This window comes from Drosophila gunungcola, assembly GCF_025200985.1.
Source record: "Drosophila gunungcola strain Sukarami chromosome 3L unlocalized genomic scaffold, Dgunungcola_SK_2 000002F, whole genome shotgun sequence".
Lineage (NCBI taxonomy): Eukaryota > Metazoa > Arthropoda > Insecta > Diptera > Drosophilidae > Drosophila > Drosophila gunungcola.
Window position 1 is genome coordinate 6196373 of NW_026453178.1, and position 139371 is coordinate 6335743.

The 139371-nt window shown below is 40.3% G+C and overlaps 14 protein-coding genes across 43 annotated transcripts in view; 6 read left to right on the top strand and 8 right to left on the bottom strand.

The window, feature by feature from the left end:
* Positions 1–2308: 2308 nt before the first annotated feature.
* LOC128257407 (solute carrier organic anion transporter family member 74D) lies at positions 2309–6553 on the top strand. The gene is made up of 6 exons (XM_052988416.1): positions 2309–3850; positions 4070–4433; positions 4726–4910; positions 4970–5113; positions 5174–5350; positions 5806–6553. Exons 1-6 carry the CDS (start codon positions 2440–2442, stop codon positions 5985–5987), a joined length of 2463 nt encoding a protein of 820 aa, XP_052844376.1. The 5' UTR covers positions 2309–2439; the 3' UTR covers positions 5988–6553.
* Positions 6554–6833: 280 nt separating this feature from the next.
* LOC128257411 (U4/U6 small nuclear ribonucleoprotein Prp4) lies at positions 6834–8894 on the bottom strand. The gene has a single exon (XM_052988420.1). The coding sequence runs from the start codon at positions 8762–8764 to the stop codon at positions 7109–7111; it is 1656 nt and encodes a 551-aa protein (XP_052844380.1). The 5' UTR covers positions 8765–8894; the 3' UTR covers positions 6834–7108.
* A 607-nt stretch (positions 8895–9501) lies between these two features.
* LOC128257993 (putative RNA-binding protein Luc7-like 1) lies at positions 9502–12689 on the top strand. The gene has a single exon (XM_052989374.1). The coding sequence runs from the start codon at positions 9670–9672 to the stop codon at positions 10948–10950; it is 1281 nt and encodes a 426-aa protein (XP_052845334.1). The 5' UTR covers positions 9502–9669; the 3' UTR covers positions 10951–12689.
* Positions 12690–13151: 462 nt separating this feature from the next.
* On the bottom strand, positions 13152–17986 carry LOC128257992 (enhancer of mRNA-decapping protein 3). The gene is made up of 5 exons (XM_052989373.1): positions 17024–17986; positions 15620–16537; positions 15395–15555; positions 15248–15332; positions 13152–15191 (listed from the first exon to the last, which is right to left on the bottom strand). Exons 1-5 carry the CDS (start codon positions 17578–17580, stop codon positions 14864–14866), a joined length of 2049 nt encoding a protein of 682 aa, XP_052845333.1. The 5' UTR covers positions 17581–17986; the 3' UTR covers positions 13152–14863.
* A 211-nt stretch (positions 17987–18197) lies between these two features.
* Positions 18198–35129, top strand: LOC128257986 (E3 ubiquitin-protein ligase Nedd-4). Of its 23 annotated transcripts, none has more exons than XM_052989339.1 (20): positions 18198–18518; positions 18898–19121; positions 27023–27105; positions 27175–27256; positions 27872–27910; positions 27980–28149; positions 29178–29328; positions 29411–29535; positions 29779–29878; positions 30628–30794; positions 30966–31254; positions 31333–31416; positions 31960–32067; positions 32225–32462; positions 32528–32652; positions 32714–32855; positions 32915–33071; positions 33131–33424; positions 33490–33888; positions 33956–35129. In XM_052989339.1, exons 2-20 carry the CDS (start codon positions 18927–18929, stop codon positions 34056–34058), a joined length of 3051 nt encoding a protein of 1016 aa, XP_052845299.1. In that variant the 5' UTR covers positions 18198–18518; positions 18898–18926; the 3' UTR covers positions 34059–35129. The 23 variants fall into 23 exon arrangements, with proteins under 23 accessions (XP_052845299.1, XP_052845297.1, XP_052845303.1 ...); XM_052989337.1 differs by having other exon boundaries at positions 18198–18514; XM_052989343.1 differs by having other exon boundaries at positions 18198–18514; positions 27980–28140.
* Positions 35130–35232: 103 nt separating this feature from the next.
* On the bottom strand, positions 35233–36171 carry LOC128257998 (serine protease 1-like). Its single transcript, XM_052989379.1, has 2 exons — positions 35916–36171; positions 35233–35847 (listed from the first exon to the last, which is right to left on the bottom strand). The coding sequence occupies exons 1-2, from the start codon at positions 36140–36142 to the stop codon at positions 35286–35288; spliced, it is 789 nt and encodes a 262-aa protein (XP_052845339.1). The 5' UTR covers positions 36143–36171; the 3' UTR covers positions 35233–35285.
* A 567-nt stretch (positions 36172–36738) lies between these two features.
* On the bottom strand, positions 36739–38409 carry LOC128257995 (brachyurin). Its single transcript, XM_052989376.1, has 3 exons — positions 37905–38409; positions 37583–37845; positions 36739–37268 (listed from the first exon to the last, which is right to left on the bottom strand). Exons 1-3 carry the CDS (start codon positions 38141–38143, stop codon positions 36955–36957), a joined length of 816 nt encoding a protein of 271 aa, XP_052845336.1. The 5' UTR covers positions 38144–38409; the 3' UTR covers positions 36739–36954.
* A 668-nt stretch (positions 38410–39077) lies between these two features.
* Positions 39078–40471, top strand: LOC128257997 (brachyurin). The gene has a single exon (XM_052989378.1). It carries the CDS (start codon positions 39106–39108, stop codon positions 39910–39912), a length of 807 nt encoding a protein of 268 aa, XP_052845338.1. The 5' UTR covers positions 39078–39105; the 3' UTR covers positions 39913–40471.
* Positions 40472–40569: 98 nt separating this feature from the next.
* Positions 40570–47349, bottom strand: LOC128257985 (cyclin-T). 2 transcript variants are annotated; one of them, XM_052989334.1, is made up of 4 exons: positions 46156–47349; positions 46034–46079; positions 44557–45158; positions 40570–44497 (listed from the first exon to the last, which is right to left on the bottom strand). In XM_052989334.1, exons 1-4 carry the CDS (start codon positions 46724–46726, stop codon positions 42417–42419), a joined length of 3300 nt encoding a protein of 1099 aa, XP_052845294.1. In that variant the 5' UTR covers positions 46727–47349; the 3' UTR covers positions 40570–42416. The 2 variants fall into 2 exon arrangements, with proteins under 2 accessions (XP_052845294.1, XP_052845295.1); XM_052989335.1 differs by lacking the exons at positions 46034–46079; positions 46156–47349 and adding an exon at positions 45791–46027.
* A 1921-nt stretch (positions 47350–49270) lies between these two features.
* LOC128257989 (ecdysone-induced protein 74EF) lies at positions 49271–92872 on the bottom strand. 2 transcript variants are annotated; one of them, XM_052989365.1, is made up of 7 exons: positions 92496–92872; positions 88553–89168; positions 87548–87835; positions 86866–87343; positions 54443–54820; positions 53573–53827; positions 49271–51859 (listed from the first exon to the last, which is right to left on the bottom strand). In XM_052989365.1, exons 2-7 carry the CDS (start codon positions 88637–88639, stop codon positions 50835–50837), a joined length of 2511 nt encoding a protein of 836 aa, XP_052845325.1. In that variant the 5' UTR covers positions 88640–89168; positions 92496–92872; the 3' UTR covers positions 49271–50834. The 2 variants fall into 2 exon arrangements, with proteins under 2 accessions (XP_052845325.1, XP_052845324.1); XM_052989364.1 differs by lacking the exons at positions 86866–87343; positions 87548–87835; positions 88553–89168; positions 92496–92872 and adding an exon at positions 64095–65940.
* Positions 92873–110903: 18031 nt separating this feature from the next.
* On the bottom strand, positions 110904–112660 carry LOC128258000 (charged multivesicular body protein 5). Its single transcript, XM_052989380.1, has 5 exons — positions 112466–112660; positions 112256–112407; positions 111781–111946; positions 111197–111427; positions 110904–111137 (listed from the first exon to the last, which is right to left on the bottom strand). The coding sequence occupies exons 1-5, from the start codon at positions 112532–112534 to the stop codon at positions 111075–111077; spliced, it is 681 nt and encodes a 226-aa protein (XP_052845340.1). The 5' UTR covers positions 112535–112660; the 3' UTR covers positions 110904–111074.
* Positions 112661–113286: 626 nt separating this feature from the next.
* On the top strand, positions 113287–122726 carry LOC128257988 (integral membrane protein GPR155). 2 transcript variants are annotated; one of them, XM_052989363.1, is made up of 13 exons: positions 113287–113960; positions 117915–118204; positions 118697–118836; positions 118899–119230; positions 119293–119458; positions 119520–119759; positions 119818–120009; positions 120076–120229; positions 120466–120534; positions 120615–120996; positions 121056–121430; positions 121487–121612; positions 121949–122726. In XM_052989363.1, the coding sequence occupies exons 1-13, from the start codon at positions 113770–113772 to the stop codon at positions 122148–122150; spliced, it is 2859 nt and encodes a 952-aa protein (XP_052845323.1). In that variant the 5' UTR covers positions 113287–113769; the 3' UTR covers positions 122151–122726. The 2 variants fall into 2 exon arrangements, with proteins under 2 accessions (XP_052845323.1, XP_052845321.1); XM_052989361.1 differs by having other exon boundaries at positions 120466–120558; positions 121949–122725.
* A 3108-nt stretch (positions 122727–125834) lies between these two features.
* On the top strand, positions 125835–132094 carry LOC128257994 (prostaglandin D2 receptor). Its single transcript, XM_052989375.1, has 5 exons — positions 125835–126388; positions 129114–129330; positions 129892–130084; positions 130150–130502; positions 131105–132094. The coding sequence occupies exons 1-5, from the start codon at positions 126174–126176 to the stop codon at positions 131369–131371; spliced, it is 1245 nt and encodes a 414-aa protein (XP_052845335.1). The 5' UTR covers positions 125835–126173; the 3' UTR covers positions 131372–132094.
* The window catches only part of LOC128257991 (zinc finger protein on ecdysone puffs), a 7449-nt gene continuing 53 nt past the window's right edge, over positions 131976–139371 (bottom strand). The window contains exons 1-5 of one of the 5 annotated variants that reach the window (XM_052989367.1): positions 139246–139371; positions 138354–138444; positions 137581–137947; positions 135016–135245; positions 131976–133936 (exon numbers count right to left, since the gene is read on the bottom strand). The exon at positions 139246–139371 is cut by the window's right edge and continues 41 nt beyond it. In XM_052989367.1, the coding sequence (XP_052845327.1) occupies positions 132391–133936; positions 135016–135245; positions 137581–137947; positions 138354–138361 (2151 nt within the window). In that variant the 5' untranslated portion in view covers positions 138362–138444; positions 139246–139371 and the 3' untranslated portion in view covers positions 131976–132390. Of the gene's footprint in view, positions 133937–135015; positions 135246–137580; positions 137948–138353; positions 138445–139245 lie in introns of those variants that run through there. The other 4 variants (XM_052989369.1, XM_052989368.1, XM_052989371.1 and 1 more) reach the window with 4 other exon arrangements.

Consider the following 139371-nt stretch of genomic DNA (forward strand, 5'->3'; position numbering starts at 1 on the left):
ATAAATACCTTGATCGTTGGCCATACCACGAGATAAGCTATTTCCTAAAATCAAGTTAGGAAAACGATATAGTAAATAAAGTTATTATAATTTAAGTTATTATGTTTATTAGAGCTTAAATTTTCTTTGTTGTACATACATTTGAATTGCATACCTACTAGGTAGATAGATTTTCAAAATTTAACAATTTTTTTAAATATAAGCTTTATTTGAATTATTTTTAATTATATATCTGGGAAAGAGGTTTTTCTGTTTTTTAATGTGTTGTTGGCACATCTCTAAAACAAAACAAATCAAAAATGCTAATTAAGCACGTGCTACTTCCATTCATATCTAATTATGCATAAATAAATATTCGCTCAATTCATACACATTCCAATGGGTCAAAAACAAAGTATTTCAAACAGAAATCAAAAGCGCAAAATGCGCAATAAATAAAATCGAATGAAAAACAGAGAAAAAGAATGAAACCAACAGCAGCAACAAAAACAATTTCAAGGCCAAAGTTTATGACGCCCGGGGGCCAGGCCAATAATATAGAAAACATCACCCTCTTATATTTCCTGCTAATTGTTCCCCTTGCAGATTCTGTTATTTCATAACACACTAGTCAATCGCAAGTGCCTAACATTTAATTTGAACAAATTTCCCTTTTCCTATATTTATATTCGTATTTTTAATTTTAAAAAAGAAACTACAATTTTGTTAAAATAAATAAAAAATTATAGAAAAATATTCTATTGTGTCGAAAAAAGAAATCAGAAAAGTCAATTTTGAAAGCCCTTAAAAATGAGTAGAAAAGTATGCAACAATGTATCGTACGTATTTATATTACACCTTTTGAACTGGTTTGTTTTCGGTGTCAAAAGTGACATTTTTATTTTAAATCAAATTCTTTTGTTAGCATTTTTTTGTTGATAATAAGTATTAATAAATTACTGAAAACAACAACTTCATATGTTTATATTTTGTAGATTTAAAACCGCAACCTCTCTTTTCCACCGAGCAGAAATTTCACTTTCCTTATCAGCGAGGTCGGGCATAGTGATAAGATTTGCGAGTGCAGCCAGTCCATTGTGATTGCAATGGAACCGGAGCGGCTGTACCGCCGGAAAGTGAAATTAAATTCAGTCATTGCTTTTTATAAGCCAACACAAACGCAAATGGCTGAGTCAAAAAAAAAAACAACAAATACTTAGAACGAAATTTGCGAGTATTTGACATTGAAATTTGTTTGGCAAAAAAAATCTAAAAAAAAAAGTGAAATGAGATACGAGTATAGGGGAATTTGGACAAACTGTTTTAATATTTGTTTTGCTTATATAAATATATATATGATTTGTATATACAAGCCCCAAATTATATTTTGTTTCATATATAGAATATAGTTTTGAATGTTGTAAATAACAAAGTGAATTCAAAGGCTTTAGAAGAAATAGGTGTAAATAAGTTAAGCAGGCTTCACGTGCGACAGAAAATTTCATATCAGCTTAACCTTGAACTTATAGGCGCTCTTATCAAATTGCCAAATAATTTATGGTGCAATCTTAAATATTTGCAGCTTTGCTAGAATTTTGTCGCATGCTGTTCGTACGACTGCGTTTTCAATGCATGTATATGTGAGCGGACCTGATAAGCTTTGTGGACTCTGTGGTTTTCCGATTTTTTCCCAGTCTTCATTTGGAACTCAGTGCTATAATATCATTTAAATAGGAATTTGCTTGCAATTCTTTTTTTTTATAAAAGTGAGTTTTAGAACGAGATTTTATCTAAATATCTACAATCGAAGTCATGTCAAGTATTATTTAATGTTGTGTTATAAATTTTGTAAAAAAGTGAAATTTTAAATAACAATGACTGTTGAAACTTCAAAAATAATATATAAGTATGAAATACCAACAAGAAATAAAATCTGATTAAAAGATATGGATATTTGTGTCAGAAATATTCTCAGCTTAAACATAAACCATTTATTTTAGAACAACCTAATTTAAAAAAAAATATATATATATTTTTAAGGGATTAAAATTAAGTACACCTAAATAAATAGAAAACTTTAATCTTGAGTAAATATTAAGAAATTATTGAATAATAACATTTAACAATAATAATACAAGTTTTTAACCTTTCGCTAACCTTTTTTTACACCTTTTTGTATTTGTCTTTTTTAGACTAACACTGCCATATTGCAACAAAGAATACAGAACTGTTATCAAAAACCGATCTACCTCGTTTTCTGGGCCAATAAGCAAAAGTAAATTGAGTTAAATGTGAAAGCCCAATTCCCACATAGAAAAATGGAACAGGCAACAACCAAGACCACATAGACGACAGACACTAAACACCGAACCGTTGAGATTACACAGCTGAGATCGATAGAGCGCCCTCGACGTTAGATCAAATCGCCTTAGTTTTCTGCAAAATCCGTAAAAAGCCAAGATGACGAAGAGCAATGGCGATGTGGAGGCGGCCACGCAGGTGCAATCCCTGGGAGGAAAGCCCAGCAATGGACACGGCCAGTTGAACGGAAATGGCTACCACCAGAACGGAGGAGGGCGTCGCGATTCCAGCCAGGCCTTCACACCACTGCTGGCCCAGCACAACAATGGCTCAGCCAACAATGGCGAGGTGACCACCACGCCACCGCCCAGTACAGTGCTGTACGAGAGCACCCCGAGCAACAACAACGAGTGGAAGGCGCCGGAGGACCTGGGCCACCTCAAGAACGGCCTGGGCAACCTGCTGAGCAGCAACAACAATGGCACCGGCAACGGACACAGTCTCAGCGAGAAGTATGCCCACGAACAGGCTCCCCTCACTGGCGGCTACAAGCTGCCACCCCGCTCCAGTGAGTCCGAGGAATCCGACTTCGATTCCGACCTCAATGGCAGCTCCTCCGCGGAGTCCAGCTCCAGCTGTGGCCTCTTCGGCTGCCGGCCCAGGTGGGCCCGGCGGTTCGCCTCCACGCACGTCTTCATGGTGGTCTTCCTGCTGGCCTACATCCTGCAGGGCATGTACATGACCTACTTTGTGTCCGTGATCACCACCATCGAGAAGCTCTTCCAGATCAAGTCCAAGACCACCGGCATCCTGTTGAGCGCCAGCGAGATGGGCCAGATATGCACGGCCATGTTGCTGACCTACTTCGCGGGACGAGGCCACCGGCCCAGGTGGATAGCCTGCGGCATGGTCCTGTTCTCCATCGCCGCCTTCTCCTGTGCCCTGCCACACTTCATTTTCGGCGAGCAGCTGATGCACTCCAGTGTAATCCTGCAGCAGCCGCAGGTCACCACCCTTGCCGGGGACTCGTCGTCATCGCTGTGGCTGCCGGAGCAGGTGAATCCCAATCTGTGCATTCTGGGGGGCAACCAAACGCTTTCGGGCAGCGAGTGCAACGAGGAGCGCCAGTTGGAGCAGGCCTCCCACTCCAAGATCACCGTCATTGTGCTGTGCATCTTCTTCGGCAGCCTCTTGAGCTCGGGAATTGGCCAAACCGCCGTGGCCACTCTGGGTATCCCGTACATCGATGACAATGTGGGCAGCAAGCAGTCGCCCATGTACATGGCCGTCACCATTGGCATGAGGATTCTGGGTCCCGCATCCGGATTCATTTTCGGTAGCTTTTGCACCCGCTGGTATGTGAACTTCTCGAATCCCGGCTTTGATGCCACCGATCCCCGCTGGATTGGCGCCTGGTGGCTGGGACCCGTGGCCATCGGTAGCCTCATGCTGCTGGCCTCCATTGCCATGTTCTCGTTCCCCAAACAGCTGAGGGGCAAGAAGCCGCCGCCGGGTCAGTCGACGACTCCAGCAGCTCCAGTTGAGCCCGAGGAAAAGCCAAAGCTAAAAGGTGAGTTTGGGAAAATACTTAGGAATTTTCAAAGTATTTCACTTCAAGTTTGGACATAAGAAATTGTACTAAATTTTCACCTGGCCTTGAATATCGATAGCTCTTGATGGCAAATCCTTATTAAAATAATATTATTTGGAAATAGCATATAGAATATGAACAATAAAAAATAATTAAAATCACGTAATATTATTTATCCTTAAATTTTCCCCATTGCAGACTTCCCCAAGACGGTGCGCCGCCAGCTGAGCAACGACATCCTGATGTTCCGCACCGCATCGTGTGTGTTCCACCTGCTGCCCATCGCCGGGCTCTACACGTTTCTGCCCAAGTACCTGGAAACGCAGTTCCGGCTGGCCACCTACGATGCCAACATGATAGCCGCCTTCTGCGGCATCCTGGTCATGGGCATTGGCATCGTCATCTCCGGCCTGTTCATCCTGAAGCGGAAGCCCACTGCCCGGGGCGTGGCCGCGTGGATCGCCTTCACAGCCCTCGTCTACTCAGCGGGCATGATCATCCTGATGTTCATCGGCTGCAGCATGAACGACTTTGCCGGCTACAAGCCAAGCGATGGCAACAGGTGAGTCTACAGAGGGACTTCTAAGGGATAGTGCTATTAGGAAATTGTGAAAAGTATCTGACTACCAAAAACTGAAAGCCGAAAATGTACTATGGATTTTTCTAAACCGATTTTTTTATTTAATATTGATCTTGAAAAAAGTTTAATTTTTAAATATTAAAATACTAATTGGGTCCTATTTTATGACGGTAGGTTGACATCCATTTTAAAAATAAATAACTAAAGGTTCCATGATTGGGGATCACGAATGTACACTGTAATATTGATAATTATTATTAATTTTAACCCCCAGTCCCGCTTTGATCGAGCCCACGTGCACCGCCGCCCTTAACTGTACCTGTGATAAGGAGAACTTTGCGCCCATCTGCGCCGATGGCAAGATGTACATCTCGGCCTGCCACGCCGGATGCAGCAGCTCCTCGCTGCGGCCCAGCGACAATCGCACCCTCTACTCCGATTGTGCTTGCATTCCAGATGGTAAACTAGACTCCAGATACCAGGGTATCGCAGCATTTTAATCCCCCTCCGACTTGCAGCTCCTGAGGCGGTCAACGGTTACTGTGATAATAACTGCAAGAACTTCATCTACTTTATACTGATCTTTGCCATTTGCGTATTTATGCATTCCACCTCCGAGGTGGGCAGCATGCTGCTCGTCATGCGCTGTACACATCCCAAAGGTAATGCCCAAATTAGGAGCCAGCATGTTAAACTAACTAATTTATATTTGTCCAACTCAGATAAGGCAATGGCCATGGGTGTGATTCAGTCGGCCATCGGCTTGTTCGGCAATGTTCCTTGTCCGATTATCTACGGCGCAGTGGTGGACTCCGCCTGCCTCATCTGGAAGTCCGTGTGCGGCAAGCACGGAGCCTGTTCGCTTTACGATGCGGATACCTTCAGGCAATATTTCCTAGGTGAGTCAGTACTGCTAAAAATATAGATGTAAGAAAAAAACCAGTTCGATTGAAGGATTTAATCATAAGTACTGATAAGTGCTGGAAAGAAATGACACTGTTATCTGAATAACAATGGTTACTTTTTATAAATGAATTATTGCAGTACGTAGGAAATCAACATTAATCTTATGTTATGATATGAAAATATACATTTTGGTTTAAATAAAGTAAAAACTAATGGTACAACAAACTTTAAATATATGACCGTTGTGTTTCATTTCCCCAAATATTTCAAGTTTTATGACAATATTTTACGTGTTAAATTTAAAAAAATATAATTTTAAATTTTAAAAGTATTTTAAAACACAAAAGAACACGAATTTACCATATATTGAGACGGGGTTTCTTACCATCTTATCTCATTAACTGACTAAACTGAATAATGCATTTGTAATTTTATTTACTCCCCCCAGGAATCACGGCTGGCATTATGTTCCTAGCATTCCTGATGGACCTGGTGGTGTGGCGCAAGGCGCACCGCATCGACATTGCGCCGGAGGACCCGCCGGAGGGTGGGCCCACGCCCAACGGGAGGTCCTTGGAGACGTCCGAGTCCAAGCAGCCCATAACGCCAGCGCCGGACACGACGGTCTAGGGGGAGCGGGATGGAGACGAGCCTTGCACCTGATGCAAGATTTCCAATAAACGTTTACCTTAATTGTTAATTAGTTATCATTTTGTCTAGTTTGTTAGCCTAGTGCAAGAGTTATGTATTTAGTTAAGTGACATTAAAACGCGCTCGTCCAGCCCCACCCCCCGCTCCAAATCCCTGCTCCATATTCTACATAAATCCTATGAATTACGATTTAATTCTGTGTAAATCTCAACGCGAAACGAAGAAATGAAATTCTAGACATTATTCATACTTGAGCGTAATTAAACGACAAATATATTAAGAGAAACTGGTCGAAAATTGTGCAAACGCAACAACATTTATAAATCTATGTGTAACAATGTAACAGCTATATCGCGATTTATGTATATCTGTAATTAATATATTAGACATATACATTGACATGTATGTATGTAATTGCAACCTATCTGTGGTAGTTAAATTTTAGTTAAAATTCAAATTAATTGTCTAAGTTTGTCATACAAAAACAGCGGTAACAAAAATATACGAAAAGAAATTATATGGAAAACTATATACAAGTACTAAAAGATGGTTATCTTTTAATTTGGATTATGAATAAATTGAAGGAAAGTGTTTTATGATTATTTTAAAATCCAAATTATGTTGGTTTAAATTTGTTTATTTGTACCCGACATATTTAATGATCTTTAAAAATCTTCATTTACCTGTGGGGTCTAAAATTCTAAACAGAATGGATTTGTCCTACTCTTTTTAAATACACAATTTAAAAATTTCCAGCCATTCTGCGATAGAACATCCACCGATTAAGGAAAAGGCTTTTGTTTTAAAGCCCCTCAAAAACTGCACTTTTCTACCAAAAATGTGTTTTTTATTAACAATTTCAATAAAAAATTCTTAAATTTACGAAATGCAACATCGCTGCATCTGCCTTTCGCCTAACAAAAACAACAAATTGTGTTATACAAAACGAAAACTTGAAATGTATGCAAAAACTTCCATGGGCTATTGTCTCTGAAATAACAAAAACAGTGGATGAGTAAGTCGTGCCCAGCGGGCAGATCGCAAGTGGAGATTGTCTGCGTGCGCCCACAGGCGAGTAGAATAAAGTAATGGTATCAAAATCAGCTATCCGGCGACCACAGCTTGAATGTGCGGTCGAACGAGGTGGTGGCTATATACTGCGAGTTGGGCGCAATGTCCACCGATATAACCTTGTTGTCGTGGCCCTGCAGTGTCTTGAGCGGCTGCCACGTCTTGTTGGACCAGATCTTCGTGGTCGAGTCGTAGGAGCAGGTGACCAGAAAGCTGCCGCACTCCTGCTGGTACTTCACGTCCGAAATCAAGTTGGTGTGGGCGGGAATGGTGTAGACGGGCTGGCGTCGCCGCAGGTCCCAGATCTTGCAGGTGTTGTCCTGGGAACCCGTCGCGATGTGGAAGCCATTCGGCGAGAAGTCCACGCCAAACACGGCGCCCAGGTGGCCCTCCAGAAACATGATGCACCGGCCGGTGCGCAGATCCCACACCCGTCCGAAGGCATCCAGTCCGCCGGTGGCCAGGACACTGCCATCCGAATGATAGCTGAGGCAGTGCACCGGCTTGGCGTGCCCCTCCTGATGCAGCACCTCTGTCTTCTGCTCCAGATCCCACAGCCGCCAGCTGGAGTCGTAGCAGGCGGTGGCCAGAAATCGCCCGGACGGATGGAAGGCCACCTTGGAGACGCGATGCGGCATGTGGCCAGTGATGTCGGCGATGGACTCTTCGTTGTTGAATCCCCACAGCTTGACGGCGCCATCGTGTCCGCCCGACGCCATGGCCACCACGTTCTCCTCGTCTGCCTTCACACCCGGCCGCAGAGCCACGCCGCCCACATAGCTGGCATGTCCGCGCAGCGTCTGTTTTAGCTCGCAATCGGGCACGCTCCACAGCTTACAGAGACCCGACCACGAGGCGGTCAGCAGGAGTGTGGAATCCGCGCTAAAGGCGGCACTGCTCACGGGCCGCGTGTCGCCCACCTGGGAGCACAGAGGAGCCAGCGACTGTAGTTTCTTTTGCATCTCCACCATGCGACCGGCTCTCGTGGCACTGGCAACTTCGAGCGCCTCACGGGCGCGCGCCAAGCGATCTTTAGCCCGCGGCAGGGAGTAATCCGCCAGCCAGAGCCGGGCAATGCGCAGAGAGTCGGGTCCCTCGTGATACCAGGTGGCCTGATCCTGCTCCCGCTGTTGCTGCTTGCGCTCCTCCTCCTCGTACTGCTTCCTGTTAATGGCGTGCTCGCCCAGACCTGCGAGCAGTTCCTTGAGACGTCTTCGTCGCTCCGCAGGTCCTTCACCAAAGTAGCAAATGGGCTCGTTAAGCTGGCGCAAATTGCTCTTTATCTCCGTGTCGTCGGTTGACACGTTTATCTGGCGCGCCCGCTTCTTGCGCTCGAATTCCTCCAGCAGTGCCACCTTGTCCCGCTCCATTTCCATCTCCAAGTCAAAGTAGTCATCGTCGATTTTGTTGGCCAGTGTGGCGGCAGTGGGTGGTGGTGCTGCCGCCTGTTTGGAGCCGCTCGTCTTTTTCGTGGACTCCTCGTAGTCCTCATCTGAATCTATGTCCTCCAGTTGTCCGCCTGTGCTTGTTGTTGTTGCCCCAGACGCTGCCGGCGTTCCCTTTGTTGTTGTTGTTGATGCCTCAGACGACGCGGCATTTTGCCGCTTGCGCTCCGATTCCTCGAGCGATCCATAGTGGAGCGTACGCTGCCGCTTGATGTACTGTATATCGTCGTCATCGGACATTGTGAGCGCCAACAAACGAGCGGTAAAGAATTAATTTTAAAACAAAATTTCGCCGAAAAAACGAAGGAAACAACAAAAAAATATCGCTCAATGAAAACGTTTTGTTGCCTAGTGTTGGACAATGCGGAGGGGGTGGGATTGCCCATCGATAATTAGCACAAGATGCGTCGCGAACATCGATAGTTTTAGAACAGCTATGGACAACATATATATTGAAATTATTTAATTTAGTTATTTATTTTAATTGTTAAAATACATTTTATTAATTTTCCCTGTTACCTCAATAAAAAAATGGTTATCAGACTTTTTTTCAATAATTAAAATTTTCATAATTTTTAAGCAAAACCAAAATAAATTAAAGTAATGAATTAGAAATTTTAAAGCAATACTTTGATAGCTCCACTTAATGAACAAAGTTCAAACATTTCTGAGAGTGTTAATCATGATTTAAAAAAAATTTAACTTGGCACTGTTCTGCAAAGCACTTTATTAGAAGCACTTGGTATATCAAAACAATATGCATGACTGCACAGAATTTCAGAGGATTGATTTCATCAATAGCTGTCAAAACATTTGCATATCGTAACATTGATTTATCATTTTTTTTAATATTGGGTATGAACGTTACCTCCGTTTTATAAAATATGAGTTCACAAAGCCTTTATAAAAAAGTGACTACTGGTAACTGTGACTCCGCACCGATATATCGCCAGTTCGCGTTTTGCAGTACTGTTTTGCAGCACTACCCCGTTTAAGTACACGCACACACACACACAAAACTTTTCCTAGGTGGTAAAAAACGGAGTGAAAATCGAGGATTTCCACACGCTAGCAGTCACATTACCTGCGAAATAGCTGTCACTGCCCCTGCCGCAGCAATTTTCACGCGCTCCCGGCATTAGGAAATGAGCGCGCCGAGCAACAAAATGTCGGCCACCGATCAGATGCGAGCAATGCTGGACCAGCTTATGGGTACGACGCGGAACGGCGACGAGCGCCAGCTGAAATTCTCGGACACCAGGGTCTGCAAGTCCTTCCTGCTCGACTGCTGTCCACACGACATCCTGGCGTCCACGCGCATGGATCTCGGTGAGTGTCCCAAAGTGCATGACCTGGCTTTCCGCGCAGATTACGAGAGTGCTGCGAAGACGCGCGACTACTACTACGACATCGAGGCCATGGAGCACCTGCAGGCCTTCATCGCGGACTGCGACCGGCGCACGGACTCGGCCAAGCAGCGCCTGAAGGAAACACAGGAGGAGCTGACCGCCGAGGTGGCCGAAAAGGCCAACGCCGTCCACGGCCTGGCCGAGGAGATCGGCAAGAAGCTGGCCAAGGCCGAGGCACTCGGCGAAGCCGGCGAGGTCGAGGACAGCATGGAGCTGATGAAGGAGATCGAGGAGCTGCGCGGCAAGAAGATCAAGGCCGAACACGAGTACCGCACCTCCATGCCCGCCTCCACCTACCAACAGCAGAAGTTGCGCGTCTGCGAGGTCTGCTCAGCCTATCTGGGCATCCACGACAACGACATCCGGCTGGCGGACCACTTTGGTGGTAAGTTGCACCTCGGCTTCCTCACCATTCGCGAGAAGCTGATCGAGCTGGAGAAGACGGCTGCGCCGCGCAAGGCGGAGCTCAAGCGGACGGGTAAGATGACCGACCGAGACGACGAAGGGCGTGGGCGCAATCGCTACTTTGTAGGTGGCCGCGAACTGGACCGCCGTTCCCGCGTACATCGTTCCCGGTCCAGGGAACGCCAGCGGAACCGGGATGCGGAGCGCGAGCGACCCAACAACGGCCGCGGCCTGGACGAGAAGGGTGGCGAGCGTCCCAAAGAGACGTCGGAGGGCGGCGAACGACCCGAAAGGGCTGCAGAACGTGGCGGACGAGGACGAGATGACCGGGACAACCATGGCAGGGATCATCGCGAACGCGAGCGCGATAACAGGCGGGATCGGGAGCGCCATGGACGCACCGACAGAGGACGCTTTGGCGACAGAGGCGGCGGAGGAGGCGGTGGCCATCACCGGGATGACAGACGCCGCTCAAGATCCAGGGACCGCTCGCCACGCGAACGCCGCAACTTCAATCACTTCAGAGATGGCGGCGGTGGTGGTGGTGGCGGCGGCGGGGGCAACGGCCAACGAAGACGCTCCTACTCCCGCGAACGGTACTCCCGCCGCTAGGAATCCCACCCAGCGCACGTACGTAACATTAATCACTTCAACTACAACTACAATGCCACCACAAATTGAACTACTGAAAACAACAACAGCAACTGAATATTCATAGCCTAATCAATAAAGCGACCTAAGCCACACTTTTGACGCTCTAATGTGCAGAGACTACCTTTGTAAATTTTTGATGATTTCTATTTTGATCTTGCGTTCCAACTTCTGAAGAAACAATAAAGCAAACATGCAAACGTTGCAACCCCCATTTTAAAAGAACCCAGCCTTACCGTAATACCCAAACCCAAAAGAAAAACTGTAAGAGATACGAAATACTCGATATGATACGATTGATATTCGATAGTCCCCGTCCAGTCCAGAGTATTTGGCAAGTAGAGAAACCCAAACCGAAACCAAAAATAGTCAACCCAACGAACCCACAGTGTTGCCAATTGTAGTTCAGTTCAGTAACTCGATTAGGACACGATTAGCTAAAGAAAACTAAATTATTGAGACGCAGGGCAGGCGATAAATTTAATATTTGAAATTTTGTGTGTTGTATAGCTAGCTACATGTTGGTAACACTGACTGATTCCCGAAACCCAACCAAACCTGAACACATTCGACCAGGTCTCTTCTCAGCTAGCGATCACGTTCTCCCAGTCGAAGTCAACGTGTGTTGTGCATCGCTGTCGTCCCGTTTTGGGGTAAGCCTCCACCATATATAACTCTGACACTCTATCACTGCTCTGATCTGATTTGATTCTATATGATTTGATTTGATTTGTAACCCCAAAGCGTTCTCTACTTGAAGTTCCACACTTTCGCAGCCGCTTAACGCTCTCGCACAGCTTCGGTACGTATTGAGTATGGCGAGGTGACTATATCCTTTATACCAGACGAATGTTAGTGGTTTTGGCAGACAGACATGCGTATTACATAGATAATCCAGATAATATAGCTTGGGTACGTATCCATTCCGGCCGACGTTTCCTTTCGAATCGTCCTCAGAGAGTGTCGTTTATGTATTCGTTCTTGGGTACGTATTAATGTTAGAAGATCACGACTCTGTGGTACGTATGCATATAACGACTTTGATAATTCCCCGTAAGCAGACCATGCTTTGTAGGGTTATCGGCGATCCAGATCCCAACGTACGTATTCCTCCTCCTTTCTCTTTCTCTCTTGAAAATAAATAATCAAAAATACAACCCCCACAAACAAAATAAAAATAATAATCTCGTAGCTGTTTAGAGGCAAACAATATCCGTTTCTAACTAAATCTCTGTTTATCTTGCCAAATGGTGCTTAAGCCACAGAATCGATGCTGCCGCGAGGCTCAGATCAGTACAGAACATGCCTATATGTGAGTATTCGGGCCACTAATCTCTGATTACAATCAAGCAAATACTTAATTGAATCATCGAAGACGGCAGAAACCCTGTTGTTGGTTCGTTTCTTTCGGCAGCCGAGGAATTTATAGAGGGAATTGTGAGAGCAGTGTAAAGAGTTATTTGTGTTTGGCCCTGACAGTGGGTAAGAATCGTTCGAAACCGCCAATTGATTTTCTATCTACCTACATATGTATCTATCTATCAAACAAAACCAATTGTTTTTATCTACTCGTAAGTCAACACACTGTTCTACACACTTTTAAGTTATATACCACACACAACACACTCAAAATAAGATCTAAATTAAAACTAATCTTTATGGATCTAAGCGGAATGTAATAAAATTGCACTTGAATTATATTTGAGTAAACTTGTTATTTTTAAATACATTGACATGGGTCATTGTGGGGCTATATATTCAGCTATAGTTGATTGCGTTGTCTGTGAGTATTGATAATGCCAAGTATATGTTTTTAAATGTTCAACAGTAAAATACGACAAACAAGAGGCTGCCAAAATATGGCTCCGATTTCGGAATATTGCGATCAGTATGACGATCATCATACTGATCGTATCTAAAATATGTGTCTCCAGGAAAAACATGACTATTGGCACCTTTTGAAAATGTGAATCATTAAATCAACATACGATGACTCTGGAGCGCTTCTAGGTAGAAAGTCTACAATTCCTGTATAGATCTCGATTTTTCGACGGCGAACTGTCTGTTCCTGGCGTGGATAAGGATCCATGCCACCAAACATACTTCATTTGTCGAAACCATTTAAGCCGGTGTTCGCCCCAAATAAAAACACGGTTGTAAAGTTTGTTTTCTTCCATGAGAAGGCTTCTCGGTGTTGTTTGTATTTTTTAATATTGCTGTTTCGTTTGGAAAGGACTTTCATTTAGTGCTTTACTTTTTTTTTTCATTGATCCGCTATCTTTTTTCTGCTTGATTTTTTGTTCCAAAAGAGAATTTTCTTAACAATTTTGTCTTTTATGTATACATTTAAAATTAGGTTTTCATTCTTCTTCGTTTAACAATTTCAATTGGCCCGAAAATATGTTTTTACAATTTTTATACGTTTTCAAAATCTCTGGATTTATGTTGTTTCTCCTTGTGTTGGTGTCTATTCGTTTGGTATTGAAATCTGTAATTGTTGCTGTGGTATTGGGAAAACCTTCTCATCCGCTCTCCACCAACATCACTTTGAAGTCTGGTCATCTCGTCTACTCCTAACGCAAAACAGTCACTGCGGGACCCGCCTTGCGGCGAATTGATCCGCATTCAACTCTCTTTTACAATATAATTTGATGGTTTTTGGAAATTGAATTTGCAGATGATCATCAACATGATTGGAATTTAGAATCTATGTGTTTTTATCTTTACAATTATAGGTATTAATATTTATACAACAAGTAGTTTTAATTTGGGTTGTTTGTTTTGAGTTTTTGGTTGCTTTGCTGAGTCGCAACCTTCTAAAATTTTGCACTATTAGATTGGATTTAAACTTATATAAAATTCATCGTTCTACAGTTTAGAGTATATGTATTGTGTTGTGGTTTCTCTTTAGTATTCGATGGGTAAAAAATTATGCTCTCGACTTTGTTTAGTTTGCTTAAAGACACATCTTAAATACGTCTATATATATAATATAAAGTGTTCCTCATTTTATCAATGTTGTTTTGTTTGTTATGGTTTGTTAAACGTTTAAACACTATGCTTACGAAGCTAACTTAACTATATGATTTGATTTATACTTGGATTTGTATTCCTTATTACATCGTACAATAGTTGTTGCTTTTGCTGTTGATTTAATGCTTAAAATTAGACATTGAATTTGGCATTTATTGCGCATACTTGATAATAATTAACATGATCTTATCTTTCCCCATAGAATTGTATAGTTATTTACAAACAATTTATCGCCTGATTTGTTGATTACGATTAAAAAGACCACTTGCGGGAAGGACAGGGAATTACAAATCAAATTAAGGCCATAGCATCTATTTAATCATTCTGTTGGGGTTTTTGGAGTTTGGATTAAATGCTTGGAAAATTTCTTAGAGCGTGCGCCTAAACTAAAGCTTTTAAAACTTGTAAATGCTGGACTAGCGTTCTGAACTGAGGGCTGTACAAAAATTAAAAGAAGTTGTGTTAAAAATGAAAAAAAAAAAATAAACTAAAGGGTACATGTTGAAAATTAATCATAATTTGGCATTTGGCCGGGGCAGCTTTTAATTAATTCAGAAAAATAGACATAATAACTAGATATATTTAAAGGGCTGATGCATGAACTAACCTAAAAACTAAAACTGTATGCGCCGTAGAACAAAATGTTTAATTTGAGTAATATATGAGAGAAGACTACTAAGAGCTAGATTCACAGGAAACTGGACTTGATGATCATCACAAGTGTGCGGGTGTGTCATTGTTATTGTTTTTGTTTGTTTTAATGGTTTTCTTGTGTTGCTAATGCTGCAGTTTGATTGCTGTTGTAAATGTTGGTGTTTGTGTTTTTGTTGTTGTCGTTGTTTCAGTCCTTTGAGTGAATCGGTATCACATATTTATGTCCATACGGACTTTTGTACTTAATGCCACAATCACGATAGAATTTATCTGGTATACCTAGATTACATAAATACAATTTGCCACAATTGTTCGTTGATGTTGCTGCTGCTGACTTGTAAGCCGCTGCTGCTGCCGAAGTGCTGGCAATGGGCGTTGGTGTGGCGGCAGCCGACGAAGATGATGATGCTGTGGCTGTTGATATGCCATTCAATGGTAGTATGGGTAAAATTGAGTACTTGACAGCCACTTCATTAATGCCACACGGCGGCGGATCGACGGCAAGCACCGAAGCGCTAAAAAAGAAATTAATGTTAGGTGGACTTTTAGCGTGAAGAGACTTTATACCAACCGATTTACACTGAGCCATTTCCTGATCGCATCCGATAAATTAGCGGTGTTAGTCGATAATATCACAAGATCTGGCGTGGGCAAGGCTATAGGATAAATGAAATTGAGTTCAAGATAAGTTTGTTTATTTGGCTGATAGATTACATACCATCTACTGAGTGAACTATGACATTGTCGGTTGCCTTAAACAAGGAAATCTCAGCGCTGCTGCTGTTCTGCTCCACCAATTTGGCTTGCTCGACGTATAGGAGCACAGTGAGGCCATGCGAAGCCAGCTGGCGACCCGTGGCTGCTCCAATGTTGATTGTTCTGCAATTATTTTGGTTAATTGCACCTTCAGTTTTCGGGTTAAGGGCAAATTTAGTCAGCTCACCTCATGTTCTTGACGCCATCGCAAATAATGGCTATCTTCGGCCACTGATGGTTGTTGGCCGGCGTCAAACGTCTGGCACCGCCCAGCAGTGTGATTGCCAGGTCACTGGCGCCGCGTGCCAATATGTCGATCTGCCTCTGCAGGGAGAGGCCCGCCTTCTCAGCACTCATTTCGATCTTATTCCGAACATAAGCCGGAATCGTGGGTATAATGAGGCCGTCGTCCGTCACAAAGTCCTTGCCGCCATCGAACATGCTCTCGATCTGGCGCAGCTGCAGCGGCTTGCTGGCCAAGATGTTCTCGTCGTGGCGGTACTTCTGCTCCGGCTTATGATGATGATGATGGTTAACTACATGTCGCACCTCGTCAGGTTTTTGGTGCGTCGACTCGATGTCGTCCCAAATGGCCTGCTTGTCGAACAGTGCCAGATTGCCCTCGAAATCGAAATCCTCGTGGATCAGTGGATCGTCCGCTTCACTGCCAAAAGTCTGCTGCACCTGCTGCTGCCGCACGCTGCTTTCCCGTCGTACCCTGTTCCGCCTATTCTTTCCGATACCGTTGCCATTTCCATTGGTGTAAGAGCCGTTTCCGTTACCATTTCCATTGTTGTTAACGTTGCCATTTCTTCTGCCATTGCCATTTGCATTTCCGTAGCTGGAGGCTGCTGCCTGCTTGTAGAATCCATCTCCATTGCTGACGATATCTATGGGACGGCTGCTCCCCAATGACAGCCCAGCCGCCTCGCCGCTGTCCCCACTGCTGCTGCAGTAGCTCTCCCGCGTGTTGGCTACGTAGGCTCCCAGTTTAACCTCAACTTTCGGCGGTATCATGTTGCAAAAGAAGGCGGCCACGCTGCTCGGAGTCGTAGACATCTGCGGCTGCTGCTGGACACTGGACGCACGAGATGTTTGCGGTGTTCTGATAGGCGAACCAAAAATAGAGATAGATAGAAATTTTAAAAAAAGGTCTCATATCTAAATTCATCTTATAGGTTGAGGAGCATTATACAAGTTGTATTATAAATCTCGAATTCTTCAGTTCAAAATCAATGTAAGCGATGCTTATAGAAACTTTCCCAATATATAAACTTACATTTAAAACAAAAGGGTTATCTAAGCAGCGTTGGAAATATTTTTTGTTATAGCTTAGCTTTTGACTAGTTTATGATCTAGTTATCCTATCTGGAAAAAAATATCTTATGCGAATGAGCATCAGGCTAACCAATCAAGTAGACCAGCATAACCTATGATTCGAAGGGGTCATTAAACTATGTAACTAATATACAGACCGAATAGCTCATAAAACAGATCAGACTTTCAGAATATTTTCATATAAATCCCGATAAATGAATCCTTAAACATATATATAATTACGAACTATTAACCATTTATTGACCGACAATACCTTCGGGTGCCATTAGAGCCGTTGGTTTCGATGAGCTTCAGCTGGTGCATCTTATCGCTGAGCGCCGAGTTGAAGCTGCCACGTGACCCCGAAGAACCGGATGCGGTCAGGGTTGATCCTCCTGGCACTCCTTGTCCATGCCCGTTGACCCTTGACCTTGGCGTCGATGGCAGATACTGTTCCTGATCCTGTTGCTGTTCCTGGTACTGCTGCTTCTGTTGCTGCTGCTGCTGGAGTTGAAGCTGCTGCTGCTTTCCCAGGATATTGGAGAAATGGGGCAGCTTGACGGGCGTAGGTTTGTTGATCACCGGCGGCGGGGCCGTGTGCCCATCTATATCCTCCTTCACGGGCTCGATGAGATCGATGCTGCGGATGTCCGTGCACTTGAGGACCACCTCGGCGTTCTGCTTGCGCAGCGGTACGCCATTCCGGAAGGCCCTTACGATGGTGATCTCCTCGGCGGAGATCTGCTTGATCAACCCTTGAAAAACGCCCAGGACCTCGTCGCAGGCTATAGACACCGCACAGCCGATCCAGTCTTGATCAGTCGGACCCATGTAACCAGTTTTTGTTACTCCCACTGCAGATGCAACAATGTGTTCGGTTTGTTTGTTCTTCGCTGGCTAATGTTTGTTGTTCGAAATGATTGCTGGCTTTCGCAGCCCTTCTTGTTGTTGTTTTCTTTCCTAATACGCAATTTCGCACTAACTACGCACCACGCACCTATCTTCCTCTTCTTTCTGCTGCTACACAGCCGTTGATTTTCAAGTGTTTTGATGGCTTAATGTGAGGTGTTTTTGGGTTTTTAACTGTGCGGCTAGGGGATTTCAATTCTGTCTCTGTTTAGCGATAAATGCACCAACAATTGCAACACTTTTGGGCTAAAACTTTTTAGATTTCTCGTTTCATTGGGATTTTCACTGCTTGCGTGTGGCCGTTCGTCTGTGGTGGAAAAATACCCACCAAATACCAAAAACACTGCGTGGCAATTAACTTTTTAGATAAATAACAAAAAAAATTAAGAATGGTTACCATTTGATGAAGTTCAAATTAATCTAATAAGTAATATGATATGTTAGCCTGTACAAATGATTTTATAACCTTAAAAAGTATTTTAGTTAACTGTAAAGGCTGCCAGGTGATGGGGTATTTTGAGGGTATACCTTCACGGTCACACTGGCAATTTTGTTCTCGATTTGTAGCCGTTTTGTGTGGTTTTTCCCGTCCGGTGTTCAATTTTTGTTTTCGATTTCGCGTGCACTACATATAGGCAGCTAAAGCCGACCGATATCGGCGTTATAGGCATGTAAGCCGCTACAGCGGTTAATGTGATAAATCGCTTAAGCAGTGAAGTAGTGCTTTATTCTCCGCGTGAAAAGTACGTTATGATTTTCCGCAAATAGTGAAATAAAGGCGAACCCTCACGCATACTAGTGCAAAATATATACATAAATCGGGCGAAATTATAGTGCCCTGTGTGTGTGTGTGAACGTAAGTGGAAAACTTGGGCGAGACTTTATGCTAACCATAAACGGTGAACGAAGACATGACGTTGAACCCTTCGCGCTTGGCTAATTATCAAGGAAAATGTTTGGCTTTTGTGCTCTCTCACCCACACTTGTTCATACACACACATTCACACGGGGGCAGGGCAGACAGAGATGGCATCTATCACAAGTACCGTTGTGCACTTTGTTTGCCGTCTTTGTTGTCTGCTCGCTTTTCTTTTCTTCTAGTCTATTCCCTTCTCTCTCTTGTCACCTTGTCACAGCCTCCCCTTCTTCTTGTTCTCCGCTCGTGTCTTTTTCTCGCTTAATTTGAACTTCCGCCCCACACTCATGCTCACCCCCTCTCCATCCCTCTTTCTCTTGCAGAAGCTTATTTACAAAAAAAAAACAACATAATGTCGGCACGTTCCAGCGGCTTGGTCGCCGCTTCGGCCTTACCTGCCCCCTCATCCTCCGCCTCCTCAACGGCGACCGGCGGCGATGTGCCACGCCCACCGCCCCGCAGGCGGGCGGCCTCTGTTGCAGGACAACAGCAGACGCGCCAGGAGTTCGGCAATGGACACACGCCTCGTCGATCGTTGGCAGCAGTGGTAAGCTAACATAGGTGCTTCAATTGTCAATTTGTAAAACAATTTTAATTTTTGTTCCTACAACCCCAATATGTTATGTCCAAATAATTATTCTTTTCATTTTCCACTGCTTTCAAATTTTGTGATATAAGCTGTATTCTTGTGCACCATGAGTTTTATTCAATACTTCAGAAAAACATAGATAGGATATTTAAAGACCAAATTTTAAAATGGGTATTGGTTCGAGGATGACTGATAAAAGTATAAAATTATTCCACGAAGCCTATGTGCTGGTAATATTATCTTATCACAGCTAGCGTATAAATCACCGATGTCTTCCATTTGGCTTTCATTGAAAACAAAAAAATTAACTTCATTAGTAAAGTGCAAACTATAATCGATCTTAAGTATCCCAAATAATAGTATCCAAAATACTTTTCTGCGTGACAAGTATTTTAAGATTTATTAAGAAGTGCTGAGGGGATGTGGTTGGCCTTATCAGTGCCACTGCTTTATTTCATGTTTCTATTTTTATGATGTTTTCACTGGTAATCTAATCTGCAGCTTGCTAGGCAGCTATGTCGTGTAGATGGGCCCTCGAGATTCCTCCCTGTATATGGGTGATAAAATGGGTAAATGGTGGGAAATACAGGGGATCCACCATTTCCTCGGATGGGAACAACTAATCTTTGTTTACTATTACCGAATCCCCAGTTTGGATATAACTTTGTAGCTTAACTTCAAAATAGTACTTTACCAAACACTTACTTCTTTAATGTATTTTTACCTTCTCATAGTTTTATTTTATTTACCAAGGAAAAAGTTAGTAGTAAATATAAAAAATTTAAATATACAAAATTAAGCTTTTTGCAACAAAACCGCACTGGTGTACCTTTAAGTTTTCATCATTTGGACACTGTTTTAACGTTGAAAAGAATTATAATTATAATTATTATAATTTTGAATCGTAGAGTTTTTAAAGCAGGTTGAACATTTTTAGCATCTTGACAATTAATTTCTTAGTGACGGAGAAATGCTAGATCAGCAACCGCTTGCAAATGAACTGTTTATTTAACGTCTGGAATTCGCTTCTATTGTTTTCTCACTTGTGTAAACAAATACTTCAATCGCATCTCAGACAGAACGGAAACTAATTTATTTATCTCAATTCGCAAAAAGATGCGAGCCACTTGAGCAGTCATCGGCCTAATTGAGTTTATTAACACGATTCTGCTCGGCGCCGTTTAAATATAGTATGTGGTTATTGTCTGAGATTTGCTGCACGTGAAAAGATTAAATCAAAATAGAACAATCATAGTAAAATAAATCTCTCCTGAAGAAACTAATATTTAAAAAGTAGTTGAATTATTTGTTTAACATAATAAAACCTTTTTATTTGGATTTTATTTAATTTTGATATTTTGATAACCATATACTTATCTCAAATTAAATATACAAATCGTGGTGGGATAGAGTTAAGTTTTTAGCAGTATGTTAACTTAATGAGCAGCAAATGGACGATGTCCAAATTCTGTTTGCCTAATTTATTTAAGCGTTGTCAGAAAGCTCAGAAATTCCTGGACAAATAAGGAGTGCGAGGAAAATAGCGGGCTTATCTTTATTAAAGCGCTTGTGCCAGGAAATGTTGGATGCCCCCGCTAATTGGTCTCGGTTATTTGGGCTTCCTATTCGCACATCGGTCAGGTCGAGGGTGATGGCCCTCCTTATCAGTCAACAGTTTACCAGTTACAGGTGGATAACTTCATTTCGATTGAGTGCGTCAGCAGCGCCAGCAGCAGTCAAGTGTCAATTATAATTGATGATGCGCTACTTAGCTGAGAAATGTTAATGGTAGTGGGGATTCCTAATTTTTATGAATGCTACTCTACAGATACAAAATGCAACGCAGTCACACAGATACTTACGCACACACAGATACTTCCACCCAGCCAACCACACGCCGCATGCGATCAGCTGTTTTTGTTTTGTTTTGCTTTTGGACACTTGTTCGCTGGCAGCTGTCAAAAGTGGGAGTGAGACAGGAAGCCAATAATAGAGAGAGAAAAAAAAGAGGGGGGCTGTCATCTGGAAAAGCTTTTTCAGCTTAAAGCTTCTGGGTTAGTGTTGAAAAGTGTGTTCTCAGATTGCTTATTGGTATTTTTTAAAAGAGGAATATATATTTTAAATCATATTTTATATTTATATGTAAAATGAAATGCTAAAATTTTAATAATTTAGATTCCAATGCTATTGATTAATTTAAAAATATTTAAGAAAGTCCTGAAAGCCTCTTGATTGCAAATAATAGCAAAATGTATACATTGCTTATCAAAAATGCATAGAAATTCTTTAAACTAGTTAAGTATGAATGTTTTCCTGTTGAATTTGGGGGTTATGTGTAAGAGAATTTGTGCCAGAAGAATGTACCCGATAAACATTTTTTTCAGTTCTTCAAGGTCTGTCTCGAATTTTTGGTCAAACTGAGTGCAACGAAAGCTCTGCATTGGGACAGCCATTTGTGTCTTGCGCTGGCCACACTATTCGGGGGAGCTACCTTCATTTTAGCTTAGAACGCGAAAGCGCCAAGTTCCGTGTTTCGTGCAGCGGCTGCCGACAAGTGTTGCTGTTGCTGTTCCTCTCGCACTCACACCGCACACACACTCGCAGCGGGAGCGAGCGAGAGAGGCAGAAATTTACGCAGAACATGTTTTCGCAATAGTGTTGGTGTGCCGATTGTTATTGTTGTTATTGTTTCCATCGCTTAGGGCCGTTAATAAAAGATAAATAAGTGAATAATTGAATTATAAATATAGACGGCACAGCCACACACACAGCAGTGGATTATATAGATAAATTTATTGCACCGTACCCCTGAAATGTGTTAATTATATAAAAAAAAAGTAAATAAACGTACGTATCGGAAAGCAACAGTTCGTGCTTGGCTAAAGTCGGGAGATCTTGAAATCGAAATCAGAAACACACAAAATTCTAATTTCTCTCGCCTTTTTCGGACGCCCCTATTAGTCATGCATGCAAAACAAAAAGAAAATGTTTGGCGACTGGGAATGTGAAGCCTGATTTGCCCTGCCCCTTTTGGCCTTTGCCAACATTACGTATACGCAATAGGCATAATAAAAACCAAACGGCAATTGTTGTGAAACCTGTTCCCTTTTTTTGTCGCCGTCTGCAACTTGCAACTTACCAAAAAAAAAAAAAAATCAAAAGCTCAACAAGAAACCAAAACAAATCTTGTGTGCGCCAAAAAGTGAAAATCGTTAAAAAGAACGCAAAAAAAGGCTGAAAGAGTATGAAATTCCTTCTGGCCAACGCGTTTTGTGCAGCTAAAACCGTTAAAAGCGGCAAATATTTCCATGCTGTTTTTATTTCTTTTAATAACCCTCGCAATTTATTGTTAAATTTAGTTTGACAGGCGTGCACGAAAATTAACACAATCGCAAAACGTAAACAGAGGTAGAAAAATCAGCAGTGAATAAAGACCAAAATCGGAGCCGAAATCAAAATCTAAATCCACATCAAAGTAAAAATGGCCGAGTCAACAACCACATCGCCATCGGTGACGAGCGAAGATGGCCAAATCCATGGCTACAATAACAGTGATGTAAGTAACTGGCGAGAGGAGCGCCTCTCTTGGCCGCGCTCTCACCAGTACGTGAAAATGGTACATATGCAAATGTTTGAGCCCCTGTGTGAGTGTGCCCATTTTCTTCAGCCGCTAATTAAGCCGCCTTTGATGTGTCTCACGTGCCGTCCATCCCATCCGCTCCTTCCGTCCAATCCTCCCTTCCACATTCCAATATCTCTTGAGATTTTCCGGCTCAAGGCCTCCCGGTTATTGAGATTTTACGGATAAATATTGAGCAGTATCTGATGTGATCAGAGAAACAAGTAATGAATTTATGAGGCATTGGTTATACCAAGATCTTATAACTGTTCATTTGACCATATATATATCCTGCATACTTTTTGTGGCAAATAGTTAAAAAACCAAGATTGACTTCCTTCTTTTGTAGTCTTCTTAAGAAGCAGGAATCCGTCGACCTGATGGACATTGTATTATCACCTTTGTAATCGGAAAAAATGTAATAAAATAAAAGGGTTTATTCTTTCTAACTAAATGAACGAATCAAATGAGGTAAACCATTCAAATAATGTTCTGAGAGTTTAAATCTATACTAATTGTTTACAGTAAAATTGTATTTAATCCTGAAATATTTATGTGGAATGTACTTTAATCAAAAGTTGATTCGAGAAGTTCTGTGGTGCCTTTGACCCTTTAATAGATAGCTTAATTTGCTTTTTAACAAATTACGTTTTCCCCGAATCAATTAAAAAACAAAAGAAATGTAGTGCGAATAAGAATAATTTATCTTTCCGATAACAGAAGCTTTCTTTCTTCACTTGTGAGCGTCAGAGACACACATATATCATCGTCGAGCTTGATCAGTATATTTATAGCTTTAAAGGTATTTGACTTATACGCCATTTCTTATTAATTGAATAATTTTTCTATAAGAAGTCATACATGACGTACATAGAAATTTCAAACGATTTAATGAAGTCTTTTTTTCAAGATGTTCTTGTGAAATTAATTATTCAGTTCGTTTTTTCTCTAGCATCTTCGATTTGTTAGGAAATTATCTGGAAAACTTTCAGAGTATCTATCATCTAACCCAGATGCATGGCAAAATGTCAATTTGTGTAATGAATTTGCATTGACCCCTTGAAATAGTGACAACTCAAGGGCGGCAGCCAATCAATTAGGTTAATGGCAACGACTAAGCTTTAGCATACTCTCTTTTTGTACTGATAGGATTTCTCAACTGCCTTTTATGCGCATTAAAAATAACAATTGATATTCAAGTTTGTTTAATTTCGCTGTTGACTGGTATTTATTATCACCCATCTGCATTTCGCTTAAGCCGTCTGTTTGAACAGACGAAACGTTAAGAGCAACAGAAATGGGCTTCTGTTGAGCGCCTTGACTTCTTTCGGCTCCCAAGGCTTCCTCTTTCACTCGCTTTTGCTTATCAGCGCACAGCTGAATGACTATTCACATATATATTTTTATAATTCATTATTCATTCAATTGGCACGGAAATAAAAGTGGAAGAAAACTATGGCAAATGTGAAATGGTTCGAGGAAGGGGGTGGGAAAGTGGTGATTGTAATCATGGCGAAAAAACGAGGGAATAGCGCCCAGCTAGCTGGTTGTATGTCACATGGTCATCCAAATGCCAAAAGTCAACGCTTTGCCAACTCCGATAATGAGCATTTGGCTTTGCGCCTAGTAATAACCGAATTCGGCTACGAATTCAGCTTTCCAGTAGCCAAGAAAATCGAAACCGTATCAGTGGGATTCGTGATTAACAATTGTACAGCAAAACCAATAAACAGGCAAGCTTGCCTAAGACAAAGTCTTTATGAAACAAAACGAACCAAAATCTAAGAAAATGAAGTTCTTATTATTCGAAAATGCATACAACTCAACCTCATTAAACAACATTTTAGAAATGTTTGTTAAAAAGGGTAGTATTTATTTTCAATCGATATAAAACAGTATTGAAAATAAAGCCTATCTAAGCCAGCAATAACGTAAGTGGGATTTAAAATTGTATTTTTGAGATGTTTCTCTGTATCCCAGTCAATCAGAGGAAGATGAAATGACAGTGCAGCACATTTCTGCGTCGGATCATTACGTCGGACATCCCTTTTAATTGACGCTTTTCCTGCCTGGCCGCACACCATCGCCCGACCCTCTGTCAATCCAGTGCGAAACAGGCTTAAACCGCAAGAACCGTTTTGAGCTAATTTCCCTCCGTCCTGGATTTAATGGCTAAAAATCAATTTAATGCCAGCTACGACGTGGCTCGGTTGAAGTCTTTCAGTCAAGAAAGGGAACTGTGACAGCTACATTAGCCACTGAAGGCATGCGAAAGGATCCTGGCAAGGCCTTGGGGGATTACTCGACTCCAGGGTCACCAGCTTAGGCTGATTGATTGGACCTTTTGTCCAGGCAATAATCGAGTTCGGACAACGAGACATCTGGCAGTTAATATGACGCATTAGCTTAGCTTATCTCGTTTGCGACAAAATAAGCGCTTAATGGTATAATCCCAAATAATAGTTATATAGTTATTGGCATGTAGGGACTGGATAAGTATCTACTCGTACACAAAAAATAAATATTGTAATTGTAAAGCTTTTAACTGGTTTTGCTATTTTAATTTTATTTACGGAAAATGTACATAAAAAAATTTTCACAGCTTGTTATAACATAACTACTAAGATTTTCTAAACTTAAAAAAATTGTAATTTAAAATTTTTTTCTGTGTACATTTAATTATTGCACAAGTGGGAAAAGCCGCAGCTATTTTAAAGAGACAGCCACACGCGGTGAAAATCAATAGCACAAGTTCATGGAAAATGCGGAACTGGCTGCGAATAAATAAAAACACAACCCGTCACAGAAACGGAACAAACACAGAAACAGAATAAAATAGAATAGAATAGTTCCCCAGAGAGTGTACAAAATGGCACATGTATATAGTAGAGTCTAAAAAACCAACCCAGTCAGGGTCATTCTGCTACCAACAAGCCGCAACATGCGAGCCTCTGATATCTGATACAAGGGGGGTCGGATATAGATATGGCGCCGTCTGGTCAGCCACCAAAGAGGGGCAGTTGGGGGGCGTCGGAACTGGGGTTTGCTCTTCACTTTATAAACAATGTCGGAAAATTGAATATTTCATGGGAAAGCCTTTTAATGGATACAAGTGCTAGCTCTTAGCCGAGATGAGTAGATAAAATGGGTTTTGTTTAACTTTCAGGAATGCAGAAAGTTTGCTGCTCCACCGATCCCACAGAATGGGGTGCCACGGGCTAAAGGTGTTGTTCTTTTCTCTGTGTGGTTACCTCTCAGGTAGACGAAAAACTGCAAAAATATCGTGCTTTTAAGCTGAAGACTATTTAAATTTTAAATCGCACTATGCCACTCCAAAAGGAAAAAGAAAAAGTGATTGTTTGGGAAAATATGGATTGCAATAAAAACGTCAGGGATAAATTTAAATCTTAACCGTACAAAATCTTTAAATTTTTTTCAATGTCTATTTCACAATTTCTTAGATAAAATCAATCTTAGGGGATAAATTAATTTGCAAGAAATATTATATTTATTTAATGCATGAAAAGCCACTAAACTTTGAGTTCAAACCTCAAACAATCGCTCAATTAATCAAAATCTGAATTCAAGCCTCTTTAATTTGGCCACAAAATATATGTATAATACGTAGATATGAGAATTTGCCTTAGAGAGATGCCTAAAATTGTGTTTAGCTGGCATTTCAAAGAGAAATGCCAATTGCAAACCGGGCCGCAACCGCATTTCTAGACCCAGAGCCCAAGGCCCCAAGTGAATCACAACACGCAATTTAGCTCAAGTTTGGGCCACATTCTCTGCACTAGACAATTGCTTGATGACTCTCTTGAACTTCCACGCCCCTTTCTCTGGCACTGGTGCTTGTGTCAAGGTCATGGAAATTATCTAGCCGCGAATGAAAAAACAATTATGCGCGCGAATGTATAATGCAGATCCTTCAGAGAGCATTTATAAAGAACTTATGTGAGGGGCGGAATGCATGAGGCAATAAAATGCATGAAATTTTTACCAAGGCGGGCACGCGGCGTATGCGTAATCGCGGACATTAAGTATACGCCGCGTGGGCTGGGGCTTATGGGCACTGCCGTGGCTTATTTATTTGCGATGCGACCCAACTAGCTCCTCGGTGGCATTGAATTTCTGAACGCTGTTTTTCCCCAGCGATGCGTGCACAAGTGTCTCATTTGTGTGTCGACTATTTTTACTAATTTTCCTGTTTTCTCTTTTTTATTTTGCCCCTTTTCAGAACGACTCTGGCGACTCGTGCCACCTGCGAATTGTTGTGCTCAGCGGCCAGTCGCTGGCCAAAAAGGATATATTCGGCGCGAGGTAAGTGAATGAGCTGCAAATTATGCCAATTAAATCCATTACAATTAAAACGCACTTATTTGTCCACAGCGACCCGTACGTCAGAATCGATTTGAACACAATCATCGGTGATATTAATATTGACTCTGTTTTGACGAAGACCAAAAAGAAGGTAAACATAAACATAATACCCCTGAAAGCATTAACCCGTCTAAAGTTAGGTGAGAAGGCCAACTTTGGAGGAGTTTATCTTATCGATTATGTTGGGGGCCACTTGCCACATTGGCTGTATCTATGGGAAGACTTACTGGCCTTGATTTTCCGATTAGAAATGTAAACCACACGCAATGGTTATCAATATCGTGTGGACTCTATGACTAACGGTGAGATATCTACCTTGGCGATCATAGACACGTTTATTGCATATAACCGGAACTGAAGACCAGAGTACCTCTTGAGATAACTGATTTTTAGCTCGTTTAAAAATTAAATAGAGTTCGGGATCGAGAGAACTATGAGTTCTAGTGTTAATGATGGATTTTAACAAAGATTTGAAACGAAATTCTATAGCTTTTTGATAAGAGCTAATGTTTTTTTATATTCCTGCCTTTATAAGGGCAATTAAAAGGTCCAGAAATAAGTCAATTGATTGCTAAGTTTGTTGAATTACAAAAAAAAAACCCACCTAAGCTTTCTTAACAGAAATTCCTAAAGAGCCCCTTGTGTTATTTTAAGCAACAAAGCATCCTGAAAAAAATTCAATTTATTTTCTCCTCTTTCCCCAAAGACCCTGAACCCAGCCTGGAACGAAGAGTTCATATTCAGAGTAAGTTAACAAGCAAACCGATTCAATAATTCCACCGGCTAATTGATTGTTTTTGCCACCTTTGACCAGGTTAAACCGTCTGAGCATAAGCTTGTATTTCAAGTATTTGACGAGAATCGCCTGACACGCGACGACTTCCTGGGAATGGTCGAGTTGACTCTGGTGAATCTGCCCACCGAGCAGGAGGGCCGGACCATCGGCGAACAAAGCTACACTCTGCGCCCGCGCAGGTCAGTAGGGTAGGTTTATATCGTTTGCAGTTTGATTTTGTTTCTTTAATTTCAGTTAATTTACACACAACTATATAGCCATAAAATCTAGTTATGTACCAAATACCAAACAAAAAATCTAAGTCAAGACCAATGAATATTTTCCCATAACCAAAACTAAGGCAGAATTCTAAATGTGATAGAAGATAAGATCTTGATTATGTCCCCAATCCGTAGAGATTCTGTTGTAGTGCGATAGAGTTTACGTGTTTTGCTTTCCAACCTCACCTTGTTTATTGTTTATCACCACGCCCCCTCCGCCCAATTGCAGTCTTCGATTGCATTTATTATTTGCAAGCGTATTCGTCTTCATCGTAGTAGAACACTTAACTCACCCTTAGTCTAGAATAGAATCGCTTTTCAATTGAGTTCACGCTGCTATTCACAACTTTAAGACCGCATGACAATGCCAGATAATAGATTGAAAACTAATATAGCCATTTAATAGCAAACTACATCTTTGATTACGTGACTGTCGATATTTGCTGGTTATTTTCACCATTCAATACTTGTCTAATTAACATAACACACATTTAACCAAATACATTGGTAATTACAATTTGTATATATCAATACAATATTGCTTAAAACCTGAAACTTGTTCTAAAACTTTTATAAATCCAACACATAGCAAAGTGACTCATTCACTTTTGAGACCGGAAATATTAGATTAAAATCTTTCTGATTAAATTCCATGAGTGTTTCCAACAAATTGCGTTCTTATCGTCCGAATTTCTCCACGATTGACCTATACTAAAGTGAAAGTCGCAGCGGCTTTAAAGTTGTGAAACGCGTCGTAATCCATAGTATTCCACTTGTATCTGCATTCGTGTGTTTGCGGTCGAGTTTATTTTTAGTTAACGCTTAGTATAATACTTATTGTTTTTAACTCGTGTGCGTTTGTGTGTCTCCCATGTGGGCCTGGTATTGGTGGCGGTGTCTGTGCACCTGTTTGGTTGACTCATTAATATTTATCTTGTGCACTGCCCTCCACCCAGCAGCGCCAAATCCCGCATCAAGGGCACCCTGCGCATCTACCACGCCTTCATCCGGGAGACGCGGGAGCAGAGCGAGCCATCCAGCGACAACAGTGATGGCGGGTGGGAGCACGTGGACGCCACCAGTGCCAACGAGACCTCAGCGCAGCCGGTAAGTGACCTCGTCGTTCCCTTTTAAAATCAAATGCAAATGCAAATAATAATAATAATCGTGTGGCATTCCCCATCGACAGCACCCCTTTCCCACTGGCGGCCACGATGCCCTGCCCGCCGGCTGGGAGGAGCGCCAGGATGCCAATGGTCGCACGTACTATGTGAATCACACGGCCAGGACGACGCAATGGGAGAGGCCTACTATGTGAGTTGAGTTCAAATCAGTAAGAACTTTTTCTTGGCTACATTTCTAAAGAGTGTTAAACATATAAATTTGCCACAATATGTTCGACTTTGTTTTGTTTTGGAATCACACTTTATTTCATTAAAATTTGTGTAGATCAAGATGTTAAATGTAAAGATCTTCTCTCAGTAAAAATCTGTTATTTTCTTATCTTTTTATTGTTTGACTTTCCTCTGACTAATCATCTTTATAATCTCCTTGCAGTTTATCGAGCAACAGTAGCCAATCCGCCGACCAGTTGGCCTCGGATTTTCAGAGACGTTTTCACATCAGCGTGGACGAAACGGAGTCGGGACGTACGGCGGTAAGTGAAAATGCCTTGTGCTGGGATTACTTATTAAGGGGGCTTTAGGTCTAAGTTGGTTCCCCACCGGGAAAACTTGTATATTTCTATATATGTATATTAAAATATTTATAATGCATGTGTGATGAGCAATTGATTGGTTTTTGTGCATGATCTCTTAATTTCCACATCGAACACAAACCCATTACACAATGAACACGCAAAACGCACCCGAACCGACTAACCCAATATAAAAACCACAAGCCACAGAAGTCGAGGAACGCTGCTCACATGGAGACTCTGGCCAGCGAGGGGAGCAGCGAGGATGAGGATGAGGAAGACGATGAGGATGTGGCTGAGAATGGGGCGGAGGCGGTGGATCTGCAGAATAATCAGGCCAATTGTCTGCACTGCGGCGAGCTGCATGACAATGAGGATGCCGAGGAGGAGGATGGAGCTGAAGAGGAGCAGGACGAAGCGAAGTTGCAGCCTCCCACTCCTGGCCCAGATCCGATCTTGGCCACATCCCAGAGAGCGCAAACTTGTGATATACTCGATAGGCACTTGTACCTGAGACGCATATTCGTAATGGCAAATTCTTTGACTACGATTGAGTTTATCGCTAGCTCCTCGATAAGATGTTAGTCATATGGGCGTACTGCAGTAGAAACTAGTACCATGTCATTGTTAGGCTCTCTCCAACTCCACTAAGCATTGTAGATTTATAGTTGTCTAGTCGCCACCATTAATCAATTCCTGTATATACATAGGACACCGTCAGTCAAAATAGTTTAGAGGACAATAACAATGCTGCTGGCTTAGCAACTACACCAACACCAACGATCTCACCACTGAACACACCAACAAACAACAATGGATTTCCCATGCTAAATGGCCAAGAGGGCGAACAGGGAGCTCCACCAGCGGACCATTCCAGGTTAATATCATCCGCTAAGCGGTAGCAGCACCCATTCAAACCGATACCCCCTCTCGCCTTCTGTCGGCACTTCGTCCGAACCCAAACGATACCCACACTTCCCGAGGCTCCTCAACTTCGCAGCCAGCTTCCTAACCGCCATCCGTTGTGCTCTATCTTTCATGAACTCAGTTTTGTTTACAATTCCCTGCGACATCCTGTCGCCCATAGGCAGCCCGAAATCTCAGCGACCAGTCTGCAGAACGACCTGCGGCCGGTGCGAGAGGCGCCCGGAGTGCCGGATGTAGCTATGACCAACCTGTTGACGCGGCGGGCCGTGGGCAACATGGGCAATGTGGGCGGCGGAATGGGACGACAGCAGCATCGGCGGCGACAGCAGATGCAACTGCACATCCAGCAGCATCAGCAGCGGCAGCAGCAGCGGCAACAGCGGCAGCAGCAGCATCAGAATAGGATATTGGTTAGCAAGACTTAAGCACACACTCATTTGCCAGAGAAACCAAAAACAATCCACCCACATCACTCATTTCACTTGTAGCTTGATGTGGATCTTGGTCAGCAGGAGCTGCAACATCAGGGGCGACACCAGCAACTTGAATTGCAGCAGCAACATCAGCCATCGGTCAGCACATTTCCATTCACACTCGCCTCCTTGCACTTGTAGTCTTAGATCATGGTTGTCTTCTCCTGTTAGTTCGTGTCTAAGGGGAAAACTTAAACTATTTGGCGTCTCAAAATCTGTCAGTGTGGGAAAAACTCACATTTCTGTGTTTGTTTTGTGGCATGGGGTATTTCAGCCGGCGGTGTGCGGTAAGCAAACCCGAGTCCATCCCTATTGGTCCTTACCATCTATGTGTCTATGTTGCATGTTGACCCAAGATTAACTCTTGGTACTTAACTTAATAACGCTTTAATTTGCAGCTTTTTGTGTTACTAGTTCCAGCTAAGACCTAAGTTAATCGATTAGTTTTAGTCTTTTGATTGTTTGCATGTGCGGCTTGTTTTGTGTTCGTAGATACTTTTCAATTTGAGAATTTGATTTTAATTTGATCAACACTTCTTTTCTGTTTCTTCCAACAAACCAACAAACAAAAATACTTTACGCAATGCAATGCATCCATATGTATACATTTTTGCATAAAATAATCCATCCACCAATGACTAGAATGAAGACACCGATCACACAGACAGCCACAATCCCTCCGACATCTCAGCTCCGTCCACACGTCGCAATTCCGAGGAAGACAACGCGGCTGTGCCTCCAATGGAACAAGTAAAGTCGATTCCCCTCTATTTTCCCTATCCTAAATGCACACGAAAACGTAAATTGTATTCGAGATATACTATCTGCATGTGCCAAGGATGTTTTGAAAATGCACTAAAACATATTGTGTGTGTGGCTGATGTTGTGCGGAAATCTTGTCTTGCAGAATGCCGGTGGCGAGGAGGAACCCCTTCCACCACGCTGGTCGATGCAGGTAGCTCCCAACGGACGTACCTTCTTCATTGACCACGCATCCCGGCGGACCACTTGGATTGATCCGCGCAACGGAAGGGCCAGCCCCATGCCAAATCAAACGCGCCGTGTCGAAGACGACTTGGGTCCTCTGCCCGAAGGCTGGGAAGAGCGAGTGCACACCGATGGACGGGTGTTCTATATAGATCATAGTAAGTTATTGATCTATATGTACGAAATCCATCCATCCATTTAACTCAAATCTCCCTTTTTGCAGACACCCGAACCACGCAGTGGGAGGATCCTCGCTTGTCTAATCCAAACATTGCCGGACAGGCTGTGCCCTACTCCCGAGATTACAAGCAGAAATACGAGTATTTCAAGAGTCATATTAGAAAGCCTGTAAGTTGTTTAAAATCCCAGTTTTCTTTGGCAATTCTCTAATCTAACATCTTGCTTTCAGACAAATGTACCAAACAAATTTGAAATACGTATTCGTCGTACATCGATACTGGAGGATTCGTACAGAATTATTAGTTCTGTGACCAAGACCGATTTACTAAAGACTAAATTATGGGTAGAGTTTGAGGGAGAGACTGGCTTGGGTAAGTAATCCCGCTTCTATCGATATCTAAATACTAAACCTCATGTCCCTGGATTGCAGACTATGGTGGTCTCGCTAGGGAATGGTTCTATTTACTGTCAAAGGAAATGTTTAATCCGTACTACGGGCTCTTTGAGTACTCGGCCATGGATAACTACACGCTGCAGATAAACAATGGCAGCGGTTTGTGCAATGAGGAGCATTTAAGTTACTTTAAGTAAGCATTTTTAATTTTCAAAGTAAAGCGTGTTGTTAATATTTGGTTTAACATCGCAGATTCATTGGCCGCATTGCGGGCATGGCTGTGTATCATGGAAAGCTGCTGGATGCCTTCTTCATTCGTCCATTCTACAAGATGATGCTGCAAAAGCCCATTGACCTGAAGGACATGGAGTCCGTGGACACGGAGTACTACAACTCGCTGATGTGGATCAAGGAGAACGATCCGCGCATCCTGGAACTGACTTTCTGCCTGGATGAGGACGTGTTTGGCCAGAAGAGCCAGCACGAACTAAAGCCCGGCGGCGCAAACATAGATGTCACCAATGAAAACAAGGATGAGTACATCAAGTGAGTGAGAAAAGTAATACCAGGTGTCCATATTAAATTCTGAAACGCATATTCAATCCGAGCAGACTTGTTATTGAATGGCGTTTTGTGGCGCGTGTCAAAGAGCAAATGTCGTCCTTCCTGGACGGCTTCGGATCGATTATCCCCCTGAATCTTATTAAGATATTCGACGAGCACGAGCTGGAGCTGTTGATGTGCGGAATACAGAACATCGATGTGAAGGACTGGCGCGAGAACACTCTGTACAAGGGCGACTACCACATGAATCACATAATAATCCAGTGGTTCTGGCGGGCGGTGCTCTCCTTCTCCAACGAGATGCGTTCGCGTCTGCTTCAGTTTGTGACGGGCACGTCGCGCGTGCCCATGAACGGTTTCAAGGAGCTGTATGGCTCAAATGGCCCCCAGATGTTCACTATCGAGAAGTGGGGCACACCCAATAACTTCCCAAGGGCACACACCTGGTGAGATGCGGCAAACACCCCTGCCATAGCTAAACGAAACTTTTCACTAACGAATTTTCACCTACAGCTTTAATCGTCTGGACCTGCCGCCCTATGAAGGATACCTGCAGCTGAAGGACAAGCTGATCAAGGCCATCGAGGGCAGCCAAGGATTCGCTGGAGTTGATTAATAACACCGGCAACGGGGGTGCAGGCGAATGGCTTTGGCTGGAGGTGCAGCGGCAGCTTCGGCAGCGTCAGGAGGAAGAACAGCTACAACGATTACACACATCACAAGAACCACAAGATCAACAACAACAACGACTTGAGCAGCAGCAGCAGCTAAATCAGCGGCACAACCGCAACCTCATTGCATCCACTTGGAATAGCACCGCCAGCAGATCGTGTACTTATTTGTTCGTTTGCTTTTGTATTATAATCATTTTTGCTAGTTTAGTATTATTTCGTATGTATTTTAACTAGGCGCCAAAACTCACACACAACACACACACACCTTATACACGCTGAGGCGAGATGGATCCTAATAAAGCTGCGCATGGTGAACCACAAGAACCTAACAAAGAGTCCAAATTATCTATAAATATATTTATTACATTGCCGACAATTGTAAAAAGTTGAGAACGTTTTACAAACTAAGAGAGAAATCCAAACTAACTATTAAATCTATAGAGTCAAAGTATATCTTGTATTTATATGCAGAGAAACCTTTTTATAATTGTTATTTTTATGCGCTATTCCTCTATACATGCCCACAGCAAATACCTAAAGGCGAGAAAAGAGAAATATAAAAATAATTGCAAGTTAATATTTGTAATCTGATGGTCGCATATTTTTAAACGAATTAAATTTTCTATTCTGTGTAACTGTATGAGTATTCATAATAATTATAATGTTAGTCCGTAAAAGTCGCTCTTTACTATTAAATAAAAAGACAAACATCAAATATATATAAAAAGGAAATCTAATCTAATACTTAAAAAAATACAATCAATGTATATTGTATAATTGTTAATTATATACAGACACACATTCCAAATGTTTATTGCGAAAGAGAAACTCTGCAAAAGGAGGCCTATATGATAATATGATTATTGACCTATCGGAAGTCTATCAAAATTAAATTTTAAAATCAAATTAAGATGTAGAAAGAAATGACTGCTGAAACTTCTGTTGCAAAGTCAGAGAGCGACACAAAGAAACAAAAATACCAATAAAAATGGTTACAGTTAAGTAATTCGAAATCTCGATTTGTTTTTAAATTAGGTCTTTTAAATTGATAGTTTTAGTTTAAGATTGACATCAATTCGCTATCACAGCCCTTTCAATTATTCACGAAAGACACGATTTGTATGTGCAAAAAGTTCAGATTATTTTAATCAAAGCGAACAACCAAAAACTTAACGAGAGATGCCGGTGTGCTCGTGGATCCAGTCCAGGTAGCTGGTGGTGCGGGTGAAGACGGCGGGGTACTCCTTCTCGCAACCGGCAGCGGATCCGAAGGAGGTGAGACCGACCTGGACCTTGTCGGTGGACAGCACCAGAGGGCCACCGGAGTCGCCGTTGCAGGTGGAGACGCCGGCGGGCGTGGACACGCAGATGTTCGAGTCGCGGATGGTGGTGTAGTAGGTGCGCTTGCACTCGCTGTTCGAGATGACCTTCATGTGGGCGTACTGCAGGTGGGCGGCCACGGCGGTGGCGTCGTCGGAAGTGCGGCCCCATCCGGAGGCGATGACCTCATCGCCGTCATAGGAGGCGTAGTGGGACTCGCGCTTGGGCAGCTCCACGTTGTGGATGGCGGCGCTGTACTCCACGCGGGGAATGCGGATCAGGGAGATGTCGTTCCTCAGCGTTCGGCTGTTCCAGTCGGCATGGATGATGATGTGGTCCTTGGAAACGTGGTGCTTGACCTTGGGGCTGGAGCGAACTGTGCTGCCCAGGTAAACCTCGACGGAGTCAACGCTGAGGAGTAAGTTTGGAAGATGGTTAGCCGGGATACACCATCCGTAATCCAAAGTCTGGTAGCTTACCCATCCGTGCAGTGAGCGGCGGTCAGAACCCACTCGTTTCCGATCAGGGAGCCACCGCACCAGGCCGAGGCGGAGCCGATCTTCAGCGAAAGTCCCACCTGGTAGGGGAACTGGTCGGTGCGGGCGTCCTCACCATGAGTGATGCGACCGCCGGGTCCGTCCAGGGAGCGCAGCGCCGATCCGGAGGCGTAGGCCAAGGCCAAAGCGAAAACAACGAGAACCTTCATGTTGGGGCTACCTATGGAAAGTATGTCTCACTCGGACTCATCCCACCGCTTTTATAGCCGTGGGTGGCCCCACAATCAAGAGACGTCTTCATCGCTATCTGATCTTCGGGCACCTGCTCAAGTGGCCTCGCCTCCTTGTGCACTGCCCACCTATCGCTGATCTGCGCTTCCCATCGCCCGTGCTTGTTGAAAATGCTCAGATACGGCGCCGTGAATCGTCAGAATTCTTCCCGGTCAAAAGATAGTATAACAGGAATACAATCGGCAATATTTGGGATTTTTCCAGGGGCCCGTACATAATCCATCGACCAAAAGATTTATAGATAAGCACGTGTGATTTTTAAAATCAATCAAATTTATAAATATTATGGCAGATAGTTTTGCCTCAAAAGTGGCTATTTTAAAAATTTAAAAACCGGTTTGAGTTGGCTAAAATTGGTATTGACAATGGCTTACCTCAAGTTAAAACAATATATTTAAGAGTTAACCCCTTAATAGAAAAAAATCAATTCTTTAAATAAAATAAATAACGTAATGGAAGCTTTTCTTACAGTTGATGTTTGTTTAACCATTTTATAATTTTTTCAGACACAGAAAAGTATGCTACCCCACTGAAATAAAACTCTTATCAAAGCCAAACGAACAGATTGCTTTTCTTTCCCAGTCCATAATTCAAACTGCGTCGCTTTTTTAAGTGCCATTCTCATGGCGCCCTTACCTTCCACCATAAATGAAATAATCGCAACTAAAATGCTCAACATTTAATTTAATTTCAGTGCCCAGCACTTTTTGATCAGCCATCGAGGGCCACTCTAGGCGTAGACAACCCCGCTCACCTCGCCTATCCAATCCAGATAGGCGGTGACGCGTGTGAACACCGATGGATAGCCCTTTGTGCAGCCAGACTTTTTGCCATACGAAGTAATGCCGATCAGAACGTCTGTGTTCAAGGTGCGGTCCTCGAAGACCAGCGGTCCGCCGGAGTCGCCATGGCAAGTGGACTTGCCGCTGGTGGTGTCCATGCAGATGTTGCTTTGTTGAATGTTGGAGTAGGAGAACCGACAGTCCTCGTTGGATTCCACAAAGCGAACCACATAGCGCAGGGTATTGGACAAGACGGCAGACTCTATGGATCAGAATTTTGTATGATCAGAAAATGGTTAAATGTTAAATATATTAATATTATTATTATTAAATATATTTACATTCTAAACAAAAGTCATAAAAATAATATTAGGAAATGTGACACTTTAACTAAGCTCTGTTTACACTTTTAAAATGTGTAAAATCCCTTGGAAAATTATCATGTAAAAATAAAAGTTTGAAAAGTAAAAGAGTTTACATTAATATGTTGATCACTTATAGTTTGCTTAAGATTAATACATTTAAATTTTTTCGAATTGTGCTTTTTTGTTCGAATCGAAGAGTGCCAGTTCTTACCATCATTTATGCGGCCCCAACCGGAAGCGATTGCCGGCACGTAGTCGTAACTGAGATGGCTGGATGAGATTCCTGGCAGCCGGATGGGTCTTATGGAGTCGCAGAAAGTAGCATCCTCCGGTAATCGCAGCACAGCGATGTCGTTCTCCAGGGTTTCGCAATTCCAACCAGGGTGCAGGTTCACTTCGGGATTAGTTGTTCGGATGAGTTGTCGAGGCTCTAGTCGCTGCACTCCACCCAAGTAGTAGGTTATAGCGACAGCTCTGTATGGGGTATTAACATCGGCTTGGTATAGTCATTCATTTCTAAAGCGTATACCTACTTCTCAACGCAGTGTGCCGCCGTTAGCAGATATCGGTCGGAGATCAAACTAGCTCCACACCAGCTAAACAAGTCGTTGGGTTCCTCAATACTAAGGCCCACTTGATAGGGGAACTGATTGACTACGGCCAGATCCCCGCCAGCAATGCGCCCATCGACGGCATGACCCAAATCCAGGCTGGCAATCGACCTTCCCTGAATAACGATCAGCAGAGAAACCAAAACCGATCTGATTTGCATGTTTTTCGTACTCCACTAGTTGCGCCACTGACGCAGTCCTCCCACCTGAATGTGGATTTATGGCCCCATCAATGAATTAATCTTGAAGACGTACGAATGCCTGATTATGGGCAATCATTTCGGACTGATCAAAACGCCACTTGATTACCGAACTAATTTTAAATACATATGTATTGATTTGATTTATCATGTGGCACCGGTAGGAGCACTTCACGAAAGAAAATCTGTTCCGGATTTTGTTCACTCTAAAATAGGTCTTTAAAAAGCATATGATTGGAATTAAGTTTTTTTATTCAAAAGGAGCTTTAAGCACCCTTTTTTTGAAAATTTAGAATAAATTGACGCCTAGTTACAAATCGAGATTTGAACGGAAGGGGTTACATCATAAAATGACAAAAATCGGAAGAAATTGGAAAAGTTTAGTAAATAGCTTGTAATTTTTGTAAATCAATATTATAAAAAAATATATATTATATAAATAAAAAATATATATATATTAAATAAATATGTATGAAAAACTTGTTGAGCTTAAGATAATTTAGATAGATTTCTAGGAATTAAAAGCTCTTTTACTTAAGGCCATGTTCAAAAGTATGCTACATTCTGATTTTTAACCAAAAACTAAGTGTAAGAATTACAAAAGTAGATAACAAATATATACTGCTATCAAAGCAATCACAAAATGTGCTAGTAAAAGAGTTTGTTTTATTATACCACCCTTCTCAGACCGAAATTAAAATAATGCCTCACGTGCTGCCTTTAGTTAACCATGATTCATTGGGAGCCAAATTGAAGTGAATTGTTTTTTGTGTGACCATGGCAATAATCCCTCTGGTCTAGGGTGCTTGATGTTCGAGGGTGTCCTTATCAGTGATAACATATGGTTAGGGCTCAACCCCCAACCCGTTCCTATATAACCATTAAGCAGTCTCCCTCCCTCAGTTATTTTTAATCGAGGTACGATGATGAAACTATGGGTCTGTGTCCTGCTGGCCTCGTCCTGTGCGGCTGTTCCCTTTATTAACGATGTGGAGCCATTTATTACCAATGGAGAGCTGGCCGAGGTGGGTCAGTTTCCCTATCAGGCGGGCCTAAACATCTCCTTTGGGAACTGGAGCACCTGGTGCGGAGGCACCCTGATCTCACACTACTGGATTATCACAGCGGCCCACTGTATGGATGGGGCTGAATTTGTAACGGTCTATTTGGGTGCCATCAACATCAACGATGACGAGGAGGTGGGCCAAAAGAGAATCGTGGTGCAGAAAGCGGGCATAATCGTGCACTCCAACTACACGGCCAGCACGGTGGTCAACGACATCTCCCTTATTCGGCTGCCCATCTTTGTCAGCTTTAGCGATCGCATTCGGGCGGCCAATCTTCCGCGTCGTTTGAACGGCGTCTTTCCCACCTACGAATCCGTTCGGGCTATTGCCTCCGGCTGGGGAAGGGATAGCGACGCCTCCCAAACAGTCTCTCCCGTGCTGAGGTACGTGGAGATGCCCGTCATGCCGCAGGCACTGTGCCGGATGTACTGGAGCGGAGCCGTGTCCGAGAACATGATCTGCATGAGCACCACCAATGGCAAGTCCACCTGCCACGGCGATTCCGGCGGACCGCTGGTCTATAAGCAGGGCAACTCCAGCTATCTGATCGGGTCCACCTCCTTCGGGACCACCATGGGCTGCCAAGTGGGATTTCCTGCCGTCTTCACGCGCATCAGCAGCTACTTGGATTGGATCCTGAAGCACATAGTCGCCCACATCTGAAGGTGTGTCCCTATATAATGTTGTCCTTGCAGAACGAAAGTTTCCTTTCTATGATTTCAAGCTTTAGGATAATAAAATATACTAATTGTTTGAAAAACGTGAGGGCTATAAGATTTTCTAAACTTGACTCTTAAGACTTTTTATCAAATAACAATAATAATAGTAATATCTCTTCTACAATGGATCTGTATTTCTTTTATACTCATATCCAAAGAAATTTTTGAATTGCTTAAGAAAATAGTTAGAGTTATACAAAATATTTTTAATTAAATTCCATATTAAAACAAAAGATTACGATGAAACATTTATATCTCGGCAATGTGTTTTAAACAGTCATTTAAGATTTAATATAAGATTATATATTTTTCAATCAGGGCCACCAAAACGAACAATATAGACATCTCTGAATGCACGTAAATTAATGCAGTAGAATATGTTTCAAACCACATGAGAAATGCATATCACTTACATGTTTTTGTTCCATTTCAGCATATTTAATAACCTTTAATTTGAATCAAACAAAAGTTGACCAATCTCATAATAAAAAGACAAAACTTGACCTGAATGTGGTCGTTGACTTTATCTGAACATTGGGAATGTTGACCCTTATTTAAAGAAACTTCCCCAAAAATCCCGTAATAAAAACACTCAGTTAACTTAATTTTTTCCTGATTTTTTTGTTGTTTATTTTTGCGTTTTTATTGTTTTTGTTTAAAATTTTTGCCTGGTTTTGAAGATTTTTATTCGTGCCCTCGTGGGGGCGTGCAAGTGTCGAGTGAATTCACATTCGAACGCACAACCAAATGATCCCAATGAAACCCGATACTTGCACGCCACCCGAGCGGCGGGTTTTCCATTTGCTTTCTAAGTATGTACAAAAACTTAAGTTAGGATGGGGTAAAAGGGGTGGGGATGGGGGTGGGGGTGGGGATATGGGGGCCAAGAATAAGTATGTAAAAGAAAATCTAAATCTTAGATGCAAAATACGCGTTCGTTCGATCGAGGACGGGCGAACGATCGATTAGAAAAACGGGTTTCTCTTGGGGACCCAACTTAAAGTAAACAGTTTTCGATTGTGTGGGGTGTGTGTATGGAGGTGTGGGGTGTTTAGAGCTATATATGCTTGCAGCTTAATGCAGTAGTAGAGAAATCGAATACGAATATACGAGTACGAATAGTTTTGAAAAACGCGCAACGTTCGCTTGCTTAACCTTTGCCTTAGTCGAAAATTACATAAAATTTCATTTCATTCTCATTTTCGCCTCGAATATAGAATATAGATCTTTGCTTAGTGTTCTATATGCCTAACTTTTGTTTTTCTTCATCTAGCATTTTGTTAGTTTCTCGTTCGATTAGCTTAGTTTGCTTGCAACGTTTTCGCTTGCATTTACATAATTTTTAAACCTTTTTGTTTTCTTGCACAACAATTTTTGTTTTATTCAAAATTTTGTTTTGGGTTTTTTTTTTGTTTGTTTGCATAATTCGTTTTTGTTTTGGGGATTTTTGTTTGGTTTTTTTTGTGGTAACTTGTTTCGTAATTCTATTTCTAAAAAATAAATTAAAAACAAATGAAAGCTACGTCAACGTTTCAGGCGATCTTGAAACATAATATCCTCCGCTGAAACAATCAGATCTTTTAAGTTATCTTCATTGAAAATACACTACTGTATGTATATTGCTAGGTTTGGAAAAACTAATTTGGAAATCGGTTGGTAAACGGGGCAATTGTTCAAAAGGGAAAGAAAAACTTTGCTAACTAAAGATAAACTTCTTCATTCATATTCTGATTAGCAACTATGTTTTTAATTAAATAATGTGTTATGTAGTTTGGCGTCTTCAATTTTGAATCAAAGCGCTTGCTTTCTTTCTCTTCTCCTCTCAAACAACTATGTGTCTGCCTATGTGTTCCGTGTGGACTATTTTGAAGTTCTTACTCTGTCTGGCTTGCATTCGCGTTTAGTTGGGGCCGTATTTAGTATATTTGCTAAGCGGAAGTCGGTTCTATATATCTCTCGTTTTGTTCGAGTGTGTTTGTGTTTGTGAGTGGCTATATACAGCTTACAGTGTGTGTTACGGGTATTTGATTTGCTAACTTAAATGCTAGACGGCCATTTCTGCTCTATGTGAATATACTGCCTGTGTCTCGGATTCTGTTCGCCAACAACTTGCTTACAACTAGTCTGTGTTTTGTTTTGTTTTATGTATATGGGCGTATGTGTATGCTATTTATTATAATTATAAATTAATTAATGCTGTACAAAAGTTATCGCTTTTTGAGTTTTGCGTTCACGTTCAGCCCCATCGCGAACTCCTCTTCTCTGCTCTGCTCTCCCCTCGATTCGACTCGCTATTCAGAGTTTCAGCATTGCGCTTAACTAAAGTGAATCAAAAGTGTGTCTCACCAACAATCCTAACAACTAGCCTACTATCGGACTTACTAAGGTTCTATACATATATCAAAAAAAGAGCGACTTAAGGGCTAAACCGCTGACTACCCGCTACCACTACTTCTTGTTGTAGACGGGCAGGGGCGGCGGTGCCAGCCCGGCGGCGGAGGGCGGCAAAGCGCTGGAGGGCGCCAACAGCATGGATGGTGGTGCGGATGTGGCCAGCGGTGCGCCCATTCCTCCAGTCACATTGGGTACGGCGCCAGCACCGCCAAGGGGAGCAAAGACGCCGCCGGCAGCTCCATTGTATTTCGCATAGTCCTGGCCCTTGCTCTTCTTGCTCTCCTTGTCGCGGTCCCGATCGCTGTGCTTCTTCTTGCTGCTACCGCCGGAGCTGCTGCCGCTCGAGGAGCTATAGCCTCCACCGGCACCGGCGTAGGGAGGCAGTGCTGGTGCGGCACCTGCTCCGGTTGCGGAGGAGGACGTGGTGGTGGTGCTTGGGGGCAATCCATAGCCAATGGCTCCCGGCAAGCCGGCCGCCGCAGAGTAGTTATTGGGTTCAACCTTGTTCTTGCTGATCTTGAGCTTAATGGGCGCTGAGGTACCAGACTGAAGGCTGCCGTTGGGATTCTTGATCACCATCTTCAGGGGCTCATTGGCCAGCGAGCTGTCCTTGCTGCCGCCGCTGCTGCTGCGATCCTTCTGCTTGTCCTTCTTATGCTTCTTGCGCTCCTCCTTCTCCGCCTTGTCCTTGGACTTATCCTTCTCCTTGTGTTTGTGCTTGTCCTTCTTCTTTTTCTTCTCCGACTTACTGCTGCTTTCTTCCTTAATCTCCCCGGCCAGTTTGGTGGGTACTTCCAAGTCCATGGGTGCGGGGCCACCTGCCAAATTGGTCATGGGAGTGACTCCCGGATCCTTCTTAATGGTCGCCGGCGCGGGCATGGGCTCCAGCAGCTCGGCCGGAGGTTTAAGGCCCGGCATGGTCAAGGCATCCGGTTTCAGGAGCGAGGCGTTCGACGGACACAGGCTCTCCTTCAGCAAGCTGCGCACCAGATCCGGCGTGGTCTCGATCCCATTGGACATGTTCAAAGGCGTGTGCTTCTCCTCGTAGCTGGGATAAGTCGGCAGGCCAGTGTTGTTGTCCAGCTTGCGCAGCTTCTCGCGCGGCAAACTTCCGCTGTCCAACTCATCCAGCTTGTTCAGACCGTACTGGCTGCCTGAGATCTCGTTGGCCCGCTTCAGGCTGCCGCTCTCGCCGGGATTGGCCAGCAAATCCCCGCCATGGGGCAGCTGTTTCTTATGAGGCGGTAGCATGGGCTTCGATGATCCCGAGGCGGAGGAACTGCTCCCACTGCCACTGCCCATCGGCATGGCAGGACGGTGCTTGTCCTTTTTGGTGGGCGTGAGACGTTCCTTCTTGGGACTTTCCTTGTCGCGCGGATGGCTGTTCAGCTTGTAGTCAAGACCCGGCGGCGCCGGAGGTGGTAGCAATCCATTAAAGGGCGGTGGCTGCGTCTGTGACATGGCCTCCTTCTTAATGTCCGGCCACTCAGGACTAAAGAGCGAGTTCTTAGACTGTGAAGAGTGAGGCGGTGCCTCAGCGGGCAACTGTTGCTGTTGAGGCTGCGCCACTGACTGCTGCATGTGACCGTAGCTCTGGCTCTGGGGATAGGGCAACTGCTGCTCGAAGGGCGGCATGCCGTGGACGGTGGAGCCGGATTTGCTGCGGTGCCCGCCATATCCGGCTGGAGGCGGTGGCTGGGATCCGTTGCTGGAGCCGGGATATCCGCCACGCGACATCAAAGGGTTAGTGGGAGCACTATTGCTGTACGGCGGCGGAGCGTTCGGATACATCTTGCTGCTCTGGGACTTGTCCTTGGAGGACATTCCCGATGCAGATGAGTTGGAGGCGGATGTATGAGGGGCCGGCGGCTGCTGTTGCGGCGGCTGAGGCTTGGAGCTCGAAGCCATCTTGTGGCTGCCGTGCGGCGGCATGCCCACGCCCACTGGCGGCATGCCGCGCGAGGGCTTGTGATAGTCCACGGGCATAGACGGTCGGCCGGGCTGCTGGCTCGACGATGACGAGGACGAGCTGCTGCGCTGGCCGCTGCTTCCCGAGGAACTGAGTCCGCTGCTACTGCTACGCTGGTGACTGGAGGGCAGGCGATTGCTGTAGCCCGGCTGCTTGGATTTGTGATCTGCAACAACAAACGTGTGTAAGTACTTGATCTTTTCCAGAGGCGGGATATGTACTCACCAGGATGCGCTTCAGGCGGCATGCCACCAGGGTAGTTTGGCAACTTGTGATTGGAGGAAGACGACGAGGAGCTGCTGCCGGGCACTCCGCCCACCGAGGACGAGCGCTGGTGGCTGCCATCCTGACGTCTCTGCTGCGGCACCATCGCCGGTGGCGGCAGTAGCGACGACTGATCCCGCTCTCGCTCCCTGTCCCGTTCCCGTTCTCGATCCCGATCCCGATCCCGATTGTCGTTGCCGTTAAGCAGCTCTGGCGGCGGTGTGATGTTCGAGTGATAGCCCTTCATCATCTCGGTGATCTTCCAGTCCTCCTTGGGCTTGTCCTTGCTGTTGGCTGTCCGATTGCTGGCCCCCTGGGCGATCGCCTTGATCGAGTTGAGCTTGGACTTGAGGCGGGCAGGACTCTTCTCGTAGATGGCGATGAACTCATCGGTCAGCTGCTTCAGCAGATCCAGCGAAACGCTCTTGTCCACGTAGTAGAACCAGTGCTTGCCTTCGGTCGACTGGGGGATCTCCCAGCGGGACCACTTGCAGGCCAGGTAAATGCAGAAGCAGGCCACCACAGTGGGCCGGTATTGCAGGCACATCGAGGTCAGATGCAGGCTGTGCCAGGATGGTTAAGTCAATTTAGTGGCAATTCGACGTAAGGGTTTACAAAGAGAGTGTAGTTGGGTGAGTGTGTGCAGGGGATTTCATCACTAATAACACAGATTACATCTTTAATTTTTAGCATATTCCCACAGGGAAATTATTGAGTTGCTTATAGCCTTGGTTTGAAGGTTTTTCACCAAAAAAAAAAAACAAAATTTATATAATTTTCCCAAGACAACCGCTGAATTCCAAAAACATTCTTCATTTTCCGCGAAAATCTAAATTACACGAATTTTCCGGGACAAATTACTATGTTATGGCAGGTAATCTTGAAACAATTCTAGATTTTCCATCATATGGCAGATGTTTAAATGGGAAAAGGTTTACGACGGTTTATACTTGAATTTTCGCGTTTCCCAAACTGACAATCTTAATTTTCTAGGAACTACAGTCTTTTTCACGACTTTTGGTGGATTTCCCGATGCAGATTACAATGTTATTGCAGGCAACTGAAGATAATTGCCGCGAGGGACCGGAAAATAATGCCTTTTTTGTTAAGATGCGGGATCTGTACAGCCTGTCGACTGCCTGCTGTGATTAGGGACCGCATGTCCTTGTTCAGCTAGTGACTTTAGGGTCCTCACCTTTTCTTTGTTTCGGGCCAGATACCTGGAGCTGTTAGCTATAAGCCAGAAAACAACCAGGTAGCTCATTCTTTTTGGTCACCATAGTGTAAAAGCTTTCCCTTGCCAATTTCTGGCGAGGATTGCACACTTCTCACCCGCACACACACACACACACTGCATATAGCAGTGCGGCATTCGCGTTGATCGATAGATTATTTCTGGGAGGAACTATACCATAAAGTAGCGCATTGCCAACCATACCTGTTCGAGGCCAAGAAGTACGAGGTCTGCGCCAGATCCTTGCATGCTAAAATATACCACAGTAATCAGTACCATCTGACATGTGAGGGGGACATGGCTTGGGTCGGATGGTGGGTGCCTACCTTTGACCAGCTGGCAGGTGCGCACCACATGCGTGTGCGGATGATCGATGGCCACATCGAAGCCCAGCGTCTGCAGCAGCACGTTCTCGTTGAAGACAAGCTCCTGGGCGAGATCGGCGTAGTTCTGCTCGGTGGTCGGCGGCAGGCACTTGTTGGCGGCCCGTATGACATGCTCCAGCTTGCGCGGCTGCTCCTCCACCTTGGCGGCCAGAAAAAGACTCGCCGACGCCATGGAGTTGCGATGAAAGTGGGTGAACGAGTGGAAGGCGTAGAAGCGATGCATGTACACAATGGCCGTGTTGATGCACAACTGGGAGACCTGCAGCCGCTGACCCATCTCCTGGATCAGGTAGGCGGTCATCTGGCGGTACTGCAGCTCATCGTCGCCCTTGATGCCACATCGTCGGCTGGGCGAATTGGCCAGCTGCTCGTTGCTGAAGTACCAGATCTTGTCCTTCTCGAATGGCAGGTTGTTGTTGGAACTGGGCGGAATCCCACTGGCGGAGGCGGCTGCAGACGAGGAGGATGAGGCGGTGGCCGCCGGGGGCATTGGTGTGGCCAGGAGACTCATTTTCCGAGAGGGGTTTCACATGCAACCTGCGCCTCAGGATTGGCTGCCAATTCCGCTGGCTGATTTGATTCAGCCGTAGGAACTAACTGTACAAAGAGGAAGAGAGAGCGCTCTTTCTTTGTCGGCCGTGCTGCAGTGCGCTGGTATTGGTATTGGTATCCGTATCCGTAACCGTGTGCGTTGTTCCAGTGGCGGGGATGGCGGCGGTACGGGAAGGGCAGCGGGGTTCGCACAGCACATTGGCTACGCCACACTCGATATCGTTTTTGGGGACTGGGACTCCAATTTGGGTTCGGAACGAGGGGCTATATCCACTCCGTATCTGCGTGTGTGTGTGTGTGCGTGGTGAGGTTTTCTGGAAATTGCGACTGCGGCGGAAACGAAACGAGACGAAAAACACACTAACCGCGACACCAGGCGACGTGTTATGCAACTTTCGTATCAATTCATAGTTATTCGCACTGCATTTGCCGACGCGTTGGGCACTTGAACCATTACGGGTCGTTTACTGCACGCTTTTAATTCCACAACGCATCCCAGATTCCATTCACACGGTGACAATGACAAACTTTGCAGAAAAAAATGTATTTTCAAGTATGGCCGTCAGCTAGAGGTGGCAACACAGCGATGCCAACATCGGAGTTATCGATGTTCAAAACATCGGTAACATCGATGTTTAGCAGGGTTCATCGATGTTTTCTTCTCGACGCGACTGGTTGAGAACTTGGATAATAAAAAAGCTATTTCCAATGAAATCATTGTGCCTAAGCTGCTCCAGCTGCCTCTGATTCTCATTTTTCTGGAATGACGAGGTGATCAGCAGTTAAACATGTTTTCAACACCGAAAATAAATTAAATCTCAACTCCGAAAATATACTAAAATTAAACGTGCATTTGTGTAGTAGGGCCTCAAACCATGGTGGTGAACTATAATATAAATTGCATTTGATTTCACTGTAAGGTTGACAATATTTGAGAACAACTTAAATACTATACATAAAATTATACAGTTAAAAAAATGAGACAAGAACAAAATGGTAAAAATTACAATAGTACGTTAGCCCCTTTTCATTTAAAATCAGAATTAAAAACACATTTCCATTTTATTGTTATTTATAAAACAGATAATATATATTAATATATTTTATAGTTTGTAGATTAAAATATACAAAATTTAGCTAAAAATCTTAAAACTCTTATGTTGTCATAACAGTAAATAATTATGCTAGCTTGCGACTGTTGCTCTTGCTTGGTTTTTGTAATGCGTTCTTATAAAAATTAATCTAATCCGTTCGCTTGCGCTTTTTCCTCTAACCATAAAATTCACCTACATACCATGCCTTAGTTCCAACGTTCATTCCCTTACTATATATGCATTAAAGTATATATATTAATATATATTGTGGCTGGCTTTAGCTGATTTCTCATCGCAGACAAAAATTGTCTGTCAAATGTACACAGATAAAACAAAAAGTCAAATAAAAATATTAATTTAAGGTTATTTAGCCGTAAACTAATTGTAACTTATATTAATACAATCAACATATTTGTCTAAATCTCGATCAATCCATGTATTTAAAGAGTTATACGTTTGCTGCTCTTCGTCGCAATCGCAATACAGTATATTGGAATAATCGCAGGTTCGATTTAAAAGCTATATGTTTTGTGTTTAGTCTTAAGCCTAGAACAGAAATCCTGCCGAACGGCATCGATATTCGTTTATATTTAATTTAGTTGGTCTTATCCAGCATTCGGGGGTATTCCAATCTATGCAATAATTGGTGTATATATATAAAATACGTTTATAATCAAGTGGAATCATGAGGTCCAGAAGTTGTTTATATACAATTATCGTGCTAGGCATGTATAAATGCTTCGGGGATGAGTGTTGAAGGATAGTCTTTTAAGGATTTCCGAAAATCAAACATAGAAGTACTATCTCGATTAAAGCTGCATTTTTCGGGTTGTAACTCAGATTTATGTTTACCGATTTCGTTGTACTCGAGTCGTGATTTTTTGCGTTTATGGTTCGATTCTGCTTCTGTTTGTGGGTGTGCTTACAGCTACCATCCTTATAACATGTAATATTCATTCCCTAACAATTAATAACTGATTTATGTTATGTAATGGTAGATGCGATGCCCTATGCTAATAAATAGACATACATATAAATCCATGATCTGGAGGGAAACCTCATAAACTGAGACCTCGTGAAGTGGTGTCAAATGCCATACTGTGTTTGTGTCTTAGAACTACAAAATACACCAATTCGACTTTATCTAAAATATGTAATCTCGACTTTAAATATCGGTTATCCCTTTGACTATCCTATATAGACTTTGAATATACTTTAACTTATGCAACTTTATGTACTTTTCATGGGAGGTATATCTAGATTCCAAATTTGTAGCGGGTTCCGTATATTTGTATCATATCTTTTGCTTACTTGCTACACATTTTCTTTTCGCCGTTTTGTGTTTAATTTTGTTTCGTCTGTGCTTCTACTGTTTATACGGTTTGATGTAAATAAAACACATGCACAAATTGAAATAATAATTTTATTTAAAAAATAAAAATAATTATAAAAAATTGTTTACAATGAACAGAGTTGAACTCAAGACTCACTTTGTTTATTTGCATCATCAATCACCAATCATCATAAACAAAATGATATATTGTAGATTTCATCTTCACGTACACATAATAATAATAATAATAGATAAAGGTACTTAGAGAACGCAACTATTAAAGAAATAGATTAAAGAACTAGGAGTTGGTTTTATTCTCTTTTCCTATTCAAGGTTTCCTTTCAAGAGATTGCACGTTTTGGGCAGTGTTTGGAAATTGTTGTAGAAGTTGTCGGTATATTGCATTGAGGATTGCGGTTGCAGTTGTTGAAACTATGGGTCAGTATCTCGGGTCTGTTCGGTTATCTGTTCAGATCTGTTCCATTTTGTTAGGCTTGTTTCGCTTAGTGGCAGTGTGACGTTAACAAGAATACGTTAGTTTAGCTTTATGTTTCATAAATAAACATCAGATCGAGAGGGTTGAGTTGGGTTTGGTGTTCTGAGACTGCTTAAACGATGGCTCAAGGAGTGCTTTTCTTCGGGTTTATCCTGTGAGTTTTTCTTTTTTTTTTTGCTGTCGATGTTGTAAATATACAAAACTTATCAAATAATAATTACAAGAAAGTTTAGACCACCAGTTTTCTGGGTTCTTAGCTCCAGTTAGGATGTGTGTGTTTTGTGTTGGGGGGAAGTTAAGGGGTGTAGCTGGAGAAACACTTAAATAAATAACCTAAACGTAGTTGTAATAATAGCTAAAACTATGAAATAATAAATTTCCATCTCTCTTTTTTTATAAAATAAGCAACAAAAACAATTGGCCCAAGTACAGTGTACAGATACCCACGCAGATCGTTCGGATCTATTAAAGATCTGCAAAGTTACCCTCTACACTTTTTGTCCTTGGGCAGCGGGGGGCTAGGAGGCAGTTGAAAGGGTATTAGGCTAGGCATATACATATTCATATACATTTAGATTTAGATTAAGATCGATAGAGATAGAGAATTTCTTGCAGCTATAAGGGTTCGTACTCATTTACATATTACACACATTTATCGAATATCAATATGAATCAATTCGGTCGTCCTTTGTCCTTCCGCCATAGCAATAGCAATAATAATATTAATAATAGTGATAATAATAATAATAATATAACCAATAATAACAATATTCATTACATTTACAGTTTACAGTTAAAATTACAGTTACAAGTACAACACTAACGCCAATGAATAGATCATTATTTACCGCCGATTTAGCTGGGTGTATGTATAGGGTACAGGACACAGGGTGTGAATATATATAGAAGTATATGTACGCGTATTGGGACTATCAGCTATGTGTAACTTATGCTTATCGCTGGCTAACCAATAAACTCAACGCATATACAAAGAAATCCCTACCTCGCGTGGCTTTCAGCCACTATTGCCGCTAGCCGGTTGATTCTTACCCCACCCCAGAACCTATTGCCATTCCAGATCGATCCGTTTGCGGATCGAACTATATTTACAGGCCGCCTTGTCCTCCATGTCCTCCTTCGCCTCTCACACGCCATTGCAGTCGATCTCGACGATGTCCTTGGGCACATCCACGAACTGGTAGACCAGCCGCTGGCCATCCACCTTGGCCAGGATGCCGCGCTGGTAGTAGTACCTCAGCGCCCTGCCCATCGTCTCGTAGTTCATGTCCGGCTTGTTCTTGTGCATGCCCCACAGGCGGGACACCGCCTTCGAGTCGACCAGCTTGAAGACGCCTTTCTCCCGGTTCGTCCACTTGATGAAGCGCGGACAGTACTCGCGATCCTGCAGCAGCTTCAGGAGGAACTCCCACAGGTAGGTGGTGGATCCCTCCCGGCTGCGCCGCTTCACACCCATCTCCAGCTTGGGCTTGCGCGGCTTCTTCGCCTTCCGCTGCTGGAAGCCGCCCAGTTCGAGCATGTAGGAGAGATCGTAGCTGACGCTGGACGTCGCCGGTTGGATGACGCTCTGCGAGCCGCCTGCCGCCGCTGCCGCCGTTGCTGCTGCCGCTGCACTGGCGCTCAGCATTGCCGCCGCTGCAACGGCACTGCTGCTGCTGCTGACGACGGATGCCGCCGCAGCTGCTGCGGCCGCTGCAGCGATTGTGGAATGCGTGTGCTGGCCCGCGTGCGGATGCGAATGCGAGTGCGGATGGGAGTGCGGATGTGAGTGCGGATTTAGCTGCGAGTGCGGGTGTTGCTGCTGCTGCTGCTGCTGCTGTTGTTGTTGTTGCTGCTGTTGCTGTTGTTGCTGCTGTTGTTGATGCGACAATTGCTGATGCAAAGCCTGTTGCTGCTGGTGCGACAATTGCTGGTGGGCCAGCTGCTGCTGCTGCGATTGCTGCGACTGCTGTTGCTGCTGCTGCTGGTGCAGGGAATGATAGCCGTTGATGGTGGTGCCGCGCTGGGATGCCGCCGCCGCCGCTGCTGCCGCTGCTGTCGGGGCGTTGAAGTAGGACGTTGTCAGATAGCCCGGCGTTTGGGGGTTTCCCGGCGCACCTGGCTGGCCGCCCCCACTACCGGCGCCACTGCTCCCGTAGTAATTGTCGGGCACTGCAAGGACAAAGCATCGATTAGATCAAGAGAAGATTGGATTATCTTAAATCTTAAGATTTCTTCAAATACATTATTAACTCAATTCATAAAATTATCTTTAATTTTTAAAGTTAGTTCGTGGAACCATTAGCTTAAATTTCTTGCGAGCAAATTTTCCAACTGTGTTTTTTTATTGAGAAAGCTATTTAATAAAACAATTCTAGTATTAATTTATAATATCCTGCTAATCCTCTAAAAACATTGATAAGGATTAACATTTGGTTGTTTCATACTTTTATGGAAAATTTCTAGGTATCTGAAAAAAACTCCTATTTTAAGAACCTGCCCTTCAAATTAAAATTTGATATGTATTAGATTATTATACAAAACATCTTCAACATTCAGTCTGAGCTAAAAAACAGAGATTTATAGTCCCGAGAAATTAGTCTACTGGCAACCCGATTTGCCCCATGGTATCCAGATCGCAGATCGCAGATCGCTCGCGACTATTTCACACCGTTCCTGTTTCTGTGTGGTGGCACAGGTATAATTTTGTATGCTATTTAGTAAGTTTGTTTTTTTTTACATCCGGCGTTGCCGTTGCCCAATTCCGCGGCTCAGTCAGTTGGCAGTCGGTAGTCGGTGGTCGGTAGTCAGTAGTCGGTGGATGTGGATTCGATGGACCATTTTAAAGGGGGAAGTGGAGCAAAGGGGGTGGGGCGTTGGGGAGGACTGAATAAAAACAAAAGTGAGCAGCACTCTCTCACCAACACCACGAAACTCTGGACAGAGAGCAACGCACGCTGTGTTGTTTGTGTGTGGCTCGTGTGTTTCATTCGTGTTGCATTGCGTTGGTGTTTGGCACTCTCTTTTTCTCTCGTGGGGGAAAAAAGAGAGCGGGAGAGTGGTGAGCTCTCCATTATTGCCACATTGACGCTGCTATTGTTGTTGCTGTTGCTGCTGCTGCTGCTGCTGGTGCTGTTGCTGTCGTTGTCGTTGTGACCTTCACAATTTGCGCAAAGGCAATGTGTCGATGACCACAGATTTTTATACAGCAACGCGCACACACACAACCACATACACAGCTGGCAGAGAGCATAAAAGCAGCGAGTGCAACACAGTCTCATTGCAATTGATTGAGCTGTATGTGTGCGTGTGCGCCTTGTTGCCTGACATTTTTGCAAAAAAAGAGTAAGTTGGATTAGGAGTGCATTATGTATGCAACAGATTATAGCAACTTCAGATTGATTGCCAAATGCAAATGCCTCATTAGGTCACACGATTAATTGGCTAAGATACAACCGTTCTAAGCCGAGATCCAATGATTTAGGTTAACTTAAACGCAGTACCTTAAACGGAATTTACTTGCTGGCTTCCCAAGTTAATATGTTTTTTGTTTTCTAATTCTTTATGTTTTGAACGTTTAAGGGCCTTCGTTTTAATAATAAATTGTCCTTTAACAAAATGTTTTCTTTAAAATACTCCAATAATCGTAATAAATTTTCAATTTTCATACTTTCTAATAACCGTTGATTTCTATAATGTTTTTTTTTAAATCATAACTCTCTTTTAATTTCTAAGTGCAACCAATTTACATTTTCATATTATACATAACATGAAGTTGTCTAGTCCTTAAATTTAGCACAACGTTTAATGTTTGCAAGTTCGTCTGGTACACAGCTGGAATCTGCCAGGTTTATTTCAGGCATACATACATACTTATACACTCACCCCCAACACTGCGATTCCATATGTTCCGCAGCGAATTCGCTGCATTGTTCTGGTATAAATTCGGATGCAGAAAGGTGCCAGTGTGCAGGTGCGCCGCTGCCGCCGCCGCCGCTGCTGCCGCGGCCGCTGCCGACGCCGAGGTGGCCGCCGGCATCCCGAGCCGCGCCTTTAGCTCGTCGGCGCAGGGCTGGCCGCCGGAACTGGAGCTGTCCACGTCGGAGACGCCGCTGTCCGCGGGACTGGGCGGAAATGAACCTGCGAACGGGAACGGGAACGGGACATGGCGACGCAAAGCGAGGACGAGCCGAGAAAAGGGGCAATTAGCAATCGATATGGCTCGAACTGAGTCGAGGGCGTGTGCAGTGGTTCACCTTGCTGCTGGACACGCTCGCCTCAGTACTCTTTACACTCGAAAAAAACGTGATCTCTTTAATCATTTATTTCTTAGTCTATTTTCGACCAGTTCCTATTTCTTTAGTCATTAAACAAAAGCTTTCATAAGAAGAACTGGTAATTTGTAACTATTTTTCATGTAATTCATTTATTTACGACCAGTTCCTATAAAATAAACGTGGTAAATATTTTGTATATAAATAGAGTGTATTTTCCTATTCTTATTTATGCAACATCATTATTAAAACTTGGGTAGAAATAATTTTAATATATCAATAAATGGATTTCAAATTTAATTTTGTGGAAGGTACGCAAAGATACTTCTTTTTACTAAAAAAAAATTTCGAAAGTTCTTTTAAATATATTTTTTGGAAAAACATAATTCTAAAAAATTTATTAAATGTTTCTCAAGATCAAGTTGTTTTAAAGCATTGAATTACAAAGAAATAGTTAGTAATTTGTTGTGTGCATATTCACCTGTTGTGGCCGTCGTGTAGTTTCTATGGTGCGGATTGTGAATAGCACCTCCGCTGAGCAAATTGTGCAGCAGCGGGCGGTGTGGTATGGCCAGCGGTTGTTGTTGCTGATGGGCATTGTTGCCGTTCCCATTGCTGCCACCATTGCCCGCTGCACCGTGTAAGCTGTGCTGCTGCTGCTGCTGTTGTTGCTGCTGCAGCTGGAGCGGTGTGAGCAGGGCATTTTGCTCCGTCTTGATGTGGAGCAGAGCGGTGGCGCCGGCAAAGGTGGTCGCATTGTGCGCCTGCTGTTGCTGGTGCTGCTGCAAGTGTTGCTGTTGCTGGTGTTGCTGCTGCGGTGCCGGGCTCGTCGATTGTTTCACAATAGGAATTTCAGTGTCTGAAATGATCAAGAAAAAAAGAGATTGTAGAAAATGTTGTGAAAAAAACATTAATGTAATATTTAAATTACATTTTATTTGTAGAACAATTGAGTTCCTGTTTGGAAAACGATAAACCTTTGATTCTCAAACATTTAAATTGTTTGCTAGATATTGGTCTATTTACAACAGTGACTTTTATATGATTAAAAAAATGGTGGAATACAACAATGAAAAGTTTTCCAGTTTGCTTAAAGTGGTTTTATTATTAAATATACCTATTGATGTTCAATGAACATCAATTATTATATGCTGATTTTTGTCATTGCTGTAATGAACTTAATTAGGCATATACTTTCAAAATCGGTATTTTTGTCTGCTGTCAGCAAAGGTAATAGCTAAAATATTAAATATCCTTCAAAACATCAGTTTAAATTAATGTTGCGATTGCTTCAATCACCAGAAATATGTACCCACACTTTCAAACCCCCAGCCGCCGTTGCTGTTCCAATTAAACGAATACTTAGCCTCATCACGGAATATTTTTGCAGGGCCCCTCCACCATCCACCCCTCTTTTAGCCCATCAACCACTTGGCTACGCCCCTGTCCTCTTCACAGCTGTCAAAAATGCCTATCCAACGAGCTAATAATACAAAAATTCGCATCATAACTTTATAGAAATGTCATGTTGAGCAAAATATGCAAAAAGAAAGACGAATAAACGAAACGAAACGAAACGAAACAATTGAAATGCCCCAATTTGGTGAGCCATGAACTCGCAACCGTTAAATACAACGCCAGAGGAAAGGCAACAAAAAAAATTAGCTTCTCACTTTCCTTTGGTCGTTGTCGTTGGTGTTGTTGCTGCTGCAGCTGAAAAGTAAAAGTGCATTTTCACTTATTTCATGCAGCAACCGCCGCGGCATGAAAATAAGCAGAGGCAAAAAAATTGCATTGAATGTCAAGCGGTACGCACACATACAAATCCACGGCAACTGCAGTGTGCAGGAAAACGTCAAAGCCAGCAGAGCAATGAAGCTTGCAAGCACACTCACTCTCACAGATACTCACACACACACACACATTCTCACACAACACAACACACACACACACTTACACTCGCACACAGAGACGAGTGGCAGCAAGAGAGGAAGAGAAATCAGGTCAAGGCTTGTCGGCAGCGGCGACGAGTTTACAATTTATGCTTTGCTGGCTGCATTATTGCATGTTGCCGCTGTGTGCGAGTGCTTTTTACAGCTTTTTAAATACACGGCAGACCAGCCGACATTGCACACTGGGCAAAAACCGTCCAATTTACCGTTGGCAAAAGTAAATTATATATTATATGTAAAAATATCTGGCAGATTTTCCATAAAAACGTGATTAATAACACCGCTTTCATATACAAAAATTTAAATGTTTGGAAATTCTTTTGTTTTGAACCAAGTACAACTACAAAAAGAAGTGTGCAGTTTATGTTTTCAAAACTAATTCCGACTGCTTAACTGAATAGCTGAGTAGACAAAATCAACATTTGTCACCAAAAAAAAAAAATTAAACAAGAAACTGATTTTATCTCTACACACTTCAGTTAAAAGGTTGTTAATTATAACAACAACAAAATATTACAATTTATTTTAATGCCGCAATATAAGACATTTGACCCACTGTGAAACGAAGTCGTCTCGTTTTGATTGCCGCCCTCCGCTCCACTCGTCGTGGGTGAATGAGAAGCATGTAAAAATATATATAACCATATTTTTTTCTTGATATGTAAAAAATTCAAAAGCCGCAACAGCACAAAAGCGTATTTACCCACAAAAATAAAAAGCCAAAGTCGTGACGGAAATCGCCCGGCAACAAAACAGCTGTGCGGTTGCATTGGTTAACTCCCCACCCGTTGCCCCCTCACCCACCCACAATTAGCATGCTGCTGCAACACCAGCAACTTTTTAACGGAAATTATAAATACAATTTTTGCCAAAGTTTTCGTTGCGAGAATTTTCCCTCTATTTACTTGGGGCTTTAATCGCTTGTCGAAGTGGAAATGTCGGAAATGCCCGTCACTTGCCTCGGTTTTTTTTCGCTTGTCTGCGTTTTTCTTTTAGTTTTTCCGTGGGGAAGTGCTCACGAGTTGTTGTTTACTGTGGAATACGCGGCGTATGCGTAATTTGTTGCAGGTGGCCGTCGAAGAGTTGATTTGAGTAAAGTTCTCAATGATAAATGGCATGGAAATGTCAAATTAATTGTAAAAGAAGACGAAGAAATATATGGAACTTAGCTTCGCTTACAGATTACACCTTACATTTTGCTAAAAATCCCTTCATAGTCCGCTTTGGAATTTAAAACAAATTAGTATACCAACAATTTTATGAGATTATTATTTGATATATTGGAACTAGACAATTCCTTTACGAACTATTATACTTATAACCGGTAAAAAAAAGTTTATGTCTGTACCTACAAAACGTGAGCGGTTACTTCCTGTGTGGCATACTAGATGTATGAGTAATATATGAGTGCCGCAAATTAAGCATACGCCTAGGTGAACAACGGAAGGAAGGCGAAGAATTTAGATTTCCTGGCAGAGGAGCAGCACTCCGCATAGCTTTCACTGTGCTTAGTTTGTGGCGCCGCCATTGTAAAAGAAAACAGAAACAGAAGCCGACAATCAGACCGCCAGAGGTTCAGCTTTAATGGTGCATAAACAGACAGAAACACGGCAGAAAGAAAGACAAATAGCCAGTGGTAATTGTGTCTACAAAACATTGCAATGCTGCGCCAAATGTGCGCTGACCTCTAAAAATGCGGTCTAATAAAACCAGCAGAAACTAACCAACCGACAAAACACACAGAAATACAATAAAAAAAAGCTAAAAAAATTTAATATATTACGAGAAAACAAAGCAAAATTGGCAAACAACAAAAAAATAATAAAAAACAATACACATACACATGGACATGTCAAAGAAATTAACGGTAAATTCATGTGCATGTGAGCTGGTGGGTTTTGCTATTTTTCTTTTGTTGAATTCGAATTTGGACTTGAACTGGCTCGTTGATATGTGCGCGGCATTTTGGGACAGTTACATCACAATTCCGGCGGATAGCGCAGCATTTGCCGCAATAGTAGGTCAATGTAGGTACGAGCCATCGTTGCTTGTTGTTACCTCCATGATTAGTTTGCCTTATAAAGCCGATATGCTTTTTGTTTTATTTAAATTTTTGGTTTTGGTTTTGGCTTTCGACTTTGGTTTTGCGGTGTGGATAAGGCGTCATCAGAGGTGCTTGAATTTTGTTTACAATTTTCGTAGCATTTCCGAAAGCCGTAGAAGTTGCCCGCCTGTCTGCTTAACAACAATTGCACACCAGCGGCAGCAACAATGTGTAATTGTTTATGGCATTTTGGTTATTGGCCTATTTTAGATGTGCCCAACAACCCAACAACTTGCGTTTGTGAGTTGTGGGCGGTTTGGTAAGAAACGGAAAGTGAGTTTGTGTGTGGGTTCAACTGAAGGGGGATTTACCTATTGAGCTCAGCTTTTATCGTGTATAAGGTATTTTCATCTGACATTTATCACTGGAAAGTAGGCAAATGAAATTTAATATTTAAGAGTTGTCGGATGTGATTTTTTATTTGGCTTGCCCATCAAATTACTTTGCAAAAATATACTTTTTTAAGGTTACTTATATTTTTTTTTGACACGCAATCATGTTATTCAATTTATTCAACGAACTCGTACATTAAAGGGCTTGCATAAATTTAACGAAAACAATTCTCATTTTATGATACTCAAATTAAATTATAAACCTTTTTAAAAAACGCCATCAACTTTCTCATTAAATATTCATTGGCTTTTTAAAATGCATTCTAAAATAAGTAAACTAGAATAATTTTATGTTGATTACCTTAAAAGTTGTCAATAAATAATGCAAAATACGAACATAAGAAATACATATTTTAATATGCATTTGCTTTTTGAAAACATTAAGTGGGTAACTCCCGGCAAATGATCCATCATAATCTTGCCTTGCCCCACTTGTTTACCAGCAAAAACATATCCAAATTCTAGTCATCAAATATAACTATTAAAAAAAACCTGCGATTGGGTGCCAGGCGAATTCCCCGAATGGCCGAAACGACAACAGCTAGAAATTGTTTTGTATCGATAATTTCACTTGTGCGGCGCAATATTGCGCCAAACCGGAATCAAAATGTGCCTCAACTGGGATACATATTTATTTATTTATTTCCAATAATCATAATAATACAATTTATGGCGGTGCCAAAACAAAACAGAGTTATGGGTGTGGTATTGGTAGAAAGAAGAAAGCCGAGTTCAAGTTAATTCGAATGCAGGCGCGACAGACGAAAGTAAAATGCACAAAGAGCTGAAAACAAAATCAACAGGAACGGGCGACAACAACGCAAAAGTTCTATATTTAAATATTATAATTTATGTGTTTGTTTGGCAATTGTAGTATTTGTTGTTGGTGTGAATGTCTCTTCCCCAATTTTTTTGTTTTTTTTTTTTTTTGTTGGTTTTGTCTGCCTCGTTTTTGCACGATCCCCATTATTCCCATTCCCGTTCCCGATTCCCGATCCCCAATGCCCATTCCCCTTTTTTCTCTCTTTCTCTCTGGCTCTCTAGTACTCTCTAAATTCCTGTTCTGTCGCCTTTTTTTGGCTTTTAGGCCGCTGCCAACGTCGCTGCTTTCACAGGCGTACGTGCGTGTATTGGTGGCCAGAATAAAAGCCAGTTGTTGTTCTCTCCGATTCTTGAGTGTGTGAGTGTGTACGCTTTTTGGAAATTCAGTCTCAAGTTCAAGGTCTCGCGGATAACGTACACCAGCAAAGACACACTGCTCACACCGACACCAGATTCTCATTGTTTACACACACACTCGTACACAGCGAGACATATGCATATCAGGCAATTTCTCATTGTCGTACCAAATGTATGTACATATGTTTATTTAAGCTACATATGCATTTAATATAAATCCAAACACAAACACACATTCGTATTTATATAGACAACAAAATTCTTCTTCAATATTTCCGCATTAAGAAGTGATACGCGACTCTGCTCCAATCTTTTCTGTTTCTGTTTTCGTTTTTTTTTTCGTTTGTATTTTTGCATTTTTTATGCCCGCTATTTCTCTATACTCGAAAATGTTTCGTATCGCACAAAAGGAAATATAATGTAAATTTATATACTTTCTGTTGTTTCGTATTTTATTTTGGCTGAATCTTTTTTTTAATTTGTCATTAAGTACTTTTATTTGTTTTATGGTGTGGTATAATATGCATATAGATTGACGCATTTGCCTCCAGGGAAGATGTTTTTATATGCCTTTCGAATTTGTTGCGATTGCTTATATCGGATTTTGTAATGCATTTTTTTCATGCGCTGTCGTATGTTTTAAAAATATATGAGTTATTTGTCATATGCTAGACAGATAAATATTCCCTTTGTTTGCTCAAAATATGTTCTCATGTCATTTATTATATATTTCCGATAAATGACTTTGTTGATTGTCTTTTATTTGATGTTGCATAATTTAGTAATAATGATTTCGACCAATATTAATATTTCACAAAATCACTCTTATTTATCAAGAATGCTTATAGTACTTGTTTCTTGTATTTTCGTTTATTTTTACCTCTTTCAACAGTTGAATATTGTGTCATTTCTGGTAGCTTCTGTTTAAATTAACACTTTCTATTCTGACAGAATAAACCCTTTTTTTGGTCACGCGCCAAGTTTGTATGAGGTTACAAGTGCTAATTGGATGCGTATATTATTATTTTGATTGCTAATTGCCAAGTTAATTATTTAATGTTTAACCAGCTACTCATGAAAATATTCTATGCTAAGCAAATAACTAAATTTTTAATGTAGTTAATAGAAAATGAACTTTTTTCTGAACTTTAATAAGAGAGCCAAACCAGTTGGCTAACTTGCTAGTCCGTAATCGAAAGTTTTGCTTTTAATTCTATCGAACTAACCATAGTTTTTAATACTTATAAAAACTTTCCATATAAGCTCTAGGTTTCGGTGCTTACTACTTTATTTGCTTGAAATTCATTACCAAGAATTTGATACCGGACCGCCGAAAACGGAGGTTTCGGTAATCGATGCAAGTTCTAGGTAGCTGCATTACGTATACGACTCGTTGTCGCGAATTTCCCAGCAACAAGTTTGGGCCTTGACCCGACCCATTGCACTCGGCTATGGCTATGCAATCCGCTGCTGACCATATGGCCACATATCAGCTGCACTGCGAGCGGGAAACATTAGCTCAATGCGATTTCTTGAATTTGCTAATCCGATTTTGTAAGAGAGTTACGTTGCCCGGCGGCCAGTGACATAATCCCTGCGACTAAGGAATCGGGGACTTTGCGTCTCTCCTTGGCTACCGATAAGGAGATAAGCTCCGAGTGAGCAGAACCTCCATTGGCCAATTGAGCGGAGAGCAAAAGTGATTACAAAATCTGAACCGGGGAAAGATACGTATAGGCCTACTAAATGGGGCAGCGGCTTACATAATTCTAATGCGAAAAAATCGCCGCCGCCGTATTTGGGTTAAAAAAAAGGCATCAAAAAGAAAAAAAAATGGAAAATCATTTGCTAATTTCTTGCCACGAAACGAGAAATTTAAGTTTTTCCGCGCACACTCTGTATGCGATTAGAGTGTGTGTGTTTGTGTGTGTGCGCGCAGTTGTTGCCAATCTATTCCCAACCTACCTCAAAATGTTTTGCGTTAGGCCTGAAAAAAAGCAACAGAGCGTTGAGTTGGGTGGCGGGCGGTGGGCGGAGGTCGGAGGGGGTCGCTCTTTTTCACTATTTCCCACAGCGCACTCACACTCACACTCACACACACACATAGACAGAGCAAACACAGACGCTCCAAGCTGGTTTGTCATGTAAAGAAAACGGTGAGGGGGAAAGAGGAACTATGGCGGTAAAGAGAGCCGACCGACCGACCGACCGCTCTCCGCCGCATGTCGCAATTGAAAGTTGCCTCCACCTCTCTCTATGTGTGGGTGGTTCAATACTGTTGTTGTTGCCGTCGAAAGGTTGAAGGTAAGACCAGAAACCAAAACAAAGCCCCACAAAATGAAGTCATGAGGAACCCAACAAAAAAAAAAAACAAGAAAAAAATAAAGGGTAAAACACATATAAATAAAAGATGAAAATGCTTGGTCGTGTCGCAAGCGGAAAATATATATCATCTAGGAATTTGTGTGCGAAAAATAAAAAACATACCTCTGTAATGAAGTCTAGTGAAAAGGAAGCCCAAGAGATTTATTGACTGACGGGAATATTTCGACAGAAGTTGCAAGTTTTTGGAGCGAGGCGGTCAAGAGGGGTTCAGTTAAATATTTTGCATATTACCCATTCCCATTCATTTTTAAGTCATGCGAATTATGGGGGAATCGAGCCAAATCAATTGGCTTACATTTTAAAGAGTTTAATTCATTATAAAAATTACTAAACTGAACAGACGACCATCTGTTTAACTAACTTAAGGCATGGTAAGCTGTTTAAAATTAAATAATTGGTTTCAGTAAAAAGCTTATAAACTATTAAGCTGAATGGAATTATAGCATTCAATAAATTATATTGCATTCCCTATGTTGCAAATATATACAAACTTTATTTTGAAATAAAGATATTTGGTAAAGGAACTCAATTTTTTTAATTATTTACCACAGATTATTTTATTTTTATTTTATTCTAGATGATAATTAAAATGAAAATTTTCCCTACCACTTTCAGTTTTTCCATCTTTAAGGAGGGCTTTAATTATCGCTTGTTTGTTTCCCCCATTCCCACACTGCATAAATCTGTTGACGGCGACCACTTTAGCCAGATGTGAACGAGAGGAACATTTCCGCCAGCCACTTGGCCAAGAACTGCAATGGGCAGGCAGCGTTCTGTGGCGGTTTAGTGTGTATCCAAAGCCCAGTGCTTCAGCTCCAGTCGAGCCAAAATCAAAATCAAAGCGAAAACCCAAACTAAAGTGGGGTAAACTTCGGCAAAAGTGAAGGCAGCAGCAGCAGCAGCCCGGGAGCCGTTTTGCTGACGACGACGCCCCGTGTAAAAGTCAAATAGAGGAAACAAGTTGTTGGCTAGGGTTACCAGATATATATATGTATAAAATTGTATATATGTTTATATATGAGGGTATGTAGCAAGTGCAAGATACACAGACATAGATACAAAAGACCAAGTCGGAGTCTCCATCTCCAATTCATTTAGCAGTTGCCAGTCGCGAGTTGGCGAGTTGCTGTGGCAGTTTTAGAGCAAGTGACTGGGAAACTATTCCACACTCAGACATCGAAACCGAAAGCAGACACACAAAGACGATACGCGTTACAAACTAGCGAATGCAGTGAGCGGAGAGCCAGATACGGATACCTATACCAATACACAGACACTGAAACCGAAACAGAAACAGAAACAGAAACCCAGCCAGCTGAGCGCAATAGTTTATAGACGACGGGGCCGCTCTCTTTCTGGCTCTCTGTGGCGTTTGCCGCCTCAAGTAATCAATAAAATTGTTGAGGTGGGTTAGGAAACTGTTACGAAGCCGTTGACGTAGACTGGCTGCTTCTACCGCTTTTGCTGCTTCTACCACTTCTACCGCCTTCTGCTTCTGACCGCAGCGCCGCCGGCGGAAATTGCGCTATTTTAAATAATGTTTATTTTGCCTCCGGCCGACCGACTCTTTTTCTTTCCATTGTTTTTCGTTATAAACATTTCTTGCCATTGCCAAATTGACATTTCACAATTTTGGCCAGTGAAAGATGGGGGAGTTGCTTGGGAGGCTGATTCATTGCCACTTAATTGGCAATTGTATAAAACAAACCAAATGGACACCAGAATCTTTTAACGAATTTAAATAAAAAATTCAAGAAACCTATGTTTTAAAATGCATTGTATCAATTCCCATAATAAGTTAATTTAATAGTTTCTGAAAACCAAATTTAGATTGAATGAATTTCTAGAAAATGTGTATTTCCCATATATATTTCAGGCCAAAACGAAAATCAACGGTATTAGGAGTTGCCCAATTTATATATGCTAAATATCTTTTTTTTTAAGCAATAAACCATTGGTATCATAAGATAATGTAAGGGGGGTTTAATACAAGAAAAAGAAACTAGAAAACCTAAAGTTTTCAACATATTTAAACAAGATTTAATAAAATATAGGAACAATTATATTTTGATTTAAACAAGTTATGATATATATAGAACTTTTTTTTTTTTTGCCACTCACAGTATCGCTTCATCAAGCTCTTCTTGTAGGCCGCCGAGCGTTCCGCCTTGCGTTCCGGCTTTAGACGCATCCTCGCCCGCTCGCATTGGGCAGAGTCGTCGGATTCCGTGCCGGAGTAAGTGCGGCCACGTCGGCGACTGGCCGCCGTTGCTGCAGCGGCTGCTGCGGAGGCCGAGGCCGCAGCACTGGTGGCACTGCCTAGTGACAGATCCAGCGGCGAGTCGTAGCCATTTTGATACTGCTCCAGCAGTTCCTCGTCCTCGGCATCCGCCTCCACATCCGCATCCGCGTCGTCCACATCCTCCAGCGTCTCCTCGTCCTCGATGTCGCTCATCGGTTGCTGCTGCTGTGGGGGCAGCAGTGTGGGTGCCGCGGTAATCACAGAGCTGCGCTGAAGCTGCTGCTTTCGCTCCCACAGGATCTTGGACACATCGTCCAGGGTGCTGCGCGTCTTGTCTGGCGAGGCGGGGGCGTGATGTTGCTGGTGCTGCTGCTGTCTTAGGTGATTATAGAGCACTTTGAACTCGCGACAGTCCGAGGTGACAGACTCGGACTCCTCTTCCTCGTCTTTCACGGGTGGCGACTTCGGGGAAATCTGATCTAGTGACTCGGGGATTTTGGTGGACGCAACTGGACTTGGACTTTGCCGCGCCAACACTGACTCGGTATCAACTATGGCACCTGGTTCCTCCCCATTGACCGGCTCCTCCTCCTTATTCTCTGCATTTTCCTGGTCATTCAACGCCGGATCCTCGATAGGCACGGGCTGCTGCTGCTTCTGCTGCTCATTTTCCTGAAAATCGGCTCCTGCTGGCGGCGAGGCTTCTGCGGGAGCGGCGGCAGCCGGCGGTGGCGATGTGGGCGTCAGGGGCGAGGCCACCGGCGTGGGCGTGGCCGACGACAGCGAGGAGCTGGATGAGGAGGATGACAGGGATAGCGAGGAGGAGGAGGAACTCGAACTGGAACTAGAGCTGGAGCTGGAGCTGGAAACATTGACGAGGGCTGCCGCCGCCTGGCTGGCGAAGTTGTGCGCCGTGGCGGCCACCAAATGTTGCACCATAATCATTTTGCACGACGCGGCGTATGCGTGATGTCTGCGTTAATGGGTTCAGCAATATTGCGTATACGCAACGTCTTACACTACAGACATGATTCTTATGCCTGCTCTTTGGGGCTTTGTTTTTTTTTTTTTGTGTGTTTTTAAAAATTGCACTAAGTTTTTGCACTCGGTTCGTTGTTTATTTGTTTGTTATTTGTTGCTTCCTTACGCTTGAGGTATTTGTTTCATTTGAAAATTTATAACATTTTGAACTTTTTTGCACTATTTGTGGACGTTTTTATACTAACTTGTAGCTTAAACTTAAACACATTTTGCTATTTAGCTATTACATTATGTTTGCTTGTTGGCCAAACATTTGCTTGTTGCTTGCATCTGTTTTTTTTCTGTTTGTGTTTTGGCTGATGAGTTTTCTTCTGTTTGTTTTTGGGCCACTGTTCGTCGCTCGCCGCGGCACGTCATTTATCTCTTACGGTATCAGCAAAACTAAAATCTAAAGTCAGCACAAAAACCGCTGCGAGTGTTTGTTAGGCGCAAACAACAAACGTCGACGCCGGCAGCGACGCCGACTGCGATGCTGCGGCAAGCAAAAGCGCGCGCGCGCCCCACTCACCGATGCCCCAACACCAGTGCACTCGGCCCGCTCACGCACACACGCAAACACGCACGCACCGCGCAAGAAACACACACTTGCACAGGTGCAAAGGAGCGCAGAAGAAAGAGAGAGGTGGCAAATCGGCGGACTGAATGGGGCTCGCTCGCTCAACTCGCTTACGCCGACTGAACGAACGACTGAATCGTTGGCGCTGCTGTCGCTGGTGTTGCGAAAAACTTTGCCGGAGAGCGCGAAAATGGCAAACAAACGTAATCGCGAGAGCGAGAGAGAATGTTTGGAGCTCTCTTTGCTGCCTCTTTTGCTCCCTCCCTGTTGCAACCTGAGTGCGTGTGTGTGTGTGTGTGCATGTTTGGGGGATTTGTGTGCCACATGCGCATTTGCATGCAATTCTCGAGGGGATTGGCGAGAGAGAGGAGGGGACAGGAAAGAGGGGCTGCCACAGTAGCAAGTCCCTCAAGAATGTTGTCAAGTTAGGATTACTTTTAACTGCACAGAAAAAATTGCAATCCCACTTGCAAGAATTAAGAAATTGAATTTTCAATCAATTACGATTAACACTTTAAGACTCAATTCCATTTAAATTATTATTTGAAAATATAAGTTAGGCAACGAATTCCAACCGAAATTTAAAAAGTATATTTGGACCAAAAATTTTGTAAATTAATTTTGTTTGAAATTAGGAATTTAAAATTAAGCCCATGAGAATGCAATTGTTTTCTGGAAAACAATCCACTTTTGGATTTTCAAGAATACTTTGTTAACTATTTTAAAATTTTGATGATGCTCTTAATTTAAATTAAAGGAATTACAGCATATTTCCCGATGAGCCAACAAAGGCCTGATTACTTCCCTTTTAAAGATCATTACACATCAATCACTGCCTGCGACCCAGACCCAGTGCTCTCTACTCTTCGGTCTCTTCTGCTACCTTTCTTCTCGGCCTTTTCATTCCGATTTTCCCCAATTCTCTGGAGAAGGCTATCGGTGTCTCGCCAAATGGGTCAGGTCACGTCAAAAGGGCTAAGTGATCATCTGGTCTATGTTTTCTCAAAAGAGAGGGGAAAGGGATGGGGATAACGAGAAGGACGATGGGGAGGGGAAAAAGAAGGAGATGGGTGGGGGTTGGGGAATCAGAGAGAGAGAGATTTAGAGTCGTTGCTGCAATCGACACGATTATGACTCAATGCAAGTGTATGTAAGTGATTTTCTCTGTGTCTGTGAGAGAGTTAACAGCGCTCTCTCTCTCGCTCGCTCTCACTCTCTTTTTGCTGTCTGTCAGTGGAGCAAATTTTCACTTTCCGTTTGCTTAGTGTTGTTGTTGGGGGCCTTTCCATTTACTTTGCCGATTGCGATTGCAAGTGTGCGAGCGAGCAGACAGCACTCTCTCCTCTCTCTCGGCTGGCATATAATGTATGTTGCAAATAAAGGAAGCAGAGCAAGTAGGCGACTAAGAAGAAGAAGATGGAGGAGCGGCAGAAGGAAGAGTTTTGTTTTTAGAAACAGCGAGGGCGTAGACGCAAGGGGCGGGGAGGGGAAGGTGGCAGAGGCAGGGGGCGGTACAGGAGGCAGAAGGAGAAGCTAAATGAGGCGACGTCGACACAGACATACTTTTGGAATAGCTCTTTGTCTGTGTGCACCCGTCTAAGTGCGAATGTGTGTGTGTGAAATGAGTCCAATGTACCGACAACTAAGGGTGCACAGAAAAAATATTTAAAATAATAGAATTTTACTTTTTGAATAACTGATGAAGCTATAAATCCTAAATAGTCCTGTCCTTTTATAAATGGGAATACACGCTTTTTTTTACATCAGCAATGAAACCTAAAATCAGGGGTGTGATACAATATATAAAATTGGTTTCTGTGAAAAATGGTTAAAGAAATGGATACAACTAGAATTTATTTTTAAATTTTTTTGAATTTTTTAAATCTATATAAAAGGTGCATCCTATCTATGAAACTTTTTATATGAAGATCTAAAGCAACAGCTAATATTTCAGTAATGCAACCAAGAAGGTTAAGTAAAAAATAAACTCTTTTATTTTTCGCTGTGTAAAATTTAGCAACAAAGGCACGGGTTTTGGACTAGTAGAATGGACCTGGGGGAAACGTTTGGGGTTTGACTGCCGCCGACGGCTCCTTTTGCCAGAAGAAGCAGAAAAGAGAGGGGACTGAGACAGACAGACAGCCAGTCGTTAAAGAATTTGTTGAAGAGGAAGCGCATTAGGTGGCACTGCTCCGCCTGCTGTAAGCTTCGACTTCTGCTCCTCCGTTGTCCACAGATCCTTGACTCCTTCGGATTCGGAATCGTTGGGCTTGGTTTGGGTGACGACTGTGTAGCCGATTCATGTTTCAACAGAAGTCATTGAACAGCTAACGACAAATGCTGCACACTGGTTGGTTCGATTGGAAAACTAATCAGCACGTTGGAGATAATCAAATGCTTGCATGGAAAAAGGTAGCTATGTACGTTAAGATATTCCAATGTTTCCGTTACTAAATTGCTTGGCAATTTAATTTAAGATTTAATTAAGCCCGGTTTTATAGAACCGTGATAAATCACAAATTTTAAAATCATTAAACTATTACGCAACAGTTAAAATAGTTAAAGCATTGAAATCTACATCGTTAGATTCTTTAAATGTAGTGAGCGGGAAAAAAGCAGAATAATAAAACTGTTTAATACCAAACAATTTTGCAACAAAAATCATTAATTGGATAAGAAAAGTAGTATTTATATTAACTACCAATATTAGATTCATTTATAATAATTATATATACGTCTATTTTAAGTATTCAAATACGGAAACAATGATCCTGGCGCCACTGTGCTAAGCTGGACGACAACAAAAGCGCCACCTACTGCCAGACAGGCGGACGATGGGCAAGGAAGATGTCGGAAATGTATAAGCAGGGCAAACGTTTGGGGTTTCGTTTCGGGTATAGCTTTCAGCTCGGACCCACCAACACACTGATGCGGCAAAACAAACTGTATATTGTATATTGTATATTGAGCGCAGCGTCATCCAGAAATTTCGGCAGCAGAGCAGAGGAAAGCAGCGCAGCAGCGTCGGCGAGACGAAGTTTTCGGTGTAAACAGCAGTGAATGACCTCATATCATCTAATACACGCGCCGTGCACTCAAACCCAGCGAAATTTGTCTCACTGACTAACTGACAAACCGAACAACCAACCCAGCGCCTAACTGACAAACCGACTTGACTGACTAACCTGCAGACTGGAGCTGAAAGCTGAAACAGAATCACAATCGCAATCTCCGCAGCCTCCCCATCCAGCTCCCCATCACCAGATTACGATGGCATCGCCGAGGCGACAAAACCTGCTGCTCTGCCTCTCCTTCGCACCAATGAAGTTAAGGTACACAAGGCAAAATGTCATCCAAAAGTTTAAAATTAATAGGGAATCTTTCAATCTAAAAATTGGGCTACCTTTTGCTGTATAAAGAACTAAACAAAGAAATATTTAAATTAATAAATTGGAAATAATGTTTTAAAACATAGATTATGAACATAGTTAAATTTGGAAAATTCCCGTAGATTCATAGAGTCAACATTTATATGTAATACGTTTTCTTTGGAGCTTTAAAAATAATTTTAAAATTGTTAGGACTTGGCCAGGGTTTGGCTGAAGGAAAAATTTTTGATTTCCCGGATATTATACTTTTCTGCCAGTGGAATAATAGAAGCAGAGCAGACTTTGTAATTGTTACGGCTTCGATAGGGGGAAGTGGGGACATCTCTTTGTTCAGCGCTCGTAATCTTGCCGAAAAATTTTTCAGTATAGTTTCTTTGTCTCTCCAGTAAAATGGAATGTGATTGCGGGGGCAAAAAGGACCCTTGTGGGTTAAACGAGCGACGTTTATAATGTCGTCGAATTGATGATTGCGACTTTGATGCCTGACGAGATTAGGAAGATGCGGCAGTCTGATGGATACCCGATATCAACTGCAAATTCGTGACCTGTTGGCGAATGGAACTTTAACGCTTGATTTGATGGGAAACTTGATGCATTTTACATTGTCAAAGAGGTTTTCTGATGAATTGGAAAGGAATTGGTAGGTGGGTTGCTCTAACCGATGACTCAAAGCGAGTCTTTACGAGTATGTATAGGAAGAAAAAAAAATTATGTAAAGGTTTGAGGTTGGAAACTAAGGGACATGGTACCAAAAATAATTGAAAACTAATTTTACTAATGGAATTATATTATTTAGTAGATAGCTCAATTTAAATCATTATAAATCTTTAGGAAGTTTTTACAGCCATCAAGAGAACACGGGTTTCAATGGCATTCACCTTTTGCGGCAGAAAATTAAAGCAACAACCAAAAAACATTTCAATTCAGCAGTTTTTCATTATCTCTCGGTCGAAGCCTTCAGCCAGTTTCAATTGTTTCCCCATTTTCAGTCATCAAATTGGCGAAAATGAAGCCAAAATGGGTGCAGCATGCTCTTGACCATCAGAAGCAGCAATAAGAAGAAAAACAAAGACCTCATAAGCCAAAAAGAGAAGGCAGAACCACAAATGTTCACCGAGTCATCTTTAATGGCAGTGGCAACGCGGCGTATGAGTAATTCGCTTGTTTATTTTGCATGTAAAGCGGCAATTACAAGTGTCAACTTTTTTCGGGCCGCCAACAACTCTAGACCAAAACCTTGACCACGACTTAGGTGCGCGAGTTCTTAACTTGTTATTGAAATGACGTGCAAGAAAAAGGCACATGAAAAAAAACGCAGCAGAAAGATCCGAGTGCAGCGCAGACTTCACATTATAATTAAGAATTATGATGATGACAAGTTTTTGACGCTGATGCTGGCAATTTTTTCCAGCCAATGTCAATGATAAGAAAACCACTATTTCTGTTTATGTTTCTAGCTTTCTGTCAGTCACTGCCAATGGCGAGCCAAGAGATTGTAGTCGTGGGGCCATCTAAGACAATCCCATCCTAGACAATGACATCCAAGCTGGAGCCAACTTTTATGTGTTTTAATTAAACGAAATCGAAAGCGCCTGACGGACCAGACGGACCAGACCAAAAGGAAATTGCTGATTGTGCTGCATGCAACATTATTCCGCTGTTGGCCATCGCAGTAAGTGCTTTACTGCTCGTTTGACCAGCAAACCCAGCTACACTTGCACTTGACAACGAAAATGGCACAACAACATCGACAGCAGCAGTAGCAGCAGCAACAGCAAGAAAACGCCAAGTGGTAGCTGGAAAAACTCGTCGTTGTTGTCAGCCGCAAAACAATGGCATTCATCCTACATTTTGGCCCGAAAACAAGTTGCTCAAACGCCCCATTGGCATTGTTTTGCTTTTCCTTTCTTTGAGCCACCCCCTCAAGTCCCGCCGATTCAGCTTCAGCTTCAGCTGCTGCACTTGCACTTTCTTTTTGCATTATGGTCTGGGGAAAAACTTTCGATTTTCTCGCTTATAAAAAATAAAAAAAACAAAAACACAAAAATATTTCGCTTGGTAAGAAAAAGAAAATGAAAGCGAAAATGCGAAATGGAAACGCGCTGGAAAAAAGCAGGGCAATCGATGGGGCAAGGAGGGAAGCTGAAGCTGAAGACCTGATTTGTGTTAGTCGGCGACTTCCAATTGCAGTCTGTCTTTGCCTGGGACCTGCCGTCAATTGCGCTAAATGGCAGCGGCAACAGCAACAGCAACAACTGCAGCAACAACATGCAACATTTATGCTCAGCTCAGTTAGCCATTTGATTTGATGTGGCAAGCATAATGGGATCCAGCTGAGTGCTACATGCAGTTCCATGTGGACAGGCCCTCGGGGGAATCATGAAAAGTAATGGAACAGCTGAAGTTTGGACATAATGGTGATACGGATGGAAGTATCATTTGATAGGATTCTTGTTCCTTAAGCTACACAAGTTAATCTGTCAAAAATTGGCTATATCTTAGACTGATCATAAAATGGCAGCAACATTTATTTTGCATTTTTGTATATGTATAAGATGTACACTAATCAAGATAAACATTAAACATTATAGATAATTTGGAGATCTTTGGAAAATAATGTTTTTCTAAATATTGAATTAAAAGGTATAAAGTCGAGACATATTTTGATTCAGGTAGTACATAAAATTGATTTTATTAAGTAGATAACTTTTTCGTAAAAAAATATGGTACTTTCTTTAAATTTAAAAAGAAAATGTTACAAAAACTGTTAGCAAGGTAACTTTTTTAAAAAATTGTGTTAATTTCGAATGTAGTCTTCCTTGATGATTCTGTTATCAAAAATGGAAATGCCTTAGATTTTCACTATTTGTATTAAAAAGAAAAACTTCAAATGATAATGAATATGTATTTACTTATACTTATGGTTCAAGATCTTTTGCACAAACACAATATACCATTTTACACCCCAAATAAAGGGGTATAATAACTAGACCCCAACTCAAGTCTGTCCAATTCCTAACTGATCATAATTATCCCAGTCAACTGCATCGAACTTGGCCCACTGAATGACAACGTTTAGCCCGTCAATTAGCTGCAGCAACAACGAACCAACGGCAAAAAAAAAACCGACAACCGAAGATGTGAAAGAAAGGAAAACCCATGATTTGGCTAACAAACTTGGTCAGGTTGGATGACCATGCGGCCGCCACTCCAATGGCCGGCAATCGCGAATCTCGGGCCGCATTTGTATGCAGCTCCATTCGGCCATTCATAATGAAAGTGAATTTCGCGTAGTTTTCCTCGCTGGCTCCGCTGTGTGAAGCCAAGCATCGATCTCTGCTGGCCAATTTCTAATGCTGCGCTGTGCGCTGTACATTGCACGGCATGGCTCGGCTCGGCTCGAGTTGACTGTATCTTTTGGCCAAGACCAAACCAAAACCAGTTAGCAGTGGTGGCAGGGTAAAAGTGTCTTAGTAGGCCGCTTTTGGCCGCATCGTCATCGCTCGGATCGGATCGCTGGGATCGGCGTGGATCGGCTTGAATCGGCTGGGATCGGATCGGGTAACACTGACTGACTAACTGAGTAACTGACTTCTTGGTCATGCAACGAGCGTAAGCAGAAAATCAAAAGAAAAGCGAAAAGAAAACGCAGGCCACATGTGGAGGAATGGCCAACAGTTTCACATTCGCCGATTTTCTTTTCTTTTTATTTTATTTTCTTTACTTACATTTATTTTATTTTTTTGGCACAATGATTTGAATGCTACGTCCACGTCCGTGGCGGAAAGTATTTATTTCAATTAACGAATAGCGTTGGAGTGCCGAAAGTCGGTTTGCATTTGCCGTTTGTTGCTCGATTTTCATTTGATTTCCGAAAGCCATCAATTTGAATTTTTACTTTCGCTCATTCGACACTCGATCCAAAATATCTATTCAGTTTAATGGCGGACAGGAAAGGGTTTCCCCAAGAAACTTTTTTACAGGCATTGTAAAAAGTTAGTAATAAGAGCATTTTTAGAATTCGAATTTTCCATTACCATTATTTTATTTAATGTAGATCATTTAGTTAATTATATCAAAAGTTTGCGTTTGGTTTGTATTTTAAGTGTTTTTTTTTATAGGAAATGACAAATACAATAAGGTGTTGGTGAAGTGTATTTTTGGGAAAATATTTGTACTTCAAAATACATCTTTGTTTTAAATATTAAACTGTTAGTTAATAATCATTTAATTTAACACAACATACATTTCAGACTTAAATTTTCATAGAATTTTCCAGATACCCGAGTATTTCCGTCACCTTGTCTATACGTCTAACTCCCCTTGAACTCGTTTCACCCCTACCCATTGCTTTTACATCCTTCCCAGTCCAGTGCAACCCCCCATAGATCGACGGCTTCTAATGAATATTGAAATTCAATAGAAACATTTTCTCAAAGTTTCCCGTCTCCGTCCCTCCGTGTTCGCCGTCTCGCTCAGTGTCAGTCGAGTCGCCAAACAGACAAAAGTTGATTAAACTGCACAATAACAAACGGCAACAACAACTACAACGGCCGTTTTCAAGTTCAAGCTATTGTGAGTCCGCAAGATACAAATGTAAATTCAAAAGAGCATTTCGACTGGAAAATTTCCAAAAAATAACAAAAATAACAACATATTTATAATCGAAAGCAGCCAACCAAGCTGGAATTGCAGCAAAAAAAAACGAAGAAAAAAAAACCGAACAAATGACACAGAAATCCCAAGCAAAATTCTCACACATTATTAAGCGTTGATTAGTAGATATAAGAAAACAAGCTTGTTTATAAAAACTATTAACTAAAAGTGCAAACTCAAAGCTTCTTCTGCTTTGCTTCAGTTGTTCAGTTGTTATTGTTGCATTTGTGTGTTTTCGTGCGTTTTCATTTTCATTTGGCTTTTCGGTTTTTGTTGTTTGTTTACGTGTTTTATTGAAAACGATTTTCAATGCCATTATAATGCACTCCGTCTAGGTGTGTGCGTGTGTCCGTGTGTTGTAAATGCAAAAGCAAAGCAAACGTCCGTCTAACTGTACGGCCATCAACCGCAGCCATTGGGGCAGCGGCGTTAGAGGTAAGGCGGTACGGAAAGGGGGGGGCTGACTGGGGCTGGGGCGTACATGACGACGTCGACGGCAGCAGTGACGGAAGCAGCGCAGCTAACGGCAACGGCGACCGCAACGCCGACTGCAACTGCTCATCCGCCAGACAATTTGCTAGTAACTGCCACTAAAAATTACACGAGGGTCGCAGGGAAATATATTTTATCAGTAGTATTTACTTAAAATAGTATGCTCTAAAGAAATCAAAATGATACTTTTTGAAACGCAGTTACCTAATTGTATTAGTTAATACATTGATTTATTTCCTATTGATACAAGGATATATTTACATACAATTTACATAAATACTATTACGCTATGTACTTTCTTACAACAAAGCATATCGCTCTTCAGCATTTTCCAATAAAAAATATACATTTATATAAATTTTACCCTACCATTTTGATGGTTTTTAAACATTTTAAGAAATAACAAAATATTTTGGTTTGTGTTATAGAAAAAAAAGGTAATCGTAAACGAATATAAAGGTAAATTAGTTATAAAAAGTCCAAAGTCAATATTTAGACTACCTAGAATTAATTCAATAGTTGACGAATGCTGATTTTTAAAATTGAGGTTGGTTTTGATAAAGATACATACAAAAGGTTGCCAGTAAAGGAGCCACTGATTTTTACAAACTTATTATGGTTTCATAAAACATTCAATTATGTTTTTAAGGAAATTAAATCACATTAGTTTTAGAAAGTTTACGTCAAGGTTAATTTATACTAATTGAAATTCCATATGCATGTAGACAATTTATTTAAATTTATCTTAATCCCTTGTTGAGATAGGTTATGACTTTAAAAAATTAGATTAAGGTATTAAATCTACACTAAGATATATGATATAATTCATGGGACATTGAAGCGTAATTGTTAGAAATACTCATAAATCTACACTTATATTTTCCCACCTCTTACTTTTTATTAATTAAAACATTTTCAATTGGCTCGGAAATTTTGTGGAGGTGCCACCGCTTTGTTAGCCACACCCAGCGTACGCTAAGCGAGTCTTATTAATATGTTGCCAAAGGAAAGTTTTCACCGACATGGATGGCCGGCAAATTGATCGTGCAATAATTACTGCATAGCAGCCAGTTGCAAGTTTCTGTTGCAGCTCGCTGATGTTGATGCTTGCAGTTTGCCGTTGCTGCTGTGTTGTTGCAGATGCTGATGATGATGAAGTTGTTGCTGCAAATGGAAAGCAACGAGAGGGAAAGTGTTGCCGCTGCCAGTTGGCAGTTTTCATTTTCCATGGCATGCTGCTAATAATACCAATCATAATGGCGCATAACAGACACTCTGACATTGAAACGAGGCGCAGTGGGAGGGGCGTTGGGCGGTATTGTAGGGGAGTGGAGCGGCAGACGGCGGCAGTCTGCTGCCAACACGGTAGCCCGAGTGAGATCGATTGGCATCGTCGATCATAGCCAGCAGCAGCAGCAGCAGCAGCAGCAACACAAACAGCAACAACAGCAATAGCAGCGCAGCAGCGGCGTCAAATTTTGCAATTGCTATTGCAAACTGCACAACGGCAACGTCGACGACTGCAACGACATTCAACTGATAGAAGTCAAAGTTCTGAGAGAAGGCGACAGATAACACGTCACTTGACTCGAATGGGGACATGGACAACATGCGTGCCTCCCCTCAGCCCGTTCGCCCCCTTCCGTTCCGTACAACTACAACTAAAACGCCAGCAACAGCAGCAGCAGCAACAACATGCACAACAGCAACATCAACAACTACGACAACAACGACGACAACGACGACGACGAGTCCGGCACTCGCCGCTGCCACTCGAGAATCGCAATGAATTGTCGTTAGCTTCGCCATTACCCCACGGGCAGTTCACTGGGTTCTCCTGGCCCCCGGAACCCCCATATTCCCCCCACGTTCTCCTGCCATCACCCCCTACCAGGGCCATTTGCTTAGATCTCTGACACACACAGAAAAATAATCTAGCAACTCGGAATCTGGTCATACCAAACTAGATTCTGTTTCTGGCTTGATAAGATCTTCAAGATTGCAAAAAATCCATTGATTCAATAAATACAATAAGATGACTCTAGCTTAGTTAAAGCAAACAAACAAAACTTTTATATATTCAAACAGAAAAATCATGTTTAACTTAAAAAGTCTAAATGAATCTTAACTGAAATATAAGTCATTGTCATAGGTATTTTTTCTACAGAACTTTTTATTAACTTATATCCGAATGTTCTAAGTAAATATAGCATAGAAAAAATGTGGCACAGTATATGTACATTTTTGATTGATTTCAACTGTGTAGGTAGAAGAAACTTGAATAGTGTCTGGATATACCAAAAGAAAACGCAATTGGCTTAAAATCTTGGAGATGTTAAAATAAATATTTTAGAAAATTTAAAAATTTACATCCTGCGTTTTTTTTTATGTTTCTAACGATTTCCATTTTATTTCCTGTGCACTTTTTGTTTGTAATTTCGCATTTTATTTGATAGAATGTTGCGCGTATTGAACACTGCCACTGCAATGTTGCAACGGGCTAAATCGCGGCGATCGATCGGTGGAAAAAAAGGGGCGGTGTAGCTGGGGGCGGGGGCGTGACTCGGTTGGGCGGCGTTTATGGCCGTTTGTCTGACGGTAGCACAAACAGCCGCAAAAAAAACATTTTTTCAATTTAAATTGTTTGTTGTTGCTGTTCTGGGTTGTGTTTCAATTGTTTTTTCTCCTCTTGCCTTTTCTTAGGTTTTGATCAGTTTTGTTTTATTTGAAATTCTCATTGCGTTGCAATTGCAGTTAAAGCCAATTGCAGTTGTTTCTGCTGTGTTCGTTGTTGTTTCTTGGCGTGTATTTGAAAGCCACTGTCTCTGCTAGTCGGTGATTGGTAAGGATAAGGGGTGCTAAGACACCAGCTTTATCATGAAATATGGTTATGGGAATTTAAAGAAAATAAAATATATCCGTACGGAAACGTTAAATATCATTACGAAATTTGAAAAAGGAAAAGAGCTTATGACAATAAATACTTTTCAATATTAATCCATATATTACCAGGATTTATTTTTGTACTTTTTATTAATTTATTTCTCGAGAATCACAATATAATGTTACTGTTTAAAATAATTTCGAATTTATAACTTATTTTTATTATGAATGATAAATTTTTTTATATTTTTGTCTTTTATATAGACATAAAAGTTAGAAATACTGTATCTAATACCGTAACTACATTTATGTCTACTTAATAAAAGATATTTGCAGGACAAAAATAAAATATTGATAAATTTTCGTAAAAACTCATTTTAAAATATAGTTATATGCCATTGAGTATTTGCTTTTATTTTCATTGATCGTTAGATCATAGCACCCTGTACAGTGCGAACTAACGCACAATTACCCACAGACACAAAATGCATGCCAAGAGATTTGAACACCAATGCAACTATATAGACAAATATGTATGTATATATATATATATATATATATAACCACATTGAATGCATTTTATTTGCTTAGGCATATTTTTAATTTGCGAGGAAGGAGAACAAATAATGAGTGCTACACAAAATGGCACACGGAGTGAAAGAGACAGAATTGAGAGGAATTGGCGAACGAGCGAGTTGCGAATTGCGAACGACTGCGAATGCGAATGCACGAGTACGAGCAATAATAATAGCAACAAAATTTTCCTTTTCTAGGTCTAGGCCAGATGCACAATTACATTCTAAAATATGCACACAGCTGAGCACATATATAAATATATACATATATATGTATATATATGTATGTATATGTATCGCTATTTTGCCGGGGAGCGAGCAATGTTGCTGACGTTTCCAGCTCCGGCTGGCAGCAGCAACAACAGGTAACCCGAATGACAGTACTTGGGATTTAGGGCCACCACTTGACTTCCCCATTATATCGCTTATACTATATATATATTGTTCTGGGGAATCTACAAAGCGATATCCGTGATTATTCACCGACTTGAACTAGTCTCGTTCGCGGTTCCTGAAACCTATAAATATTAATATATATAGACGATACATATATATGGCCGAATTATAGATGCACACGATGTAGTCAGACATCCGCCTAATATTTTCCGTTTTCTGCAATTGCAGTGGCCATTGGCATTGCTGTTGCAGTTGGTATCTCGATGTTGTTCTTGTGCCCCTCTTACGCATTCAATTTTCGCTTTCGTTTTTCACGTATCTGTTTATTCGTTTTGAAGGACAAGCCCCATGTGTCGATGTGTGCCTGGGTGTCGATCTGAATACCGAACTGCAACAGCCACAAAAACAATCTATTTACGCATAGACAATGTTGTCGCAAAACGAGCACGCAATTGGGCCCATATTCCTCGTAGGCTTAAATGTTTTCCATTAGAAGCCTTATTATTTTTTTTCCTACAACGACTAAGCTTTTGACTGAAAATGAATTTCCCTTTCAACTAGCTATTATTTGAATGTCATTTCTATGGAAACCATTTCTTTGACAGGATAATTCCCCAACATTTTCCAGCTTAGCAAATATTTGTATTTTCCTGCTCAAAAATGCATTCAATTCGCCATCGCACAGGCAATTAGTCTTCTGCATTTATGACACACATACGATGCGAGACGGTTTTCCGCTTATTTTCCCCCATTTCCCGACACTCGCTAATTCCCATTTCGCACAAGCGAAAAGAAGAGTGGAAAGAGACATGCATATCCGTTGCCGCAATTATATATAGTACATAGTGCTTCGATTCAGATGTGTGTCGGCACGATCAGAAGGCTAGATGCAGCAGATGACGGATCATGTCCAAAAAGGTGGGGGCGTGAGACTGACAGGAGGAAATAATTAGGGGCAACACGTTGATCAATTGAAAAAAGGGTAGAGGCATACGTGGGGCACACATATGTGGGTGACATATATTTCGAGCTAATGGTCTTAATAACGTATTTGTATTCAATTGGTTTAAAGTTCAATTTTATAATTGTCCTTCAACATGAAGTAGATAATATTTAAGTATTGACTAAAGTATACCATATTTCCAGAAATCAAGTTCAAAGGAATTTTTGTTGTTCTGTTGTACAACTCAGATGAAGATATAAAATTCAATGACTTAAAAAAGTAATGGCAATAAAATGCGTTTAGAGATAAGCTTTAGAAACACAATTCCTGAATGTACTTAAAATGTATCAAAATCTTTGCAATAAAAGAGATTGGCTGGCATCTTGTCTAATCACTGTCATTGTAATCATGAAATTGAAAATACTTTAAGGTGAAATTACTCGTCAAATGTTGAGAGCAAATTAATGTACTTTTTGTCTAATAACATCTTATTGATTAAAGGAAATTCAGATAACTTCAGTTATTATTATCTTCCCAGAGAATAAATCCCCCAATCGATTATCAAATTTCGTGCTGTGCAGCAAACATTCTGTTTGCCAAAGACGGAAAATGGGATATGCAAACAAGAAGCGACAACTCGGATGCCCCATGTTCGAATGTATGTATATTATAGCGCCGCAGTAGATTCTTTCCTTCTACATTTCGATTGGGTGGGATGGGATGTGGGGTGTTTGTGGGTTTCCGCAGGAGGGTGGAGAGGGGAGGGGTCTGGGTGGTGGGGGGATCGACGAACATTGCAAAAGGGGAGCAGAGCAGAGCAAAACAGAGCTTTCGCACACTGCGAACTGCTTATATGGCACTGCCTCGCGTGAGTGTGAGTGTATGTTTATATGCGCCGTGTGTGCGTTTGTTTGCCTGTGTGTATGTACGGGCGGGTGCAGCGAACTAATTCAAGGCTGCATACCACACACGCTACGGCAAAAATAAAGCTATCAATGTGTTTGTCGCTCTCTCTCTCTCTCTGCTTTCGGCCTCTCTCTATCTCTATCTCGGTGTCTATCTCTCGTTGCCCTCTCCCTCTCTTTGCGAACTGCATTTGTGGTTGTGTGCAAGACAAGTTCAGCGCTAAACATTCAAAGTCGTTGTGAGAGGGGGAAGAGCGGGTGGACGGTGAGGGAGTGGTGGTGCGGATTGGGGGATCGCACCGCAGTCTGCGACTGAGAATTTTGTAAGGTTGTATCATCATTATCATCGGTTGCCGTTGCCGTTGCCGCTGCCGCTGCTGCTCTGCTCTTGCCTTTTGTTTTCATTTCTGCCCTTTAACAAGATGCGACTGGCGGCACACGCTCTAATGCTATCAAAAGGCCCAGCGCAAACTGGAACTGGAGCCGAGTTTAGTTCAGGGCCGGTTTTAAAAGTCCCAAAGATGGGGCGACCAATATCCAATACCGAACTGAAATCTTAAGCTAATATTGTAACGAATACAATATAATAGATAGATGAGCGCTTGTCAGCTGTATTTTTCGGACACAGTTTGAAACAAATAATACTTCAACAATAGTTTTGAAGCAAAAAACACTCATTTGGAACTGATTTGGTTTAAACATTTTTAAGGAACTACTATATTTTAGATTAAGCAACGATTGAATTAATTTAAAAACACGACCAACCTAAATTCTGTGTATGTATAAAACAGAGAGAAAATGCAAACATATGTATCTAGATTTTCCCCCGTCTTTATCCTATTGCATTATTCTCACTCTCTGCTGGTCGCTTTTCCGAAGCGGTTGCTGTTGTTTTTGTTGCTGATGAGGTGAAGGTGAAAATTTTGTGCAAAACAGCTTACCGGCCCCCTTTTGCTATGGGTCCCAGAAACACAAAAACAAACAATAGGGATGCCCCAACGGGTTGCATGATTTTGTTGCTGTGTTAATGGGTTACAGTGCAATTAGGACAGCGGAGGGGAGACAATGGGACAGTAGTTGTGTGTATACGATACAGTGTATATTGAATCTGATTAATATGTAATGAGAGCGCTGATGTATGCAAATCAGGAGAAGGAAGTCCTGTTGTGTATGAATTGCACAAAGCAAAGCCAAAAGAGGGAGGTATTTTTTTATAATAAACTGATAAAGCGGTAACATAATACCCAATTATTTTGGCAAATTAAATTTCTATTAATACCGAAAACATTTAAAGTACAAGTTTCATAACAATTATTTTGGCAAAATTAAATTTCTATAAATACCGAAAAACATTTAAAGTACAAGTTTCATAACAAACAACACGGTTTCAGTTGCTAGACCACAAAGGAAAATATAACGAAAATAGTATAATACGTATAAAACGTGTTTTCCCTATTATTTTAGCCATATTTGGAAAAAATGAAATTAACAATCACAAGAGGCAAAGTTCAAGTTCCTTAAATTTTCCAACCTAATTCTGAGTGTAATTATCTCGAAACACAATATATCAGCCCGTCCCCAAAACTAATTAAGCGTTTCCATCTGTGAGCTCAAAAAGTGCCACTGGACCATTAATCAATCTGCAACTTGACAAAATGGCGCTCAAAATGACTTCATTGGCAGTACAAAAGACACGGAGCCATAATGCTGCTTATATAACAAGGCTAAGGCGAGGCTCCTGCCAAAAAACGAGAACACGGCAGCAGCAACGACATTAGCAGCAGCAGCAGCAGCAACAACTAAACGATATCCGTTAAAACTTGAACTCGGCGGTCGACCTGCAATGCGTACAGCAGCAGCAACAACAGGCGAACGAATTTAGATAAGTCGCAAAACAAATGTATAAAAATAAATAAAACAAAAAAGTGAGAGAACACAGCAGCAACAGTAACAAGAAAGGAAGTTAACTTTGACAAGTCGAAGTTTAAATACACTTGTTGTTATGAACCAGATCAGATATCCTTTATTATTATTTTCTTTCGAAACCTTTACGTGAAACGTTTCTTTAAAGCACGTCTAGCTTTAAATACACATCTGATTTAAAATAAAAACGGCAAGATAATTTCTAAACAACTGCCTTAAAAATTTGATTTTATACATTTAAATGCTTAAGCCATTAAATAACATAATCAATAGCAAGTTTTTGCTCTTCATTTATTATCGCAAAAACTAAAGAATATATCTAAGCTATCGATCATAGAATCATGTTAAATATATAATTTATGCGGTCCTTACGTTACAAACTTTTGGCCAAAATTAGAATACCCTCTGCAGAGGTATAAAAATGAGAAAACACAACAGCAACAGTAACAACAAATGCCAAAGCAATCAACAAAATTGCAAAGTGCATTTTGCAGTGGCAACGTTTGGCACTCAGATTTTGGGGCGGAGAAGGGGATTGCTTCGGGGGGTTTTTGGGGGGGGCCTTTTGGGGGTGTGCAGTGGCAAGTGGCAAGTGGGGGGTTGTCGCTGGTGACAGTGACGTGCTCGGCCCGGTTCGGTTCGGTTCAGTTCGTTTGCTGGCTGGCAATGGACAAATGAACGCCCCTGACATCGTTAGTGTTTGTTGCTGTTGTTGCCCGTGTGGTGTTGCTGCTGCAATTGTTAGTCGTTGTTGTCGTTGTTGTTGTCGTTGTAATTGTTGTTAGACGCTTAGCTCGCCGGGGCACGCAGAAATCCTGATTTGGTTATAACAACGCACATTTTAAAAAGCGAAAAAAATAGAAACGGCAACAACAGCAGCAGCAGCAGCATGATTTGAAATTCAAATTGGCAATCCAAATCTAAAGCCGAAAGGCAGCCAAGAAATGCGTGCACTGAGCTATAGCCATGAGCAGTGGCTAAAATGATACATACTCGCACTCGTAGAATAGAAAATGTCAGTCGGAGTAATCAAATAAATAATCCGGCTAAGTGCTGCCAGGGATGGCGACGAGCGGCTGCAACAGAAAGTGAAACCAAAACTGCAGTTGCAACAGCAACAGAAAGTGAAACGTGTGATTTTGGCTGGGAAATTGCATAGCGAGTGAAATGAACATTTCATTTCGATGTGACATTATTCAGTTTTGTGAAATTTACATTCAAATTTTATCAACATTAATGAATAACACAAAAAAATAGCCAACTTATATATAAAACCAAAGAATTGGAATCAAACAACAGATTTACTAAACTCACTTTTTAAGAGAAAAAATACAGAAACATAGATTAAATTCTAATAAAAGAGTACTTGAAATGTTATAATTTAAAAAGTCATAATCTGTTTAATTCAATAGTACCCGAATATGAACAATGAATACCTAATGCAAATCGTTAAAAACAATCCTGACGTCAAAACTAACAATTATTCTCTAATTGTGGTTAACAATATAAACACAAATAGACATGCAAACCGAACACTTGTAAGTGAATTGCTGAAATTATCACCAATCAAATGTACGAAGTATTGGTGGCTACCAATCATTCTGTCAATTGAATAGATCCAAGCCAGCGATTTTCCCATAACACCCAGCCCTCGAGTGAGCGGACTAACGCAGAAACTAACGCACTTTTCAAAACGAAAAAAGCGAGAAACTGCGGCTTGGTCGTGTGGAACCCCTTGACATTAATACCGAGTCGCAAAGTCTGACTCGAAGAGAGGCCCAATAGATGGCTGCAGGGGCTGAGATGGGGATTGGAGGGGATGTTTGGCGGCAAGGTGCTGCTGTTGGCCGCCGCAAAAGAACCTTGGACTGACGCTGAACTCGCTGCAAAGTGAACAATCTTAGCCGTCTACGACGCGTCGGTAGCGTTGACGACCGCTCGCAATGTCAACGGCTCGAGCTCGAGCAGCATTTCAATGACTGCCACTGCCTGGGTTGCGGATCCGAGTTCCAATCCGACTCAAAATCCCAATCCGAGTCGGCGGCGTATCCTTGAAAACGAGAGTTCAATGCTTGGACCGTGCGGCGTTTGAACCCGCCAAGCACCCACAAAAAAAATGGCAACGGCAGGATGTTCTCGTCCTTCCTTTTCTCCAAATAAATTTAAAGGCACTCGGAGAAAAATGATGTCAATTTTACTGTTATTAAAGTCCCAAATCGATATTTAGATAATAACACATTAGTTAGTTCTCAAAATCAACACCATTATGCATTAATCTTAGATAATTTTGTTTAAATTAACTATTTATTTTATTAGAAAAATAATTTTTTGAGGCGAATTTCCATTTTATTTGCATTTTATTACGAGTGTACCCTACTGAAATTACTTTTAATTTTCAAATCCTTTACGATAAATGCATAAGTATGCAATACAAAATGTTATTTCAACCCTAAAAGCACGCAATACAATTTTATAGAATGGAAATCCTTCCGTAACAGAAATGTTGAATAATTACAAGCACATTTTAAAATTATTTAAGCTTTAACATTTAGCATTCAATAAAGTCCGTTTCAGAATAAATTCTATTGGCACCCCTCTGATTAAAGTTTTTCTTTCCGTGCATTGAAAAAGTGGGTGGCCAAAGGGCGCCGGACCCAAATGATTGTGGCTCGTTTACAGCCTGAACTTCAACGAAATTGTTCAAGTTCAAGGTTGCCGGAAAGCCCGATTCGAACCCCAAAACCCCAAAAACCCACACCCAAACAGTCGGCTCTTTGTCTGCCGCACGCACACACCCACTCCCACATACACTCTTTTACGCACACGCACAGCAAAATGGCCGACCAACGGAAGGGAGTGCGGGCAGCCATTTTGTCTGCGGCCCGAAACACCAATACAAGCGCAGTTTTAGGCAGACGGCAGCCTAAATACATGTATATACATTCAATGTACAGCGAACATTTCCTACAAACGACCAACCCACCGCCCACACAAACACAGACGAGGCGAGGCAAATATCCTTTTGACCTTGAGCGCACAATTTCCACACGCAAAATTTATTGACCCGACTGTCTGACTTGGCTTCGCCCCATTCGGAAACTTTTGAAGGCAAAAACGAGCAACGAAAAAAGGAGCAAGGCCCGGCTCCTCGCTGGGTTCTGTCTGGGGTTTCTTTTTTTTTTGTTGCTTGTGTTGTTTTCCTTTTTCGCCAAGAAAAGGAAGTAGGTGCCCGCAGAAAAGGACTGGGGGTGGTTGCGGTGTCTGTGTTTGAGTGTGTGGCATTTAGACGCTTCCCAGAACGGGGGGCTCCGTCTGCCTTTCGTGTCAATAGACGGTTATTTGTCTGCCTCCTAAAACCAAAACCCCTACGAAATCCCTACCCCAGCGGGCGGCATCCCTCCCATAAAATGTATATTTTTTTAGGCAGCGCGACGAGACAACAACCCGAGCTGCGAGCGTCGACATTTATATTTCAGTCTGCGACTTTGAGTGGTTGAGTGGCTCGGTGGCGCGGTCGTTAGGTGGTTGACTGTCTTGGGGGGCGTTGGGCGGTGCCTTGTGGGGAGGACATCCTGTCGGGATTTAATAAACAAGTTACTGGCCTTTTTATTTATTTCTGGCAGTTGTTTGGCTGACAGTTTCGCGCCGATTTGGAGAGGGGATTTAATACAAATTATTCCTCGGCCAGATGGGAAATTCAATTAATTAAAATATATATCTTTTTATACAGTGCATTTTTAATGATTATTACCGAGTTTCAAAAGGTTTCCAGAAATCATTATTTTTATAAAATTTAAATCATAAACTTTATAAAACGAAAATTTCAATGCAAAGTATGACTGGAGAAAACTTTTTTATTATACGACAATATCAATATATGACGTTTTTGATTGATTATAAAAAGCACTTTACTTTTTGCAGCATTCGAAACAGTTGTTTTTTCCTATCGAATTTAGCTCAAAGACTAACTGTCTTATCCGCCGGCTTTAGATTTATAATTTAAATAATACTTTGAAATCTTTTCAAAACTCACGCTCAAAAAATTGAAATCGAAAGTTTTAAAAGCTTTTAAGCCAGCTCTCAATACCCTTAGAACGGTGAAAGCATTCAAAACTGTAAGCTTTTCCTAGTGCTTGGAGACTGTACGAACCATTTAAAAATAGAAACGGAGAACAATTAAGATATTTAGATTATCCAGCCCATATATTTTTTTGTTTTATAAAATGAATGCAGGAAAACAAAACATTAAAGAGTTTTTTAAGCCCTAAAACATTTAATTAGTTCAAAGAATACACTTTATCCTATATGTAATGACGGTTTCAATAAACGTTCGAATTAGCCGGGTTTCCAACCTTTAGTTGTCGTTTGCAAGTAGATAAAATGTATGTAACTTGTCAAATTTTCGTAAAATAACAGGTGCTTTAAAACCGCTCTAGATGGCGCCACTAAGTAAAACACGAATAAGTAGAAAATGCATGTACACAATAAGTAGATATTTTCGGGCAGGATGGCATCACTGCAAATCATTGAAACGACAGGCAGCTTGTACTTTGGCGCCAAATTTAAATAAAACGAAACGAACAAATTCCTTAAGGAAAAAAGAAAAACGAATTTAAGGTTCGAAAAAATTAAGTTGTTTGTGCTTAAGGCATTTTTTTAATAGCATGAATTGTATAAATTTAAATGGTACTAGTAACCTTTAAGTTTTAAAACTTCAAAAATAATTTCACAATTTTATACTTTATTTACAAAGAAATTCTACAAATTGAATACCTTTTTGACCATTTTTTTGTGAAGTTTTCGCTTATAATTCAAGAATAGTTCTGATCTCAATTTACTAACCCTTCCAAAGTTTTTGTTGTATTGAAATATATTAGAAAATTCGACTCACCGCTGAGTTTGTCCAGTCGCTTCTCGATGTTCAGGCACTTGGACATGAGCTTCTCGACGAGCAGCGGGTTGGCGGCGGCGCTGGTCACGAATCGCGGCTCCTCCGCCAGCGGCTGTCCGCCCATGAGGGCGTACTCCAGCTTGGTGGCACAGTCGCCGGCTACTCCGCCGCCGGAACCAGCTCCTCCTCCTCCTCCTCCGTTTCCGCCACCGCCATTGTTGTTGATCAGATCGCCACAGAGAGCGGCAGCTGCAGCGGCAATGGCCGCCGAGGCCGGCGAATTGGACGAGCCGAAGGCCAGGAGCGCCTGTTGACCACCGGCATCGCCGGAGTCGGCCAGACTGGCGGCCACCGAATCGACCAATCCCTGGGCACTCAGCTGGGCATTCTCTTTGGCTAACAGATCATCGTTAGCCACCACGGCGGCGGCCACGCTGGCAAAGTCATCATCCGTGATGACATTATTGTTGTTCTCCTCCTGGGAAACATTCGAAGGCAGCGGGAGGAGCGGGAGTTGTTACAGCGGAGAGGGAAAGAGACGAGTAGAAAAATAGAAAGGGAAGACAAAACAATGATGAAAAATCCATTTGTAATCGATAGTTTTAAATAGCATGATTTCTATGGGCAAAGATGTGTTATAGGCAGTTGTTAAACTTCTCTGTTCTGTTCTTGGCGGATGTACATTTTCGACTTTCACCTCGACGGTGGCCAAATCGGATAGCAGGCTCTCGATCTCGAAGTTACTCTCGGAGAAGCTGCGGAACAGCTCGTCGGATGAGTCGCCGCCGCAGAGCGGCTCCACCACCACGTTCACGTTGCGCGCCGCCGCTCCATTCAGTTCGTTGCCGGCGGAACCCACGGATGCCACGCCCCCAACTCCGCCACCGACTGTCTGCTGCGGATTGTTCGGATTGACAGCTGATTGGATCGAGGGGTTCAAGTTTTCCGTTCCAGTAACCGTAGAATCATCCTGCAAACAAAAGATACAAGTAAATAAAGGAAATAATTGGGTTTTCAGATCGTAATCTTGCTGTACCAATTTTTTTGTTATCTTTTTTCTATTTGGAAACCATTTTCAATTTAGGAAACATCAGACGACATTTTAACTTTATTTGCATATTTATTACAAGTGTAAAACGTAAACTACAAAATTGCGTGTGTTCAGGATTTACAATTAATCAATAAACCTTAAAGAACACTAAAATCGCACTAAACTACAAGACGGTTTTTCATTTTAACAATTTTAGTAAGAAAAATTCAAAACTAGAAAAAGGAAATGCATAATGATTCGTTTAAAATATAAATAACAGAGTAAGTGTTTATTTTAAAAAGGAATGAAACAGTTAAAATTTATAAAATTGGTAATAATTTATTAATGCGTAAGTATAGAAATTTTATATCATTTTCTTTGTTTTAACAAAAAAATTTTGAATAAAAAAAGTTATCGTTAGTTAACGTCAACTTGTATTTTATTTTTACATGAAATATGAAAGTCATTAAACATTAAATTTTATTTTTACAAGAACTTCTTTTCCTCGTAACAGTTAATTCTTTTTTTTAAGGAAATGCATTGATGCCCATGAATGTATGGCTTTTTTATGTTACAACATTGTATAACAAAATTTTAAGAGTTTCGGAAAAATATGAATTAACAAGAATCCAATTTCTAGCAATCACCAATACTCACGGCTATGCATGTTGCCAAGTCTAGACCACCAACAAGACGACCATCGTTATCCGGACACCAGAGCAGTGCATCGTCGATAAAGGGCATCGCTGATAGGGCAAAGCCTGCACTGCAAATACTGTTAACTGCCAGCGTGTAGCCGTTTCCTGAATACCCCTGCCAGTCGCGAAAGTTCTGATTAATCTTGATGCCACCCAGGTCCAGGGTTCTCCTCGCGTCTCAAACCAGGAAAGTGTTTACTAGTTTCGCTGCGGAAACTCCTCTCTTCCAATTCGATATTTGTATACCTATCACACTTGGTATAAAATTTGGATTTCCGTTCGATTCACAATGTATTTCATAAGATTTGCGTGGAAATTTTGTTGTAGGCACTTTATGTGAGACGGTTTTGGTTTGGTTGTTTTTTTTTTATTTAATTTGTATAAAGTTTACTTTGCTTTTTTAGTCTTGTTCTGGACGTTAGATCGCACAAAAAGTAAAGACAAAAGTTTCCTTGTCGACGAGAAAAAGTTTCAAGTTTTTAACACTCTTAACAATTGTATAGATTTAAAAATCCTTTTCCGTTGTATATATGTATAGTTTTAAGTTTAATATTATTTTGGCTTTGTTTTGGAGTCTGCAAAAGAAGAAATTGGTTTATTTAATTAGTTAAGTTTTTCAATATGTTTTCAAAACAATAAAATGCTTATAAGAATGTAATAAATAATATGACACATTTTTATAATGAATTAATTGTTAAGGTACAAAATTTAAATTAAAAATCTTTAAATTATCAATACTATTAAATAATTTATGATGGTTATTTGTTTATCAAAATAGACAATCATGTAACCTTATTTTCTTATTCAATAATATTATTTTATTTTAATGAACTTTTTAAATAAGTTTTTTTTATATACTTTTATACCTTATTTGATTATGTTTCTGTTTAATAAATTTTTCCTTTTTCCAGAACTGCTAGATCATACCTTCAATTGTCCATTATCTTTATCTAACACCAACGCGTTTTAATTGCATTGGCAACGTATTTTCTTGGGGAAATTCCAGACCATCTAAATTTGCATCCCAACAATGCCGCATCATTGGGCATCCATTCAAATATTTACATTTTATGCATACCCCATCCGCAGACCATATATATAGTGGTTTTCGCCAGAGCAAAAGGCAAGAAGAGGATGAAAATATAGAAAGTCGTATCGTTGCATTGTTTCAATTTTTGCCTTGTGGCTTCCGGTTATAACTAATTTTCCTCTGAATCAAAGATTTTTCTCCCCGCTCGTCCTCGCCTTCGCCTTTATATATTTCTTTTTTTGTTTGTGTTTAAAGTTCAATAACATTAGAAATGGCGAATTACAACATAAAAGCAAGAGCGGAAAGAAAACTCTGCGATCGGGGCAAGCTGCATCCACAGAGGGAGAAAGACGTGCAGCGCAAATTTTGTGGCAAACTAAAACTGAAAACTGCAAGCAAAAAAAAAAACAAACAAAATAACAAAAAAACGAAAAAACAAAAAAAAGAAAGACAAAATCGAAAATAGAAGCAAAGCTGGAAAAATGCTTTTTACATAACATGTTACTGAACTGCAGGCACACCGCACTGCGGCAACACCAACAAAATGCAAACGGCAGCGGCAACAAGTTTTGCACTCGCCAAATTCATTACAAGTGAAAGTCCAAAAACAACAGCAACATCAGCATTTGCAACAGCAACAACAGCAGCAACAATAACAACATGCATTCACAGCGCAAAAAGTTCGTTAACATTGAACTACGAAGCAAACGAGGCGAAATACGAAGAGAAAAATGCGCATAGAAAAAATAAAACTGCAGCAAACTTGAAAGCACTCGCTGCAACAGCAACAACAGCAGCTTTAAGTGCCAGCGTTAGCTGAAAAATATTATAAAATAGGAGATTGCCTTAAAAACAACAGCAGCAATTACATATATAGTAGCAAAAATAAAGCAATAGATGCATAACCCTATTTCAATAACTATAGACTAGGATTTACGTTAGCTATAAAATTTTATAGCTAGCCAAACTCAAAATATAATCTGATTTTGTAATATAAAAATATAATAAAAGAAACATAATTTGTTAGTATAATCTTTGATATATATTATTCCTTATGATAAAAACTATATTAAAACAAGAACTCGATTTTTCACAATTTTATTATTGTTTGCAATAAAATAAAAAAGGCTACTATAGGTCCAAGCTTACAATTATTTTTTAATATTAGTCAAATAAAAGTTATCTAGCGTTAAAAACGATGGTGAGAAAAAACTACGATAGTGGATATTCTTAAAATAAGAATAATAATCATAACAATATAAACAAAAATAGTAAAATCTCTTTAAAGAAAAACTGCAATAGATACAAAAACTTGCAGGAAAACCTTAGCAGTAGAATGACAGTTACATGACATCTTAAAAAAGCAACTACAGCATCAATATAAACAAGAAATGCAGCAGCAAGTTTAGTATGATAAAAAAGAAGAAAGCATTGAACAACAACATCGTTTGAGGAACAATATATCTCGCCTCAGCATTAGAAGTCAAAAGAACCAAAACAAATGCCATTTTATGAGCGGCACACGAGCAGCATCAGTTGCTGGTTTTGCAGCAGCAGCAATAAAAGCAATAGAAACAGCAGCAACATCTATTGCCGCAGTGCAACAGCAACAGCAGTACATGCAGCACAGACATTACAACATTGCGCTGCCTGGCACCCGCGTCATCATCATTTCTCCTTTTCTCTCTATCGCTACTTTTCTTTTGGCTGCTTCGGGTTTTCCACAGCTTTGCTGTTGCTATTATGATGCGCATGCGCGGCGGAAAACTCGTTTTTCATTATTCAATACAAGCAATTGGAGCCGCTGCAGCTATTTCACTTTCCAGCCAAACTGCAAGTTCAGGCGAAAAAAGCGAAAGAAAACTTGAAAGAGCTGAAAAACACAATCAAAAAAAAGAGAAAAAAAGGAAAAACGAGAAGCACGAAAGGAAAAGCAAATGGAAAACCTCCAGCTACAGCTACAGCTTCAGCTGGCGCCAAGTTTGCCATTTGCCCGTTTACTGTTTGCCGTTCCCCGCTGGCTAAACTATAATTAGACATTTGGCCCGAGCTGCTCAACATTTATGCAAAATATTGGTTCGGTTGGGCTGTGTTGCCCCCCTTTTTGCATAGCGAATAATCACAGGGCCACAGTGCGTATACGCAATCTCTGATTAGCGCGGCAATCGGCCGGCCAGATTGCATAGAAAAGCGCTGGCATGTGTACTTAGGCAAGAATCTACACTATGCAGACCGCACTCAGTCACTTCCTGGTTTCCCCCTGCGAGTGGCTGGCAATGAGAATTCCCGATTTGGGTGCGCCCGCTGAACACCGACCCCCGACCGCCGACCGCCGACCGCTGATCGCCGATTGACCAGTGAGCGGTACACAGTATGAGTACTCATGAGTACTCCCAGTCATCGGCTGATCGAGTGCTCTCCACAACGGCGTTCTTTTCGCGAAAGTTGAAAGCTTTCCAGTTTTCCCTGGGAGTGGTGACCTTAAGCCAGCTGAGTAGGCACACTGATGTATTGCAATTTAGCTTCGAAAGTTAAATTATACATTTTAAATTAAACTTAACCATTATAAGCTTAATGTGCATACGAATTTTAAACAACAAAAAAATTGTCTTTAATTTACAAATGATGGATTTACAAATTTCATTTTCCTATAAAAAATTAAAACAAAAACCAAACAAAATAAATTGTATTGTTTTTACAAAAAAAAAGGCTTTGAATTTAATATTTAAAGTTATGTGTTCTTAATCCTGTTCTTATTTTCTCTTAATGCGATTTAAACTAGTTTAATTTGGTTTTATCGAAAGTAAGCTAGACATTATTAAAATCTAAATAAAGAAAATATTTTAAAACAGTTAATCTTGGTATCACTTACCTTTCGCTTTTTTTGTTGTCGTGGTCCGTTGACGATCCTCGACGTTACTGAATGTTGTTTACTTATTTACTTGCTGTAAATGGTTTCGTTGGTGTAAATATATAAATTTTGATTGTTTTTGCTGTTTTGTATGTATATTTTGTATATTGAACTAGGTATTAATTTGTATGTTAATATTATTATTATCCGTAAGGCAGTGTAAAGTTATCAAAAAGTTGTTTTTTGCTTATTTGGGTTGCTTCACTTGTTGCACATTGACCGATGCGCCACTTAATGTTGTTGTATTTGCTTTGCCGCGCACTCGGGCGCATTTTATTTAGTTATGCTTTTAATATGTTTTTTTTGGATATTGGCTTTTGTGGAAGCCACACTTGTCACAGGTAAACGGAGGAAGCAGTCTCTAAATTAGCCGAAGCCGACGATTTTATCTTACAGCGAATGCGATAGATGTATAAAGTTTTATTGCCATTAGCATTATCGATGGCATTGACCAAATTTGCATCAGTTCCCAGTTTGCTGCTTTTGGCACGCATTTATGGTGTTTGAAGGTGCGCTGGGGCATTGGGGGGCGGGGCGGCTGCGGAGATCGCCCCCGAAGACAAGTGGATCCCGTGGAAGTAGAAGTGGCTCCCAGTGTCGCCCTATGTCGGCTTGCTGTGCGGCCTCTGCAAGTAGAACCGAAGAAGAAACCACACGGCAAGAAGCCAATCAATAAATATGAAATAAACACAAATTCGCTGCATAAGTTTGAATTGGTTAAAAAAAAAAACGCGCGAGACATTGACAAACCGGTTGACGACTGTCTGAGGCCAAGATAACTTAGTTGAGGGTGTTCCCATTAAGTTTTTTGGAGGGAAATCATAAATTCCAAGCTTGTTTTATTTACATTTGCTTATTTTAATTTCTCAGTCTGAACCAATGTCTATAAATTGTATTGTTTGTTTTTAATTTCTTAATTTGTTGAAAATCTAGTGTCAATAACAGTACTGGCTTCAGCTAAAATTAAGTCTTTTATATAGATCCTACAATATCCACTAAATAAAAACACAAAAATATATTTTACTTTCATTCAATTATTCCCAAAAAATTAAGATGATTTAGATTTCCGGAAGACACCACTCAAAGAACCGCCCATTTCTGCATAGAATTCGATCAACATTTAAAAGATAAAAAAACAAAAGTAATCATATAATAAAGCTTTTGACGCCTGCAAATTGTGAAAGAGCTTTTGCTATAGACTATAGTAAAGCTATGCAAAATGCGTTAGTTGCAGAGAACGGGAGATTGAGAGGGCGATATAGAGAGATAGAGACAGGTGGCAAGGAAGAGAAGCAGAGAAGTGGAGAAATAGAGAAACAGAGGAGTGCGCCGGCTTCTTTGACTTTGTCTATTTCTATTTACTGCGTAAATATGTTTGTTGTTGTTCTTGTTGTTGCGCTTAGCTTTTTGCATTTATTTTGTGCTGGTGTGCGTTTAGTTTCTAAAAGTTTGAGTGAGTGTGTGTGTTTGTGTGTTTGTGGTGACCTTCTCACACTGTCATGGCTACTTATAAAATAATATAAAAATAAAAGCTTTTGGCTTTATAATTTGTATGCAGCACTCAATGCGTGTCGACTTCTGCTTTTGTGTGTGTGCGTGAAGAACATAAGCGAGTCGTGCTTAAAAAGCAACAACAAAAACTATAGACAATAGCAACAACCACACGGCTTTTCATTGAACAAAATATTATTAACGTTCCGCTCAAGATCGCTGTTTTTGCCAGCTTTTTTATTGTCGTTGTCGCTGCGGATAGTTGAAAAACAGTCTCACAAAAGTTAGCCACATTTGTCGTATTTCTTTTTGTTTTTTGCAAGCTGACTGGTGATACTTCCGATTTAGCAAAAAAAAGAGCTAACGTTTTTCTCTGCTTTGGTGACAAGCTTCAAATTGAAAAACATAAATTAAGTTTAGCTTTGTGCCTAATAAGTTTTTTCTAGATAACAAATTCAAGGTCACTTTGAATATTTGCTCTTACTTTTACAACGATTTTGGGAAACAGTAAAAAAAAATGCCTTTATTTTGTAAACCAGTAGTTAATAGAAAATACCAAAAAAATTTGATTTATAATGAAACACTATTAACCATCTTAGCTGTAAGCTTCACCTTTAAACCAATTTTTTTTAATTTTAACTTATAAATTCTTTTCCATACTTTGACTTGAATGTTGTTCAAACTCCCAAGGATTATAGCGTTTTTCGTTGATCAATACATTTTTGTCGTTAAATTATTAGACACAATTTAAAAAATTTGTTGAAACAAGTGGGTAAATTTTAGCCTTAGTTTTTGTGCTTTACTGTTTTCATTTTCTGTTGTAACCACAAAAAGCTATTGTTTTTGCTGTTTTCTGTTGACCTTCTTTCCTGCTTCTTCTTCTTTTGCTGTAGTTTTTTTTTCTGTTTGTGTTGCTATTCCGATTCAAGTTTAAGGTCGTCACTTTGGGGGTCTAGACGGTAGACGGTAGACGGCAGACCGTAGACCGTAGACAGTCGCTAATGCCGTACTAATGGCCAAGCTGTAGGGTGCTTATTGTTGCTTTTACAGGTAGCACCCCCCTGACCAAGGGCGTAACGAATGTTGTTGTAATCAAGTCTCCTTCTCTTTCGCTCTCAAGTATTTATGTACGTTTTTTTTAGTCAGAAATTCGGTTTAGTTTAACGGTCTACGTATGTGGAAAGAAAAACATTCAATTGGTTAATGCACCTCATTATGTGTGACTAATTTGCATTGGGAGAAACACTACACCAACTTAAAAGGGGAACAAAATTAATGAAATCGGTCAGGGCAACTTAATAATAAATTCACTTAGGTTCAGATAAAAATATAAAAGTAGGTTAGGCAAAATGAGTTTTAAATTTATAAGTAATTTCAAGATATTTTCTTTAGGGCAATGTTATTATGATAACTAAAACATTGAATTAAAATAGTTTAATTAGTATTCAAGCAAAAGCAATTTTTCATCAATAAATATTGCATGAAAACCCTTAGAATTACATCTGATTCTCAAAAGCCCCACCAAATTGCGTATACGGCCAGGTGACCCACTAAAACATTTAATTTATAAAGGTTTGTTAATTGATTGAGCATTTTTTTCGACCCATATATGCCCTTAAAAAACAATTACCAAATAATTATCATCATTTTGGTTATGAAGAAAAATTCAAAGGCATCTGGTGCACGCGTCGTATGCGTTATATTTTTGCTAACTGCTGCTGATGAGTTCTTTGTTACAGCAGAACTCAAAACATAAGGTTAACCATGGGAAACTAACGACCTTGGGTCTTTATTATACGAGATATATATATATACCCAAATTCTTGACGGCTCACAAACAAGAAGAAACATAATTTAACCAACAAAGAAGGCACCAACAACAAAAAATGAATTCTAATTAAATTGACAAAATAAGCATAAACAACAGCAGCAGAAAAAATGTTAAATGGAAATATTATTCTGCCACTGCCATAAAAAGTGCGATCAAGAAATAGCAGACACACGAGACACAGCCATTATGCATAATGGATAATGGAGATGGCGGCTGCGCCAGCGAAGGAAAAGTTGAGTCAGGTCCCAGAGAGCAGTCGTCAGATATATTTGTCCCACTCACTGATCCCATTGTTCTATTATGGCCTTTACAAAACTGTAAATGCAGGGGAAAAGCCACAAAATATATGTATACAAAGAAAAAATTATTCACTTCTAAAGAATTTAACTTTAAAACGGTCTAAAATTTGTAATGATGAAGCTTAAAATCGTATAATCAGAGCAGATATAGTTTATTTCGAGGTTAAAGGAATACTTGATTTCCCATTATTTTATTGATGAAATACCCTTAAGTTCCGTAATGATATTTAAGTGAAGTAGAGCTTGGATTGATATGTAATTATAAATTATAATTGGATAATTACATTTATAGATAGATACTATTAAATATTTTTTGGAAGTGTGTTATATCTTTTTGTCTGTAACAAACTTTTTATTTCTATAAAGTTAACTTAATTGGGTATTTATTCAATGTCAGATTACCAATTTAACTAACAGTTTAACTAACGTTTATATTGTAATATTGGTCAATAGGTTTGTGTTCTTCTGCCAAATTTTTATCCTTCGCCCCAGTAAATGTACCGAAATTTTAAAGTAGAAGAACAAAACGCAAAAACCAGAAAGAGAAACAACAGCAAGGGGCAAATCAAATCTTACTACGAAAATTAATGTGTGTCTGTATGTCTCAACGTGCCCCAGCAAAGTGCATGTGTGTGCGAGTGTGTTTGTGAATAAAATACGCAACCTTCAAAAAAAATCTAACAAAGCAAACTTGTTCAATAGTCATATGCGTATCAGGAAGTCAACATTTCAAGGATTGACTCATTGAAAAAGTCGAATGCGACGGCAACAAAAACAAGTTAGTCGCTGTTGTACGCACACAACTGCAAGCTCGAATACACTCTCTCACACACACACAGACACACAAACACTAAGTAGCATTAGACGAAAAAAAGCGCGCCCGGCAAAATGCAATGCAAAAAGCAGCAACAACAATTTATTTACAGTAAAGCACACACCACACACGGACACTGTGCAAATCTGTGAGATCACTTGCAATTGCATTTCCACTCTTTTAATTTTTAGGCGAGCTTTTGCTCTTTGCCTATTTAATCTCTTAATTCGACACTTGCTCTTTCGTTTCGTACTCTTTTAGGCATGCAATTCTCTTAGTGTTCACTCTGATATCATTCAAATTGTTTAACGCAAAAGTGCAAATACCGCAAAAAAATGCTTGTTTATGTTTTTTGTTGTTGTTGTTATTACTCCAGCCGCAAATTTTACTATTCATTGTGCGAAATTACTCACAAGAAAAATTTTACAATTTGTGAGGTAATTTTTGGCTGCAAAAGGGCAGGGAACTTTAATTCACAAGTGAATACAGATAAGAAAACACATAAGTATAAACAGAAAAAGCATAAACACTATCATATTTTAAACATTAAAAAAAAAAATGTTCAAAGTTGTTTGTTTCTTAACATTTTAATTTTAGTTTAAGTTGTTTGTGGTTCATAAATAACAAACAAAATTATTTCTTATATGATTATGAGCTTAAATTTTGGAACAGAACCGTTCCTTCAACTCCGATAGAAAATTCATTAACCAAGGCATAATTCAATAATTATTATAAAAATTGTATTATTTAAATTTAAATTTAATTAGACCAATATTTGTCGAGGGAATAATTTAATTTAGTTTATTCAATTTAAACTTAAAAATTGTAGCATATAACAAATTTGAAAATGTAAAATAGTTGGGGAATTTTTAAAGTCAGCCATTCAATTAGTTTTAATTTATTCCTTGAAAACAAAGCTTTGACGTGCTTTGCATTCAGAAAAGTAATTTGTATTCTTTAAAAACACAACATCGATATCAGTCAAACAAAAAAATCTTGGAAATTTCCCCAAAACAATGCTGGTAGCCACAAATTTTCCAGTAAATTTATATGAGTGGTTCAAATCCTTCGGTTTTTAAGCCAACATCCCTGACCTCAGTAAAGCGTTCAAAAGCCCCAAAAACGTTGCGAAGCCTTCACTCTCGGCCGGCAGGTTCATTGCTCAGATTCAAGGCACTAACCTGGCCAAAACGCCACTACTACACTTCTGTCAATAACGATTAACTCCTTCACGCAAAAACAAAAAACGAAACGAAAATATGGAAGAGCAAAACAAAAACCCAAAAAGCTTTTCAGGCTTCAGTTTCAGACTTCAATTGAAATTCGCGACGTTGTCGATTCGCACTGGAAGGTCGTTGCATTAAAGAGTTTAATGACCAAGGAAACTTTTGCCGAAATATGAAACAAAAGCGGGGCCGCAGCAACAACAACTAGGCGCTGCTGCGTAAACTGCAGCGGGCAGCGACATCGACCGCGGCAGCGACGGCGGCAGCAGCGCCCACAACTTACTTACACTCCTTTCATGGCAACAACACTTGGGAAAAGGTCAACGAACAACATTGCCTCGTCGGTCAAAAGCAGAGTTCACACGAACAGAGCGAGACGGCGAGAGTGGGAGAGAGATAGGAAGGGAGAGAGTGAGTGAGAGAGGGATAGATACAGATAAAAAAATCGAAAATCATAAAAGTTGTAAGAATTAATATAAATGAAGTACAGTAAAAGTTAAACAACAATAAACTAAACCCGAATTCTTGAGCACAAAGTGAACCAGATTTTTCAACTATTCATTAAAGTATAAACTTAATCCACTGAACTCAAGCCGAACCAAAACATTTTTTGTCAGAAAACTAGCTGCTTATTAATATTATGGCTTATAAAATAAATTATACTATAACCAACTTACAATAAATATATTTTAAAAAGTATTTACGAAAAAAAATCAAGTTAAAACATCTGTAAAAAATTAAAGATGAAAAAACAAATCAAGAGGTAAATAGGAGTTTTCGAACCTATCTGTTTAGGAAATACCCTAGATTTTTATTTTTACTGATTATTGTAAGATCAACTCAAAATGAGCAAAACATTTGTTCAGTGTATGGGGAGTAAGAGGGCAATACACGAACGCTGGCTGATGAATTTTTGTTTTGCTTTTGCTTTCGCATCGAGTGGAGTGAAATGAGTGAGTGAGAGAGCTAAGTGAGATGGCGATCGGGAGTTGCTCCAAAAAAGCCCAGAGCCCCTCCCCTCTCCTAAAAAACCTTGATTCACCCCAATTAATAATTTATTAATTGTTAGTCACATTCGAGCTATTTTCACGCCAGCAAACGTAACCAGGCAGCGGCGCCCACGCAAGCAGCGCCGCCGCGTCGCGACGTCACCGTTTGCATTCATATTCATTCATTTTTTCAGCCGAGAGATCAACGCACTTTATGTTGATCCCACGAAACAATTTGCCGTTTAATGCACCCAAAAAAAAAAAATTACACACAAATCAAGAGCAGCAGCAACAACAAGATGAAATCAAACTGCCACAAGAAATGCAGCGCAACGAAAATTATTTCGTTTTATTGAGTAACTTTTATGGGAATTTCACTTTTGATTTTGAAGTACCAAAAAATTATTAAATTGGGATATGCTTCTGACTCAGCTATACATTTTTTTGATTCAAATAAGCATGAGCTTAATTTATCATTACAGTTAAAGGCCAATGTGTTTTCCGTTTGTATCTGCTAAATTAAATAGATTGAAACCTGCAGTTATACTTGAAACAAAAGATACAAATCTAAACATTAATCATTTTAATAGCAATTTTGCAGTGTTGTAGGTTTTTCTTTTACATGGAAAGTAAGTCTGCAGTTATCCCGTTAAGCTTTAAACGTTTATTCCATTGAACTTTCCTTGCTAAACCTTAATTTTTAATACCTGGCTTGATACCAACCTAATACCAACCTTTTTGAAATTCTTAATTATTTTTCTTTTTTTTTTTGGACATTAAATCATATTTTATTTTAAATATTTATTTAGCTGTATTCAGCATTAATTTCAATATTATTAAATCGCCTAAGCTAACGACATTTTGGAAATAGCCCTGAAACCCATTTTTGGCTTTCATTTGTTCCTTTCCTTAATTACAAAAAATTACAAAATTTTATCCACTTACAATAAGATTTTTTTTTGTGATCAATACTTATAAAATAAAATTAATAAGCTAAGAATGGCATTAATTGATAAATAGTGTAGGAAAACAACGCTTTTAGATCTTATATTTCTCCAATTTTTATGGGTATAAAAATAAATTTCAAAGCTTAACTACTATGACAAAAAATGCTTCTGACTTAGCTGCCCATTTTTGGATTTTGATCGATTCGATTAGTGAGTGAAACAAATTTAAGGCTGTGTAGTTCTTCTTGCATTTTGCTGCTGCAGCATAAACTGCCGGCGTCAGCAGAGCAGCGGCGCTGACTGCGCTGCGGCAGCGGTGCAGCGACTGCAGTCCAAGCAAGTTTTGTCACTGATAGCGAAAAACCAAACAAATAAAAATAAGATACGAGCACAAATCCAAAGAAAGTTGGGCGCGAAGACATTGAAAATATTTTGTGGCCGTTCCGTTGCCGTTGCCGAAAAAAGACCAAAATACAAATAATGAAACAAAAAATCTTAAGAAAAAATCGCTAAAATGCCTAACATGGAAAAATGCAATGCGCTTGCCTGTGGAGAAGATAAACCCGAACCCAAATCGCAGACCGAAAAAAATCGAAACCGCCAGAGTAAATGTGTCGGTCAAATTCCTTGGCCGGAGCGAGGATGCCAGCCTGGCCAAGATCGCCTTTGCAGGGTGCAAGTACTAAACTCGTTTGAAAGTTGCAACTGCCAATGGAAGGAGTTGGAGGAGGGGGTGGACCAAAGACCGAATGCAATAATGTCTTTCTTTTGAAAATTATGGATTACCTCGGGAGAATGAAGGCAGCGAAATTGCTGGCAAATTTGAAATGTTCAAAAAAGTTTGACCATCGAAGGTTAAAGTTCAGGATGAGACGACGCAAAATTTACGAGGAGTAGTTTAATTTTCCACAGACATGAAAGTATGAATTCTAATGGCTAAACTAAGTAAGCGATTGAAAGTTGCTTATTTACTTTGTTTAAATACAAGCACTTTTACAAGTAACCTTCATTTTTATTACTCCTGAACTGTAAACTCCTATTTTCCTATTTTTGACTCTCTTAGTTGTAAGATAGATTTTTTAGACGTCAAACAATTATAATTTTATTTTTGAAATCCAAATTAAGTTTTGCTTTTGGTTTTTGTTCAAAAAGTAATCAAATTCTTACGATTCTTTTTTATATTTTTTTATAAAAGCCTAGCATTAGAGTTTTTTGTTACTTTTATTTAAATTTGATTTTTATTTGGTTTCAATAACTCTTATGTATTGTATTATCCCTGATTTTAACTTTTAAAAATATTCATTATCAAACCTAAAACATTTTAAAACTAAATAAATAAAATAAAATATCACACCTACATAGGTGAAGAAAATTTATTAAAAAAGATTTACTTTAAGTTTAACATAATGCAATTATTGTTAGTAATATATTATAATATTATCGCTGTTTTGATATTCTACTTAATGCATTAAGCAAATGGAGACCCCTTTAGGTTAAAGTTCGCGCTGCCATTTTAAAATCCTTTCCAAAGGGAAAGTGCTGACGATTCTGATCTGCTCTTCATCGGCAAAAAAAGGGAGGAAAACGTTTTTGTATATATTTTTGCATGACCAAAAAAACAAAAGCGAATACGAATGCAGAAGAATAAAAAAAAAAACAGAAACGAAAACGAGAAGAAAACATTTCTCATTGAAATTGAATGCAGCGACGCAAATAAACACGAGTGGGACGGGGATAGGGATCGAGGGAGATGGAGCGAGTGCAAGCCAAACATTTGAAGATGCACCATAAAACCAGCCAACAACACTCTTCCCCGTCTTCCGCTTCCTCTTCTTGGCACTAAAAACCCAACCATGCCCATTCCCAACATGCCAGGCAACATTAGAAAACTGCAACCCAGCGACGTCGGCAGCGCAGCGGCAGAGGGAGCAGATGCAGTCGGCGCAGCAGCAGCAACAACAACGAAACTGCAGCGCAAGAAGCGAATGAACCAAGTGACTGCACGGTGGGCACCATCAGCCAAAAACTTATAAAAAAGGGTTAATTGTTAATGATCTTAATCCATCAATTACATTTTCAAAGAACATTTAAAGAACATAGATGTTTAATTTTTATTCAAATGAGGCATATCAGTGCATCGATTTATTTTAAGAAAAAAAAAACCGATTACTCGAAAACATTTATTTACCTTTTTTTTTGTTGTTAGAAATTAATATCATATGTATCCTTAACAAAAATCTAAAATCCAGTTTTTATATATATACATAACATAAAAAAAAATTTAATTTTATACTATTGCTTTTCAGGTCGAATTACGGATCGCTTATTACATTTTATCATTAAAATTCATTTATTTTTTTTAATTCATCTTTAAAACTAAATATTGATTTTTTTTAGATTTTTGCGCAATTTTTACAAATTTATTTAATAAGTTTTTGTTTTGAATATATAAAACTAAAAAAAAATGGCAGTAAAAAAGTGAAAAGGAATTGGTAAATAAATTTGACGTTGCACCCACTGTGCGGCCAGCGACTGTATGCATCAAAAAAACAGACAGTAAATCTGATTGTTTGGGGTAATTGAACTTTCTTAAGAAATTGCGACATGTACACTTTGAAAAGCTCTGGATTTGCGAGCGGCGGCAGTAAGGCAGAGCTGCAGTTGCAGCGGCGATACAACAGCAACATCATCGGCCCAGCAGCAGCAGCAACGTCGCAGCAGCAGCAGCAGCAACAGCAGCAGCAGCAGCGGCAGCAGCAGCAGCGGCAGCAGCAGCACACAAATGTACGCCAATGACCGAGTTCGGGTGAAAGACCTTCGATAACCATCGTCATCATCATCATCATCGTCGTCGTTGTTGCAGTTGCAGAAACTCAGCCGCTGGCAACGTCATTATCATCATCATGGAGTGGTGGGACGGAAGTAGGGGGGTGTGGGGCAGAGCGGGCGAATGGAGTAACGTGCTCTCTGCGGTAGTCAATGCACTGTCCCCCAACAATAACAACAAAACAAAAACAATGCCAGTGAGAGAGCGCCTGCTAAGAGCAGCACAAAAATTCATTGAACTAAATTTAGCATGCCTCTCTTTCACTGTCGCGCGCTCTTTCTCTTTCCATCTCTCTCTCGAAAAAGCGCGGGAGTTGTTTTCATTTCGTCTGCACACATGTGTGAGTGCGTTTCGAGGTGCATTGCAAGACCTCAACTAAGGCTAAGTGCGAGTGTAATAGTGCGAGCATTTGGGGGCTATTGAGATAGGCGCGCGTTAGATTCTAAAAACTAATTCTCAAACTGCGGAGCCTTGGCCGCTCAGAGCGGCACGTGTTTACAGTTGCCGAGCCACTTGGCTCTCAAACTGCCAATGCAACTGTAAATCGCACGAGCCGCTGTTGTTGTTGACTCAGGGCAGCGGCGAAGGACAATCAACTTTATATAGTCGCGAGATCCTTGACTCTTCAAGAATATCTTGATATGGAGGAATGAAAGCACTAAAAATGTACTATTTTTACCCGTTTTAATTGCCAATCTATTGGCAGTTTGTTTGAAGTATTTGGCTGCACAAAGTAATAAATAAATCATAGAATATATAATATTTAGGTTTTTTAGGAAATACTTTTAGGACACAGTGCCTATGTGTAATGTAATATAAATATTTTGTTTTTTCCCTAAAATTTTTGGGTATTAAAAACATTTTAAGGATAGGTAAGATAAGGGTTTTAAATAATGATTACTTTTGATTTAGTAACACACGTCGTATGGGTAATACAGTGAAGTCCAGTGTTTCAAAGTAATGTGAAAATAAGTATATTTTTAAGATATATTTGTAACGTAAAATAGATAGCAAGAGCCAATAGAGCGTTTGATTAATTAAATTAATTTTTTTATCAGTTTCAATTAGCAAATAAAATATGTGAGCCAAGGCCACACTGCGTATGAGCTATGAAAAAAAGTTGTATTCAAATAAGAGAGTAAAAGATCTAGAACCATTTAAAAAAACAGAATTCTTAAATTTGATTTTAGCAACCTATTTTTTTTTTTTGAGTTCCATCAAATTTAATAAAACTCCAGAATGTCTGAAACATTGACAAGTTTTGATAGAAGATTCTTAAACATCTTTTGTGGTAGTATCTCGGCTGGTGCTGTACCCATATCTTGACAGTCGACTAGGCTGAGCGGACCAGACCAAGAAGAGTGAATTTTTGTATACATTTTTGTTTGTTTTTTTTTTTTTTGGCGGTGAAGTGAATGTACGCGGCGTCAATGCACGCTCTGCGTCGGCTGAGAATGACGCGGTGGCAATGTCACTGATCCTGACGTTGACCTCTGCCGGAGGTCTCTCTCCCTCTCGCTAACTCTTGTGCTATCTCTTTCTGTCTCTCGATTTTGGGTTTTTTATTTATATATAAATATTGTAGGTATTCATACACTGAAAAAGTCTTTGATTTTTTAACCAAAATAGAAGAAGTAAATATAAAAATCTCAAAATTTTAAGATTATTGAAAGATAATATTATAACTCTTTTAATGTGTTCTATGTAGTTTATCGTAAAATAATATTTTTGAGGCACTTTGGTATTGTTTATTGATTTTAGTAAAACTACCAAGGGGCAACTAATTTTTTTAGCAATTTTAAATTTTAAAGCTAATAGTTTCAAAATCAATTGTAAAATGGTCTTAAATTTTAATTTGTGTTGACATATAATTTTTTATTCACTAGACAGTTTTTATTCTGATCTAAATAAAAATGACAAGGATACTAATTAATATATGTAGGTACAACAATTTGTAGTTAATTCTTTTATAGTCGTAAACATTTTTTTTTTCTGTGTATAAATATATTTTTTTTTTTGGCAATGACTTGGGCATTTATCGGTTTCATTTTCGAGCCTGATTTTCGGTTCTACGCGGCAGTGGCTTGGCCCAAGTTATTTAATTATTATGCTCAAAGCTTTTTTTTGTGGGCAAGGTCATTGAAAACAGTGTTGGTTTCGCCGTGGTTAATGTAGTTGTTGTTGTTGTTGCTTCTGCTGCTGCCGGCAGGCGGCACTTCTCTTGCGCTGCTTCTACTCATTCGGATTGGGTCTTAATCAAGGTGAGTCACCTTGGCCTTATTTTCGAGCAGCGCACTCTTTGAGTGTCCGTGTGTGTTTCTCACTCACGCATTGCCAAAAAACCGAAAAAAAAAAACAAGCTCGCTCACGAAGGCAGCGCAGCGGCAGAGGGCAGCAACAACAGCAACAACAACAACAAAAAGGCAACGCGCAGGGAGAACGAACGAACGACTCAACTCAACTGTTGCTGTATTTCTGCTGGCATTGTGGAAGGTCATGATTTTCGGCACTTGTATTGGTGAGCGACTTGACTCGCTGGCATTTGCCTTTCTGACTTTGTGCCTTCTTTTCTACCATTACCTGATAAACAAATTTAAAGCCGAATTTGGTTTTTTGCTCGAGAGCTTTTTGACCAGCACCATCACCAAACCGTTTCAACCGTTTTTTGTTTAAGCAATAAAAATATTTATTTCAAAATTTCAAATTGCCCTTAATATTTAAGCTTATTTTTAATGTACAACTAAAAGTTTTTTTAAATTATTTGCAAACATCTTCTAAAATTGTTTTATATTTATTGCAGAAAAAAAAGTTATGAGAAAAAATATATGCTATTTTCGTTTCTTTTACATTAATAAAACCCTTTACTTTCCATAATAATATAATACAAAATTTGGAATTGTATTTACCATTATGATTTAATGATTAACCTACATTTTAAGGTAACATAGATATGGTAACCAATAGTTTTAACAGGGTAACATAATTTCTGAGATACCCGCTCAAGAGCACTTGCCATATTTCAATGTTTTGTAGCTTTTTGATTAATCTTTTGCTGCTCGCTGGCTTTTTAGGCACGTGCCTCACCGAAAGCAACGATCCATCGAGCCCGAGCCCGAGCCCTTGCCATTTTAGGCCTATTGGGGTAAATGTTTGTCATGGCTAAATCTTTATCTATCGTGCCTCTCGAGCCGAGCAAATGCATAATTAAAACTGAAAATCATACGCCCAGCGACACACGAACGATATGAAAATATCAAAATGGTATAAGCGCATAAAGCATACGGACTGAGCCACGACTTGGACTTGCACTTGGCCTTGCGGAGTCGAACGCTCCGCTCCACTCCGATTTGTGGGGCTAAAGTCAAAGACCTTGAACCTCAATGTGCCGAAATTTGTGTTGTGGGGGCAGAGGTACGCTGCTTTTGGAGCCGCAGAAGTTTGCGTTGAGCCAGCAGTATGTGCTTTTGGCTGGGTTTTTCGAGCAATGATTTGTTGAACTTGCCGCAAGCGGCAAACAAAAACAACAACAGCAACAGAATGCCAAGAAAACAACGTAGTTACCAACAAAATTACGCGGTCGCAGACCCACAGAAATCAAACGTGACTTAAGGTTGAAAAGCATGTGTGTTTGTGGGTATCAACTTCATTGGCACGAAGCATCTGCTGGGGGATTTTCATAGTCATTTTAATATCATGCACATAGCTCTTAGAACTAGTTTTTTTTTCATGAGCAGAAGGCCTGGGCTCAAACCCTTCGAGACAAGGCTGCGATTGCCCAAGAGCAAGCAACAACAAATATTTCAACAATTGGCCGAGATATCAAGTGGATTTCTTTTGATTTGTCTAAGGTTGCTTCTGTGTTTGTTCTGTTCGATTTTATCAAGTATACGCCGCCTCGGCCGCTTATCAGTTGTTCGAAACAAACAAGATCATGGAATGCCATTCGCAGCTTAGCCGATTGGGCGGATTACCTGTGCTTTGTCCAAGTTTTATGACTATTTATTTTAAAAGATTGAGAAGTTTTAAGCAACCCATAAATCATGCTGATATATGGATTGGGAATGAGGAAGTTGGGGGCTCAACAAATAAACTGAAAAATACATAAACCAGAAGTTATGGTATGTTCCCATTTGGCTTAAAATGTAAATAAAAAAATATATTATAGTTTAAAGATAACTGGACGATTTTGCAAGCGTGAACTACTTGCATTTACCAATTTATTTATTTTTATACAATTTCAAGGCTTTTGTAGAACTTTAAAACTTCCGCGCAGATTATGTTTAAATTTTAAATAAAAACATTGCCAAATTAGCAATTACTTGTGCAACATAAGATAAGTTTGGTCTTCAAAGAGGAATATAAATAAAAGACAAAACTTAAGAAGTAAGATAACTTGAAAGCTTTATATAATTTAACATGTAGTTGAAGCAGTTAGCCGGTTTATAAACATATTATAATATTATATTATAAACATTTGCCCGAAAAGTGTTTTTTAACATTCCTAACTTAAACATTTAGCAATAAATATTATTACGTTTTAAAGATTTACACATTGAAAAATTGTAAAAGTTTTAAGAACGTATTCTATATTTTTACATAAAACATTTATCCCAAATTCCTTTAAATTTAAATAAAAACTGTAGCAAAAAGCATTTAAAAATTCTTGTGGGTGTATCTAAGTGCGATTATTGTCTGTCACCAAATGTTTTTAGCACACTTCCCGCTTCTGTACCTGTGCAACTAGCACCTCTCATCACTCGCACTTTATTACTATTTATCGCTTTATTTAAGAAACGAAATATGGTTGGAGACCAATAGCTGAAAAAAGGCAAGAAAATCAAGTACTTGGGTACAACTACGCCGGCAACTAGTATCATATGTACATGTGTGTGGCGTGCGGGCATAGACAATACCTAGTATATATTTTGAATGGTGCGCTTTGTATCGGCCTCCGAATGTGTCTAGAGCTTCAATAGCAGGCCAGGGTCATGCGACATGGGAGGAAAAACTGACGCGAAACTGAGCGAACTCGGGCGATTGTATCTGTGTGTGGGTCTATTGATATTCGAGGGTTTAGTGGTATGCGAGAGCTGTGTACGTAGTGCCCGTTATCGGAAGAAAACGCCAAAAGCTCGCGTTCATTGCCTTTGCAAACGTTTTTCGACTCTACCCGTCTCTTACTCCCTCTATCTGCTCTCCCTCTTCCTCTCTTTCTATATCTTATTTAGATAGGAGGAACTTGATATTATTTAATAACACTTTTCATTTTTTCCATACTTCTACCTGTCCAGCTTTAATATGATCAAGGAGAATCCCCTGAATTCTGGGAGAGGGCTCTACATCCACTTTCATGTCGGTGGAATATACTCAAAGCTATCGGTTTCGTTTGGCAAATCTCATTTAGATTTGTTGCTTTTTTTTTGTTTTTTGCTTGTTTTGGTTTCATTTTTGGTAAATGGGAATGGGGGAATGGGAATGGTAATGTTTGGTGAGGTTGGTCAGTGATTCTGTTGCTCAGCGGCAAATGGAATAAATTTTAGGAAGTACGTATTTTCAGGGCCCTCAGGTCAGGCAGCATTATTTATTGCCCCCTTCGAAGGCCGATCGGCTAACTTTGACTTGCAAATCTTTATAACTTTTTGTTTCTGAGATTGTGGTTAACAAATGAAGGCGAAAAACGAAACTGATTGACATGTTGCAGCTATAAAAAATATTTAGCATAGCAAAATTTAATTTATTTGCTGTGGCTGGCGGTTTTATTGATCGCTTCTTCACTTTGTATCGAATAATTGGTTAAAGCCAAAACTTAACTCCTAACTGGGCCAGCGTTTGTGCTGTGTAATTCTAGAAGGTGCTATCCACTATCCAAAATCGAACATGCAAAAAACTTTTCTTGCCAAATTTAAATTCAGCGAATTTTGATTTTTTCCTCGATTCAGGGGTTAGTCATGCTCGCATTAAAAATAAATAAAAACAGAAATGGGAAATGGATAACAACACAGTTCGGTTATTGAAAATTTAGTTTTAAAATATGTTTCTAGAAAATTGTATATTGTAGATGACGTTCTTCTAAACAATTAGGTTTCCAAAATGATTTTTAAAAAATTTTTTGTTTTTATAAAAAATACAAAATGCACATGGGACATTAAACTTTAAAAATTTGAAATGTTTTCGATTCCATTTATGTAACGTTGTTTTGTAAGTAAACAAGAGATTCGCTCATTTTCTTTTAAAAACATGTCAAATACTCGATATGTTAACAAAGAAAAGCTTTTATTAGTACAAATTTCTGTTTAATATATTATTTCTACCTCAGCGTTCTTCGACAGATTTTGGTTACTTTGTGTTCCATTATAATGTTCCACAAAATAGGTATGTTCCTAAATTGTTTTTCATCCCGATCTCTAAAATTCATCTATAAGTTTCCAACATTTTCATGAACTTTCAAGTATGTAGGCAAAAAATATATGCGTCTATGTGCAATATATGTGCACCGATGACGAAATGCATAAAGAGCTTTTTTCGCGCTATTTGCTTCCTGCATTCGAGGCGATTGCAACTCCGCTGCCGACGCGAATGCAACGCTGCGTATGAGCGATCTGCTGACCGAAATGAAAACAAAGTTCTAAAACTAACTACTTACCATCTCAAGCAAAAGTAATCCAATTGGCGATGTATCCATTATGTTTCGGCAGTAGCAGAGAAATTATAATACTTTACTGTTTTAAGTTTTTTATAAGTTAGTGAACGACTGTACATTTATTTTATGAAATTGTTGTGTAAATATAAACTTTCAGGCACTTGTTTGAGGGGCGGGGGGTGTGGTCAAGGGGAGGGCGGGAAGAGCCGACCAAAGGCTGTCAGAAGCCACCAGATATTTGGTTTTAATAAATTGACATTTTAATCATATCTTAAGGACACTTAAACTGCGAGATATGTTCGCGAATTTTTTGTTTCAGAACTCTTTGTAACGCATTTTATTTGTTTGATATTTCGGGATTGCACTTTTGATCGGTAGCAAATCGTTTAATTAGCGACGCGACGACTACGACGACGACGACGGTGGGCGGTCAAGTGGGCGGGCGGTCGGTTGGCGCGAGCGCTGCAGTTACAGTTACGTTTGAACAATTGATTTTTTGTTGCTGCTTATTTGTTTGGATTTTTTGTGTGTGTTTGAAAAGCGAAGGTTTTCCTCTTCGAACTCGAGTCGCTCGATTTGAGTTGAGAGAAATTTGCGACTGTCCGTTACAGCCAGCAGTCAAAAGCCGACTAAACGACGAACGCTTTATTTTTGCACAGCACACTGCTCGCTGCACCGAGACCCGCTCACCCACACCAGCTCACCGCACACTCACACTCGCGCACTCCGCAACGGCAGAGAAACACGCGCGGCGCTCAAGTTCACGCTCTGAACTTCAAAGCTCGCAGTTACCTTCGCCTAACGAGCAAAGAGAGCGCAAATGCGTGCGAGTGTGGGTGAGAGCGAGGCTAAGAGAGCAGCTGCACTGCGGGAAAGCCAAAGAGAGCGATCAAAGGAACTACAGTGCGTCCTCTGTACGTCGAATCCTTGAACAATTCTGAATTCGTTCTTTCGGGCTGAAATATTTTGAGTTAAAATTACTCATGCGATACGTATGCCAGATACCATTTTATACAAAACGATCATTCTCATATTTTCACCCTTGTAAACTTATTGATCTGGTTTAAGCAAGTCTTAGTGAAAAAATTCATAACTTTAGACTCGTTTGTTAAATTGAATGATATTTTTACACAAAAAATCTGTAAGCGTAATATCTTTTAATAATAATATATAATTCCTATTTTAGTTATGAATTTAAATTTTTTAAGCCCTAAAAAAATTTGTTTTTTGTTTTACATAAAGAACTCAAACAGGTTTTTCGTATTAAAATTAACTATTTAAAAATTATATTTTTTTGACTGTATATTTATGTGGCGTGATTTTTTAACCGGCTATTTATTGAAAAAAACAAATGGTTACAAAAGTGAGGTTTGAGAGAAATTCTTTGATGGCTCCATTACACATAAAATATACAAATCGTGCCCAAAGTTCAACAAAGGATGGAGTATGGAAACCTGAGAACTGGCAGCTCCTTGCCTATGTAGTCTTCAGCGAAGTAGGGATCTTGGGTAAACCGAATTCATCTGTTTCAATTGTGCTCTGTAAGAAGTTATTATTTAAATGGTCTTGTCAAACTACCCCAGTTTACAGCTGTTTACCTTTCCGGGCACAATGCTATCGGCTCCCGGCTCTCGACTCGGAGCTTCCGGAGCCTTGACCACATCATCCAAATAGCTGGTGTCATCATCCAGGGCAATCTCGTCGCCCAGGGCATCCAACTCAGCCTGCAGGTCATCGTCATCCACCTCGGGCATGCCATAGGTGCGACCCAGTGCCTCCTGCACTTCGTCCGCTTGCTCAAACATATCAGCCATGTCGTCTTGGATGTCCTTTAAATAAATGAAAATAGTTAAATTCGTGTCAACAGAATTGCTAAAGTAGCGTTTTTGTGCTTATCTTAATTTTGTTTTTGATCTTAAATTTGTTAAAGTACTATAGCGTTTTTAATATATTTTTAAATGCAGTACAAAACATAAATTGTTATTATTATTCTGTAAACACAGAATAGATTAAGCGATTAACCATACGGTGGTTTGTACAAAAAAAAAAAAATAAATAAAATTTTCTTGCAAATTCTAACAACACATAAAAAACACATGATCGGAAAATGACCTCCAAGGACCTTCTAAATCCATAGAAGACTTAGTTAAAAAATTTTATTTAAATACATATATGTGCTCACCTCGATTTGGTCGATGTTGATCTTCTTGTACTCGGTCTTCATTTGCTTGACTCCATCCTTCATGGCCGCCACTGTGGCCTGAGTGTCCTTCAAGGACTGCGCCGCATAGTTGGCCTGTTCCATGTTAAACGACTGGTTGCGCAGAGATTCCGCCTGCTGTTCGTAGCTATATTAGGGTTAACAAATCAAGTTAGATAGTGGTTTGTAAATAGAAGAACAGGATGGAATAAAATCTAAATTGTAAATGGGTACACAAATTTAATAAAGGTGATAAGACCAATGTATGAGAGGTATGGGAGGATATAAGCTTTGTGGAGTCAAGAGTCTAGATTGGGAACATTTTTATATCCAGTTGGATAATTCGATAATGTTGTTTAAAGAAATAAAAAACAAATTTAGCATGGAGTTATGGCAATTAAGCATTGAGTTATGGCAGTGAATCAATATAAATCAGTGGGTGGGGTCCTGAACCTACGCTTTCTTTTGTTTAAGCACACGGAGGGCCTTTTGTTTAACAGAATTCTTTGCAGGACCTTCGCGCATCTTCGACATTTGCTCGCGATATTTACGCAGCTCAGCTTCCAGCTTATTGACCTTCTCCTCGATATTTGTGGCACGGGAATCAACCTATTAAGTAAAATAAAATATTTGTTTGCTTTGTTTTCCCCATGTTTTTGCTGCTTACCCCGGCTATGCAATCGTTTAGACTTGGACCCGGCTCCTTGGGCTTGCCGCGACCAAAAAGGCGATTCATTTTGATTGTTTTTTGATTTTAAATGCTAAAGTAGCGGAGAATTTACGGGATTTCCAGCTAATTTCGTTTTACAATTTTTGTTTGATGACTAATTTTCTTCTTCTTTTTCAGACACCAATCAGCTGTTCCTAGCCAATGATGCCCATCGCTCGTGCGTTAGGCAACACTGTTTAAGCTTAAGGCTGTCACACTGTTTTCTTTAATGCAAAAATGTATTGTTGAAATAAAAAACCACTATAAACTAGTGATGTTGACTACATAAATACATGACTTTATTTATTAAACAACTGATAACAGGGAAATATAATGTTCTGAATAGGTAAACTTCTTAACATTGATTTCTAAGCAATTTACTTTGTTTAAAGTTAAGACTTGCAACTTTCGAAATAGTTTTCTATAAAGCGCAGGCAGAAAAAGTTTAAGCCCCTTTTTTTTCGAAGAAGTTTTTTTATACCAGTTGGAAAATATTTCTTGAATTTGATTTGTTCAGTTTATTCGAGCTGTGCAAAAGTTATTAGCACAAAACTAGTTATTGTTAGCATATAGTTCGGTGTAATTCCTTTCGATGTAAAACTAGGCTTTTTTGCTTGTGTTTTTTACAACTTCACTGTCTCAAATTATTGTAAAATGTACGTGTAAAATTTTAAAGTTACTTTTTAACGGTTTTAGTCAGCACTGGTGATTTTGGTATATACAACGGGTTTTTTAGTACATTTTTCTATGCTCGCAGTATATTACAATGACCGCGCCACGGTCCCACCATTCGCGTTGCAAATTAAAAACAAAACGCATCGTCGGGCGCTTCTTAGCTCTTAACTAGCTTAATTTCCGCTAATTAATCAATTTTACTCATTCTCGAAAGCAAGTGCCGCGGCTTCTAAAATAAGGAATGAGTCGCTCAAACAGATGAAAGTGAAATCAGCCTGCCGGGCAAATGGATTTTCTACCATTTTTGAACTAAAGAACGAACGAGTGCCAAAAATAATCAACAACAACGAAAATTGCCAAGGTATGAGCAAAGAAAACTGCGTAAATAAGGCAGTTAAATAATAAAGGCAAAGATTTGCAAGAGAAAGAATAGCGAAAATTCGATAAGTCCGCAGTTGGCCCATTGACGTCACAGCGCGACAGCTGTTTGGCTGCCGGAGCACCCTGCTTTTTTTCGCAATGACGTGCAAACTCGCCCACTAACTGTAGCCACCCACACTTAAGCCCCACTCCAAAGCAGTTCCCAAATGGATAGCTCCATGTACTATGCAAGGGAGCGAATCGCTGCGAGCACCGAGGCAAATGTCAGGGTCATCGCCTCGACCATGGCCTCATCTTTGGCCAATGGAACTGCTACACCGCGTGCCGACGATGGAGGCGTCTCCATGAACAACTTTTATCCGGCATTGGTTCAGTGCTTTGGCATCATCATTTGCGGGTTAGTATATGGGGAAGATATCACAAAGCACGCAGATAGTTGGCCCACGCATCCTCCCCGATTAGATTACCAATTGATTTTACCACATACGCCACGCTAGCCTTCACCCCTAACGTCCATTGTGCGGCCTTGTTTGATTCGCGTACAGGCAAACCACCCTAAGTGGAAGATATATAATCCATAAGGTAAAACTATATTTACCTTTACAATGTTAATAAACCGCCGCTACAAACAAACTAATCAAGAAAGTGCAATAAACCTTAGACAAAAGGTTATAGAGTCAACCTTACTAGAAAGCCTATCAGAACTATAAACGTAGCTAAACTAAACTATAAACTATGTATAACCTTAAGAATAAAGTTTATTCCTAGTTTAGGAGAAAATATAGGAAATATTCATAAATATGTAACTCTGAAAAGGAACCGATGTGTACAGATAGTTTGAGTAAGGAAGGTTACTGGATTGCCACAGGGTCCAAGCTCAGACATAGGCCATCTTATCGTGATGATTGCTGGGTACGTGCGCCGAAGGAAAGTTGCCTGTACACTTGTTCGTACAGTGATCAGCACTTATGTGGCACACCGTCTCGATTCAATTTCTCTGATTTGTTTTCCCCCACTTATCAATTGACACTCGAATTTTATAATCTTCGGCAAACTGCTGTCTCACTGTCTGTGCGTACTCTTAATTGAATCGTTTGCTTCTTCAAACAAACCCAGCTAATTATATTTAATCAGTTAAAATAATGTTGGATATTTTAAGAAATCCAGTTGAAAAAAGAGATTTCTTTTGGTTAAATTGGCGTATAATTAAAATCTTTTTATTAAAAAAATGGGTTTACACCGAATAGCGACATGCATTTATATATTGGACTTTTTATTTTAAAACGGATTAATGACCTTTTTAAGCATTAAGACATTAATTTAACCTTTCTTAAGTTTCTCGGTTTGTTTAATTAAACAACAGTTCTTTGTATAATTGCGGATGTATTGCGAAAAAATGTTATGTTTAATTTGTTGGCGGTTGTAAAATTGTTACAAAATTACAAAATTTCCGATTAGTCATTGCAAGTCGGTAACTGATGTTGATTGATCAGTCAACTGCAAAACCGGAACTTTTTAATCTTTGTTCCGTCTATTTGTTTTGGGATTTTCTTTGTTTCCGTTAGCTGCATTTATTTCCCAATGTTTATTAACCTATAAGGGCCTGAAAATGCAGGCTTTACTTTATTTAAATGACCTCGCTGGCAACCTATGTTGCTTTCTAAAATAGACTTTTGCAGATTTTTACGTGGCTATGGATTAACTATGCTTTCAGTAAACCCATTTGTCGGGCTCTTCGTTTATATAATGCATTGCCTACTGGTATGCGGCTTTAACTTTGGCCTGAACAAACGATTTGTTTGCAATTCTTTAATTGAACATTTCTGAACATTTAATGCTCATTTTTAAGATTTAATTTGTTGTAGCCAATAAACATTGTTTTCGGCGAATAATTAAATAAATAAATAAATTAAAAGCAATCACTTATTAAAAGCAATTTTACAAATTTGAACTAATTCCAGCCGCTAGTGGCACTTTTCCTGTGAAATTGCCGTGAAGCCTCTATTAAATTTGACATACAAAAAATTGCTCAATAACAATAGGGTGCGGCTTATGTAAATTTCCTAGGTCCCCATATCAATCTTGATGTATGCATCTGAGCCGAAACTTAATTGCTAGTGGGCAATAATCGAAAGTAAAACGTTTAGAGAGTGCGAGAAAAAACGTAAAAAAGTCGGCAAAACAATTACAAAAATGACCTTGCAATACAGTGTTTAGCATGAAAGCAGTAAACAATATCCACTCCACCTGAGGCAATATTTGCACAGTGCTTGCATGGATTATGTAACCGCAATTACCGATTTGTCTACCGACCACTGCCAATTACAGGCGATATGCATGCCCAGACAAAGACCAACTGGCAGATGCACCTCCTCCAACTGTTCAATCAAACAATTACAGATATCGCCTATACAAAGTCGACTACGATTACGTTTATATATTACTTAACAGTTCTCTCGACGCGTTCGTTAACATCTGACTTGAGAATTTTATACTTAATTCAATTAGACTTTCCAGCTGTAAAGATACCCTTTAATTAGTTCATTTCTTGTTTTTTCTTTAATGATAAATGTTTGTCATTTTTAATTATTTAGGCTTAAGCTTATCTTGATAGAAACTGAGACAATGTATTTAAAAAATTTGCTGTTACAAAATTGTGTTTGGTGTATCATGTCCTAAAGAAAAATATAATATGTTAAAAAAAAAGACAAACTTGGTTGACCAAACTCTTTGATTTGATTTTTCATTTCAATTTATTGTCGGTATATCATTTTATTTATAAAAAATATTTGTTTTACTCTTAGAAGTTATCTAACAATTTTACCATCCACATTTCACAGTTATTTATATATATATTTTACATAATGCACATACTAGAAATATCTCACGAAAACTAATATACAACATTTGCACTCTATAATTAAAGGGTAACCGAATAATACACATTATTTCCAGTTTTAAGTGGTGCTCGTAATGCAATTAAATTTTATTTTACGACTGTTATCAGATTGAAATTACATTTAATCATTTATTTGATGAATCTTTCTTATTTGCGTTGACTGTGAGAACTTGATCGACTTGATATAGACCGTTTACTTTGTGATATAGGGTGGGAATAAACCTGATAAGCGCTACCAGTAATTATGGTGCTCTAAACATCACTGCTTGTTATGGTTTGAGTTATAGCCATAGTAGGAGAACAACAACAAATGCATTGATCGCGTGAATGTAGAATGTTTAAACTGAACTAATCTAGACATTCGCAGCTGTTTCTGCTGATTCTGGGCGAGAGTTGACCAACAGGTCACCCGCGTTGTATATATAATATAAAATAATTAAATGAACTTACACTTGTTTGGGCACGTAAAGTAAATATTTCCGTGCCGATCCTAACCGTTTTTCAGTTGAGTTTTTTGCCTTTATTCTTGCTGGAGTGACTAATTTCGGCTTTGTTCCTCTTGACTGACTTTCTAGAACACTTGTTTTGCTCAACAGATAATTGGGTATGGTAAACAAGGAAAAATGGTTGACGTTTTTCTCTTTAACTAAGCGTTTTGTTTTTAAATTTGGTTGGCAAACCTTTTCTTTAAAAAACAACTGTTAAAATAAGCTTAAAATAAATGAATTTACTGCTTTAAGATCATTAGGGTATTTCTTCTGCCTTTTCAGCATTCGAGTAGGCACACTTTCTTATCAGACATGTGTTGAAACCTCTTAAAGACTATACTAGCACACACTCGCACTAAACAAACCAAGATAATGTTCACAAGTGTTTTGAATTCCTGGGAAAAAGCATTCTCGCCAAAATATATGACACATGCTAGGCTCGGAAAACCAGAAGCTGAGCCTTGCCATCAATATCAATACGAGTCTCGCAAATCTTCCGGAGATAAGCGTAGGTACTTCCCAACCAAAATAAAACAACATCTGTACCAATTCAACGTAATTGCAATAAATCGCATTGAGTCATAATAAAAGGTCGCTAAACTAGTTCGAATAAAGCTGGGGGAAATACTCCCTACTCCAGATTACCAGATTAATTTGTCTCGCCGAGTGTGACAGAAATACAAATACTTGCACGAAAAAAAAAAAGTTTACAAATCTTTGTTAGCCAAGAGACAGACCGAAATAAAACTGGTTTACGAGGGGATCACGTGTGGCTCTGGTGATTGTTTTTTTTGTATGCATGTAGTACACTTGAACATATTGATTAAGAGTTTCCGCCTTTCCGGCTGGCTGGGTTATTTGCATTATAAATGAACACCTTTTGGTCAGGGGGGCGTGGCCAGACACGCCTTTACAACCTGATTACTGGTGTAATGTTCTCCTTTTACTCACTCCTTGTTTGCAGTTACATTGCCGGACGCTTCAAGATCATCAGCAATGCGGAAACCAAGGGTCTGGGCACCTTCGTGGGCACCTTCGCCCTGCCCTCCCTGATCTTCCTCTCGTTGGTGGAGCTCAACTGGAGCGCTGTGAACTGGAGCTTCCTGCTGGCCATGCTTGTTTCCAAGGCGGTGGTCTTCTTTTCCGTGCTGATAATCTCACTGCTGGTTGCCAGGCCCTTGAATTACGCCCGCGGCGGATTGATGGCCATTTTCTGCACCCAAAGCAATGACTTTGCTATCGGATATCCCATTGGTGAGTAATAGCAGGGATTATGGCTTTGGGAATGTTATTTTACTTATTACCAGATATAGTTCGTTCGTTCCTCTTATTTGAAAAGTATTAAATTGTTTTAATAGTACAAAAAGAAATGGATATTTCACATAAAACCCTCGGTCTACCAATTGTAGATGCATCAAAATTTATAATTCATGTTCATTTGAACCAGTGTAAATACTTTCTAAAGCTTGCCAAACAAATATTATATTTAAATAAAAAGAAAACAATTACTAGAAAGCCTTAAGCGGTTAGGATTTTGTTTTATCAAAAACGAAAAGCAACATCGCCAATAATAATTTTTTTAAGAGTACAAAAAAATTGTAAACTACATAAGTATGATCACTTAAAAATAGTGTACATTAAGCAATTGGGTTTTTCAGTGTTTTCGTTGTCTATTAGATTTAATTTATTGATTTACTTTTAAATACATTTTTAGACAACCTATTAAATATGTTTTTTTCGTTGCAGTTATGGCTCTATACAAGGATGTGCACCCGGAATATGCCTCTTATCTTTATCTAATGGCTCCGATCTCACTGGCCATACTGAATCCTGTTGGTCTTGTGCTCATGGAGATCTCAAAGATAATCAAGAACAAGGAGGATGTGGTTAGTGCTTGAGTATAATTTTTCTTCCTCCATTTTGCATACTCATATTTCATCATTTTCAGACCCGCAATCCGCCACTATGTCCAGAAACTTGTCCCGCCGAGCAGATGTCCAAACGGAATCGCTGCCTGGGCGAACGATCCATACTGGTGTTTAACACCCTAGTTGCGCTGTTTTTCAACCCTTTGCTTCTGATGACCTTGCTGGGTGTGGCAGGAGGTTTCCTGTTTCCCCATGGCCTGCCTGAAATGGTGTCCAGTACTTTGCGTGTTCTTGGACAGAGCTTTTCGGCCACAGCCTTGTTCCTACTTGGTCTAAAGATCGTTGGAGGCACAGGAACTGAACGAAAGAGTACAGGCTTCCTGTTGCCGGGTGTTCTCATACTGGTTAAAATGTATGTTCCCCATATATGCATGTATCTTGTCATTACTTAGCATACGTATTCTTTATTCACAGCTTGGTGCTACCGCTGGTCATCCGGCAGACAGTCAACATTATGCAGTCCGGGCAGAACTTCAACGACACCACCGAGCTGAGCACTTTCGGCTTTCTCTACGGCACGTTTCCAGCTGCCCCGGGGGCTTTCGTCATTGCGACTCAGTACAACATGGAGGTTGAATTGGTAATTTAATTGAAAGTCCCCCCATTCTGTTCCCCATTGATTATGTATTCTCTTTGTTCAGGTTGCCCGTAGCATGGTTTTCTGCACATTCATCTCGGCGCCGCTGATGTTTATATCAGCCAAAATGATATCGCTGACAAATCTGAAGCCACTAGACTATCTGCATGAGTTGGATGCCTTTTCGTTTGACATCAGTGTGGCCGGTGCGGCAGCCTGTTGTATCATGCTGGCATTATTGATTGTGACGAAGCGTTTCAAGCGAATGCCGCAGCGAATCACGTTCTGTCTGGTACTGTCGCAGGTATATGATCAATAGTGAATACCTTCTTGAATTGCTTTTGAAAGAGCATTCGTTACAGCTTATGTGCTGCATAGGGGTTATCCTCTGGTCCAAGATGGAGCACGTACACCGCTGGCCCTTGTATCTGCAGTTTTTCCTCTTCAATATCGGCACCTACAGCACTCGTCTGTGGACAGGTCTTTTGGCCATTTCCTTGCTCTTTCTGCAGTGTCGCAGCTTGTGTTTTGTGCTAAAACTATGGCCCTATATGGTAATTATTATTGGTAATCAACTAATCGATTCGTTCGTGATTTAACTTTTAATTTCTCTGTTTTAGTTGGTGTTTGCCTGGGGTGTACCGGCTGTTATATCGGGCCTCTTGGTTGCCTTCGACTCAAATGTGATGTCGGGAGAGAAGCATAATCCCAGCTTTCAGTATGGCAATGCCCAGGCAGCCATCTCAGTTTTCATGCTCGTGATGTGCTTTATAGGTATGTAGAAAAAAGGATTTAAACAATTTTTGTAGCTCCAAATAATGATGAAAGACTATATATGCATTTGAAGAGTTATTAAAAACCTGTCAGATCTTTGATTCACTTTAAAAGGTCGGAAAGGTTATAAAATGATGCGTCAAAAGTTTTCAATCTGATAAAATATGTTTTATGAATTCTATGAATTTCTTTATGAAATTTTTACACTAATATCTTTAATTAATTTTATATTTTAGTCACGGTTGGTTGCCTGGTCCTGCACCAGCGTTATAAGAAACGCTACGAAAAGTACATGACCTATTCACGTGAGTTATCCAATCCGGAGTCGGGTAGGTGCCTGAAATTCCATCGAATTGAATAATTTGTAATGTTTATCTTGTCACAGAATCATCTGATCTGCACTCGACAATATCCACCACCAATTTGCTGACTCACACGGATCACTCGTCCATTCGGCAGAGTGTTCGCACCACATCCTATTCGTCCTCATCCGACGATGATGAAATGATACCAACAGCTGTGGGACTGCCAGCAAACAGAAGGAATGGCAATGGCAATGGTGGACCAAGTTCAGGAGGTGGAGGAGGTGGAGGTTGTGGCTCTGGCAGTGGAACTTGCTGCTCGGGGGGAGCCCCGGTAACCACTCCATCGACAACCAGCACTGTGGTTGTGGACATTGAGGATCTGTTGAATCGCACACGTCAACGCGCCAGTGGTGCCAACAATAAAGATCTGGACAAGATAGAAAGTGCACCTGCTGCAGACGAGTAAGCTCAAAGTGGTTATGAAAAATAAAAACTGGTAATAAAAAATTGTATCTATCCAGGATTAGGAATCAAATGTGCAGCAGTTCCTTCAACTGCGGGCCGAGTACCTCGCGCCAAAGCTGTCAGACAATTATTGAGCGCTATGAGGATCAAAATAGGAGAGGACTCGAGCCCCTTGAACACCCAAGCGACACCGATGAACACCAAACGTTGAAGCACACCGTCCTCTTGATCATCCTACTTTGCTCTATGTTTGTCGGCCTGGCGGTGTCCATTTGGACTCTAGTGATGGAGGGAATGTCGGGCATATATCTGGAACTAAGTTTTCTCGATGCTTTCCTCAACTTTGGCCAAGGTTTAATTGTTCTGGCCGTGTTCATAACCGACATAGGCGAGCTACTGATGCCGGTTGTGAAACTTTGGCGCAAATTATGGTGAGTTCTGAATCATTATACAAACTTTTTTTACTTAATGTATTATTTCGTTAAAGGTATGGAGCCAATGTGGTTAGCCTACCCCACTGGTCAAACGTGCGACCCGAAACCAAACATATTTGCGAACAGTTCCGCAATCATCACTTGGAAAACTGCAAAAAGGATATTGCCAAGGACAGAAGGTGGGCAAAGTCAAGATATGAAGTGTTCTTCAGTTATGAAAATATAGGAAATCTTGTAGAAATTTATTTAGTCCAGTACTCTTACGAGCACGGTTTATTTTTTTAAAACCCTTTTGTAATTTACACCCTGCCCTAGACTAATAAGCAGCAATAGGAATGATTTTTCGGATGACTATAATTTTTAATTTCAACCAAACTAAGTAAGTGTTTTCAAGTTAATTAAATTGAGAATCAGTCAGTAGCCACGTTTGCGTATGCATTTAAAATTACTAATTAGACCAGTATATCTAGCAGAATTTGTCATTACTTACTAAAGAACTTTCGTGATCTTTGCAGGTGGCGCATTCGCGTGTATCGCAAGGTGTTCTACGGCACCGAGTTCGTCAGCTGGCTTATCGAGGTGGGCCTGTCCAAGGACCGCATGGAGGCTGTGCACTACGCCAGGCATCTGGTCGATGGCAGGGTCTTGCGACACATCAACAATGTTTATCACTTCGAGGATAAACTGCTGCTCTACAATTTCTGCAGTCGCATCTAAGGGCAGCTACAACCGAGATGAAGCAACTACGCCAAATTTAGTTTGATTTCCTGTTTAGTTTATCATATATATTGTATGTAATTTTGACTGCTGTGATTGTACGCCAAACAAACACGCACACACAGTGCAGCCAATTGTGTGTGTGTGTGACGGTGGATGGCGAGTGGGAGGATGAGCTAGTGAATTTGTTTATAATGTCCAAGTAATTTACTTGGCACACGAAAGTTTATTTTTTAAAGGTTTATTACTAAGTAGTTGACTCAGCTGGCAGTGGCAGGGGGCTATCAGCTTGAGCTTTAAATAGTGCAATATAGAATACTGAATGTAAAAGAGGATACAAGTTTCCTAAAAATTATAAATAACTTTGTACTTTAAACATAATCCTGTGTCACAACTAGAAAAGAAAAGAAAACTGTGCATAAAAGCGCTATAAACGAATATATCTTGAGATACACACCTAGTTTAGTAAAATCCCATAAATAAATATATATATATATACATGCATATATACCTCAAGCCGCAAGGCCCAAAGAACAAAACATTTACCATGCATTTGTGTCGCATTCGAATTCAATCTTAATTTGCATTGTTTTCTTTCAACACAGCCTATTGATATCTGTTGTTTTGTTGGCAGCCATCCGAATCTTTGGCTCTAGACATTTTTGATCGGCTTTTGGTCTTGCACGCGTCGATCAATCTGCGTTTTGCGTGTTTGAAATATCAATCCTCCTTAATTCCGGACACCAACAACTCTATTAATTGCTCGCCAGCCCATCTTCGATTTAATATTCTGCCAACGATGTGGAGAGCTAATTTTTGGTATGCGCCTGTCTCCCATAATCATTCCCGGAGAGAAGACTCGATGCTTCTCTGATCAAGAGTCGTCTACCTATTGAAGTGCTGGATTGTTTGTTATGCTAAATGCAAGTGATTGTAAAATGCTCTGCCACACTGTCAACCAAAAGTCTTCGATCTTTGCAGTTCAATGGATGTATGTAAAAATTGACTCACTGGTGGTTCAAGTCAAGTACGTCCTTTCAAGTGGATTTTAATAGTTAGAACCATTATATTTAATGGCCAACAGCTATGCTAACATTTACTTTAACATCTGAGGAAAGCGGGAGATATCAGGGACAGCCTTAATTTTTCGCAGCCTAATGCAGTCTCAAGGTCTTTAAAATCCCTATCGTTTAATTGCAATTTGACCATGAGTTCAATAATCATATAATCATATGTCACTGCAGGAGTGAGTCACCAAGGGAAGTTCACGCGCCAAGGGAGTGCCATATTTAAGGGACTTACAAATGCAAGGGAAATACTCTTATGAATGCTCATATGTCCTACTTTTTAAAGTAGAAGTTTTGTTGTGTTTTCCATAGTTAAGTTGACCGGTTTCAACTCAAAACGTTTTAAAATTAAATAAAATTCAGTAACATTCCAAAATGAAAACATTTATTTATTTATTGATGAAAAGTTAAAGAATATATAAATTAAAATTTTCGTAACAAAAAAATTGTTAAAAGAAAAAGCACTAAAAGTTTTAAAGGACTAGACATTTTTAAAAATGCTTATAGTTGCATAGAGCAATTAAAAGTCGATAATAAATCTTTTTCGGGGGTTATATCTTCTGTTTATTTTCATATGTTGTACAACAATGTTTACGTTATAAGTCCACCTAAGTATTTCCGCGACTCTTTTACGACCTTATCTTTATTGACAGATTAATCACATTTACCAGAACCCCGTTGTAGATTTGAAACTAATTGGTCAAAACAAAAACTGCAATATATAGTTCAATGGGAGTCATGGGACAAGCACCCTGCCATGACCTCATACCTCAAGTGCCTAAAATCCTGGCCCATTAATCAGCCGCTTTATGACTGAGGAGCGCTCACTGAATAAGTGCAAATAGTGCGTTATTATTTATTCATTTAATTTTGCAAAAACGCGCAAAAGAGGGTCAGAGGTCAGTCAACCCTTGAGCCACCGAAAAGTAATTTTTATTTGTCCCAGCCATCCAATCCACCCCACGCAGTGGAGAACGAAATATATGGCAGGCTGTCGACGTTGCTTTGGGCATCCAATTTCGAGGCGTACAATTAATAGACACCAAACCAATTCTGGTGACGCTTAACAAGGATATCAAGGGACACCCAATTCTAGGGCAGCATTCACATTTCGTGTTTTGTTGCCTTTCGGGGAATTAACTAAAAATAGAATGGCCGCATGACGTCTGTGGAATGATACTTAAGCCACAATTTCACACCACAAGGACGACACCAGCCTCCCACAGCCGCAGGCTCGTTAATTTCATCCAGCTGTAGACGTAGCATTTTATTTCCAGTTCCTCATACACCCCGTTGTCGCCACCCATCCAGTGCCCACCATTCAAACAACACAAAACGGATCATCACATTGCCGATTGGCGGCTTCCGCTTTGTTTCGCCGAATGCCTAATTTTCCACTTAAAATGCCAGTATGCGAGCCTCTTATTTTTAATATTAACTTTCCAAATACAAATTGGATTTACAATTTTAATTATTTTGATTTTATAATTTCTTTGAAGAATTTTCTTTCGAAATTCCTATTAAAACTACCAGTTAAAAGAATCCATTAATACAATTTTCAAAATCTTGATTGTAAATGGAACGCCGAAAACTCTGAAAAAGCATTACGCATAGTTTTTAGTGTACTCTTACTCAAATGCACTATCTTTAATCATTTGACAATTTTGAGTAACAAGAATAAGAATTTTTTTAAAAAACAAAAATGTAGTTGGTAAATATATTTTTATCTCTGTAGAATGCACTGTTTCCAAAACACAAACCAAATTCGAGTGTTAGTAATCAAAAAGTCGAGTCATGGGAAATGTCAAGTTGAGTTATCAAATAAACTTTATATGAATCTCAACAAACAATTCTTAATTATTATTATTTCTTAATGGCAACATAAGCTTTATCCTAGACTTATTCATTATTAAGAATTTATTATTGCATTGTCGCCAGAAAATAAAAAAAAAACTTTTGTGCTTAGTTACCATAATTAAAAATAAAAGGGAATTCATATTTTTCCGAAAAAACTTAATCTTAAAGTGCGTATTGAGAGCTACAATTTGTGTCTTAAATCAATTACAAAATTTCAAAAAAAATTTAATATTTCGCAAATTAATTTTTGTTTTCTTATTTTAAATTAAAAGCAATTTAGCACAGAGGTAATTAATTTTTGTGATTTAAATTAAAAGCTATATAACAAAGAGGTTTTTAATTTTGGTATTTTAAAAATCAAATGTATGTTACTACGATACATTGACTTGAAATTGATATTCTATTTGATAGGGTATAAAACAATAAAATTTGTCGTGCTATTTTGACCGTTCGCACACGTCCAAAGGCACTGGCACGAGCTGTGCATTTTCGATGGGGTAGTTTGCCAGTGGGTGTGAGTGTGGGGTGTGGGTCGGCTGCTTTGGGGTGTCTATATGCTATATGCTAGATGATGTATCCGATGTGGCCACCAACAGGGCCAGCCGAAGCCCCGAACACGAGCCGCCTTCCGATCCAGAGCCGAGGCCGAATGTTTGCCAACTGTTGAGCAAGGAACCATTCCCAGTGGCAACCAAAAGTAACCCCTCTCCGATCCGATCTGCCCAACCACCCACTTATATAGCTCGGAGCTATAGGCAGCAGCAGCAGCAGCAGCGGCAGCAGCCGACAAATGCGCTGCTCGGCGCACTAGTCATTCTAAATCGACGCCTGGCTGACTGCAGACGCGCCTCTCGGATCGAGTTTGAATTCGAATACGCCATCGTATCGGTCGGTTGAATCAAGTGTCGGGCGCTCTAATCATTAATTAAGTGTCTTAAGAAAATAATTCCAATTTGGCTATCGAAACGGGTTTCCATCTACTGCATGTGCAAGCGACTATGTTTTTGTGGTAGGCTCATTTGTGAAAACAGAAAAATCGTTTGCAGTCAGTTAGATTTTCACCTGAATTGCAATCGAGTGTAATTATCACACCGGCAGTATGGAGATGGAGACCACAACAACAGCAGCTCTGCACCAGCTGATGCTGGCAAATGCAACTTCTGTGACCATTCCAAAGGCCCTCTATGCAAATCGAAACCGATTGATCTTTGGGGCCATTGTCATGGTTTTGGGGGTTTTTGGCAATTCCCTGGCTCTCTTTATTTTGGCGCGCAAAAAGCACAACAAAAACAGCAAATACACGCTCATGTTGCGGTAAGTTCAATCATACATAAAAAAAATATATAAAAAATAATATTAATATTATTTATATTACAATCTGAAAAACAAAAATCTGAGAAGAATATAAAAAAAATTTAAACACTTGTAAATATAAATAATCTCAGTTTTGTTTACTTAAAACTTTAGAAACTTAAATCGTTGAAGTATACTGAAAATAAGCCAACGTTTTATTTACTCTGCTAAATATTGTTGAAGAATTAACCACTAATAGTGGAATAAAATGATTTCTTACGTTATGTTTGGTTGTGGTTTTAATACAAAAATTTGTGTAAATCAAGAAGCCACTAAAAACGAATTATTTTAAATCTTTCCCAGCCAAAATGTCACACCAAATACCAGTAGTTTTTGCCTATTTTCTTTGCGTGTAGCAACTCAGTTTATGCACTTTATGTTTGTGACTGTTTTGTGGCCAGTTCATGGCTATGTAAGTTTATTCAACCTGCTCTCAACCGCGGCCACTATAGTGTTCGATAATATGCCTATGCGGGCCTGATTTACATAGTTTGAATTGTTTTGTTTGGCCTGGGCTTTGCTCGTGGTTTTTTGCATATCTTATCAAATTACGGAATAAGTCCATTGGCAGTGAGATTTGCCCATATTCCTGTCTGTTTTACACAATCTTATCGGCGACGTGGGAATGCAACCATTGCGAATGCATTAAAAGCTTTACGGTGTAAACTTAAGACAGAGATTAGTGTTCAATCAATTAAGCATATGGACTTCCATAAAAAAATTTGATACTCAAGATTTTCTTATGTTTTTATTAGCTCTGTTTAATTGCACAAATTGGAATAAAAAATCATTCGTTAATAATTTTAACTTCAATGTTTAATTTTCAATATACTTTTAAAAATAAACTTTAATTCCATTTTTAATGAATTCATTTAAAATTTCCCATTAATGGTTCTTACAACTTACGACTTCACTTTCGTCAAATAAGATAACTAGTTCTATACTTGTTATTTTTGTCATTATATGATAAAAATAGACTTGAGCTTATATATAGAAATGAACGTACATAATTCGAAAGGGTGTTTACTTGTTTTTAGTTGAACCTTATCAAGTGAGAAAAAGGTATTTATGACACACAGCAAAATTCTCCAAGTTCGTATGCCAAAAATTTGTCACAATTTATATTTCATTTATCAGCTTTTGAAGCCCTTGGCAGTTTCAGTGAGCTTTGCTCCTTTCGCTTTATTTTATGCTGAGACGACAGTGCGTATGCGTAATATGGGCAAATTGCTGTCGCCAGCAATTTGAGCCATCAAGTGAGTAGAGTACAAATTAAGGCGAATTCCGCTCCAAACATGAGGCCTCCTTTTAGCAGAGCCTTTGATCTGTAATTTGATTGATTGAACGAGCCCGGTGATTGGCACTTGAGAAGTGTCGATAAATCAGGGTAACCCAATGACATAATAGGCACCCTTATTGCTTTTTGCCCCTTCAAGAGAACCGGAATGGCTGTGGAAATATGTATTTCCCCATTGCACAAATAAACAAACAATGAGTTTGCTTTTACAAGTCAACAACACAATTTTGCAATTTTCATTGCAAGTCGAATATTTAGTCATCTTCGGCCAGTAATTAACTGTTCCGGGGCTTTTGTTTTCTGTGAAACTTTTACAATGCACCATAAATTGAACTTTTAATAGTTTTTGAACTAGAAACAGGTATATAGGTATACATGCAAATAATGAAAATAAAAATGTATAAAAGCATGGCCATGCTTAACGACTAGCCGAGCCTTTCGACCCACACAACAAACCCTGGGAATGGTCAATCCCATTTTGCATTCTATTAAAGCAAGCATTTTCATTAATATCCACTGAAAAGGTCCTACTTCTATTTATATACATATATTTTTGTCTCACCCAAAGACAAATGAGTTTCCTGTGTCGACGGCGCCCCAAAAACAATCAAACCGAAGTACACAAGTATTTTCCACAAATGCAATATTTTACGATCTCAATAAAAAGGAAATACTTAATCAATCTCACTATTGACAGGCACATATTTCACAGAGCATACTACGTGATGGGTAGATAAGTAAAGTTTAGGCAGATTAGTTCAGTTTACATATTTTGCGATAGTTTCTAGGCACAATAGGGAAATAAGTATATGGTACTTTAAATGAATGTATTTCAGTTTTTATAAAGCTTCAATTAAATTTGTAACATACATTGTTGCATTTTTATTTTGTATCCATTCTTATAATAAGGTTTTTAAATAATATAAAAAGATACTTTTTATTTTGTAAGCATATTTCGACTTTAGTCGGCTGCCAACAAATCCTAAAATATTAATAAATTTTAAAAGGACTTTTATAAACATATTTTTTCGGCATAGAAACTTTCCTTATGGTTTTTCTTCTTTTGTTTGTTATAATTCAATTCAAAATAAATTATACAATTATATTTTGCGGCACTCAATTAAAGGTGATTAAAATTCGAGTTCACGTCGTGGGCTACCAAAATTGGTAGCAACCCAACCATATGGGACAGCCTAAAGCTATCTTTATTGAAAGTTTCGCCTTATCAAAGTGGCAATTAATTAAAAACACTTCGATATTACAATTTATTGTTCCTTTTTCTCTTATTCGTGGTTTATGTACTGTAGAACTCAATGATTAATTAATTAATGGAGCGCAAATCATTTATTATCCCGTTTATGAAAAAGCTTACAACATTTTCGATTTCAGATGCCTGGCCACAAACAATCTGGTGGCTTTGTTGGGAATGCTAACCACAACGCTGTTGAAGATCTACCTCTCGAAGGAGGTCCTGCAGTCCTTTGTGCGAATGGACTGTGTAGGGCATGTGGTGTGGCGGTTCTTTGGCCTCAGCTCCGGGTGCATTGCAGCAGTCATGGCGGCGGAAAGATGGATGGCCCTGGCCAGACCATTTATTTACCACAAGGTAGGGTTCTTATTTTCAATGAATATAACATTGTTATAAAAAAATAAAAAAAAAAGCAACCTTCGGCAAGCCGAATTTTATATATCCTTGCAGCTATTTCAAAAATAAAACATTCTTTAAAACGTCTAAATTTTTAATTATATGCGTATGTGGCTAAAAACATTGAAGATATGATGATTTTCAGTTCAATTATATATATAGTTTATTTCATTGATTAATTAATTATTTATATCCAAACAAAATTAAAAAATAGTGAAGTTAACATTTTTTTCATTTATTTTTTTAATATTCCGATTGTTGCAACTACAAAACTACCCTGTTTTAATTAGAACAAATTATTTATTATACTTACCCATTTTTGACAGTCGGACATTAAACATAATATGTGCCACATTGTGCACCCATTTCAATTTTTTGTTTGTATTTTTCTCCAAAACTGTTTAGAAACAGTAGAAAAATTACACTTTCTTTATTTGAATATAGAAAGTTAGATAATTGGTATAATGGAAATCACGCGCCTTACAAATCACTCATCTAATGGTTATAAATCTCGCCCAAAAGCACATCACCTACGAGCTGATTGGCAAGAGCATCAACAGCATACTGATTGTGGCCGTGATCATCACGTTCCTGCCATTTGTTGGGTTTGGCGCCTACATCGACGAATCGAATCCGGAACAGCTTAAGTGCATACGATATCGCGATGCGCAGGGTGTGTGGAACAAGTCGTATGCGGTGCTCTTTATGGTCTTTGGTAATGTTCTCGCAGTCGCCAGTCAATTATATGGCCAAACTAATTCAGCAATCGCTTTCATTTAGGAACCCTATTGTGCATCGTGATAGTGGCCTGCAACCTATTCGTGGCCCACACACTGCTCTGTGTGATTGGACGGAGCCGAACGGCCAAGCGACACATGCACTATGACTTGGTCAAAGACAAGGCCAGTACGATTAGCATCGATCCGGAGAGCAGCAGCGGCACCACTCTCTACCAGACACAGCTCAGTTCCGGAAGCGGAAGTAGCCATCGCAGTGTCCAGCCAACGAGGCAGTACCGGCACAGCGTCAGTGTTACAATGGCGGCCACGGACTCCTCGCCGGTGGAGATCAAGTTCGCCAAGCTGATGGCCTTCCTAAGCATCTCGTTTGTCATCTGCTGGATGCCACAAATGGTAGGTTCTCCAAGAAAAATACACCCTTTCCGCTTTCAAAGAGGAAATATTCAATTGATTCAAGATAAAATTAAGGCATAAAATTTATTTAAAAAAAAATATTAAAATTACATATGATAAAATCGTTGGCATTTCTTGAAGCTTTTTGTATTTGCACAATAAAAAATTTAAAGAGTGTCCACTTTTATTAATTATATAAACTCATTACTTGTCTTGTTCTTTTTAGTAATTCTTTATATTTTGTAGACATCCATTTCGTGATTAAGCTAAAAAAGGTTTATTTGTTAGATATTTAATTATAAAAATAAACATTTTAAAATGTCTTCATACTTTTGTAATATTTGCTTTGATTTCATTTGTGCAAAAGTATTTAAGATGGACAAGAAATTCCTTCCGATCCAATTAATTTTACACAATCATAATTAGCTGCATAGTATTTTTCTTTTAAATTTCCTCCCATATTCCGAATTTCACATTGATCGCACAATTTTACGGTATGCAATCATATTTACAAACTGAGGTGCGGCGGGTTTATATTGTGTTGCAGCACTCGACTATATCAATCTCGTTTATTTCAAAATTGTTTTCGAATTTCTTTGAAGATCGCCATCCCGTTGGCCATTGCTCCAGATCGGGTGCCCGCATCGAATAAATTCTTCATCATCGCCGACGTGCTCACAGCTCTGCACTTCACCTCGGATCCGTATGTCTACGTGCTGAGTCGCTCCAAGTCCATCAACTGGTCGTTGCTGAGCTGCATCAAGCGCTGGAGGAGCGGATGGCGTCCGGGCGGACTTCGCCGATCTCAGAGCGATCAGAGCCGGATGCGAACCACGATGACGGAGGCGAATACTCTGGACTTCAACTGATACCGCTGGATCTTCGTCAGGCACCCAAGTACTTAACCCCTTCTCGGTGGGGTCTCACTCATTTATCTGCTCCGCCTCCCTTCGGACACTCGAGGGAGAAGCATCTCCTAGTCGCATAAGTTGTAAATAATATACCCTATTTGTATGGCATCATATCAAGGTTTTCCTTATATGCTCAACTCACATAATCTCTGAATCGACATGCGATTTGTAGCATAAAATATACCGCATACCTGTGTGTGAATGTATAATAAAGTGTCTAATTTATTTGGATTTTAGGGGTTTGGGTTTGCGAAATAATTGAACTATGCCCTTACGTTTACATAAATTAAATTCGTATTCTACAAAAACAATTACAATTGTAAAAAAGTTTTCAATAGTCTGCCTTGTCTAGCTTATATTTTCATATTGTTTTTATAAATCATTGTCAGACTATTAAACAAGTAATAAATTCCTGACCTAAGTTAAATCATGCAACAATTGATCATATAAATGATCTAAATAAACAAAAACCGCATCATCCAGGAAGTGACTACTGCATCTCATTGCCCAGAACAGCTTTAAGGCGAATTTCCATTTCCCTCGACCAATGCAAACAGGAAGGTTATTTGTTTTACAACTACTTTTGTTTCTTTGTTTATTTTAAAAATTGTATGATTACATAAGCTGAATGATTGGTGGTTGGCTGGTATGGTCTATGCAGAGCTAGGAGGGGGGAATTGGGTGTAATTCATGTGGAAATCGATTCAATCAAGTTGTCTGTACTCTCCCACTCGTCACAGTATCAAGAATTTCGTCTTCAGTTACAATGTAGTCAACTGTTTCAACGTAAAGTTGCTTGTCCTCTTGGTTTCCTTTCATTCAGTGTATATGCAAATTGGGATGCAAATGTCAAATTGCGGGAAGAGATCGTTTGATCTGTTCTTCATCCTCCTCCTGGGCGTGAATGTATATATATTTTTTCTTGTATAGAGTTTAAGTGTATGTTAAGTTAAGCTACGAAATCCGCCGACGTCTACTTAGTAGCGGTTGTAGCGGCCGCGAGCGCGTTGGCGCTGCGGCGTGGCCTTCGGACCGGCGGCGGCCCGAGCGGGCGTTGCCTTCTTGGCCGGCGACGGCGAGGCATCTGGCGTCGATGGGGCGGCAGCGGTGGGCGTGGCCGGAGCGGCTGCCTTGACCGCGGCCTTGGCTGGCGTCTTGGCCACGGGAGCTGGTTCAACGGGTGCCGGCGCCTTGGCCGGAGTGGGCTCCGGTTCGGGCTCTGGCTCGGCCTCCTGCTCCTCATCCTGGGCCTCCATCTCTTCCTCGCCATTGTCCTGGCCAGCGCCATCATCCTCGCCCTCGCCTTCAATCTCCTCGTCGCCTTCTCCTTCGCCCTCGCCCTCGGCATTCTCTTCCACCATCTCGATGTCATCGTCGTCGCCGGTGGCCTCCGAAGGATCGTACAGCTCACCCTCGGCTCCCTCGGCGGCCTCCTCGGCGCCGGCGTTGTCAGCGGCCGGGGTCTCTGTCTCCTCCACCTTGCGCTTCTTGCGCTCGTTCTCCTCCAGAGCGGCGGCGGCACGCTTCTGGGCAATCTTGGTGTCACTCGACTTCTCGTTGATGAACTTCAGGAAGTTGCGGTGATGGGTGGCCGTGCGCGAGTGAATCTCGGCGGTCACCTCGGTGTCGAAGAACTTGCTGCACACCGAGCACTCGTAGCACTCCAGCTTGGAGATCAGGCCGGGGCCGACGGCCCTCTGCCAGTTGTACTTGGGCAGGCGGGTGTCCACCTCGCTGGGAATCTCGTCGCCGTCGGTGAAGTCGAGGATGCAGTCCTCGGGATCCACTGGCAGGGCCACCTCCTCCTCCTCCTGGCTCTCGTTGAGCTCCTCGCCCTCCTTGGTCTCGTCGGCGGCCTCCTCACCCTCCTTGGCCTCTTCGCCCTCGCCTTCCTCGCCCTCGGCAGCCTCACCATCGCCGCCGGCACCATCTTTCTTGGCCTCGCCATCGGCGGCATCGCCCTCCTTCTTTGCCGGCTTCTTCTTGCGCTTTTGGGGCAGGCGGAGATCGCGGGTCTCCTCCTCCTCGGTGCTGATAGGCAGGGTCTGGCGCTTGCGCTCACCCACCTTGGTGTTGCTCTCGGCGGCCTTCTTCAGATGCTCGGCGGACAGAAGATGCGTGTCGTAGTCGATGCGAGTGGCGAACTCCTTGTTGCACTCAATGCACTTGGGGTGCAGGAACTTCTTCAGCTGCAAATGGCCCTCCGACTTGCGATGGGTCGAGATGTGACCATGGAAGTTCAGGTCGCACATGGTGCAGTAGTCCAGCTGGCGCTGCTTGCTCTTGCCCATGCGCTTCAAGCGGTCGAACTCGATCGACTTCAGCTGCTCGGCGATCTTGGCCTCCTGGCGGATCATGTTGGCCTTGAGGCGGTAGCTCTCCTCGATGCCCTCGCGCATCATCAGATGGGTGCGTCCCTTGATGTGGTTCTCGAACGAATTGGCGTCCCACATATGCTTCTTGCACAGATGACAGTAGAACATGTCGTTCGGCACACTAGCGTACGGCGACTCCTTGGTGGGGCTATAGAATTCGATCAGAGATCATTGATCATTTGTTATGGGGGGAAAGGAATAGAGAAAGGTAAATCTATTAGTTGTGACATATTGAATGCAAAGACGGGGATGCGTCTGGTCTGGCTCTAAGGAAGAGAATACAATATTAGAGGGGTAGAGAGTTGGATATTGCTGCAATTATACTTATGATACGTACAGTACAGATGGAGATAGGTGAGTGAATGTCTTAGCTATGATTTTGATGCGTTATGAATGTAAATGCATTGCAAGATAGAAATATGCCATAAATTTACTGGTTAACACTGAAGTTGTCTCGAATAAAAGCCTAAGCCTTGATTATTTAAGCAATATACTATATACCTACGGCATATTTCTTTCTCTTATGAAATCTTAAATGTATTATCAAAGTTTCATCCATAAATTGATTATTAAAAAATATAGGATGAATATTGAACTTTATAAATTAAAAAGGCGAAACATATTTGCATTTTAAAACGTTAAAATATGAGAACGTTCCAAAATGAAGTTGAAATGAATTATGCAAATGTTTTCAAAAGAAAAAAACATTATTATTACTTAATCTCCTTTTTAACTGGGAATAATAAGATTATAGTGTACACAAAACGCAAAAAGTTTAGCCCAAACTTACATTTTCAAAACAATTTCATATATAATTGTATTTAAATAAAATGACATTCATGAATGGATATATGTATGGGTTCAATGCAGTTTGAACACATTGAGCTATAGATCCACAGTACCCTACCCAAATAGGCGTAGTCCCTCCCACATACACACAGTAACACTAACAGCATCAAAAAAGGCACTATCCCTAATGAACGGCTAGTTCAAGTTAAATATACTTTTTTAGAGATGTATGAGGAAACTCGATTAGAGAATTGAATTGCCTAGGTACTTAAGTAAAACGGTTTAAATTATATTTTTGGGCTGCTGAGTTCGGTTCTTATGTAATTTTGGTTTTAGTGAAAGAAATAGAATCCTTTCGATTTGGTGGTGGGCAGCAAAAATATGTATTCTTTTTTGTTGTGGTTTTGGTTTGTTTGGAAAAGTTGTAGTAAGTCTTACCTCTCGATTTTCTTTTCGCCAGGAGTGGGTTCCTTCTTTTTATTTTGGTTGGCATTTTTAGCCAAAAGTTTCTTGGCACGATCAAAAGCATTTTGCTTGCGAATACCGCCGCCGCCCTGCTTTTGCGGGGGCTTGGGTCCACTACCAGTGGCGCCCCGATTTTGGAAGCCACCTCCCTGGCCACGACGGTTATTGAGACGATTGCCGGCACCGCCGCCGCGACTGACCATCTATATATATCGTTTAGTTTATCATTTAGGATTAACAATAACATTTTTGCACAATTCCGAATGCACACATGGGGCATATTGTGAATTGTTTTTGTTTTGGTTTACAAACAGAGGCAATATTCGTAGAGCATTTTCAAAAGATCAGAGACAATATGGCGGTTCGGCCATTTACAATGTTTTGTGGGGGGCGAAGCGATCAAATTGAACAGATAATTGATAATTGCAGGAGAAAATTCGTTACAGAAATGTATGGCAAACGTTAATATATAATAAAATATATATATATAAATATAGTGACACATGAGCACATTGTATATTGATATTGGTCAGATCGACGGGGCAGTTGCGGCGGCCAATCAGTCGACGGGGATAGTTGGATATATATTGCATGTATATATATATATATATTCGGTGGCGTGTGGCGGCGAGTGGCATTTGAAAATGGAAATCGGATTTTTTGAGTTTCAGAGGCAGGAACGTCGAAGAAGAATTGGCGTTGAATTTGCATTAGACATAAGATATAAATAGGTATTACATATTATGGTTTTAGATGTAATTATGTTGCACCATCAAGCAGTACCAGTACCAGATCGGATCAGTTTCGGTTTCAGAGCAGAGCAGATTAGAAGATTGCATTGCGATCAATAATATCAATCGGTCGAGCAATCGGTCAATCAATCAATCGATCAGTGGCGTCGCACGGGAAGCATCATATAGTATATAGTATCGCATCGTTGATGAAGATTCGCATATTGGCCATATTGAGTGCGCATCGCATGTGTGTGTTGAGTGTGTGTGCGTTGCATTTTATATATTCAATTTTATTTTGATTTTCGAAAATATTGTTTGTTGGCCGTGAATGGAATTTATTTTTGGGTTGGGGAGAGATTTTCGTTGATTGCAATCAAATATTGCAAATGGGAAGAGGCGGCATCAACGGCAGCAACAACACGCAACAGCAGCAACGACAGCAACAACGACAACAACAACAACAACAACGACAGCAGCAAGTATATATGCCGGAGCAGCAACAACAATATGGAATGCATTATTCGAAATATGCAAGACGATGCGGTTGCGATATTCGATATTTAAGGTGTATTGAAAAGCATCGAATATTTGAGTTTGGCATTTTTGTTTTGGAAGAGAGAATAAAAATAGATAATGGATAAATTAGACAAGCGTAGTGGCAAATAGAGTCCAGCCAAGAAATGTTTGGTTGACTTGACACTGGATTTTCGGATAATAATTGAATTATAATAATGGTAATAAGGTATTTAAATGCTTAAGTACATCTAGTAAGAAAATTATTGCATATAAATTACTTATGATTCAATCTTGATATATAGAGATCATCATCATACTCTTTTCATCGTTAAGTGGAACAAGTGTTGGCGGTACATGGTTTTATAGGTACATTTCGTTATCAATGCGGTGTGTATTATATAAATTTATCGTTTCTTTTTTCAGTATAATAATCTGTATCTTTTTCGTTTGTGCAGTATCTACAGAACTAAAAAAGTATTGCATTTTAAATGGAATAAATGCGTTTTTTATTGAAAACCTCCGTCTACCACATCCGTCCTCCTTTACATCCTTATTTCCTGACTACACTGCACAAAGTTCTCATTACTATTTTTACAATATTCTTTTGGCTAATTTGGTTATGTTTTAGTTTTTCTGTTGTTGGTTTATTAGACTACAAGCTACGATTAGATTCAGGATTTGTATCATTGTTGTTTATCTTTTAAAGGAAAAGCATTAGCTACTTTGGCAATATAACAATCTAACTAAGGGAAAAATAAACACAAAATTTAAGGTTCTGTTGTGGAGTGCAAGCTAGTATTTTTTGGAAATGGTTCTAATTAAAAACACGCGATGCTCGAATAATATTAATAAAATCAGACTGCAATAATAATTAAGAAGTATTTTCTATGTTTTATAAAGATCTATTTTAGGCAAAAATCATTTGTCTTAGAATTTAATTGATGTGTTAATAAATGTGTTTTTGTTGACAATTCGGTTGTATTGTTGCTAGTTTTAAATATTTTAGAATTATAGAAATGTTATGAATTTGGTATTCATAATAATACATAATACTTTTTTTTCATTTAACACTTTTGATCAGACAATTTTTAAAGATCATGTTTTCATTAAAACGGAACTATGTTTGAAAAATTAATCCCATTTTTATTCTATTGCATCTCCACCACAAAAATCCGATTCGCAATACACACGAATCCCAAACGAACAATAATAATAACATAGGACATATAACAATTCATATCTGTTTGCTTTGTCAACTAGTTGGGGAAAATTGAACTTTTTTACATACCGGGCCGCCGCGTTGATTGCGATTTCCCATGCCGCCGCCGCCGCGGGGCAAATCGAGGAGCGAAGGTGGGTTCTGGTTCCTGAACAGGTTGTTCAGCAGATTGCTGGCCAGGTTAATGGCCTGGGCGTTCATCTGACCGCCGCCCTGGCGCATGTTGTTTCCAAATTGTCCGCCGCCGGGATTCTGGGACTCCCAGGGCGACATGTTCATACCGCCCATGCGGTTGGCGTTCATGGGCCCGCCATAGTTGTTGTTGCCGCCTCCGAAATTGCGATTACGGTTCTGGTTACCACGGAAAGCCATGTTGCCGCCGTTGACCTTTTGGTTATTTGCTAAACGATTCTGTTGATTTCCGTTGACCTTTACGCTGCAAATAAATATAAGAATTACAATTTTTTATTCATGTTATATTATATTTTGAAAAAGCGATTACAAAAATTTTTTTTTTCCATGTTTCTAAGATTTTGGTTTAACATTTATGATTTAAGGAGGTTTATGCTTTGAACTAATTAAAAAGTCGACAAATACAGAAGTTGTGGGTTTTTTTTTTTTAATATTTACTTTTACCAACTTTTACAAAAACAAATGGCTATTATTATAAGGCTGAATTAGAAAGTTTCATTTTAGTTAGAATATACATATACTTTTATACTTTCGATTATCGTAAGAAATTCTTTGGAAAAATATATTTTTATAAACGGAAATCAGTTTAGATTTTGGAACAGGAGATACATAAATAATTAGGAATTTTTGGGGGTTGATGTGCAGCATACCTGACCATAATTTTGATGGGTTTTTGGTTTGGTGGGAATGGGATGTGTTATGTAGGATTTGTATTTAAGCGAGCAAATAACTTAAGACAAGCTGAAAATAAAACGGCACAAAGGAAGAACGAAACAAATATTAGGATGCAAGCGGAAATGTATTATTTTTGGTTAGTAAGCTCCTGAATCTTTTATTTTCTACGGGTAGTTATTGAACCCCGTAAAAAACGCAACTCAACCCAGCGTGCGTATACACACACAACAATCCATATACACACATACATACAGGCATACAAAAAACGGAAATAAAAGGGGAAATAAAAAGAAATGAGAATAGTTTTGGCGCTACAGTCAGCAGTTTACATTATCAACTATTAAAACTGGTTTTTTTCGCCACTAACACATGAATTTGGACCAAAAAAGAGGCAAAATACTTTAAAATGTATTCTCACGTAGTAAGAAAAAAAGATGGCGACCCAGACAATGCGTGTGTATATGTAATTGATTGAGTCAGAAAGCCGGCCGGCCATGTGGGTGCGATAGAGAGAGGGACAGCGAAAAACACAAACTAAAGAAACCCCATTTTAAGCGATAAAAATACATGTTTTCGAACAAACTAAATAATACAAATGCTTTCGTTCAGCCCCGATAAACCCACTTTACGATGAAAAGAAATCAAGGTCCTCGTAAAAATGCAATTACCCTATTATTTGATTACTTTACCCACTAATACACGCAAAAGTCCCCAGGAAAATCAATAATTACTATTTTCAGATGCCCAGGGAACGCGAAAAAAAATTGTTAGCCAACAGATACACACAGCTAATTTTCGCAGCCCCCACCAACACACAGGCAAAGCACAATAGGAACTACGAAAAAGCGAATTTATTGATAAACTTACGTGTTGCAAGGGCTATTTGTCAATTACCGGATTATTGCACTATGGTTTGGTTTGCTTTAGCAAGTTTGCTGCCTTAAGATGGCCGTCTGCGTGGAAATAATCAGCACCTCAAAACTTCCACACTGA

What these genes read in the sequence shown, in the direction of transcription:
- LOC128257407 (XM_052988416.1), top strand. Translation starts at nt 2,440, where the DNA reads ATGACGAAGAGCAATGGCGATGTGGAGGCGGCCACGCAGGTGCAATCC. An exon ending in AAGCCAAGCGATGGCAACAG is followed by an intron (nt 4,434 to 4,725) that starts GTGAGTCTACAG and finishes TTTAACCCCCAG; the next exon opens with TCCCGCTTTGATCGAGCCCA. An exon ending in CTTCAGGCAATATTTCCTAG is followed by an intron (nt 5,351 to 5,805) that starts GTGAGTCAGTAC and finishes TACTCCCCCCAG; the next exon opens with GAATCACGGCTGGCATTATG.
- LOC128257411 (XM_052988420.1), bottom strand. Translation starts at nt 8,764, where the DNA reads ATGTCCGATGACGACGATATACAGTACATCAAGCGGCAGCGTACGCTC.
- LOC128257993 (XM_052989374.1), top strand. Translation starts at nt 9,670, where the DNA reads ATGAGCGCGCCGAGCAACAAAATGTCGGCCACCGATCAGATGCGAGCA.
- LOC128257992 (XM_052989373.1), bottom strand. Translation starts at nt 17,580, where the DNA reads ATGGGTCCGACTGATCAAGACTGGATCGGCTGTGCGGTGTCTATAGCC. An exon ending in GGCTCTAATGGCACCCGAAG is followed by an intron (nt 16,538 to 17,023) that starts GTATTGTCGGTC and finishes TTCGCCTATCAG; the next exon opens with AACACCGCAAACATCTCGTG. An exon ending in AAATGGCTCAGTGTAAATCG is followed by an intron (nt 15,192 to 15,247) that starts GTTGGTATAAAG and finishes TTTCTTTTTTAG; the next exon opens with CGCTTCGGTGCTTGCCGTCG.
- LOC128257986 (XM_052989339.1), top strand. Translation starts at nt 18,927, where the DNA reads ATGTCGGCACGTTCCAGCGGCTTGGTCGCCGCTTCGGCCTTACCTGCC. An exon ending in ACGAAGAGTTCATATTCAGA is followed by an intron (nt 27,911 to 27,979) that starts GTAAGTTAACAA and finishes ACCTTTGACCAG; the next exon opens with GTTAAACCGTCTGAGCATAA. An exon ending in GAGCATTTAAGTTACTTTAA is followed by an intron (nt 33,072 to 33,130) that starts GTAAGCATTTTT and finishes TTAACATCGCAG; the next exon opens with ATTCATTGGCCGCATTGCGG.
- LOC128257998 (XM_052989379.1), bottom strand. Translation starts at nt 36,142, where the DNA reads ATGAAGGTTCTCGTTGTTTTCGCTTTGGCCTTGGCCTACGCCTCCGGA. An exon ending in GCCGCTCACTGCACGGATGG is followed by an intron (nt 35,848 to 35,915) that starts GTAAGCTACCAG and finishes CTTACTCCTCAG; the next exon opens with CGTTGACTCCGTCGAGGTTT.
- LOC128257995 (XM_052989376.1), bottom strand. Translation starts at nt 38,143, where the DNA reads ATGCAAATCAGATCGGTTTTGGTTTCTCTGCTGATCGTTATTCAGGGA. An exon ending in GCGGCACACTGCGTTGAGAA is followed by an intron (nt 37,846 to 37,904) that starts GTAGGTATACGC and finishes TACCCCATACAG; the next exon opens with AGCTGTCGCTATAACCTACT. An exon ending in TTGGGGCCGCATAAATGATG is followed by an intron (nt 37,269 to 37,582) that starts GTAAGAACTGGC and finishes TCTGATCCATAG; the next exon opens with AGTCTGCCGTCTTGTCCAAT.
- LOC128257997 (XM_052989378.1), top strand. Translation starts at nt 39,106, where the DNA reads ATGATGAAACTATGGGTCTGTGTCCTGCTGGCCTCGTCCTGTGCGGCT.
- LOC128257985 (XM_052989334.1), bottom strand. Translation starts at nt 46,726, where the DNA reads ATGAGTCTCCTGGCCACACCAATGCCCCCGGCGGCCACCGCCTCATCC. An exon ending in CACCTGCCAGCTGGTCAAAG is followed by an intron (nt 46,080 to 46,155) that starts GTAGGCACCCAC and finishes GGTATATTTTAG; the next exon opens with CATGCAAGGATCTGGCGCAG. An exon ending in TACTTCTTGGCCTCGAACAG is followed by an intron (nt 45,159 to 46,033) that starts GTATGGTTGGCA and finishes ATCCTGGCACAG; the next exon opens with CCTGCATCTGACCTCGATGT.
- LOC128257989 (XM_052989364.1), bottom strand. Translation starts at nt 65,160, where the DNA reads ATGATTATGGTGCAACATTTGGTGGCCGCCACGGCGCACAACTTCGCC. An exon ending in CTACACGACGGCCACAACAG is followed by an intron (nt 53,828 to 54,442) that starts GTGAATATGCAC and finishes TCCCGTTCGCAG; the next exon opens with GTTCATTTCCGCCCAGTCCC. An exon ending in ATGGAATCGCAGTGTTGGGG is followed by an intron (nt 51,860 to 53,572) that starts GTGAGTGTATAA and finishes TTGTCCTTGCAG; the next exon opens with TGCCCGACAATTACTACGGG.
- LOC128258000 (XM_052989380.1), bottom strand. Translation starts at nt 112,534, where the DNA reads ATGAATCGCCTTTTTGGTCGCGGCAAGCCCAAGGAGCCGGGTCCAAGT. An exon ending in TCAACATCGACCAAATCGAG is followed by an intron (nt 111,428 to 111,780) that starts GTGAGCACATAT and finishes ATTTATTTAAAG; the next exon opens with GACATCCAAGACGACATGGC. An exon ending in ATAGCATTGTGCCCGGAAAG is followed by an intron (nt 111,138 to 111,196) that starts GTAAACAGCTGT and finishes AACTTCTTACAG; the next exon opens with AGCACAATTGAAACAGATGA.
- LOC128257988 (XM_052989361.1), top strand. Translation starts at nt 113,770, where the DNA reads ATGGATAGCTCCATGTACTATGCAAGGGAGCGAATCGCTGCGAGCACC. An exon ending in ACAACATGGAGGTTGAATTG is followed by an intron (nt 119,459 to 119,519) that starts GTAATTTAATTG and finishes CTCTTTGTTCAG; the next exon opens with GTTGCCCGTAGCATGGTTTT. An exon ending in AGTGCACCTGCTGCAGACGA is followed by an intron (nt 120,997 to 121,055) that starts GTAAGCTCAAAG and finishes GTATCTATCCAG; the next exon opens with GATTAGGAATCAAATGTGCA.
- LOC128257994 (XM_052989375.1), top strand. Translation starts at nt 126,174, where the DNA reads ATGGAGATGGAGACCACAACAACAGCAGCTCTGCACCAGCTGATGCTG. An exon ending in AAATACACGCTCATGTTGCG is followed by an intron (nt 126,389 to 129,113) that starts GTAAGTTCAATC and finishes TTTCGATTTCAG; the next exon opens with ATGCCTGGCCACAAACAATC. An exon ending in GACCATTTATTTACCACAAG is followed by an intron (nt 129,331 to 129,891) that starts GTAGGGTTCTTA and finishes CTCGCCCAAAAG; the next exon opens with CACATCACCTACGAGCTGAT.